The sequence below is a fragment of the Carassius auratus genome, chromosome 35 (genome assembly GCF_003368295.1).
Source record: "Carassius auratus strain Wakin chromosome 35, ASM336829v1, whole genome shotgun sequence".
NCBI classification, from domain to species: Eukaryota; Metazoa; Chordata; class Actinopteri; order Cypriniformes; family Cyprinidae; genus Carassius; species Carassius auratus.
This window is the reverse complement of record NC_039277.1, coordinates 15,012,205-15,155,421: the sequence shown is the minus strand read 5'-3', so window position 1 is coordinate 15,155,421 and position 143,217 is coordinate 15,012,205. Positions and strand designations below refer to the sequence as shown.

The following is a 143,217-nucleotide window of genomic DNA, read 5'->3' as shown; positions in this document are numbered from 1 at the left end:
TGTCTGCTAACACAGAGCACTGTTCTCATTAAGCAAACAGATACACTCAGAAACCCAGTATTGATCACACCAGGACGAGAAATGAAGAAAACCTCATCAAAAAGAGCCTTTTGTGTTGCACGGGCCAGCACAACAGATCGAAAAGCATATATACTCACTAGCTAAAATACTGTAATGCTGTGTTTTGAATATAAAACAGAAACTTTTTTAATACAACATATACAGTATATATTATTTATATATCCCAGTACTTAGCGACAGTACTGTTGATGCCTCTAATTACTTCTGTATTCTGGGAGACAAATTAGAGAAAAACACATCTGGCAGTTAAAAAAACAGGTTATATTCCTGTCCAGGCTGTATCCGTAAAGCATGTTGTCAAGTGCATATCAAACACAATGATGTCCAGTCTTTTTACAAACAGAGTTTATTTCACACAGCAAGAACAATCATTCATTAGAGTTAAAACAGAAAGGAAAAGAACATCCAGGTGCTCGGAGCTATTAGAGTCACACTGTTTGTGACATTCATACCAAAACTGAACACATTAACTTTGAACTATGAAAATGTAGACACTGGAGTCATAAACATAAAGAAAAAAAGCTAGAACCAGACCGGCTAGCTAGAAAAGCCTGTCGTGTAAGGTACAAATCAGACACGCGTCAGAAAAGGAAAAGCCACCTGTGGAGCAAAGGGCATCACAAAACAACTCAAAAGGTCACGTTTACTGTCAAACACTGGTGCATTTGCACACACACAGCATTCAGAATTAATAAATGAACTCTGTTACATCAAATGTGTTTAAAAATACAAAATACTCACATGAACCAAACAATAAAACAATAAAAATCATTTTCACTACAATTTCATGACATTTTTTTTTTTGCGCTGATGAAACATTGCCAGCTGCTTATGTGTCTTCTAATGTAATCCTTGTTGCAACCTGGATGCGATTTAATGAAAAAGAAAAAAAGAAAACCATGTTGGTTGTGCGACATTGTTAGTCTCTCACTGCCTGTGTGTTCTGTTTAATGAGCTCTGGCTAAAGCTACATTTGCATCATAAGCGTCCACAAAAAAACATCACACACACACACACACATGCAAACACACAGACATCAGTATCTCTCCTAGCCCGAGGGCACTCTAGCAGCCTTTTTTCTCTCTTCTCTCACCTCTCCTCGCTCGTCTAATTGAGGCGAATCTACCCTGGACAAAAGCTTTCTCAGAGGAGAGCATTTGGTCGTATCTGTCACAAGCCCAACGTGAACATTTCACATTAGAAGCTTGAAAGTTGCTGATGTGGCTGGTAGTCGTTCTATGACATACAAATGTGTCTTGTTCTGTTATTTTATATGTGGTTAGTTAGTATTTGACCCTAATTTTGAGTATAATGTTGCAAACAACAGATTCCCTGGTGCTTTCTGCAGCTATTGGACTAAAGAATAAAGTTTGTGGGAAAGAGAAACAGGTCCTGACCCCCCCACCCCATTCTTTCAAAATCCCACCTCCAGGAACCAACTTTACATAACCATTTTTTATCTCACGGCACTCCATTTAGGTTTTGTGGCAAAGGGGTCTCAATGCTTTTACAATGTTGATACACTGAACCTTTTTTCGGAGTGTTAGAATAACAAAAGAACAATACCAAACCAAAAGAAACAGCAGAGTCCATCACCTTTCACAGTAACGCAATGTGTTTTTCTCTTCTACACTCCAGGGCTCCAGCACCAGATGGTCTTCCAGCTCATCCTCTTCCTCCTCAAACACACTGATTTCCTCAGTAGAAGTCTCTAGGAAGTAGCTGCTGCCTTGACCCTCACTGTATTCGTAGATGGTAGGTAGGCTGCTTCTCAATCCAAAGCGTCTGCGAAGGGCGACCAGCAACGGCTGAGGCACTGTAAAGATGTCCACATTGTTGCCCAGGTCCACCCAGGCCAAACTGGGAAACTTTTTGGGGTCCTTAACCACCTCGATCAGGTCTTTAAGGATAGCTACAGTCAGTCGGTTACCGTTGATTGCGAGGGTGGTGAGTTTGGGTAGCACTCCTAAGAATGGTAAGAGAAGTCGCAAGCACTCATCTTGGAGCTCTGTGAAGCTGATGTCCACCGCTGTCACAGACGAACCGTTGTTCTGAAGATAGTATGCCACACGATGCAGATCACGGCCAGAGAGCGGGATACCAGACAGATCCACGGTATCATTTGTTAATTTCTTTTTCAGTTTAGTTTTAAGACTGTGAAAGAAAAAAATAAACAGGGTTAGCATTTTAACGTTTAGAATATTATCATGTCAATCGTGATATAAAAATGTGACATTATTACAGAATAATGTGGTCATTTGAGAGTAATTTTAAATCGCAATGCTATGCAATATATCCATTCTTTTCATTGGCTTTTTTTCTGTTTCAGATGACGTTTCAGTTTATACATTTTTTTTTTGGTGTAGAACATGTTTGTGTCAACTGTGAGGGGGGTATAGCTTAAGTGACTAACAAAACCATGAGACTATTCTCATCCAATGGAAGTTGCTTTTTGAGGCCAAGACTTTCAAGGTTTCTAGAACAGACCTATACAGAGAGACAACCACTCAAAAAAAAAAAAAAATCATTAAAATCAAATAAATAAAAACCGTATGCAATGGTGGTTGAAAAGATACTTTTACGCTTTCTAAAGCAGCTCAAAACAAAAGTATCCTTTTAGGACAAAACTTTAATACGTTCTAAAACAGGTTTGTAAAATCCCAGTGAGGCAACACAAAACACATGCATATTCTTATGAGCATTGGTGGTTCAGTGGTAGAACTTTTGCCTACCACACCGGAGGCCTGGGTTCGAATCCAATTCAAAAGCAAGCTTTGATGCCACTTGTTGCATTTTTGCCATCCACATGGGAGCAGGTCTCATGGTTTTCTTTGAAACTGGGGTAATTACTCATTTTGCATTCACTTGAAACACCATTGCTCAAGTGGGACTGTTCAGTGTAGCAAATGTACTTTAAATCTCTTTATAGTAATCAAACTTACACATCCAAGTAAAACACACCTTCACCTTTCTAACAATTATTACAGTACATTAAATATATGAGAGTATGTTACAGTTGACTTGATTCCCATAAAACAAATTAGCCATGCAAACATTAGTCATCATTCAATCTCAAAATCCATGTGACTTCACCAGTTTCCTTAATTTTTTCTCAGATAAAGCTCTAAAAAGTTCAATCTAACTCTTTTCTAACTGTTTCTAACAATGACGATCAATGCTGTTGGTGATGCACAGTGCCTGGTGGAACCCTTTGTCAACGCACATCACCAATCAGCCCATCCCCTGCATATCCATACCTGCAAAGCCAGAGCAACAGAAATGGCCATTCAGTTGAAAGCTTGTTTCAAAGCATTGAGTCATGCTCAATGGTGTGGGTTTTGGATTTGATTCTCTCATAGACTCATAAAAAAGGAGAAAAAAAACGCTACTGCAGCTCCCCCATTAACTGGTCTGCAGATGAAGAAGTGAATGACACAGTGGCCAGAGGGAAAGGTTGCCAGTTCCTGAAAATAACTGTAAATCAGCTTGTCTTCCATATTTATGGAAGACAGAACAGTTCTTTGCATTACATTGACATAAAATACACTGAATATATGGGAAGTAATAAAGACTCCCATGCATGAGCAACAGCTCCTTGTGCACTAACTACACTTTAAATTAGAGAGCTGACAACTGAACAGCAATGCAGCTCCCTCCTTCATTCACCCTGCAGCACCCCACCCCTCTGCAGCAGGGAAAGTCCATCTGCTTCTCCTCTGCTTTGCTTGATAGCATTACATTCAGGGGGGCTTTTGCTGTGACTGCAGGATTTGGACTTCCTACGCCGTGTGCTCTATTGTTCTGAGTTTGGGCTCGTCTGATTGGATTAAGGTCTTTCCTACAGGGGCTGCCTGGCACGCCGCTAGCACTTTTCTGCGTAGGAACCATAAGTCCAGCTAAACAATATGCATAGATCAGTCATTTGCAAAAACAACAGTGTGTTGGTGTCATAGTCGTGAGGAAGGGTGCTGAGAGCTCCTGGAGTTGGTGGGATGGGGGTGGAATGGATGGGGTAGGTAGCAGACTGCAATCCAGAATTGGTTGCCCATCTGCAAGATAACATGGCAGTGCTAATCCTGGATCATGCAACCTTTATCTCAGGGACATTGTTAACAAGATCTCCTGACATTGCTGATAATTCAAGACTGATTTATATGTGATGTGACAGTTTTGATGTGCACATTTTTGCCTTGCATTTAAATACTCTGTAGTATTATCAGTATAATCTCCTATTTCCAATGAAATATCTAAAAATCTAATGTTGATTTCCCAAGTTATATGTTTTTCAGTAGACAAAACCAATCACTGCATTGATTAAATTAACTGCGGAACAATCTAGAATCCATGGAGGAACTTGACCTGCTTAATGAGAGATCTGCTGGCTCTAATTGCATTGTTCATCCACTCTGCCCTTTGGGATATTGACATGTTTTCTCAGAGAGCTTACATGACCTATCAAATGTAACCTCAAATACAGATAAGGAAAGCATTCAAACATATGAGGCTGTTACATATGACACATTCTGATGGATTTGCCCAAATAATTACATGACAAGATGAATATTTATCAATCAATTGATCACATGCATCAATAATTGCTGAGAAAAGCCACCTAAGAAACACGATTCAAACATATTTAATTATGGTGGCAGACAATATCAGTACAAAAAGCTAATTGCACTACATTAAGATTAAATTGACAGCCCTAGTACTTATATTTCACTATTATACCTTCATTTCCACTGAACATGTGATTTAATTTGCTAAGCTAAAGATATACATTGCGTTTTCTGCGAGGTAAAATTGGTATATTAGTAAACCTGAGATGCACAGCTTCAGTAGCGCTTCCCAACACACACTGACTTGTGGGTAAAATCTTTTCAAAAACCTGTCAGTGCAGATCTACATACCATGCCACCATGATTCAAAATAACATTGTCAAAACTCTCTTCAAGTGATTTCTCTACCAAGCCCTGACGACGTGGCAGGTTTGAAGGCCCATTTCCATTAATATAGCCCCATACTGACACTTTTGACATAGACTCTATATAAACTTATGTCTCTGAGACTTTATTTAGATTTAAAGGCACAGTGTAATATGATGCGATGTGCCGAATGGACAGTCTAAGTCACATTTTTAGATTTCTTCCTCTTCTCCATAGGCTCTGAATCTCCTCTCGGATGATGTTTATGGTTTATGGTTTACTAATCAGGTTTTGTCTCTCTTCAGTGCCACATATATACACATTTTCCCAGCCATCTTAAATGTGAACCGCACAGAACAATGACTTCCAGTTGGCTAAACCCATTTCAATACTGGTGGGATATAGTCGAGGCTATATATCAATGCCGACAGTAAACAGAAAACTCAGTATAAAAGCCCTATGCTGCCAGGGCTGTCTTATTATTTGCAGTTCTGCTGAGGTAATTCGCAAAATATTAAAGCCATATATACAAATACATGTACTCACACACATACTCACACACATACGCATAAAAACAAAACTTCAAACAAGTTTGTTTTCGGTCCGAACCTTTTTATTAGTTAGAATTTCAAAATGTGGAGTTGTAAATGAGGTGAACTGAGGTGAATCACACAAAAAGAGCTCTTTATTTAAATTATACACATCATGCACATTTCCCTGCAGGAAAACACTCCACATACCAGATTGAACTGATTAATGAATTTATACAAGGACCTACGCTATGAAATGAATAGACACTTGATGATTCTTATTTGGTGCCAAGACTTGTTCAATCAAAAGAGTGTTTAAACAGTACTGTGGGCTTTAGTTTCTGTTTCAGGGATATCCAGGGATGTTTACTAAAAGTTATCATGTAAGACACTGGCCTACCATAAACAGCCCCCACTGCCCTCAATCTCTAAATCATCCCAGCTCTCGCTTGTTGTGTGGCAGCATGAGTTGATGCCATCCTGCTTTAATTAGCCGTCAGAAGGCCACTGTGGGCTTAACGGTGAGAGTCAGACTGAAGCAGTGCCAGTTCCTGGAGCAGTTCATCCTGATTAACACACCTAGCAACACTCAATCAACACAAACACACTATCACATGTGAGATCCCTCCAACAAGAGGAATCTCGGGACATGTGGATCTTAGCAGCAGCTTCACCAACTGTGCCAGCAGAAAACTCATGCCATATGATAACGTGAAACGAATGTGAAGGATTAGAGGCACAGATGAGCAATAGGATCAAAATATATATATATATATTCAAGAAATTATATTTTGCATAAAGAATGTTAATCCATGATTCTTTTATATTGTGGCATTCATTTTCATATATTTTCATTTAAATTCACATTACTGTAATATTGTAAAATAAATAAATAATGAAATCAGAAAAACAATGATAAATTATGCAATTTTTTTCTGTACTGTGTTAATGAGTGAAAAAACCTGTGTGTGTGTGTGTGTGTGTGTATGTATATATATATTTCTTATGAATACTCATTACTGAAATACTTTTAAAAATTCAAAACAAATAAATAAAACACATAATTTACTTAAATAAAATAATATAATAATGAATAAATGATTATTATTCATATTTATCCCCAAAAGATAATCATATTTTCATAAAGAAAATAAATAAATATAATGTAAATGAACAATTATGAATACATAAAAACATTATATTGTGTTTTTTTTTGTTGTTGATTGAATTTAAAAATATATATTTTTGGAGTGATTAAAGACATTTTCTCATTACTGTGATACCATAAAAATACAGAAAAATGTCATTTATAAAAAATTTGCTTAACCAACTACGCCAAAGGACATTATATGGTACTTGCTAATGAGAGAAAAACTGATAAAAAAGCATGAAGTTATCTAGATAAAGCAGAAAAGATATGCGACTTAAAAGTTCATATAAAATTTCATAAACAAGGTTTAAGCATGTCATATTACTTATCAAACTGATTGTTCCTCGAATCTCCCTGGAAAACTCATTTCTAATATAATCGTGGGGTGCTTTCAATGGCGCAGTAATTTTGATGAAAGGTTTGTCTAATTATGCACAATTTGAATCGGATTATAAAACATACGCTTGCCCGTTTCAGAAGTGTAGTAGAGTAGTGTTATATTTGTAGCCACTGAAAGAGCTCCCGTTTGATAAGAGCGTATGGCAGGGCAAGAGTAATGATAGCAATAATTATAATGATGATAATAGCACATGATGTGTGTGATAGTATGGTGCTCCTAAAATGGCTGATGAGGAGCACTGCTCCCTTCATATCTGCAGAAACCCTTCAAAAAAGACACTTCAAAGCTCTGCTAAAACACATCAGCACAGCGTTTTGCAGAGATCAAGCTAAAACCCTGCTCACAGCTAATGCTACATGCCTGTATGCATTTGTTAGCATGAGTCTAATGCCTGCACCTCCTTTCTATCCGGCTGTATAATGCTGTGACAGTTGAGTTATTGGAGAGGCCTGTCTGCAAGGAAGTGATGGATTATATAACAGTAGCATGGCGGGCGCAAAGTCATTGCAAAACGGCGACAGAAACAGCATTAAAATGTATTACTTCAGAAGGGATGCACCCCAGCGGCTGATAGCTGGTTTGAACTCTATGTACGGCGGATGGGTGCCGACTGTCTGCTTGGCCTTTTTAATGTGTCAGCCCTCTGGGAATTTATGTGTAGGCAAATGCGCCTGGTTTCTGCCAAGGTTACAAACAGTGATGTGATGTTTATGCTAATCAAAGCGTTTGGAGGGCAAATGCATCTTTTTAGCATGAGGCAGAGATTTTATGGCTGTTGTTTGTGTTCATGCTAATACAGTAACATATCTTTTTGAATGTCAATCAATATTTCTGTTAAACAGACTTTCACGTCTTACAAAAAGCACATGGTATAAATAAAATAAAATATAAAATATAACATATAATATTAGAAATATATATATATATATATATATATATATATATATATATATATATATATATATATATATATATATAATATTAATATAATTTGAATACTTATGTTTTTAAGGCATTGCAGTAGAGTTTACAGGAAAATGTGTTTAATTGTCATTAATATATGTTTTTTTTTTACTGAATTAATTAATATTTAATTTTATGGTACAGCTAAAAAGTGTGTTTATTTCCTAAACCCTTAGTGGTCAAAGATCAGCAACGGTCACAGATTATTTTTGTTATTGTTTCTCTTTAACAGATATGTGTGATATATTAATATATATATATATATAAAATGTATAATTTATTATTTTATATAATATTATATATATATATATATATATATATATATATATATATATATATATATATATATTAAATAATAATAAAATAAAAACATATTACATGCATAAATATATATATGTGTTATAGATATACACACATACACACACACACACACACACACACACACACAGTATACTAGCTAAAAAGGAACCAAATACCACTACACATCAGGAATAAGCTACTCTCGTCTACAACTGTCAAACAACACAGGCCTGTAGAGGATGACAGTCAGGCTGAAAACTGTCTTTATATGTTCTGTTATTTACAACAAGCTACATTTTCTGTACCAAAAGTTCCCCATGTGGGGTTCAACAGGCGATTTATCACGGATAAGACTTAAGGATGCTTGCTTAACACTGTTGTCAAGGTAGAGTTTGCAGAATGCCATATCTAATAGGATTAAATTGAGTGAAGTAAAGTAGCTCTATACCTCAACCCGGGCAAAGAGGACGAGAACAAAGCAGAGCAAGAACATCAGTTTGTGAAATAAAAGCAGAGCGACCAGAGAGTGAAGGGAGAAACAGGAGAGATGAGTCAGACCTGTTGATGACCTTTACCTCAGGTCTCCAGGGCATGTAGGTCAAACACATTTAAACAGTCAACAGGGAGGTCAGGAAGCAGAAACGCTTAAAGTGTACACTACCAAAATCATTTGAATCCATCTTTTTTTTATCTTGTTTTCCAAAACCAAAAAAGTAAGCACCCTAAATAAACCTATATAAAAAAAAAAAAAAAAAAAAAAAAAAAAATTGAATCAAATTCTAAATCCCATTGTAGTACCATTTGATGCCATCACTGTAGTTTGGTTCTACCCAAAAGCACATAATATACAAAATATTTATCTTATTTTATTTGTGGTATCAACCAAATCATATGCTACAAACTTAAACAGTATTTTATCCAGTTTTCCAATTAAAAATGACAGTTAAATCAACATAAATGAAGGGTAACACCACCATAAATACCACAGTTATGTACAAATAAACTTACATTTTATATTTAAATACATTTAGAATTAATGTTTAATATAATTTAACTTCTATATTAACTTCTATAATATAATTCTTAACTTCTACATTTATTTATTTAATATAACTTCTTTATAACTTCTTTTCTTCTCTTTCTTCTTTTATCAAATAAAATTTCCATTTATTTAATCATCTCTATTTATTTTTTATGTATTACAATAATGAAACTTAGATGTTTGAAATGGGAATTGGGGGAAGCAAATATGTTTAACTATTATTCTGCAATGCAAAATCTGCACAGTGCACAAATAAATACCATGATATATGAATCTGATAATCATAATTATCAAGGTGTATATTAAAATTACACTGTAGTAACATTTGATACCACCGGTGAATAATGGTACTGCCTCAGCGCTCTCTGGGAGGGATATAATTAACATACAATTGTCTTCTATTTTTGGAGGAACTAAATCACATCATATTTAGGAATATGCCACAAAAATCTAAACAAGATAAATTAGAGTGAAAAGCAAAACTGTAAGATCTCTTCAAAGTGCATTTCTCCTATAATCTAAATTGGACACAAAACATGGATGTGGGATGCAGAACACATCAGATGCAGATCATTCTGCGTCAACCCTCTCTCGGGTGGACATGTGTGTGTACTGTATGTGCCTGTGATAGAAAACTGGCCACTGTCCGCCAGCAGTGGGAACGTGCATCACGTAAACTGAAACCCAAGCTTCCCCACATGTGCTCGGCTCAATCTGTCATCTAATGCCCCAGCCAAAACAGGCCAGTTTTATAGCCCACCGTGACCATCCACTGGTCCACATTTGGGTCAGACTCACTCTGTCGTGAATTCTCGACCCATCATGCTCTTAACTGTGTCTCTCTGTTGACCAGGCAGCCATGGGTCGTGTATGTTTTACCCCAGTGGCAGGCAGCCAACACACTCCGCATAATGCTTATCAGAATGAAGAGGATGTTAGCTGACAAATATCAACTCCTCGCTGCTTTTAATGTGAGCGCAAACGCTCCCCCAATAAACTTTACATCAACACGTCAGAGGCGACCCCGCAGCAGAGCCACGATCTCCATACGAGAGGGGATAATTACACAGAGGGCTGCTGCGGGCTCATCTTCACCCCTGCTGACTGCTTTATTAAACAGATTCATCATTCCATTTCGTTTGGGAGGCCGTTATGGCTGAGAGGCAAACGGCTGCCTTGCAGGAATGCTGGCTTGATGAAATAACAACCGTCGCTGTGCTCTCGCACGAGGGGCTTTTCCAGGAGCTATCAAGAATATGTGGGTGATTAGCCAGGAATCGAGAACAGACTTTAAAAACACCAGGAAAAGAACACTCGCTTCTCAAGCGCAGAGGCTTGAGAGACGTGATCTGAAATGAATATTACAAGTATGAAAAATCTAAAAATCACGGAAAAACTTTTTTGTCTCATTGATATATATACATACATAACACACACACACACACACACACACACAAACACACACACACACACACACACACACACAATATTTTCATAACATTTTGAAAAATGTAACATTTTTATATTTAATTATTTGTCATTAATGCTTAAAGGATCAAATATAAAAAAATATATAATTATTAAATCTGCAAAAAACATTTCATTATGTTTTATATAAATATTATGTCTAAAATATTATAAATAATATAATATATACACAACTAAATATAAAATAATGATATATAAAACAAACACTATATATATATATATATATATATATATATATACATACAAACACATTACCTTATCTTTAACATAACTTAAAATGATTATATTTAATTAATAATTTACTGTGTGCGAATTAACTGTAATAATTAATATATAATTATAATAACTATATTATATAATACACACACAAAAATATAAAATATAAAACAACTATATATAAAATTCTAATATATACATATTGCATTATATTATAATATAAATATAAATTATATATAAAACAATATATGTGTATGCATATAAAACTATTATAATATAAAAATAATCTACACCTATTAACTATATTTATATACTATAAATAATATAGAACTAATCTATGCTCAGTTACTCCGTGATGAACTATAATGCATTCACTAGAGTGTAAGTTTATTTATCAAAACTGTGAAGGAAATATGTTAAAAAACACCCATCAGAAACTCTTGCATGTTGTTCATTGATGCCACATGTGCCACTATGAATGAGATCCAAAAACTCACTGGAGGAGAAGTTAGGAGAAGGAGAAGGAAAAGCTATTGAATAATAGCTATTGAATCGAAAAGCACATAGACAACTTTCATAAATCATTTAGTTGTTAGTAATTTTTAGTTAGTCAACACTCATTTTTGGAAAAACTCAAAAAGATGCTACACAATGTTACGGATCACCATGAGGGTGAGTAAATGATGACCGAATGTTCCTTTTTGGATGAACTTTCCCTTCGACTCTGGTTCTAGCAGCACAGATGCTAACTAATGCAGTTTTTCTCAGCTCTCTCTATTTGAGTTTTTCTGATACTCTTTGTCTTTCAGATTTCCCCCTCCGGCCACCTAACCTCTCTCTTTAAAGCTTTTCTAGGAGAGGTGCTAGGCTGGAAAAAAATCAATGTGCTTTAAAGGAGCCTGAAAGCTCTCCTAAAGAATATTAGACAGAGGAAAGAGAGATGGGACGTCTTTAGAAGCTGAGAGAATCAGCAACACAGCATCTTTCCTCTCCTCTTGTTCCCTTTAAATAGAACAACGGTTGTAATAGTCGTCTTGTTCCACTTAAGCATTCAATCTTGTCCCTCACGACCATCTCCGAGGGTGTGACGAGACTAACGGAGGAGGCATTTCTGCAGATTAGGCTTTCATTACAGAGACTGAAAGAGCAGAGGTTCCCGAATTCCGTGAGCGATGGCGATGATGTCTTGTTATTGTTCAGGTTTGTTTGGAGATGAGTTGGTGATAAAACAAGAAGCAGAGGTTCTTAACTGCAGCTGTTGAAATCTCTCAAACTGGGTTAATTGCTCTGGGATGAGGAGAGAACATGGATATCATTAAAAAGACTTTCCCTTTCGTAATGACTTTTCCTCACCATACCTGCCCAACACCCGGAGGGAAAGACGTTTCCTTTGTTTCGTATGCTGTTTGGTGGGAAATCACCGATATCTGAGGAAAGAACTCATCTGAGAGAAACATTCATCCGTCCGCATTTGAGCCAAAATAATGAATTAGACCATTCTGATCCCTGCTTTTGCTTCATTAAAGGGATCGTCCACCAAAATATTTCTGTCATCATTTACTAACCTTCCCCATTTAAACCTGTGCGACTTTCTACTGAATGTACAGGACAATTACACTCAAACAAAGATGTAATGTCTCGTCGTTTTTCATCTATACAATTAAAGTTAATCAAGTTTAAACAATATTAGACCACAACGACTTGCATTGTATGTTTAAATAAATACAAAATATCTATCTTCTTTTGTATTCACAAGCAGTGTTATTTTAGTAATTAGTAAATAAGTAGTTATTTTTATTAATATGTAGTTATTTTAATTCATATTTTGAATCTGTTTTTATTTTTATATATTTTCTGTTTTCATTTTCATTTTAGTTAGTGTTAGCATATTCCTTTTTGGATTTTGTCATTTTTTTCATATCTATATAGGTTTACAGATTTTTGTTTCAGCTTTATAGTTTTATTTTTTTTTATATTAGTGCTGGGAAATAATCAATTATTTTAATCGCGATTAATAAGATTATTGTAGGCGATTAATCACATTGTTTTGCACACAACTAACAGTGCATTCAAAAGTAGTGTACTGTGCACTTTTTCTCACTTAAAAATAGGCCTACTGCTATATGAACAAAAGTGTAATAACATTTGGTTTGCAAATAAGGATGCTTTTTACACCAGTATTCCTTTTACATAGTAGCAGTTAAAATATTTATTGTAGCCTAAATCTCAACTTATAACATTAATGTAATTAAATTAAATATAAAACAAGCCTTTTGTCACTTCCAGGACATGAAAGTTTTTATAGAAAATATTCCGAGTCCAGAGCCTCGGTCATAACATTTGTAACAGACACCTTCCGAAAAGAGACCTGCACGATCGCGGGACCCATCGCAGCAACCTTAACTGTGCCGAAGGGCGTTTGGAAAAGGTGGACCAGAGTGCGGTTCAGCTATAGATCAGTGAGTGTGATTGCTAACCGCGCCAGAGCGCAGATCTTCTGATGCGTGCTGCATGATTGCGTGAATATTTCTGAGCGTCAAAAGCAATAGATCTGTAAAGCAATATATTGTGAGAGGGACGTGTGTTACAATAATAAACCACAAGGTTAACAAAATGATTCACTGTGTTGAGCAAGCACCTCTCTGCTGTCTTCACATGCTATCCGAAACATCCGAAACGATAATAACGCGTTATCTTGAAATACATGAAAAATTGTAACTTGACATTTTTTTTACATATATATTTTTTACATTTTTATATATATATATATATATACACACACACACACACACACAGACACACATTTTTAAGTTGCTATTTTTTATGGTTTTTATTTTAGTTTAAGTTAACTATAATAATCATAGTTTTGCATAGCGAGTGTGAAAAAGTGAAGTAGCTCAACATTAACCCAATTAAACTTTCATACCCGTTTAAGCATCTTATGCAGATGTCAGGAATGACTAATCTTGTTTTCTTCTAGTTGTCTGTATTTCAGTTTGTCAGCGCAGAGTTTTCTAAGCACTGATGTCAGTTGCTGACCTCGCTGTGGAGGTGTATCCTAATAGGGGACAGATGGATAGATGCAAGACTCTTACCAGGCTTGAGACTTCCTCCTGGGCACGTTCTGTCTGCTCCACTTGGAGTGAGGGGTCAGGTGATAGATCAGCTGCCTGCAGATCTTCTCAGAGGACTTGAGAGCGTCAGACTCCTGAAAAAGCCAGAATGAGGAGAAGCGAATGATGAAGAGGTGTTCTGGGAGACGGGCTGACAAATAAAGCCCCAATCTGGGGGCTTATGGTCCCTGACAGAGAACCTTAAAAACTTGAATGTTTACCATATCTAGTGCTATTAAAAGGTTGTAGAGATGTAAACTGTTCAGGTTAATCTGTCAGTGATTATGATTAGTGTAATTAAATCAGCAATAAACCACAAGAGCCTTTGTCTTTACTGTCACTTTTGAGCAATTTAATGAATCCTAGGTTAAAAAAAGTATTGATTAATTTCATTCATAGGGAAATCCTATTTCTATATGTATATTAATACATATGTTTTTTTCATATTGTTGCACTCTCTTGAATTTTTACAGTGATTTAAATAAAGTAATATGAGAATACAACATATAGCTTGAGATGAAGGTGAGAGTTCAGTTAAAAAGTCTTCGTTATTCATGCCATTTTGAACTAGTGGGTGAGAGGCTGGTTTAAAACGATCTCAAGGCCTTCGGTAAACAATGCTTGCAGCCATTTCTGCATCAGAACAGGCTTTGGCTCACCTCTCCCTCTATAAACGGATTGGCCAGAGCAGAGCTGAGTAAATCTAATCAGTGCTAAAGCACAACAACGTGAGCGAAGCAGGAGAACTCAAAAGACTGGCCCAAGCCATTGACTGGAGTTGACTTGCTCGTATTATCAGTCTTTGAAATGACAAGAAATAAACATGTGCATCTCAGTGGCCTCCTGACGGCTATAGAGTCAAAACAAAGCCGTCTGTTGAATCTTTAATGTATATTAAGTTGGTTTCTGGTAGCAGTGAGTGATTATCGGACTAGTTTTATTGAACTCTCTTAATAAAGACACTGTCCATTCGATGACGTGCGACCCAGAGGGACTTTCAGTCAGGGACCGAACATTAAGACATTAGCCATAGCTCAATACGCGACTGCCACAGTTTAATGAAAAACTGTCAATTGTAAGACGGTTAAATGAAAAACAAAATCTATGCGCTACCCACAAACAAAAGCTCATTAAAATGCCTTTTCATATTTCCCATGATTCCCATCATGAATAACTACTGCGATTGAGGATCCCCATCAGCTCACTCCTGGGACTCAAAACTTCATTAGTTGCTGGTGTAGTGAGACACACATTATACTGTGTTACAAGCAGAGCTGGGGAAGTTAAGCAAAGCTGCAGTGTTCCCATGTAGATGACGTTAAACCAGAGACAGACCTCTCATAAAAACAGACCACATGCAGCTGCAGAGCTCCGCTTTCCAGTTGACAGAGCCACCTATGTACAGCGTTTCAGTGATACAAGCAAAAACAGACTATGATTATTTCATTACATTTTAAACTTTCTGATGCTACATATTAGTTTATCCAATTCTCACTATTAACTATTAACTACGACTTTTGCTTCAATAAACTCCTAATTTGCTGCTTATTAATAGTTAATAAGGTATGTAGTTGTATGGGTAGGATTGAAGGAATCTAAAATATGATCCTGCAGAATAAGGTATTAATATATGCAGCCAACATGCTAGTAATCAATTATTAGTTAATAGTGAGAATTGGTCACTAAACTTAAGTGTTACAGAATTTAGTGAGTTCTTAATCACTGAATCATTATTTCTTATTGATCCAGTTCATGTTACTCAAATTGTCTGAATAAATTGCTTCATTAAAATAAATCAGACTATCCGCAGCTACGTATACGCAAGCCACATAGTGAGTTTTCAATCATTTATTTTTAATCCAGTTCACGTACCCAAACGGATTAATTAAAATTAATCCAACTCTACATAAAAGTTAGTATACCTCAATACTGATTACATAAGTATAACAAAGCGGTTTGGCTTATGGCCAAGACATCTGAATGGCATGAATCCATTTCTTTTAGGAGCAAGGTGGCTTTTCTGAGCTCAGTGGGATGGGATTTGCTCTACCTGTCAGCAGGTAACTGCGTGTTTATTAAGTCAGAGAGGAAGAAAAGAAGCAGAGAAAATTGAGAGTCCTTCAATCCCTCGCTCTCGTTTTTCTGGGCTAACATGATTAGCTCCTCAAGGCTTCTTCTGTTGAAGGAGGATAGCAAGCATTTTTATAGGCACCTGCTAAGAGTCCAGTTGGGAATAAGAGAAAACTTAACCACATATCCAGTCTGAATTCTCTTTTCGCAATGTTAAAATGTTCTCTCTAATCCCACTGTCCAGATCAGATCTGATCCAAACTTTCCCCAGCTACACTGCAAATTAAAGTTTTTGGTTATTAAATAGATAAAATAAGAAGCAGAGGCAGAACTATCTATCTATCCATCCATCTGTCCATCCATATAGCTAGTTTCATTCATATTGCCTATAAACTTTCTAAAGGCATGTCAAAAGTCTTTTTTCAAACCTTTTAAAAAAAGATTTGTCAGTCCAACGTTTAAAGTGTGTTTTGCATTTTTTCCAGTTAAAAAATACAGTTAAATGATTTTCAATTTTTATTGATTTACATCCATTCCAATTTCTACATCATTTGCTAACTTGTTTCAAATTAAATACAAACTAAGGAATCGAACTGGAATTTGAAATGGGAATTTTGACTCTTAATAAAATTCTGAACAGCACACAACCCTGCTTTCTATATCAACACATTTACAAGGTTAAATAAGTCAATGATTTGCATCCTAATTCAGTCTATTACAATTGTTTATGCTCATGATGTGCTCCTGTTCTTACTTTAGCAAGCATCACATTGATTTACTGTCAAAATGGACCGTTGCAATACGTGACAGGGAATTGAAAGGGAATGTCAGAGCCAGTCATTTAGTCGGTGACCTCGCTTTCATTCTTAATCAGGGAGTGGCGTTAGGTTACATTAGGCTAACCAAAATGTCAGCTAGTGGGAGTCTTCCTTTATCAGACATGCAAACTGACTGACAAAGAGTTCAAAAGTGCAGTACTTTTTATATGAGAAATATGCAGCCTGGATAAATGTGACTGATAAAAAAATGACATGATGTTGTTTCTTTTATGTTTCAAAGTAAAATTTCCAGTTAAGAGCACATAAAGCACATTTGGATTTATCCAAAGTGTGAATCTGTTTTAATTTGTTGGTTGTTATACACATACACTAGTTTGGATATGAAAAGTCAGGTGAGATGCGCTACAAGATTAATGCTCTTTCAGGTTTAAAAATACCACATCACCAACACTAAACCCTATCTTAAACCCAACCAATAGCGTTAAAAAAAGCAAACATGAGATAAAAATGCATTTGATGAAATAACATGTCATTTTAACTTGCTTCCACAAGCTCTTTTGCAAACAGACTCATGTTTAACGTTTTACATAAAGGTTTTACAACACAAATACCAGGTGAGCTACTAAGCAGGTTTATTGTGTGAGAAAAGCCACACATATGGAGCTGGTTATGTGATACAATAGTCAAAACCTTTTGTTTAAAAATCATACAATATGGTAAAAGTGTTTTGAAGTCATAACATAATATTGTGCAAGGAACTGCACAAAAATAAGATTTTATAAAGTAATAATCTGGCTCTGTTATAATAATTTGTGTGAAAAGGAATAAAAGTTGTTGTTGTTTTACTGCAACTAGTGTTCATTTCAGCTGCAGTCAGTTGTTTGTATTAGTGGTCGACCGATATATCGCCAACGCCGATATATCAGCCGATATTTGGCATTTTTCAAATATCGTCATCGGCCGAAATGTTTTTCTGCTTGGCCTATGTGTTTGAGACTGGACTTTTATTTTTAATTTAAAAAAAAATATCGGTAAATTAAATATATATATATCTGTAAAATATATATATCGGTTCCCCTGCATTCCAAGATATCGGCATCGGCTGAAAAAAAAAAAAAAAAAAACAATATCAGTCGATCAGTAGTTTGTATAGGTATGTTTTTGGAGTTTTGCACATTTTTCGAAAGAATCCATGTAAGAAACATGAATTGTTGATTCAATTTGCTATTTAAAAAAAGTCTAAACAGAAAAGGAAAAGCCATGCCCATTCAAGTCGGTCTAATATAGGAAAGTGCTCCTCGTGCTGCCCTTTCTGTCCAATTAAGTCCAAACAGAACTGTGGAATTTCAGCATGGAATGAAAATATCACTGATGGCTCTCTTGAGCAAAATAAAAGTCAGTGCCATCTTTCTATACTCCTGATGTTTTGCAAACTAATTTAGGATGGTACCGAAGCATGAGTGCTCAAACTCAAGTCCTGGCCATGGGATGACAGCTGCCTGTGGTCTTATCCAGGCGACGGAGCTGTAGAATTGTCCCGCCAAGCCTCTTACCACCAGCTAAAAATAAACGCTCTACATATCTGGAGACTGAGTAATGAACATGTGCACAGGTTTTAGCTCAAGCTGAAGCAGGGATCCAGAGTTAATGTTGACAGCTGTAAGCTGGTATCACAACTAGCCACCTCATGAATTTGTGTTTACAATCATCTTCACTTATTAGAACTGGTGGCTTACCCTCTTTGGACACTGCATGTCTCGGGCCAAACTGAGCAAAAGCTCGTGGGAAATTGGATCCACTAGGTTGAGGAAGGCAGCATTCTTGTAGAGGATGTCGTTGAGAGATGTTCCTTCAAGACCCAGGTCCTGTTGAGAAAGAACAAGAGAGAGTGATAGAGATTGTTAAGCATGTAGGATTCCAAATGCGAGTAAAGGTCACTGATAAACCTCGATATTCAACAACTTAATCCTTTCATCCTACGCGTCCAATCTCCATTCGAGAGATTACACGAGGGTCTTTTTTGAATGACATAGAGATAAAGTAATCTTTCCATCCTGTTTACTTCGCTATTGCTTCGGAAGAAAGCTTTAAATAGCAGTCGAACTGTTTGTTGATCTATTGCTGGACTAGCGCTGCTAACCTTTAAGTCCGGATTCTTTAAGTATGGCAGAGAAAGTGTGTGCAGACACAGTGACAGCTTATTAGCCGGGCTTATCGTAGACAGCTAAAGTGTTTCCCCCCCACCGAACAGCCAAGGCAAGCGAGTCTGATATGACCATCAGGGAACAAGTGGGAGAACTGAGAAAAAATTCCCTGAGGACGACGTTTCTTGTTTAATCCAATTAGTAGGGACAAAGCGGATGTATAGAAGTGAATACAGAGGGCGAAACACATTTGATGCCTCCAGGCGAACACAGAAATTGATGAAGAAACTGGCAGGAGGAGGAAAGCTGCTGAATCCAGGGAAGTGGAAACCTCCCTTTGGGGTTCAGACTGATATTCTGTTTCTCAGGGATTCCCAGACATCTGGAAGCTCCTCCAATCCCTCTGTTTTCCATCTGCAAAGCATAGCACAGGTCATTTCTGTTCTGCAGTACTTTCTGAACACTGTAACCAAATTAATACAGTGATTTCACTGTACAGTGTAAGTAAAAAGTGGTTTCATATAAAGCATTTAGTGGAATTTGGGGGGGGGGGCTCTTTGTGCTTTGTATCTTTACACAATGGCAAGAACAGGCGGAAATAAAAAGCTAAAGTTAACCTTTGCTCAGTAAAAGACTGAGAGTTACTATATTCTCTGATGCAGTTTTTAAGTTGTTCTTTTTTTTTTCAAATGAAATGATTTTAATTTCCTGAAGAGTGACATCATTTAGGAACTAGCCTTTGTTAAAGAAAAAAGGGCTAAACTTTTTGTTAGTCAAATAATAAAAGACAAGAGAAACCTATACAACAATATTCAAAATGAATGAAGAAATTAAGAAATAAAATGGCAAAATCCACTTAAACCAAAGTGGATAAAAATATTTAAAAATATTTATATACTTTTATAGTATTTTTTTAATTTATTTTAAAATAGCTTTTTAGATTTTAGATTTTACTTTAGTTTAAGTTTAAAGGGGGGGGTGAAATGCTCGTTTTCACTCAATATCCTGTTAATCTTGAGTACCTATAGAGTAGTACTGCATCCTTCATAACTCCAAAAAGTCTTTATTTTTATTATATTTATAAGAGAAAGATAGTCTGTACCGATTTTTCCCGGAAAAACACGAGCGCCTAGAGGCGTGACGTGTGGGCGGAGCTAAAGAATCACGAGCGCCAGTAGGCTTTTGAGTTGAGAGCATGTGGAAGCTGTGACACAGATCCAGAGGCTGAAATTTAACAAGAGCAGCATCAGCAAAGGCGGTATGCTATGTGGTATGTACTGAAACTGTATATATTTGCTTAGCGGTTTTGGAAAATGACTAAGTTCCACTTTATGTCGTCTTTTTTTTTTTTTTTTTTTTAAGCTGTAACGTTACATGTGGAAAGTGCAGTTTGATGACAACATCGCATGTTGTTTACTTGATGTGCTTACGCGCTGATAGCTAAGTTAACAACATAGAGATATTTGAAGCAGTTTTACTCACCGCATGTGGTTCCAACACACAATCGTGACCCTTTTCCGTTGGGACTGCATTATCCTTAAGAAATAAACGACATGCAATCCGAAATGCAGGGAACAAACAAAAATACTTGCACAGCTCCATTGATGATCTGTAAAAATAAACTCCATCCACTGGTCCCTTAATGCTGTTTCTCTTTTGGTAATCTGTGCAGGGTTGTCTTGCCCTGGCAACCAAAAACACACTTCTTTTGTGACTTTTCGCGATGCTCTTGCTCTGATCAGGCTGTGCTCAGCCTCTCTCTGCTCTGCTATACGGGAGCGCGCGCTCTTCCGGCAGAAGAGCGCGCACTTAGGACCCATATAAGGAAATTCCGCTCCATCTAATGTCACACAGAGCCATACTCGAAAAAAACTTTCCGAAACTTGTGACAAACCGGAAGAGGTTTTTTTGGAACAAAAATACTCCTTCAAACGTACAACTTAATTTTTGAAACTTTGTCTATGTTTAGCATGGGAATCCAACTCTTTAACAGTGTAAAAAACTCAGTATGCATGAAATAGCATTTCACCCCCCCTTTAAGTACTTTTATTGTGTGCTTATGTCATTTTTATAAGTTTTTGCTTCTCTAATATTTCTTTAAAGCTTTTATTTTGTTTTGGCTTACTGTGTCAATTACCGAAAAACACTTCATATTTTCTTGTTTTATTTAAGAATAACAACACTGATTGTGATAAACGTTAACTAACTCATTTGATTTCCATCTTTATCCAGCATATTAAGACCAATAACCGACGGGGACATGAAAATATTTGACCCACATCCAGACAATATAGGCAAAGCAGAGTCATGTCTGGGAGATTAAAGTCAAAGAGACATCATTTTAAATTCAATGCTATTATACAACCACAAAATCTTATAGCATTGACATCGACTGCACGTGCTCAGTAGAGCATGTAAGCAGAGTTGTTTCCTGCATTGCTCAATGAGAGTCAATGGCAGAAAATGAATTGCACTCATTAGGGCACAGGAAGAGCTACAGCGGAGATAAGGGATGTTGTTTTTGTCCTCCTCGCTTTGGTTCTTTTTCACTCTCTCTGGGGCAAAATGAAGCATCCAGCTCCATCATTCTGACCCCCAGTTGATTAAAATCCAATCCATTTTTCCCTGAACAGAAAAGCTGCTTTTCAACACACAGAAAATAATTTCTTTCAGCAATCTACAGTCTTAAAAGGTAGCGAGATTTGCCTTGACATGACCCCTCTCTCCTCAAACAGGGTGCTAAGGGCTTCCAGGGCCAGGGTGAGTGAGACGACTCCATGTTTGGAAAGCTTTTCGACTGGCTGGGCATCCATGTGACAAAGTGCCATATCCAGACAGGGCTGAAAGTGATGACCTAACATGCACTTAACCCTGACTAAATCTGAACCAACAAACAGATATTTAAATGCCTAGAATAATTTGAAGAACCTACCACCTACCAACATTCACGAATGATACTTTAAATCATGAACCATAACTGAAGAAGGGACTCGAGACATTAGAATTGAAGGTAGACTATCACAACCATATTAATCATCTACAATAGCAATGTAATTGTTGTTAAATATATGCAAGACATTAACTTTAGAATTTTCAAAAAACAAACAAAAAAATGTTTGTTCAAAAGCATTCACTGCAAGATGAAGCTTGCAGTTACAATGCCCCTAAGTTGAAAACCAAAAAATATCCCAGAAGAACAAAAACTCTGACTATCTTGTTTCAATTGACTGTTTTCAATCCCATCATTTCATTCTGTTCCAATTATCTTTTGATCCAGATGTCCAGAATCTCCCTCCAGATGCTCAACAAGCTAGAAAACATCACATTAAAATGACTCCTGTTGCATAAAAGAAGGTTTCCTCAGCACCTTTTATCCAGTGAGGGTGGACCTGGAGGACCCTCATCATCAGGTTGCATACATTGAGATGCTCCTGTGAACATCCCTCTTGACAAGCTAATCAATAAACACAATTCAATGCCTTCCTGAAGTCCATAATATGTGCTGATTCTCTCGTAAACACTTCAGGCTGGAACTGTGGGGCTTCCATTAGCATACACTGGATCAATGAGTCTGCACCAGTGACCTTACTGCACAGATCTGATTCGCCATCAGGATAAAATGATGGACTAACGGAGCACTGAGCTGCCTGCCAATCATCAGCTGTAATATTTGAGCAATACACCTAGACCTCAAGAGCTGAAGTGTTCATCAACAGCTCTCAGTCGTGATCAAGACATCACGTGAAGAGCTTTGGAGAGGTTGGTTTTACTCTGAGCAGTATGTGACATCCAGCTTTTGGAGTTCAGCTCATCCTTTTTGACAATTACAGTATATGCAAATCAGAACATTTTTGAAGCACTCCAGTAACGGGAAATCTTGAGTGACCGTGATGCTTTTGGATTAAGTTGTGAAGAACATGTGAGACAGATTCTATCAGTAATTTAAAGAAAAACTAAAAAAGCATGTCCATCATGATGTAGAGCACAAAAAAAAATGATGGAGAATCATATGAGAATCAGAAATATTGTTTTACCATCAACCTAGAGGAGATGTTTAATCACACAAAGAGATTTTAAGGAGTTTTCTAATACAAAAATATGCATGTACAAAAATGATATGGTAAATGATAGTATTGTAAAAAAACATGGAAATACCATAATAATTTCCTGTTTTAGATACAAATGAGTGTCCATGTTTATATCACAGTATTAATTTAAAAGGAATATGATTATAACTTATAACAGCCAACATAACAGTATAATTTATACTATCTTTATACTATTATACTAACAACAAATGAACATTGCATTACTTTGGAAAAGGTTACATGTAAATACCGTAATACACAATAATAATTTACCTTATAAATACTATGGTTTATTATGGTAGTCGTTTAGTACCCTGGTACATATTAAAGCACCATGGTTTTACCAACACTGTACCATGGTCCTTCCAACGTAGTTTTGTAAGACTTGTAAGATTTTTAGTTCAAATTATTTAGTTTGCTTTAGTACAGCCCGATAAAAATGTTAAATAAATAGTTTATTAGAACTTATTGCATTCGTGTTGAAACCTCACATTTTTCATTGCAGACTTTAGTATCTGATCGCAGTTCGACACTCATTTCTTAAGGGTAGGATTTAAATTTTGAGATATTAAAGAGACCTCATTTGTGATTTTCTCAGTCGAAAACATCATGCAGCATCAGCAGCAACAACAACCACCTGTAGTTCTGTGTAAGAACTAGATAATCTGCTTTATAAATAAATAAGCTATTGTACCTTTCTAAGCAGTTTTAACACATCGATGGCTTGTTCCACCTTCTGCTCCTTCAGCAGGGTCTGGATCTCCCGAACCCAAGCCACTCTCCGGACATACGGGCTGGGACTGGATTTGCGCAGCATTCCGGGGAGCTTGTCGGACTTGAGCATCAGTGTACTGAGTAAAAACTCTCCTTTTCCTCCTGTCCTCTTCTCCACATCCCGCTCATGATGCTGCCGTCCCCTCCGAAAGAAAGTCGCCTGGCTGTCCAGACTACTTTGTCTGGTTAACTTCGATCCCATGCTTCAACTTCCCTATTTCATTTATTATTATTCATAATAATAAAAAAAATGTCAATAAGCATGTGTAAAGTAAACCTTATAAGCTCTCTTTAGTGAGTGCGCGCTCATAATTACACTTCATCGTGTTCAATTGCTCGTGTTGAATCAAATTAATCAAGTAAAATTTACATTTGAGAGCATGAAATAATTTAAATGTCACTTTCTCTGCGTTTCTCTTGCCCCTGCGCACCTCCGCTGTGTTTGTGTTCTTCCAGGCTTTCCCATATGCCACGCCCATATCTCAATCGCTGTCCAATCAGAGCGCTCGATTTCCACATTTGTTTACAGGAGATACGGCTCCGCCCACTTGAAGCCCTTTCTGTCCTGTTAACACGTTCTGTATTAGTATCGGTTTACAATTTTTTTATTAACAATAACCATCAACACAACCATACAGTTTAACAGAAATATTTATAGTGACTCACTTGTTTTCTGTAGCCTATGTGTAATACCGATAAGCCCGCTTCAAACAATCCAGCGTGTTAGTGAGATGTCCGAATGATTCAGACTGAATCGATTCAGATCGTTTTAATCATGACAAAGAACCGAGTACAGTGATTCACTCGCGAATAGTTGTGTTTGTGAACAGCCGACAGGAAATACGACCACGCGACTAGATGCTATGAAAAATATTTCCTTAATCAGTTATTAATCAGTTATGATTATGTTATGACAGTTTTGACTTTTACATCTTAAAGAAGTTTAAATAATTATTAGTTCATTTCAAAGTAATTGGCATATTTAAATCATTTAATGCCACAATGTTGTTATGTATAGGTTTTTGTTTTTGTTTTTTAGATTTCTGTTAGCAGCCAAATGTAGACTACAACTCATTCCTTATGTAGCTAAATCATATAACTGCCAAAAAAAATTGTAGGGAGACATCTAATGATTCAAAATCTAGATATTTGGATTTCGTGACATGGTGTTTTGGACATGTTCACTGGAAGTGTGTGTTGAGTAAAGGCATTGAAGAGGCATGTTAGACCAGTAAACAGATGCTTTTTAATGTCTACATTATATGTAACATTAACTTCCTATAGTGAATCATTCACTAGAACGAATATAATAGATTACAACATGAACAGCTTAAACATTCAAAGATTAAATGTGTATACAATTGATACAACAGTACAACAAAAAAATCTGTTAAAAGTTTGCAAGTGTTGTTTTTTGCAGACGTCATTCTGCAGTTATTGTGGCACTCACTTTGCCCTTTGCAGTGTTAATAAAACAATCATGGAGAATATCACAGGGTGATTTGGTTAAAGTTTGATGGCTATTATAGTTAGACATTGAGAGCCAGAGGTTCATAGCTTTGGCTCAGTCAGCCTGCGGAAAGAGACTCTACAAGAGGCCTGTTTAGTTTTTAGGTAGGTGATACTACTCAAACCTCAATGGACATTAAACTCATGAGTTATGAAATTAACGGAATCATCACAAGATTATTTTCACACACAAAGCCTTCCCGTTGTTGTGTTTTATTTGTTGGAACACACACTGAACTCTGAGGATGGTAATTTGTGCCCTTTTGTTGCGATTTGTAGGAGGAAAAACACAATCTTTTCTGTGTGTGTGTGAGAAAATTCTAGTCTCTTGTGTGGTGGGCTTAATTTTGTTGGCTGCAGTCACTGCAGGTTTCTCTGAGATGTTCTGCAGTTCATTCCCACACACAGCACAGTCTGACAGGATTTAATGTGGACAGTAGCAGGGCTTTGAAACTATGAAAAGGCGCTTTTCTGAGGAGGATTTCACTTCATACAAGGCTTTTTTTATTCAGAGTTTTCAAATTATAAATGCATGAAATCTTGCTACTTTGGCAGGGATACATAAAGCTACATTAAGCAACATAAAACGCAGAATAAAAAAGAGCCAGGATGCATTCTACAATTCTTTATAGTGCTCATTTTGTTCTCACATGATACAGAATCAGGAGTTGATTTACACTGGGAACCAAATTGCAAGTTTATAATGATCAAATAAGCAATACAAGCATTTTAGAAACAAAACTAGACTAGAAACGGCAGTAATGGAGAATTCTGATTAGCTACAATCTTCCTCAGAGGATTGCTAACGGCCAACTAACAGAGAACAATTTATTGTGCTTTTTTTATTTATTTATGCATATTCTTTGAAATTATGCCTTGACTATGTATTTATCCAGAAAAAAAGAAAACAAGTTAAGTGTATTCAATCTCCAGCTGTTAGATCTGCTGTTAGTATTCTGCTTTATGAATTATCTTGTGTTACATAAAGGTTAGAAACGATTGAAGAGCACCTTTAAGCACAACTTACATCGCACAATCATTGATTGCAAAGGTTAATATGACCAAGTCATGGTTATATGAGAATACACAAGCCCCATTTAGCGTATCTATTACGTATGATTAGTCCATGACCTTTTCATTTCACTAAGTAGTTAAAATTAATCTATTTGTTTAAATTCAGTAATTCATTGTGTTCAGTTTCACTTGAAGGTTCACTTGAGTGTTTCAGCTTGGGTTTTTCACACTGTGCTTAACCTTGGGTTATTGTTGTTTAAAAGCCCACTTTTAACCTCAGGTTAAACACTTTTAATCTCAAGGCAGAGGTTATGAAACCCTGCTTTTTCATGCCAAACTTGTACAATGTGGTTTTGTACAATTGTACTGGGTTAAGTTGCATCTTGATTCCCACTGCTCATAATTAGTTAACAATTAACCCTGCAGTATCCATAAGGTGCAAATTTCACACTGTATATGACTAGAACCCAGGTTATTTTTCTTATTTGCATATCTGAGGTGTCAGTGTCATTGATTGGATGAACATTCAGTTTACATATGCACATATTTAGGAAACATGCAAAGTTCACATACTTGTTACAATGAAAAACAATGCTGCAGCCAGCTATTTTACTTTTGAAATGTGTGTTCTGTGTCTGAATGTGTGTTTTTGTTTTGGTCTGTGTGTTTCTACCCACTGACAATTAACTAATAGTAATTAAACAGACCGGGTTTCCAGCTGAAAACACCACATATTTGCAGCCATAGAAGCCATGCAATGAGCTTGAAGTTGAGTCTGAGCAATGAGTCTGAAAAGTACATTGTTGACATAGTAAATATACAAATAGGAACGTTGACCCGGGGTTTAGAAATGAAATTACAGTATGAAATTAATTAAACATGATTACTTTCCGATACGGTGGCATGAAAACATCAACAGGCAGTCTATATACATCAGCAACAGAAAACTAGACATTTGCTGTAGCGGGAAAATGTTGCAGAAGTCTATTGTGGTGGGCCTTACTTTACTGCTTACTCTACTGGCTGCAGTTGGCATGTTTTTGGCTGTTTCCTTTTCAGTGCAGGGCAAAAAAGCCTCTCTTGAACCTGAACCTGAAAATGGTTACTTCAAGGCAGCGTTGGCAGCAGATGCTGGGACGTGCTCAGAGATCGGCAGGATTGAGCTCTGCTCTCTTGAAATGCACATTCACTTTTTGCCATCAATGACCTGTAGTTTTTGTGAAATTGAAATAACATGAATCCATTGAGACCCCTTTACATCAGAATTTATATATTTGTAAATAAACAGCACAAGATGTAAGGAAGGCCATATAAAGAGCACACCCAATGTTTGTTAAGTAACAGTTATTTACATCGGAGGTTTGAATCATTCTCACTTTATCCTCACATACCATACACCAAAGAAAGTGTTTCTAAGGATCACATCATGCAGAAATTGGTCCTAAAGGAATCAAGTGCAAATGTTACAGTAGCTTGCAAATAAACACTTTTTCTTGTACAATTTCTCACCAAACAGTTTTGTTGTGTTGGATAATAACAGCTCTGTGGAAAGCCAAGATAAAATGTAAAAATGTTTAGTAAGGTAACTTAAAAATGTGCTGCGTGAAGTGAAATCCCCTTTAATTGGTTTTATGTAAGTGAAAGCTATTATTTAATACCACTGAATCAAACCAAGCACACCAATGATCATCATTTTAAAGGTCACATCCAGTAGAAATAGATCCTTAAGACACGACACCAGAAGTGAAAAAATAATGTGTATCATCATACTTCTGCGTAACGTTAAGTCAATATGCAAATGAGGGCATCACTTAATTAATTAAATACGCGTTAATTTGCATACATTTCCAGAACAGAAATCTGAACACTGGAAAAATACAGGATCAAAATTCTTGTTTCATTTTGTAGGCACATTAGATGAAGGTTTTTACAGAGGAGATTTTCGATATCTCTTTTTATCACTCCATAAATCAGAAAATATTGTCATGATTCAGGAATAAAGGAATGAAATGTTTTATAAATCAGGTGAATGATGTATGAACAAGTCCCTCTTTAAAAACAGGAATACAGCTCTCAGATTTGTGCAACAGAAAAAAGAAAAGAAAAAACAAACGTTGGAGATAATTAACACCTAGATACTAATGATAAAGATAAAATGAACACACATATTGCACATTTTTATCAGTGCATAACATATTTGTGTATATTTGTAGTTTATTGTTTGTAGTTGTTCGTGCAGTTTGATATTTAAAAGGATATGTCCAGGTTTGCATGGCAAATGCCCTGTCTGTGTGTCCTCCAGGGATGTTCTGAAGAGAGGCGGTTCTGCTGTAGATTCTGCCATGGCTTCTCTGCTGTGCGTGGGATTGATGAATGCCCACAGCACGGGCATTGGAGGAGGGCTCTTCTTCACTATTTATGATGCTAAAAGGTGCATTCAGTATTTCCTGTCTGATTCAACCTGACACACCAGTCTGTAGTCTCTGTGTGTATATAAAGTATTTCTGTGCATATTTTAAGAATCTATTTTTTTATTTTCTATATTATTTATATTTTAATAATATTTGCAACTTTTGTGTTTAAAGTATTGGATTTTTATATTTGCAACTTTTATTTTGTATTTTTTATGCAAACTGTATGAAAAAAAACGTAAATAATTGTAAATCATGTAAAATGTAATGCGAATACATGTAACTATACACTGAACAAAATTATAAATACAACACTTGTTTTTGAAATCCATTTTTCATGAGCTAAAGGCCTATTTCTCTCAAATATTGTTCACAAATCTGTCTAAATCTGTGTTAGTGAGCACTTCTCCTTTGCCGAGATAATCCATCCACCTCACAGGTGTGGCATATCAAGATGCTGATTAGACAGCATGGTTATTGCACACGTGTGCCTTAGGCTGACCACAATAAAAAGGCCACTAAAACATGCAGTTTTACTGCATTGTGGGGGTCCGAAAACCAGTCAGTATCTGGTGTGACTGACCACCATTTTCCTCACGCAGTTCAACACATCTCCTTCACATAGAATTGATCAGGTTGTTAATTGTGGCCTGTGGAATGTTGGTTCCCTCGTCTTCAATGGCTGTGCGTAGTTGGCAGGAACTGGAATGCAAGTAAAATGTAAATTGTATATATACCTGTCTGCATGAAGAATTATGCATGTCATTTAAGGATATTTTCTTTATAATATGATGTTTATTTTATGAATATTTAATATTATTCACATTTATTAAAAATAGATGTTAAATTTATTGCTAAATGTGTGACTGAATCATATAATAACTTAATTAATAATATTGATAGTTCATCGTCTAGCTGACTACGTCTTGTATTATTATTATTATTTTTATTTTTTCTAAAATCCTGTCAAATGTGCACAAACTACTAGCTACTACTAAATATTGTAGAAACATAATTTTCTGTAAAGTTGCTTTGTAATGATTTGTTTTGTAAAAAGTGCTATACAAATAAACTTGAATTGAATTGAATTGAATTGAAAAGATGTATATATACCGATAGGATACAGATTTTTTTACAGAAATATTTTATTTTTATGCACACATTTTAATTTTTTTTTGTCTATTTTATATTACTTATGTTTGAGACATGTTTGGAATCGTCCGGAACTTTCCCAGAAATGTATCTATTGACTACATTACAGTAAAAGGGTAAATTCATTAATTAATTTTATTAGTGAATTCAGGGATTAGTCAGGGAATAGTCAATTAGTGAATTTAGGGATTTACACGATGAGTGGCCTTGTGATACAGTAACAGCATGGAGAGATAAGCGTCTAAAACTAACACGATTTCAATCAATAACTCACAGCAGAGCTGGCTTTATATGGTTCATGTAGAACTTTTCCAGAAAAGCCATAAAACTGTATTTTTTCCCAAACATAGAACTGGCCAGAAAGAGCTTTCCTATTGGCAGCGAATTGGCAAGTGCCATTAACTCAAACAGAAACATCTTTATGGATGATAAGACTTTATAGTGAGCATGGGATACTTTTAACCAAAATTTTAAACATACTAAAAAACCTGTCCGTATTCTTACTTTTAACAAGGTGCACTAAATAATCTTATGATTAAAACTTATAATCTAATAGCAGAGAATGGGCATGATGCGTTCTACAGTGGACTGCTCGCTGAGAACCTTGTGAGGAACATCCAAGCTGCAGCTTTTTTATTCACAAATATGTCTATTCCATTATTTGGTATCAATAACTCATTATCTGGACAACACACTAAATTAAGTCAAAAGCACAGCTGGAAATGGTAGTCTAACTTAAAATCTGATTGGTTGGCTGAAATATTGATTCAGTAATACATTCTGCTATGATAAATCACAATAAGAATCACATTTTTTATTATTTGTCAGATAGACTTGACTGCCCATATTAGTGTGTTAAAGATGCTAAGTTGGGTAGTCTCAAAGCTTCTGTTGTGGCTGAGGTGTTTCGGTTCATTGATTTCCAACTATTTTATATGCCACTAATTCCTGCAGTGCTGCCAATAGTCCACGCAGACAGAGGTGTTGAAGGATGGAACACAATTGGTTATTAATGACTAAATCAATAACTCAGTGGGTTTGATCTTATTAAGTTGCTTAGCATCATGCGTCATATGGGCGTCTGTGTCATGTGTGTTGCAGAGGGGATTAGACTCTGGAGGACTTGAGAGATTACAAGCCCTTGTTGGATGAATCCCCCCTCACTGCCACTGTGTGTGAATACACAATGGTGACACCAAATGTGGGCAAGAAACACTGGTTCGCACTCAAACAAGATCACAGGTGACTTGTGAATGCATACAAAGCTTTCCATGCTGGATTTTAAATTATTGTCACACATATGCTAATTATGTTTTGTTATATGTCAGTTTTACTATTATAAATGTTTATATTTTGTGCTCATTTCAGCCATAGTCTGGAGCCCTGAGTTGAACAAAATCCTCTTATTTAATATTTCTAATACTTTATCCTGTGTTAGTAATTAAAGGTAATGTGTTTCTTTTTTTTTTTTTTACATTAAATTCTATAATTAATGTTTTTATAAAGATTATATTTGTTTTTGTGGCACTATTAAAACATAGGTATATGGCTTATACATCTCACAATGTAAACTATTTTTTATTTTAAAATAAAACAATATAGAAATCTTGCATAGTACTCAAGTTTGCATTATCAAAAATATTTATATTAATGAATAAATATTTATATGTATATACTGTACATTAATATAAATTAAACGTTACATTAATGATTTTTATCTTATTATTAGAATTATTATTTTTTTACTGGTCAATCAACCTTCCTCTGGAGGTTACCATATTGGACTAGCATGAAAATAACTTTGGTCCAAGTTGGTCTTTTTAGCAGCGAGAGGAAGCATCTAGGAATACTGATTACAGGATGACCGCTAGTCAATCTTTAAAGTTCTTAACTGTTTCCTCATGTGAATGATGTCAGGGGCAGGATGAGACTTCAGAAAGTCCTAACTTTTCTTGGCTATGAGCTATTAAAAATCCCTTCACCCTTCGCTCCCTCGCGCCTGTCCTCCTGTCTCTCACACCAACACTAACGTGGGCTGTTTGCCACTAATTGGCACAAACCAAGCATGGAAAAATCCATGCAGTCAGCATGTTCCGACCCTTTCCTTGGGGTTCCACCAGTAGGGGATACTCTGAAGCAGCCTGTCATCTGAGATTCATCAGCTTTGCTTTCTTGCGGCGAGCTGGACGCTCTCCACGGCTCTGTGTCGTGGTCTTTTTCAGACACCCACTCTGTAGCTTTACTGATGAGATACTTAGTCATTAAATTGCAGCCAGACAGGGCACGGCTGTCGATAAACACTGTTAGCACTGTTTTTTTTTCTTCACAATATAGCTTAATTTATTCTGTATGAAACATCATCCATGGCGAATCACTCATAATTGTTCAATTATTTCAAATAGACAGGTCTGGCATGAATGGTCGAGACAATTTAGATAGTTTTAGGAAGACTTAAACTGGGTCAGTTGTCCAACATTAAAATAATTGTTGACCTAAAAATGAAAATGATGTTGCCATTTACTCACTCTCATGTCATTTCCTGACTCACTTTCTTCTATGGAACACATACTCATTGAAATCACAATGGATAACCACATATTGATTACCCAGCTTAAAAAAGTTTATAGAACCTTTAGGGGCCATTGGATGTACTTTTACAAGTTGCTTGCACTGAAATGTGTGTCGGCAGTGTGTGTACACAACCATCCAATAATGATAAAAATCCAGCCAGTGTTTTTTTTTTTTTTAAATCTCGTTAAATCATTTCCTCTTTCTCAAACCGAGCTCATCTCAGATGCCTGTCTGTGTAATGTCACAGAGACAGGCCCCTCCTATGATTGTTTGATTGACAGTGGTGTTTCAGCACAGATTGGACTGGCATCAGTTCACCAATGTTTCACAAGCAAGTGCAATGTTTTCACTGGAGCAAGTGTAGACAAGAATGTCTCCTAAGCAATCAAGGTGTTCTTTGTTGGATGTAATAACGAACATAGCAGAGTGTGAAATGAAAGTTTTATAATGAATCTTTACAAATTGCCATTCTTAATAATGTCCTAATTAGTAAGTTTCATGATGAATGCGGCTAAAGTAAACAGTCCCTCAGAAAGCAGCTATAGGAAGAGAGGGGCGGAGTCAGCAGAGCTAATTTGCATTTAAAGGAAAATGCTACAAAATGGCTTGAATTTAAAAAAGCTGTTTTGGACTGGATAAAAAGCGTGTTGTTTTACACTACAATTGAGAAATTTTAACCAAACTATGTTACAGACTTTTCATTAAGACCCTAAAGGATCATATTAGCTTGTGTTGAAAATGGGCACCGGATGACCCCTTATTGTATCATATTGCAAACATTATGGGAACGTTACTTTTGAATGTTCTCTGAACATTCTGAAACAAATAATAAAATATTAAAAAGACTAAAGGCACGTTCCACTTTTCAGAAAGAGGAGTGTCTTAGGAGATCTAGAATCGCCAGTGTAAGTTGTGATTATAGCGGTATTTCATTAGAAAAAAAAATTAAAGTCTGTAATATTTACTCATTCTCATGCCTTTGCAAACCATATTACTTACTTTTTATCATGATTAAGTTTTTAATAAGTTTAGTTTTAGTTGACAACTCCATTTTGGACTGGATTGATATTATGCGGTCAAAGTTATAATTGAAATGTCCTTCAAAATATCTTCTTTTGTGTTCTGTAAAAGTCATACAGGTTAGAAACGACATGACGTGAGGGTGAGAAACAGCCTCATATATATCCTTTATATATGTGTCCCTGTCTGGGAAAACCCAGCTAAAGACATTTTGTTTGGTGATTAACTTTTTCTATATAAAATCATCCTTCATAAGGTAAAAAAAAAAACATGTGAAAATGTAACACTGATATCTTCAATATTACTAACTAAGACCAAGTCAAAGATTGAAATCATAGTGAAATTAATACTTGATATCAAACTTTGATGCTTGTTATCTCATAATTAGATTTTGAGACTGGATTTCACAGAGGGTCACACATCTCTAAATCACAACCATCGTGCATTATCTTATGTAAAAATGCTCCCATGTATCTTCAGCAGCTGTTCACATTGACAGAGGCATATGTTAGCCAGCTGTGATCAAAGCCATTACTGAAACCGGCGTGCTGCATCTCACACTAATCACAGAGCATGAAAATAGTGCGCTATTGAACAGCTCATTGTGCGTTCGCCCTTTTGATCAGCGGTTCTTTCAAGCTGTAGATTATTGTGCCGCCAGCAGGGCCGCAATAATGACCTTCTTGCGCCCTCCTCTTTCTCGCTGGCAGTTCATCCAGAACATTACCTCAAAGGACTACGCTGACATGATACTCCAGAAGATCACAGATAATACGACTCAGCAAGAGAACTACTACCAACCCGCAACAATAATGATAAAAAAAAACACAATATTAGTTATAGTGAAAATTGGTGTATGTGTTAAGAAAATGTCACCTTTACCTAACCTTTATTACTGCGACTTTGTTGTTGACAAGAGGTCATATCAAATGTTCAAAACTTAAAATACTTAAAATACAGTAGTTATATTAAACATCAAATCAATGTTTTAAATGTAAATAAGCAAATATTTCATTATAAATATAAAATATAATAATAATAATTATTATCATCATTCAAATCAATTCAAAAGATCATAATTTGTATTCAAAATGAAAAATAAGTAGTTATTTCTCAGATGAACCGCAATATATATATATTCTTTTACAAATAGTAAGCAAATTACTACTTTTAAATGATTACAAATTTAATATTCAAATATTGCTTAAATATTAAATAATAATATTAAAAAGTATTCAATTTAATCAGTATATTAAATGCATATATATATATTATTAAGTCTTATAAAAAGCGGATATAGTAATTATTATAACAATAATAAAGTGGAATTATAATTTTAAATAAATAAATTAATAATTTTATTTTAATTTCTCTTTCTCTGCTATTTCAAGTGAGTTCAAAAGATCAGAATTGTATTAAAAGTGGAAAATGCATATTTCTGAGATGAATGGCACTCATATATTACACAATCACATTATGCTGTTTCATAAGCATTATATGTATACTATACAGTGTGCATTACACTTATTTCATACACAGCCAAGAACTTCAGTGTGTCTTTCAAGATTTTACTTTAAACGTTTGGCAACTCTATTGCTTCTCATCTTTACTCAGACAAAAGGCCCATGACTTCTGTCCTGCCATCCTGCTAGCCTTTAGAGGAGCAAAGGTCACCACAGCAGTGGCCAAGGTGCATCTCAGGTGATCTTAAATGTACTGTTCTTTGACTATGACCTCAAGAAAGTGATAGCAGACCTGAGAATTCACAGTCAGCTCAGTCCAAACGACACACAAGCAGAGCCTGACTTTGACAAGGTGGCTAAATCTATATTATAGATTATTTTTTTTTTGTTTTTGAGTGTAACCACTTATCTACGGTCACATTTTGCTCTAAAATTCAATTATGGTGACCAGTTTCTTTTAAATATTGGTGTGAAACATCACCCGGATATTTTCTTGATATTTTCTTTGGTTATTCTGAATACACATGTGGTTTCGGCTAAGCACAACCCACTCACTATCAACCCACAGGCCATTTCGGAGGGTCTTGCTGCGAAGAACCATGTAATAGAGGTGTTGAAGTCCATGGGTGCAGTGGTTCGGGCCACGGTGCGGTACAGTGCTGGCCTCAGCGCTGAGTCAGACCCCTGTAAGGGTGAATGTGCAGCTGGGTGCTGACATCAGACTCAGCGATCCGAGTCTCCGGTCCAGCTGGAGGCAATGAAGATGATACTTTCAAGACCCTGAGGACACTTTCCCCTCATGCTGCTCTGAAACAACCAAGTGCCTCCATCAGAGATCCTAGCAATGTTGATCTCAGCACACTCCATATTCAGTGAAAGAAGAATAAAACACATTCAGATACACTCCAAGTGGAAACACAACATCATATTTCGGCTGTTTCATCCAATGACATCAGTTAATCAAAATCTTTACATATCATGTTACAGCTAGGTGGTATTTATTCTTGCAAATAACCATGTTGTGATGGCTATTATGAACTTTCTAGAATTAATACTGTCCGTACTGAGATTTACATCCTGGCAAGATCATTTTTTTTCAAGACTTAGCAGGAGCATCTCAGGGGAGGAAGTTTTAATCAAGCTTCTTATAAGAGCTGAAGTGTGAACAAGAGTTGATATGCTCGTTTTAATGTCCCACGGGTATGTGCACTGGCCTAACATCAAGCAGCATCATTAATACTGAAGTTGTAGGGGACAGAGAAAAATCACATAAACAGGCATTAATTAGACTTGTACTAAACTGAAGTGATAGAATGTATGTTCAGCTTATTAGATTAAAGTTAGAGTCGACCCAAAATAACAGTTCTGCCATTCCGAACCTCTATGGATTCATTCTTCTGTGGAACACAAAAGAAGATATTTTGAAGAATGTTAGGAGGTAACAGAACAGTTTCAGGTCCCCTTAGCTTCTATAGTAATTTTTCCCCCATACAACTGAAGTCAGTAGGACCTGAAACAATTTGCTCTCCAACATTATTCAAGGAATTATTCAAGTCAAAAAAATATACTATGTATAAAACAATGTAGTTATTTAGCTAACAATTAGTGCATAATTATTATTTGTTATTACCGAAACTGAACTAGCAAAATTAATTATTAAAATTACTGATAAACCCCCTTATATATAATTATATTATATAATTTTATATATATATATATATATATATATATATATATATATATATATATATATATATATATATATATATATATATATATATATATAATTAAAAGTAATGTGTTCCAAACCAAAAACATGTAAGAATGAAATAAAATAAAATATTTGTGATTTAATTTAATTTGTAAAAAAAAAAAAAAATAATAATAATAATAATAATATATATATATATATATATATATATATATATATATATATATATATATATATATATATATATATATATATATATATATATACACACACACATACACACACACACACATATTGTGGATTCAAAAAAATACATGTTGAAAAAAATAACTTACAAAAATTATACATTATACAAATAAAAATATGCTACAAAGGTTCAGAATACTGTGTGTGCCCGTTAAGTATTTTGGAAGCGGTATACCTGCAGATGCTAATTCTTATGCTAACCAGTACGTGATGCTATTAGCATCCAGACACTAATAATACCTTGGTCAAACCGATAAAAACACATAAATTGGTAAGCTTTATCTTTACATATATCAAATGCTAAAATGTCTCAATTTTTGTGGCCTGTGTGTCCCATTTATTTCAATAACTCACAGTTTTGATGCCAGACACGGGATGTTTCAGCCTCTGTGCTCCAGAAAGGAAAGCTGATTTGCACTTTAAACAGAAGTTCAAAGCTTATCATTATTATAGCGGCTTAAAGCTGTTATTAAAGGTCATGTTGTGAAGTCTGTTTAGATCATGTTTTCATAGAGCAAACTCTGCACAAGTACACAGACATGTTTTGAGTCCATGCTTCTTCATTTGCCAATACTTTAGTTTTGTCTTGTGCTTTTTGGGGGTGTCTCTTTCCGTCAGGTGGCTTTGAGAGCTGTTGGGTTCGTGCTGCTAGGAAAAGGTCAGGCTCTTTCACTGTTCCTAGCCCTCCCTAGGGGCTGACAATAAAGCCCTGTCACATGGCACCACCATTTAGCCCAGAGTACAGCCCAGACTTTTAGTCTAATTTTTGAGGTGGAACAGCTTGAGACTTCACAGCCCCAGACTGTAGGTTCAGACACTGGTCTGCTAATGATTTCATGGCAGTTGAGGACAGCTTGTGTCCACCACATTCACATCCAGTCAACAAATTGCAAGGTTATGGCAAATAATATTGAGTAAATGTTAATCACCTCAGCCTAAATGTAACCAAAAAAGATCCATTGTCTATTATTGATATCAACAGATGTAATTATGAATGATGCTCACAGTTCACAGCGAAGTCACTTTCAAACCAAGTAGCTTTCTTCAACCTGTTATGAAATCAATGTCAAGAAATGTTTTAACCCTATATTGTGCCAATTCGAATTACGCTAGCCTCACCTTAACTTTATCAAACTAGTTGTGATGTCACCTGAGTACATTAACATACAGCGACCCAAGAGCTGAACTAGTTTTGGGGAAACTTGGGCAATAAATTATTGCACTTACGTCACATTTTTATATATTACTATTTTTAAATTAGTTTTGTGTACTTTCAAAGACCTTAGTAAGATTAAACACTGTATTGAATTTAGCATCAATTAAAACATGGCTGTGTTGGGTATACAGGCTTTTCAATAGCAGTCACTGTATAAAAATCCTAAATCATGTATTTATTTATTCAATAAAGATGTCTCTTCAGCTGTAATACAAGCACTTTTCTAAAATTCCTCACAGACTCTTTTTCTGACTGGGCTACTATTGCTAGACTGGCTGGAATAATTTCAAGAAAATATGAAATTCAAGTTTGCATCTTTTTAGCTGAAAGGGTGTGTGTATATGCTGGGGTAGCTGAATTTGTTGACCGCGAGTGTACTAAAATCATCGACTCGCTGTAAATACATGTTGTAGACGCCCCCAAAGCGGCAACGTCATCCATAGAGCGTTTTAAGCGGGAGTTTTTCGCGGCAGTGTGGACACGTACCGTTATTTCACAGAGGATGGAAAACGCTGAAGAAAAACTATGTTTGTGACTGTTTTGAGCAAGAAACAACAAAAATGAGGTAAGAATTATGATTCGTGATTAACTCGAGTATCGAGAACAAGAGGAACGAATTCTTCCCTCAATGTGCCTCCTGCTTCATAGTGGGAGTTTCATGAATGAGGATCATTTGCATGCTTTAATAATGCATATCTCTTCCCTCCCAGGGAAAGCCGTTTGCATTCAGCTCACTAAGAACACACATACAACTGAATTTAATCAAATTACGCTTTGTGGACTATAACTTCTCCCATCTTCATGATTTATGCACGGTCACATTTGAGTTTGTGCCTGGACAGCAAGAGCTAGGGGGTAAAGCTGAAACATCAACCATTTTCTTTGAGAATAAAAGTAAAATAAAAGACTCATTTCAAAGACATTAGAAATTATTTATTGTGACGTAGCCTATGAAATGAAAAATACACTTCTGTAGTCCTCTGGTGCATAATGGGATATGGTGAATATGCTAAATCAACAGCAACGTCAACAGCTACAGTAAACTATATAAAATAGTTGAAAAGTAGAACATATTTCTGATTTAAGTTCAACCAATGTATGCTATTAAAAAACATTGTTTATAAAAATAAAATTATGGAAAATATAAAAAGTGCATACGAAACAAATAAAAAAGTAAAAGTAAAACAATAACTGCTAAAGTAATTTCATGATTGCAGTGTCTCATTTAGTTTGTTGACATTCACATTTCGATTTTTTTAATAAAACAACATTTACAGTAACAACTTTAAAAATGGAATAGATTCAGTAATATACTTGTGCATAAAAAACACTGACCTCAAGTTACTCGCTCTTATAGGAAACAGTGCTGGATGATGTTAAGTGCTTCTTTGTACAAAACCTGAAAATGTGTTTGCTGACAGTTTTTGCACATGGATTTGGCTACAAAAAAAGCTAATTAACAACTCCATGATTACTGGCCAGAAAAAAATACAGTCCATAATTTTTAAAAAAGGTCACACACACACACACACACACACACACACCCACCCACACACACACACACACGCACGCACGCACGCACACACACACAAACACAAAACAAAATAACAACAGTCACCCCACCCCCCACTAAACAAAAATATGATAAGCAAAAAGGTTATAGAAAAATATCATGCTAATATTCTGGCAAACATAAAAAGTGCTGTTGGGATGATGTATTTTTATGGGCTACAAAACAAGGTTTAAAACACATTTTAGAATTTCCAGTTCTATTGTCTTGAAGTCTGTGTTGTTGTTTCTCTCTCTCTCTCTCAATATATATATATATATATATATATATATATATATATATATATATATATTTTTTTTTTTTTTTTTTTTTTTTTTTTCTATGAGGATACGAAATTCACTTAAAGGGCACCTGTGATTTTTTTTTTTAACTTGAACTTGTCTTGAAAAAGGCAGTGACTAACAAGTGGTTAAATGAGACTACAGATGTTATCGGGAATATTAAACGTCATCACACCAATCAAACAAGAAAATACATGTGCTCACTCTGTTGTGTTTCTAATCGCGCTCTTGCAAACTATATTCCAACTCAACCTTTTTTTATTTTATTTTTTAAAATAGAAATGTATGATCTACCTTCATTAGATAGTTGATTCTTTCCTGAATAAATCCCTGTGTTTTTGGGATGCAACCCTTGTGACAACTTCCTCAGTGTGACAACTAGCCCCGGTCTCCCTGACACAAAAAGCATATTTATTTGTACTCAAATCTTACAGTAACTCTTGTTTTTAAGAGTCCAAAAAATGGAAATTGACGGCTAAATGCACATAATTGTGCAAATCATCCTGTGTTTGACTTTATGGTGTCTACAGGTGTTGCTGAAAGCGAGTGCTGACCCTTTGTTTCCCCCCTCACTTCCTCCTGGTCCTGATGAATCACCACACCAATCTCTAACAGCTGACAGCACAAACAGACGCAGGGTCAGTATGCCGCCGACTCGCCGAGCTTCCTGACGTCAGATACGGCACTGATGCACTGGCCTTCTTTCGAGATACCGTTGACCACATTTAAAAATGGGTAAATGTTTTTTTCCATCACATTGTGTCCAATTGCTTTCATTGCCTCGATAGCTGACTGAGAAGAATAAAAGAACCAAATGTTACTACTTACAAGTCAATATGATTAACTGTTTTATAAAATGATGATTAAGAACCAGTGACGGGGGGCATTTCAAGAGAAAGTAAGAGCAATTACAATCAGTTCAGCCAAACTAACAACATGCAATTATGGGACTGTGATTCATGGTGACATCATCATGTTAGAGAGGGTCTACATTCCAAAGGACTTACTTCGATGTATCCATCCTCAAAAAGGACATCGTTGCTGGAGCTCACAAATACTATTTTTTCACTGATAGATTTTTTAAGGTTCATCCCAAACCACAAGTGGTTCATAATAGACTGAAATAGGAAAAGAAACAGGAAAAGAAAGAAGATTTGTTATTTTCAGCTGGATATCTCTGTTTTGCATCTGTGGCATGTTGACGAATACCATAGACAATCGTTTTTAATGCATAGTTTAGTGCACATATGAAATGTGTTTATACACAATATGTGTTTATATTGTGTTTATTGGAAAATTCCTGAAATTGCTTTAAAAATATATTTTTTATGGTCAATATTGACACTTTTTCAGGGTGAAACTCGATACTCAAGGAGAAGAGGTAGAGCAAGTTATTATATTTCGATAAAAGATTACAAAAACCTTTTATAGACAGTAACTACATGGATATGCTATAAAAAGTGAAAATGCACATTATGTTGGAAATTAAAATTCAATCAAAATAATAGTTGAAATAGATGATTAAAATAGATGATGAAAATGCTTTGATAAAAATGTAAATAAAATAATTAAACTGAATTAGGTTATTTTCAACAGGATATTTCTGTACTGTTCTGTGGGATGATGTTGACGACCACAGGCAATCATTTTTGTGCACATATGAAATATTTCATATGTGACTATCAGACTATCAGAAAATGTATAGCTCAAGTAAAAAAAAAATTACTGGAAGATACTGTATATGCAATCACCTAAACAAAAATATGATTTTAAAGTCAATACTGACTGGATTCTGAGTATTTTAGTGGAGAACCGTACCGTTTTAGACTTATAAAAACGTTGGGAAATAAAATAATTTCAGCAGTTATTACAATAACTAAATTAGTTGTAGATGAATACTGTGAGTAAATGCAGTAGATGTATTTTTGTGAGCTGTGTAGTTCACAAACATAGGCAGAACATTGACATAACTAATAACTTGTTTAATTTCAAGTTGAGTTCGTCTCACCAGGGCCATAGCTGTGGTGATGTAACTTCCTCCTGATCCACCAATCACCAGAGTCTTCTCCTGGGACTGCAGGATGGTAGGAGCCATGGAGGAGGGAGGCTGCTCCTCTGGAGAGAAAAAAAAAACAGACAATAAGGTGACAAGAAGTTTCAAAACATGCAAAATCTAAAAATATATATTTGGAGAAGGATCTTCACTTGGTGTGACAGAATCTGCTCGGCCGCAGAAGTCAGCTAGCTCGTTGTTGAGGATGATACCAGTTTTAGGAGAGTAAACAGTTGACCCAAACCTGAAGACAGAAGATATAAAATTATACGTTTTTATAAATCTCAACAGAATTCATACACACACACACATACAGTACGTATATTAAAATACTATCCCTTTTCAATTTTGAAACACAATTTCTACTAGGATTCTAGGATTTGTAAACTGCTGAGCATATGTTTGTAAATGTGTCTCACATGTGGTTGATGGTGCTGGTGACTGACACGGCACTGCCATCTGCTGCCATCACTGAAACATGCGTGGTGCCAACACTGTCCACTGACGGCGTGAAGTTGTAGTAAGAGGCGTTGTGTGTGGAGCCGTCAGTGATCAAAGCCTTGATGTACTTAATGAACTTCTCATCTGTGATGTACGTCATCTGAGTTCACGGAGCATGAGAAAAACAGGATTAAATCTAGTATAAAATCTTCCCAGACAAATGTATTCAATTTAGTCTGGTCATCATTTGCCAGGCGTGGAATTATTTAGATCGTTGCTAAATTAAATCTAATATTTTCATATGCATGCTGCGTTAACAAATATTGCTTGAATTTGTGTGGCCTTTATGAGAAATAACATCCGGCCTTCAATAGTATTTACTCAAACCCTACAATTGATGTCTAGTGATATTATGCTGACTTCTGCCAAAAATAGCAAATATAACAAAACGAAGCACATGAGAAACTCTGCTGTTGTGTTAATGTTTTTAAAGGAATGTTCCAGACGGAAAATCATGTCATTTTGATTTAACATCAGCCCAAGTACCACAATATGTTAAATGAAGTTGTATGCATACATTTGTAGAGTCAAACTTGGGGTCTTTGAGGTTGTGCTTTTGTCCATTGGCAAACTTAACCGCCTCAAGGAACCGATGCAAAGTCAGGGTTTTCTGGTCTCCTTGGTTGGAGGCTGGAGAAAGCCCGAACCCTGGGAAAAACAAAGGGAGGTTTAATATTTATTAGTAAGAACTGAGTCAGTATAGCTGCATAGTTGTTTTTATCTTTTGTGATCTGCTCTTACCATGCATTAGTTTGAGGATAAAGCTGAGGATCGCTCCCCCTGCCGGTGGAGGAGGGAAGTGCATCTTGTATTCCCCTAGTTGGACTGACCACGCGTCACTGACTCTGACCTGAAAAGTTCTCAGATCTTCTAACGATAACATTCCATCTGGAAAAACCAAAGGTGAACTGTGTAAACAAGAACACCTGCCAAACCACGGTGTATTTCAGAAGTACTACATCTGTTCTGATTACAGCGACAGCCATGTGTATACAAACAGTACTTCTATGTTGTACATCCTGGATTAAGTCCTCGGCGATTTTTCCAGTGTAAAAGGCATCGGCTCCTTCTGTGGCGATAGTTTCCATGGTTTCTGCCAGCTGAGGGAACTTGAGGGTGTCCCTTAGTTGACGAGCTGTCTTGTCCGTGTAAAACAGTTCACTAAAAGTAAAAAAAAAAATTATAAAACCATGACAGAAAGTGACTCAAGTAACATGCAGCCAGGTGAAACAAAATGTGATGAAACTTGCCAAGAACATGTTTGGCTCATATTTCACCCTAAAATAATAATAGTGAAAAAATACATCAATAAATGAAATTAAAATATTTAAATACAAAAAATGTTTTGATTGAAACACTGACATATGTTTATATAATATTTATTATTTATCTAATTTATATATGTTTAAATAATAACGTTTTTGAAATAAGCCTCTAATGCTCACCAGAGCTGCATTACTTTGAGCAGAAATACAGTAAAATTGTAAACACATTTCGTGAGTCACATTGTCATTTAGCAAATTGTGATTTACACAAATGGTATTTAATAGACATCTAGAGACCGTCTCAATGCTACTTTGATTCATGCAGCAGAAAGATTCTTATTACACAACAATAAAAGAGGTCTTATTTCCTGAGGTTTGCCTGCGGCGAAGTCATAACCTACTTCTTTGACACTGATTGTCAGGAATGCGCGTCAAAGTTCATCATACTTGTGCCCTTAAATAAACTAATGCATTGAGATGACAGTCATAACAAACAGAGTGTGTATGTGTTTGTTTGGAGGAGATACATTACCTGAGTTCAGTGCCTTCAATCAGCATTTTGATTAATTTTTCCTGCAAGAAATAAGCGAGGTAGGGTGGCATGGGGAAGCCCTCTCGTGCCAGCTTGATAGAGGGCGCGAATAGTTTGGCCCAGGGCAGCTTTCCATACAACTGATGAGCCCTTTCGTAGCCACGGAGTTCTCCTGGTACACCTATCCAGTGACTTCCTGTGAGGCGCATGGACAGATAAAGCATAAAACAGTCAATCATTTTGGAAAATTCTGATTTGCATCACAGGAATAAAATAAATACCAATTTTTTTTATTGTAATAACATTTCACTATAATACTGTTTTTACTGATTTTATTTTGTTAAATAAATGCATTAACAAATGCTATTGTTACATTTTTTGGAAAATATAAATTTAAACTTGATTTTGTATTTTTCTGAAGCTCTAAATTAAGTTTGCCTGTGCAAAATTAGCACTGTTTGTCAGGGTGTTGCTAGTCGGTTATGGGCCAATGTTTAATATTATGGTTAGGCATCTATCTAAATCACTATTAAGTCTGAACAATAAGGAAAATCAAATTGAGTCATACTGGTCTGAAATAAAATTAAGAAAAGCCCTTTAAAGAAAAACTTAAATTTTGTTGTCAGTTATTGCATTACGAAGAAAAACACAGTGAGTTTCGTCCTTTTCCAAATTACATAAATAATAGCTTATTTATCTATTTTGATTAGTAAGAAAAAAGTTCCAATTTTGTGCATGGACAGCATGTGAACATTTAGAAAACTACAAAAAAAATTGTCAACAGCAGAATTTAGCTCTGGCATTCTGGGTAAAAATGTTTGGCAATAGTGACTATCATCAGTCAAAATGACATTTTAACTGTCCAGGAAGTAGATTAAGAATTAGAAACAAGCTAAACAAGTCCACTTAGGCACATAATTCCCCTTAAGACAGAATTCCCCATTTCTACACACAATGTTCCATTGTATTTTCTATACTGTATTTCCAAATGACATGTTTAATCCAGAAATATGTGTCATTGTTTACACATGCAACTTATTATTTTCATTCTTCCGTGAAACTGAAAAGCAGAATTTCCAAGCTGGTTTTTCATACCAGAAAAGTGAATGGTGATTTATAAAGTTAAACTGCAATGGAAGAAAGAAAATAATCTGGGGTTTGTGATGTAACGTTTGGATGCACTTTTGGGTGATTTTTACTTCCTGTCTAAATGAGAGGCTAATGAAGGATAATTGAACCTGCTTTCCTGTGAAAAAAACTTTACCTGGAGCTAATGGAGTGGTTTTCGGACACTTATTCAGCAGATCCGCTTGGACATCTTTTGGGACGGTTTCTCTTGAGCTGATGATTTTCACTTTGCCTTGAAAAACAGGACTTTTATAAGGATTTGATTTTCCAAAACAGTGTTATTATCTACCCTCTTTATTTATGTCATGTATATTTTTCTTAGTCTCTTTAAAGAACACTGTTTAAACAATAAACTAACAGGTAAGTCTAGCTTTCCGCAAAAATCTCTAGAACTCATATAGCTGTGCTGGATTACCCTTGAAAAGTTATAATTCAAAGTCAAAATAAAGTGAATGACGTGTTCTGAACTGCTCATGTAATGGGGAGAATAGAGATGTTAGTTCGAAATGAGACTTTGCATCACCTCAATCACAAGACAACACAAAAAACAATAATATTCAAATTTCCATTTACTTGTATAGTGTTTTTTAATGCAACTACAATGCATAAACATACCTGTTTTGTCCATAATGGTAAAGATGGCCCCTCCACCCAAGCCCATGCTCTGTGGGTTGACCAAACTAGTGCAGAGCAGAGCTGCGATGGCTGCGTCCACCGCTGAGCCCCCCTCAAGCAACATGTCCCTGTGAACAGAAGACACCCGCTAAGACACCCGAAGATCTACACACGCTAATGCGATCATTGATAGCAGTGTTCAGAGGAGAGGTGACTAGACACAGGTTATAAAGGAGGATATGGTTTGGATTCACTGTCTGAGCATTAAAATAGCTAAAAGGGAGAAACAGCAGGTTCCCCCACTGTGGAAAGTGATGTGGGTCTGGAGGTCTATGGCGGCCGAAGAATGGAGCCTGGTGGTGAAACACTGCAAATGCAGGGGGAATTATGTGGACGTCTAAGCCTATTATTGGTACAGGGGCAAGATGGAACATAAGTTTGGTATGAATGAATCTGGTACGTGTGTTTTCTACCAAAATCTCACCAGATCTTAATGCTGAAACATTGTCCAACTATCTTAAGGCTGAATGCACTTGAACTGTATATGCAGGTTATAGAAATGCCCTGGCCTGCCCTGCCAGTCAGTGACAGCATAGGGGAGAGGGACTGATGCACAATAGTTAATAATTTAATCAGATTTTTGATTGAGTTAATCATCAACAGTTGTTCAGTAAACTAAGGCAAAGGGGCATATTTAATAGTATGTTTAGAATTTTGACATATTGATGGTACACTAATCGAAGTATGCATATAAAGTGTAGTAATTTTGCGTAAAGATTAATTTAGAATAAGTAAGTGGAGTGCTGCAAGGAGGTCTACTTTCACCAGCCCTTTATAATGTCTATTTGAATAAATTGTGAGACTGTTTTTGTTGTTATTGACTGTAAGACTGGATGTATGCTTGGTAATACCATAGTCAATCACTATAGGAATGCTCATGATATTTCAACAGCTGCTAAATATCTGCTCTGATTATGGGATTAGATATGACGTGCAATATAGTACTAAAAAGAGTGGTGCCATGATATGCAGAACCCAAAAAAACAGAGATTTTAATTTCCCAGATTCCTATTTATCAGCGCAAGTATTAAATATATGTATGGAAATGAAATATTTGGGCATTATAATTAACAATGAAATGAGTGATGATGATGACGAAGAAGATATGTATTAGGCAGCATCGTATGTTATATGCTCAAGCAAATATATAGGTGAGAAAACTTTATATGTGTTCTGATAAGGTAAAGCTAAACCTTTTAGAGCATATCATATATATTTTTACACTGCTCCCTTGTGGGCTGAGTTTAAAAAAAAGAGACTATGTAAGTTTCAGGTCTCAATGATTGTATGAGGATCCTGCTAAAGGTGGATCAGTGCACGTGCTCTATTCTGTAAGGCAATAGTACAATATTTTCTGGCTTAATTTAAAAATTTGATGTACAGTATATGGTATCGTTAAGCACATTAATTTTTAAGAGTGTATTCTGTGTTTTTGCTGATGGACCTTGAGTCTGGAAATAAAGTTGAATGAATTAATGAATGAAGTGTTGTTGGTTTTTTAACAACATTATACACAGGGTTTTGGGGGTGTGTGACAAATTCACGAACACATTTGCTGTGAATAAATCACTGTTTCTTTGTGTTTGCGTCAATATGAAAAATGAGGATCTTGAGGCAAGTCTGAGCCAGAGGAGAAAGTGATACTTCTCAATGACCTTGAGGAGTTCCAGCCTTCACACACACACAGACACACACACACACACATGCACAATTGCACTGAATCCTAAAAATTTTAGCTTTTTCCAAGATCAGTGTTTCAGTTATCAGTAATATCTTGTATTTTAAGCACTATAGGGGTTTGTGTGTCTCTACACGCAGCAAATATTTTGGGATAAAAGGGTAATACATCACAAAGGATGATCTCAATCATGTTACAGGATGTCCTGAACTGATAAAAGGAAATGTGAGATATTTCAAAGGCAGTGATGCAACAAATCAAACGGGTGAAACATAAGAATACTTCTTTTAGAATACCACAGGCTTTATATCAGTGTGAAGTGACACAACAATGGCCATCAATCAAATAATGATGTATACTCATATTCATGATAATAAATGATCCTTTAAACCATATTATCAGATTGTGAAGGTATGTGCATTTTTGAAGTCAACAAAGCTGTTAAGAAGACATCAATTCAGGGTTGTTAAATTTGAAAATTGAGATTAAAGATCAGATCAGTGTTACAGTGCTAAAGTGGTAATGTTATACAGCAGCAACAAAACAACAAAAGAGGTAAGAAAGGAAATTCCCATATAAAAGAAATAACAAATTTCCCTTTAATACCTAAGTCATCTGCCCTAGAGAGAAAAGAGAACATACGGAAAGCAAACGTCACTCCTACAAATGCCAGTTATGGTCTGCACAAGAGGAGTCTTGTTGTTCCAGAACCTCCCTGTTCCTCACTGGTCCAATAAGCTGCAATTGTACAGCATGTACCCAAGAGCTTTTAAACTTTGCTTTAAGAAACTCCAGATTGTTGTTGGTAATGATGGAACTTGCGACCATAATTGGCAAACGATGCTTTTGGGAAACGCACCTCTGATTTACTGTCACTATCACAACTTTCAACAAGAAGACTAACCTCTTCCACAAGTAAAAAAATAAATAAAACACTTTTTTTGGTCACACTTTATTTTAGGGTCCAATTCTCACTATTAACTAACCATTAACTATGACTTTTGCCTCAATTAACTCCTTATGTGCTGGTTATTAATAGTTTATAAGGTAGTTGTTAAGTTTAGGGTATTGGGTAGGATTATGGATGTCATGCATTATATGTACTTTATAAGCACTAATAAACAGCCAATATGTTAATAATAGACATGCTAATTAGCAACTAGTTATTAGTGTGAATTGGACCCTATACTAAAGTGTTACCGGATAAAGTGTAGACCATGGCAAGCTTTGCACTTGCTTTGCCAGTTTATAAGATGCTTTCTTTAGATGTTTTATTGTACTATTTTTATCTACTTTCATTCGCAGTTACTACATTTAACAATTTCAGGTCAAAAATTTATCTGAACTTCTAGTATTGTCAATGTGACTTACAATAAAGGACCATAAGCAATTTGTCAGAGGGTAACACTTTAGTATAGGGTCCAATTCACACTAATAACTAGTTGCTAATTAGCATGTCTATTATTAACATATTGGCTGTTTATTAGTGCTTATAAAGTACATATAATGCATGACATCCATAATCCTACCCAATACCCTAAACTTAACAACTACCTTATAAACTATTAATAACCAGCACATAAGGAGTTAATTGAGGCAAAAGTCATAGTTAATGGTTAGTTAATAGTGAGAATTGGACCCTAAAATAAAGTGTGACCCTTTATCCCTGTAGGGGTTGAATACAGATTAACAGCTTTAATTAAACTCCGTCAAGGACTGTGCATGCCAGCATTAAAATCATGCCAGACATGAAAAAAGCTCTTTTAGAATCAACCTCTTTTGGATATTGATGTGACAGGCAGTGTTTGTGCCTAACTAGGGTGTCTGTGGAAACGGAATTCCCTTTACTTCTTTCACATTCAGATGTTATTTATTTGAAAATAAATTGTCAAATGAGTTCCAAGCATCTCATGAAATTAATCCAAAAGAGGACAATGCGTCCTCTATCCAGGATAGACTTAACTTCTCTCTGTATCCTTTAAGAGCAGGTTAAATTGTGATCACAGATGCAACACCAAAGCCAAGTTCTTGGAATGCGGTCAAAAAAGTGAACAAGGAAATGCTCTGTATGTTTGGCACAAACTGCAGGAAACATGGACGTGGGACAAAAAAATGTGCCATTCTAAGAGCATGACTTCTCCACAGGGCTCTGTGAAGCTGGTTGATCCAGTTTTGACTGGCAGGAGGTCTTGGCTGTCATAGTGCAATGGCTCTTGTTAGTTTAATCAGTGCTCAGAACAAAAGATCTTACATATGGTACAGCATCACTCAGACAGGTTTAAATGGTTGCAGAAAACATTTAACACAGAATGTCAGTGATCAAATGTCAACAACCACTATATATTGTTGTCTGGACAGGCTCATTTTACAGTCTCCTTTTTGGTAATTGTCATGTCATAATTATATCACGTCATAATTCTAGTTATTCTAAATCTATAATTCTAAATCTATAAGATCTATCAGTACAAGTGTATCCAAAACTCAAGTGCATCACCATCTGTGCAACGCTGCATTATCTAATCTCTTAAACTGATTGTCTATCTACGTTGTTATGTTATTTATTGTTAATCACTGTTTGAAATACTTATAACATTAGGTCTTTATATTACACTATTTTATTGACAGGCAGTTTTACTCTCTTAACTTGTAATACAGCTGTGTTGCACAGAACTAAAAGTCAGTGTTACTTCAATATAATATTTCCCATGCATGTGGTTCAGATATTAATTAGCATAACGCGTATGTCTTACCTGCCGATGTTGGAGCACCTGGCAGAGTCCGCGGAAACAGCGCCGTGCGTGAACGCGCATTTCGGTTTGGTAGTTAAAATGATGCAAAGGCAGATAATTACAACAAGGCACACTAAAGCGAGTATGCAGAAGCAGCAGCGTCTCGACTGAGATTTAGCCATGCTGTGAGCAGCGCGCGTTCAGCAGGTAGAATGAGACGCGCGCGCTGCTCACTGACTTTGAGTGAAGGGGGCGGAGAAGAGTCGCGCGACTCAGTAACTTTAGGTCGGGTTTACACAAAACCGAAAAGGTTACGGTAGTTCATAAACTTACTTGAGAGAGTACAGTAACTGCACAGTGAAGTGTGAAAGAAGAACACAAAATGCCATTCGAAAGGGTCCATGAAACAAGTAAAGAGAGACGAGAGTTAGGCTACTGTGACTTTTATGAAGCCCCTTATTATAAAACTGCGGCTATGGTTTTAAAAAGTTAAAAAAAAAATTACACTTACTATGTTTCATTATTCAGGTGGGAAAAAACACAGTTAATATTTTTGTGGTCGTCAGTGGAATTCGCGAATATGCGGTGACGCACGTGCAATATATTTATCTTGTTTAGGCCTACAACTTCCTGAGCGATTATCAATTTAGAATTTAGTCAGAACTATGTATTTCACTAAATAAATACCACAGTACATAAATACATGTCAAGCTTTAGAAGAAACTCGAGTACGGGACACTGTCGTTGACATCTAAAATATGATTTGTGCTGAGTTCTGTCTTATTATTATTATTATTATTTTCTTTTTTGTTGTTTTCAACTCTCGAATTAAGTCAGTACCAACTAAATATAATAATGAATTAAAAATGACGTTTGTATTTGCACCTCGCTGGGTAATGTTTATTTGTTTACCTACTGTTTTAATCGTTCAGGATATATTCAGCCTTAACAATTAAAATATTCATAACTGTACACTGTCCATCGTAACTGACATATTTATGCATATAATTTGAACATTTTACATTTGCGAAATGCACACTTGAACATATCTGTACATTCATTAAACAATTACATGGTTTATTTATAGGCTACTTCTGTACAGTGCATTATTTAATTTTCTGTTTATCCTTAAAGTTATATTCAACCTCTCTTCATTTCTGTAATAGATTTGCACTATTTCCGTACTTTCCTCTGCAATGGAAACTCCTGCCCTCAAGTCAATTTCCTTGTGTAACATACTTGGTAATAAATCTCTTTCTGAATTCAGATTTATCAGTTTTTATTCCATTAGAGATTGTTAACAAATAATGTTAAGAATAACATAAATTTGCTATCAAACTTTAGAAATAGTAAGTTAATAGCCTATTAGAAACTTTCTATCTTTAATGTCTCAGTTATGGAAGTGTGATTCGTTAGAAAGTTTCCTGTAATCTTTGATTCATCTCCCTTAGAATTTCATCTCAACGGTTTCTCATTCTGCACTCATATTTGGCAAGAAGAGTCTGTGAACTTACTTCAGTCAACTCACCACAATCTACTTATCTATCTTGAAAGATGACAACCATAACATTAAAAGTTGTTAGGTGAGTTTGATTAGAAAAACAAATACTGGCAAGAGTTTGTCACAAGTCCGCAAGGACCTTTGAGTCCTTTCTTTTTTAACCTGGAGAAATAAACAGCAGTTGATAGAGAAGACACACTGAATTGAATGAATTCAGAAAGATTTTTAACTATTTCCTGTATTTTTTTTGTCTACACAGATGCTTTCCTGCTACTTCCTTGGAAAGTCTTTAAGTCATAAGCATAATGTAAAAGTGAAGAAATATGTTTTTACTTCCATTTATCGAGAAAACATTAATAGCATGAGTTTTTACATTGTGTGAACCTCTTTCACCCCATACAGAGGAATGCAAGTTGTGTCCCAAAGCAAAATATTTCAAACAGTTCCTTCTGAAGGAACAAAATAAGCTCTTCTTTGTACTTGATCAGATAAGTCAATATATGTTTATATAAAAACATGTCTTGTGTGTGTGTTTTGTGTTTGATATTGCTGCCAAGTCTACACTACAGGGACTGATAAAGTATGATTGAATCCTTTTGATATATTATCATTAAAATATAGATACAATGAAAACAAGATTTGACTGAATATCTTTTAAATCACAGATTTCAGTATTAGCAAAAATAAAGTTTGTTTGCATAATATTGTGTTCAATAAAGAACTCAAAATATTCTTAAAGGAATAGTTCACCCACAAATGTTTCTATTTCTTTTATTTATGGAAAAAAGATTCATATTTTAGCTGGAAGCAAATATTTGAAGTAAAAAATGCCTTAATGTTGGATTTGTTTCTTACAAACGAGCAGATTTTCACTTCACAAATTGGATTGGAGTGGTGTGGATTACTTGTGGATTATTGTGATGTTTTTTATCAGATGTTTAGACTCTCATTCTGACGGCACCCATTCACTGCAGAGTCCAATGGTAAGCAAGTGATTCAATGCTAAATTTCTCCAAATCTGATAATGAAACAGAGTCATCTACATCTTGGATGGCCTTTTGGTGAGTAGGTTTTAAGCACATTTTCATTTTGGGGTGAACTATTCCTTTAGAAATAAAAAGATAACCTGTTTTGAAAGGTATTTTTCTAATTATGTAGCAAAGCAATCAATGTTCTGGTGCTTTAAAGAACCTTACTAAAGTACTCAAGAACCCTATAATTCAAAAATGTAGTTAAATGAAGTTTAATGAAGTTAAAGGTATCTTGAGTTGGTTCTCTGGAGATGCAAAAGATCAACATTTTCAAATGTGTGTATCGTTTTCTAGGTTCTTTAATGCACCACTGCATATCTTTTTCTAAAGAACACAAGAATAAAGTCTGTAAAGCCATTTTTGGTTCTAACTGGACACTTTTTATAAATAAATGTAAACTTAACTTATTACTTATTTGTAATGTGTTTGTTGGACAAATCATAATGTGTAATGCTAGTGTGTTGTTATATAAAGGATGAGTTTTTGTTTATTCCTTGAACTGAAAGCAATTATTTAGATTCTTGCCACAGTTGCCACATCTGTTTATTCCCATGAAAAGACACAGTCATCTATGAGAAACAGTGAAGTGGAAAGTTCTAGAAAGATCTGGGTTTGGATATGTAACAAAAAAAAGTTTATCTTTAAACAGTAGGCCTATATGTACAGTAAGTGTGAGGGAATATTTCTTGCAATCCATCATCGTGTTGGGAAAAACAAGTAATAAAAAAATTCAGTTTTCCTGACCATTTTACCTAATTATTAGCTGTCTAAACAGCATCTATAGAAAGCCCCAAAGTGTGTTTTGTAAATTGTGGTAAAGATAAAGATCAGAATGATAGACATGAGCGTTTATCTTGCGATGAGTGATTTTCTGTACAGCCAGTTAAAAGATAAAGATAAGTGATATGGTGACTGTTATAACAGTTCATGTGAAACTAATTCGTCTGTTGCCAAAGAGTTGGCTAAAAAATGATAAACATTTTACGCAATTTCCAGCAAATCAGTAATTGAGCTAAACTTCATTTGAACACCAGACTGATGACAGGTTTAGCTGTCCAAATACTCTGGTTTGTGTAGCCTTACACCCCAAAACTGTGTCATCATTTACTCATCATCTTGTATTTCCAAACCCATATAATTTTGTTTCTTCTCTGAAGCATGAATTGGAATGTTTTTGTTCAATGGTGTTGCAAAATGTCTTCTTTTGTCTTTTACAGATGAAAGAAACTATAAAGACAGATATATATATATATATTTTTTTTTGTAAACTGTCCCTTTAAGCAATACAGCATGAGCAAGAGTGATGTTTTACTGAAAATCAGATGTGATTGAGTCTGCTCAGTTCTGATATTCCTCAGCACTCCGAGAACCTTATTTGATCAAGCTGTTAATCAGAGAATGACCAGCACAGTCAAGATCAACAGCACCCCATCCAAACCCTTTTGTTAGGGATAAACTCTGACAAATCAAATGTCAAAGCAGGCAAAGGCATTCAACATTTTAAACCTCATCTATTCACAGCAAATACAGCTGATTCTGGAATTGCAACTTTGAGCTGACAGCAAACAACCTCCTTTGCACAGATAAAGAAGCTTAAATCCACAGAGCTCGTGAAGCAAGTTGAGGAAGAAGAAACTGCACTGTATGTTGAAACGCTGAGTCTGAGCTGAGTCTCACATATGAACACAATGAGACAATGTTCCTCTGTTGGACAGAAGAGGGCAGAAGTGGTCTGTCATTTTTTTGTCATTAATGACATACTTTATGACTATATTGTTTCATTTTTTCTTTCTTATTTCTTCTAAATAAGGAAACTTGAAATAACATTTTTTTCTTTAAAGGCAAAGTTCACCCAAAAAAGGTAAATTCTCCCTCTCGTCATTCCAACCCTGTATGATTTTCTACGTCTGTGGAACACATAAGACAATATTTTGAAGAATTGTCAGTTTCAATTCCCATTGGCTTCTATAGGATAGGAAAAAAATACAATGCAAGTCAACGGGGACAGAAAATGTTTTGTGATCAAAATATATCTTTTTGTTCAGCAGAAGAAATAATTGCATACAGGTTTGGAGCAGCATAAGGGAAGGTAAATGTCATCTAATGCTGATTAGAGGTAGAAGTGATAATTCACATAACCATGAGTTTATTCAGACCTAGTTTTACTCATAATCATTTGACTGCACTGTGTGAATTATTAGCACAGGAGTGTATGTTAGACTCATTTTGGGACGATCTTGTTTCTCTTATCTGATTATCAGATAAATGTCTAACATTAATTTATGCAGAAACTAAATTTCATAGTATTTATTCAGGAAACCTAAACCCAATGGTAAACCACTTACTTCAGATATGATGCACACCGGTTGAAAAGCTCCACGCTGTCATGTTCTCTCACATTCAAGGCACCAGTCCAACATCTAATCAGTGAAACTAATCACCTCACAGGTAAAAAACATTCACTTTAAGAATGAAAATAAGGACATCGTTGATCATCTAACATTTTTTTTAAATGTTATTACTTGTATAGGTGAGAAAGAAACTTTCCTACATCTCTCAGTGAGAAACAGATGCCTGTATGTTAATACACTGTGTTTGTATTGTCCGTATCTAAAAATATCTAAGTATGAGGTTCTTAGTCTTACAAGTAAGCAAATTTAGTCCTTTCATTGATATTAACAAGATGAAGTGCATTACACCTTACATCACATCAGTTTTTTTCCCAATTGGGGTCTGTTTATAAATTCATGTTGTGTATAGATGCATTTGTACAGAAGCTAATGAAACGAGGGTGCACTAGCAGTTCAGAAGTGTTGGGTATCACGTTCACATCATTTGCTCTAATGGTTAAACCATGAGGGGATTTGCTCCCTAACTGCTTGAGTGCAAACCGATGCCTGCAACAACACCCTGATATGGGTCACTGAAGAAAATCTGATATCTCTTTCCTTTCTCGTTCTCCTTCAGACTCACACACAAGTACACATACAGGTCATGCCATATGTACCACATGTGCTTTTTAAAAAGCAGCATGGCCTAGTTCATCCTCGCTGTAAATAAAATGACCTCACCTTCAGCACAGCATTCACCCTCAGGTAAAACCCGACATGAGAATGAATCTGTCTGCTCCCAACTCACTTCCATTCACTATGTGTGTATTCCGATTGAGAAAGATATATGCAATTTTTGAAAGATTATATTTTGTCTGAGAAAATTTCTCTTAGGAATAGTTCACCCCAAATTATAACTTTGTAATAATTTATGCTCGTTTGTGTTCACTAAGGAGTTTGTATTTTCTACATTCAATGAGTAAGTTCAGGGATACTCAACATTTGTACTTCAATTCAAGCATGTTGGAATGAAAGCTCTGAATTAAAAGTATATATAACAAAAAGATGATCATATTGTAAAATATTATCTGTATTTTTATCATTTTATCAATATTAATATTATATATATACATACATACATATATATATATATATATATATATATATTTTTTTTTTTTTTCTTTTTTTTTTTTTAAAATATTAGTTCAGATACGTTGGATACATTTTTTACAGTGGATTTTGTTATATTTACTGTATATTAATTTATAGTTCTCAATTATTGATTCCAAGGTATAACACCTTAGAATCAGAGTTTAATTGGGTATTTTTCAATTATAAATATTTTTTTATAAAATCTAAAATTAAATAAAATTAAGTTAAATAAAATAAAATTGGCTGAACTGTACAATACAAGGCAGGTTGTCCCAGCATGCACCAGGACATCAATAATTAATGAAGTTGCAGTTTCCTACAGTTCACAATGGTTTATTATTTTTATTTATGTTTATTGTTTTACACGGTTGCTTTTGTTGATGACATTTAAAAATTTGGTAATTTGTTTAGTGACAACCGCAGTTTAACTTCTACTTTTTTTCTTTTCTTTTTTTTTCTTGACAGCCTGCATGGACATGCATCAGCAGTTTTCAACATTATTTGCTCAAGAACAGAAATAAAGACAAAAGAATGTCATGGGTTTCAGACACAATGAGGGTGAGTACATATCTTTTGGGAGGGTGAACTATCCCTTTAACTCTTAAATGCAGAAGGATAAAGGTTTTTAGGCCACATCACGAGCGCTGTTTAACTGTTTAACGCTATTACGACGGAGAGCTCCAAGCTCATTAGGATGTTCTGCCTGTTAGAGTTATCACATTAGACCCGAATTGATTAATTGACAACACGAAACCACAGGGAGGTTTCAGAACTGCTGTATGAGAGGCTTCCATGGTTGTGCTTCCATAAATAGACTTTATAATTATTCCATCCCCTTTGCGTCATGGGGCAGACAGTCGAATTAAAAAACACAAACCAAGTGCACATCTCTCCTCCACTCAAGCATGAATGGTTTCCAAAAGTATCTTCATTCAACTGAGTCAGCGCCGCATACACAGGGAAGGGGTAATAAATAAATAAATAAACAAACAAGAAGAGAGAAAATGCATTGCAGTCTACATTGTATGGAATGCAATAAGATTTGTGAACTCGAAGCATTTGAGTCCAAATCTGACCAATTCACCCTTGTCAATATTTCTAATAGAATCATAATTTAAAATCAATCCTAATATTATAAAAAAGAAATCTCCTTTCACTTTATTTTTTACAAATCTTTATAGGATATTTATTTCAGTATAATTTTCTAACTATGATAGAAACTCCACTGCAGGGTCATTTTAGTTTACAAAAACTAAAACAAAAAAACACACACACCCACCTTTATTATTTAACATTTTCATTTTCATTTCAATTACTTGCAAGGCAAACATTTTTCAATCTTTATTTTAAGCTAGCTTAACTTGGTGTAATAAAATATCTAAAAATGAAATTAATAAACAATTCATAAAAACTATACAGACATATTTAAAGAAACTGCAATAGCAGACAACAAAATTACTTAAACTTTAACTTAAAATCAAAATACATTTGAAAATACAAAAATAAAAACTATTTCAAAATATGAATAAAATCTATAATAGTATCTCAGTGAAACTAATACCCTGTTCCACTGGAATTCTGATTTACACACTCTTATGTTGTATAATGTTTCATTTGTGCAACTGGGACAACTTCATTAATGCCTTAGGACTTTCATATTCACTAATTTGTTTATAAAGCTCATTAAGCAGCACATTGTGCCTTTGTGAAGCTATTTGGCTAATGATGCCTTCATATTTGGCTGAACTTAGCACCACTGATGTGTTTATACAAAAGCAGAAGTGTATAACATTCAGTCCATCAAAAACTCATAGGTATCAAGCTGCTGACTGTTCAATTATTAAGCCATCTTATGAATGTTTCAGAACCAGCAAACAGTGACAGTAGACAGGGGTTAATTAAGAGGGTGAGCGCTGGCCAGATAGTTGACAACATCGTTCCTGAAAAGAGCACAGAAATCACCATTCTGGTAAGTGCCTTGGTCATAGTTTTTCAGTTGAACACCCTGCAGTGTTTTTCTAAGAATTTCTTAACAGTTGCTGAAGTAAACAAACAGAGCGTATTGCAAACCGGAAAGTCTGGAAAATGAGCTGAGGGAATTGAGCCATCAGAGACAGCACTGTAAGATGAGCACCTGAAATTTTAGCCTAAATGTTATCAAGTGGAACAACAAGTACTTTAGTCTCAACTAGTATTTTGACCACAGGCTCATTTAAGCACTGCTACAGAAAATCCATTGCATCCTCCTTTCTGTTAACATGTCTCTGATACTACCTTATGTCTTTGAATCTTTATATTGCATACTGTGCGATCATTATTTGCTAATTTGAATCTGCTCACAACTTTTATTTAGTAAAGATAGTCCCCTTTAGTGATTTAGTTATCTTCTAAAGACCTTCCTTAAGTGACGTGGCATTCAGCCAAGTATGGTCCCATCCAAAGTGCACACGCACGCACGCACACAGAGCATTGCTGGCCCAGGATTCGAACCCACAACCCTAGGGTTAGGAGTCAAACTCTCTAACCACTAGGCCACGACTACCCTCCTAGAAAGCATATCAAATTTATTTGTGCTGTGAAATGAGACTTGTGTAAAAGGACTAAAATATATTAAAAAGAAAACAATTTTGTATTTTTGGTCAATTAAGTGCATTAAAGAGACTTATTTGAAAAACATTACCAACTACAAACTTTTGAATAGTAATGTAACTGTGCACCTAAAAACTAAACAGCAAGGCTAAGTAAAACATTTAATTTTTTTTGCATTTCCTGAAGAAAAAAGTGCTGTGGGTGAATTTCAGGTAGTTCTTTTTACTGCTGTGTTCTGTCTGTTTGCTTGGATCTTCTAAGTGATAATTTACTGGACCAAATTCAAAATTGACAAATCTATATTTTGATCTTTAGAGACAGCTCAGGTTCTAAAACATAGTTTCAATTGTTTCAAGGAAATGTATGAACCCAAAGTCTAATACTTTAAATGTCAAAGATTTGTTTAAAACCTCTTGCAAACACCACTGATTATCATATAAAATACATACCCATCTGATAAGTGTGATGATTTTGCAAGAAACTAAGTCTGTTTTTCTGTTTACTGGAGTGTGAGATGAAAACACATCTTGATTTTTTCTCTGTTTTGCTCCTTTGAATGCAAATAGGCCAGATTGAACCCTGGGGCTTTAGTGTCCCCTGCTGCAGACAGAGAGATGGGAGGGGAATATCTCTTTTAAGAAACTAACAATTCATCATTTTTGGCTGAATATAAAAATTAAACACAACTCAAGCAAAATCGAAATATCCTAAAAGTCACAGTAAACTCTTAAAAATAAAGGTGCTTCAAAAGGTTCAAGCGATGCCATAGAAGAACCATTTTTGGTTCCACAAAGAACCATTCAGTCAATGGTTCTTTAAAGGACCATCTCTTTCTTAGCTTTTAATAGTATGAAGCACCTTCTTTCACCACAAAGAATCTTATGTGGAACAGAAAGGTTCTTCAGATGTTAAAGGTTCTTTATGGAACCATTTAGACAAAAGGTTATTCTATGGCATCGTGGAGCACCTTTATTTTTGTGTTCAAGGAGTTACAGTGAGACCAGGGGGAGTCATGCCAATCAAAAAGGAAGTTGGAGGAAGTGATGCGGAGCAAAAGATGGTTAGATGAAGCGAAAGATTCCATCTTTCCCTGGAGCGAGTGTGACGGAGACACAGATGTCAGTGAACACAAAGTCCCAGGAGACTTTGTGTGGCAGAAGCTCTGCTTTCCAACATCTCACACACTGTTTAGTCACACGCAGTGGAATGACGTTTTTTGGGTCCATAATGCACTGAACACCCTACAAAGCTGCTCCAAGATGGAAGGAACGCAAGCAACCCGATGGGACTCTACAATGGTCCTGTTTGTTTGAACAGGAAACATCTCAGCCAACCTGCATCCATTATGTATAGCTCACACATCTTGAATCTGCATGGAAAAAAGTCATTAAATGTGAAAGACGTTTTAAATTATGTAAAGATAGAGTACAGTCGCTTCAGACTGACTGCGGTGTCCATCAAAACTCACCGCAATGTGACTGTCCTTCAGAAACAAGCATGATAAGCAGTTCTCTAGCCAGCACAAAGGATGTCATGATTTGACCCATGAATATATGGCTCAAAGCGTTTTTTTGGATTGAATCTCTTGGTTCCAACAACAGATCTGGCCACAATGTACTTAAATTTGTGAACAGATTTTTTTTCTATTTTTTTTCTTCAGTTTTGTTACTGCACAAATACTTTTTTTATAGCAGTAAATACATTTGTAGTGTAATCTCAGATATTTAAAAAGTAAGTTGTTTTGTTGTATTTTATTTGTTATATTCATACATTTTTAAGCAAAACAAATGTTATATTATATATGTAACCTTAACATTTAGAGCAATTTAATAATTTTTACTGATAAGATGGAATATGCTCATCATTTGTTGTAATTTTCCTGTCACCGCATTCAATTCACCTGCGCACAAGTCACGTCACACCGTCATTAATATTTTGACGTCCATTTATTCTTCAATGGTTTCTCGAGGCAGTTTGACGTAACTTTTCATCCAGAGAGAGAGAGAGAGAGAGAGAGAGAGAGAGAGAGAGAGAGAGAGGGAGATATATATATATATATATATAGAGAGAGAGAGAGAGAGAGAGAGAGAGAGAGATTGACTTGCTCATGCAGAATTTTGGTGGCAGCGCGCGCTCAATGGGTCACGAGGGACCGAAAACAAACTCTGCGCGAGCGACCTGTGCGATGCTCTCGTGCTCTATAAAGTCCTTTACTCAGCTTCCACCGGAGAGATTCACACCTGAACGACGACACGCTGAAATATTCAGGCTGAGATATCTGACCGAACTGTACAACTTCTCAAGTTTGTGGGGGTCAAAATGAGCGCCTATCTTCCAAAAAGCGAATCCACCACATCCCTAATCAAAACGAACCGGAGAGTCCGCACGGACCCTGCGAGCCACCACAACGGGCACCGGCACGCGGGAGGCGGCGGAGGCGAGGACTCGTGCTGGACCGATGAGTGTGATGCCACCGCCAGGAGACCCCTGTGCCAACCGAATCACGGCCGAAAAGCTGAGAAGATCCAGAATCATCAGGATGGACCGGAACACTGCAAACCGTCACGACGCCACAACACCATTGACCATCCGGGTCTACTCCACGGGATTCCCCGCAGCAGCCGGACGCCCTCGCCTACTTCATCCCTCTCCAAGCGCTCGGACGAAGCCGCGCTGTTCTTTGAAACGAAGGACAAGCATCGGACGGGCTCGAATCAAAGCCTCACCTCCAGTCCACCTCCAGCTCTTCAGCCCAGCAGCACGCGCGCCCCCGGGGGAGCGAGCGCCTACAGCGGCGCGCGTGATGCAGACCTCCATCCCATTGTCAAATCAGTCTTTGGTCAGGTAGGGTAACTGCTGTAGCCTACTATGATATGAAGTCGATTAGTTGATTCTTGTATCTTAACAGTACATTTTTGAAGTACACTAATGATGCAGTATCTACTCAAAAATATAATGGCAACAGATTAGTCAAGCAAGATTCAATCAAAAAGTGAATAATAAAAAATGAGTTACAGTAGATGGTTTACAATTTTTCAATATTATGTGCTTCATCTCATATAGCACAACCAAAGTACATATATGAAGTGTCCATGGATGGACCAAGATTTTAGTACTGTCAAATCAATTAATCACATCCAAAATAAAAGGATGTGATTAATCGGTTTGACAGAACTAGATAAAATTAATATATCAATAAGGGAAAATGTATATTGTACGTGCTGTAATTGGCCGCCACACACTTCATATTTTCACAATTTTAATCCCTTTTTGCCTTTCTATTAGTTCCCAAAAAATGTTGTGACAAAGTTATTATAAAAAAATGTAAAAAACAAAACAAATTAATATTGCTAAATATTATTATTAAAACATAAATGCATAATTAAAAAATGTTTATATATATCTATCTATCTATCTATCTATATATATAATACATATATTTTAAAATAATTTAAAAAATAATCATTAAAAAACTATCTATCTATCTATCTATCTATCTATCTATCTATCTATCTATGAAGTCATACAAATATTAATAAACTAAATCATTAAAAATGGCTTTAGCTATTTTGTTGTCACACGGCAGTAGGGTAACAATCAACTAATGAACTGTGAATCAACATCACAATAAATGACTAAACATGACAACATCAACAACAACAGTGTAAAACAATCTGGCAAACTGTCAAACCATAATTATTATTTATGCCTCGATGCATTCTGGGAAGAGTGAACCATAAAACCACTGGATTCAATCAATAATCTCTTCATTAGGAATGATTATGCCCTTTGTAAAAGAGTGTAGATATTATTCCAAATATGTTTATATTATGTTAACACAAATTTGGTCACACAATATATTATTACTGAAATTATTATTTTATTTGTAAAATAAAATAGACTCAACAGGTGGCCAGTGGAGAATGAAACAGAAAACCAAACAGAGTTTTTAGTTTATGGTTTATAACATTTCAATGTGCATTTCAGTGCCTCATAGAAGACATTTTGAATAATGTGTAATTGGAGAGCACGTGTATTCGGGATATGATCTCTCTATGATCAGATGATGATAATAAAACTGAATTATGCATGAGGATTTGAAGATTAAAGTGAAACACAAGTCTCAGATGTGCCAGGTTCAGGTCAGAGTTCACAGACCAAACAAAGCCTGCTTAGGCGTCAGATGCTGGTCAGAGTCCTTGATTTGACCCTTTGCTGTCAAATAGAAAGCCATAGTAATGTTAAATGTTTATGTAGTAAAATGAGAAGTTTGTAACCGCATATGTGGTGTGATCTGAGCATCATTTTTGAGTCTCTAGTCAAACAACTATTAAAATATGATACGACTTTTTAGAGTTATTCCACATACACTCTCATACGATGCAATGTATGTGTCTACATTGCGTGTTACACCTTTAACACCTATAACATGTTTATGCAGCATAATTATTTTCTTCACTGTAATTTGATGCCACTTTCTCCTGCTGCTTTCTTTCTCTGAAGGACAATAAATAGCCATCCTGAAAAATGTGCCACAGAAATAACACCTCCAAATTCAGGTTAACGCTTCAGTGGGTCAAAGACACAGAAAGGCACACATTTATCTAGTGATCAAAATGAGGACATACCATAGGCTTAAAATAATTTTATATAAAGTTAATTATATTTACAACAACTAAAACTAACCCTACGCCTAAAATAGCACCTTTTAGCATTTTTTTTTTCAAATGCAAACAAACAAATTAACACTTCTCACACACTTAGGTAGTCACACAACTTTTTTTTGTCTTTCCAGTTTGTACTACAGAAACCACTATAAGGGACAAAGTAATGGTAAAAAATATGAGATGTGATGAATACACAATAGTTATATGAGAGAATGCATAGTATATTGGGGGAACACAATACACATTGTTACCACAAAGCCTTTTTTGAGACCTACTGTACACCTGGAAATGTCACAAGATGCCTATTCCGTCACTAAATCTGTCTTTTCTAACAGTTGAAAACTTAAGATTCAGTATTGCCTGGAACGAGGTTGAGTCAGTCCCAGATTTGACACTTTTGCTCAGCTTCAAGCACCTCCCAGGCATCATTAGTATTTGGCTTGTAAAAGTCACACGGTCATTTTGTCACAACCACTCAATGTTAGACCTGTGCAAAAAAAGTTAAAATCATGCACGTTTCTTGAAAGAACATTCAGCTGCGACTGACGCGTCACACCATTGCAATGTCGTACAACATGTTCGTGCACGCATGAGCTCAGCTCGCATCCAGAAAAGCCCTGCATCTTAATGCGAAGGGAGACGCTGATGTATTTATAGTGCCGCCGTGTCTATTTTTTTCCATCATAGTGTATTGATATTCCTCAAATGCTGTGTTTCATATTTCCTTATGTAACATCTAGGCCTGCATACAATCCCTACAGAAATCATTCTCCGCCAGCAGGCGCTAAATATAGCAGCTCAAGACCTGATTAAAGAGGAAAGGGGAAAGCTGTCTTTTGTGCTGGTGTGAAAAAATTCAAATCCATAAGCTACCTGACACGTGGGGTTTGAAACCGTGAAACTGAAGAGTGGATTCGAGCGAAGCTCATCACCTTGTCGAGACTGATCTAAATGTACATGACAAAACATATCCATATCTGTTTGCACATTAGTTTTAAACTGATCTTCAGTTTTTGACTGATTGATACGTGTGATTTTAATTATAAAATCAACCAGAGTTTTAAAAATGCAAGCAGTGTGTTAAATATACACACTCTTAAAAGAAGGTTTAAGGTTAAATTTAGATACATATCTACTTAAAGAACATTTTGGATTTAGAAATGATTTTGTTTTAGAATGAAGGGCTAAAGACACCAAATGCAATGAATCATTTAAGCATGAAAAAGTTTATTTAGGTAGATATGGCTCTAAATTAAAATGTCTCTTTCATTGAACTGAGAGACTTATTACTTTGTACATTTTTAATGGAATACAAATGAACCTAATTTAGCACCTTCTCAAAATCTCAAGCAAACCAACTAAAGCTTTCTGGGTTGAGAACAGAATCCTCACGATACAGCCTCCACACACACACACACACACACACACGCGCACACACACACACACACACACACACATACACAGCTTGTGCTATGCAATGGTGCAGTTTAAAACCTCAGGGCTTCCTCTCCACCTGCAATCCCATCAGATCACCAATCACTGAAATCAGGTGGCCGCCCTTACCTCCTGCTTAAACAAACAGGGAGAAAACAATAACAAATACGTCCTTGGACGATTCGTTCATTTTAAATGGATCTTTAATGTGACTCTTGAAGAACGAGTCGTCTCTGTGAGTGATTCATTCAGTCACGCATGCTCAAAATTCTATAGGTTCTGTCCTGGAATTAGTCTAGTTCACCTGTTTCAGTCAATGCAGTCTGAGCCAGAAAGAAAATTGATTAGTTCATCTCATGAGTCTTCGGGTTTTTTGAGTCATTCATTCATCACGTGTAAGATAAAGTCTGGGGTATTAGGGCCATTAAAAGTATTGGTATCATTTAAAAAACTAAATAAGCAGTATTGCCCATTCCTAATTTTAAGAAATATAGAAGAAGAAAAGAACAGTGGGTCCTTATAACTTATATATAATAGTATATGTTTTACAAAACTATCCTATTAAAGGTTTTACATTTCTGCAAGAAAGTTAGAACAAATAGAACTTTCACATAATTCTTTTCAACATAAGCAGCCAATCAGAACTATTTACACTGTTACACTGGGATGCTACAATTTACTAAATATACAAGTCAGTGCAACTCAAAAATAGTAGAAATGTGAAAAAAAAAAAATATATATATATATAAATTTCACTGTGTATTTCAATTTCACCTATTATGAACCGACATACTCTCAACATTTACTAATTTTCATTATGTAACCTGACTGAACTGGCATGCATGCAAAAATGCACACGAACAGCATTTATATTCCTTTACCAAAACATTATTTTACTGCAGCTCTATAACATTCACTTTTTTTGTAAGAAAACGTCATTTTTCAGTAGGTATGTCTGCATGCACTAATCTCGTCAATCAGAATGAATCCAATCAGATTTGTTTGCAAATACTCTACTGACCTGCTTATAGGACTTGAGACATACAGATGGCAGTTTTTATGATGTTAAACACATATGCGTTATGACATTGCTCTTGTGCGCTAGATGTATTTCTGTATCCAATTGAGAAAGTGCTTGATTCTTTCATATTGATCAGATTATTTCAGCTCTACACCACCCCTTCTGAGATTTCTTTACATGAAGACTTCTTAGTTTGATTGAGCCATTAGTCCAATTATAAACTGATTATTTGGATGCATGCAAAACTGAAGTCCTTTAAATGATTTACTGAATTCGTGTTATCTTATTTCAGAGCAGAACTTCCACAACATCTCATTCTGGTCAGTTTCCTTGTCAGATTCTTTTCGGCCGCTGTGTGTCGCAGAAGCCTGCTTCTTACTCTCTCTCTTTCTCTTCAGGCAAAAGAGATTAATATCATAACACTGGCATCACTTGACCTGGCTTACATGTATTAACAACGAATTATGCCACTAACCCGCTTTTGAAGATGTGCTGCGTGCATCAAAAACACAGTTTCTTTGCATCAGTTTTCACTGCAGTGAGATTTCTGATCAATGCCTTTGCTTTGCCAGCAGGGGTTACCCGTCTCAGGCTCTCTGGTACACTTCTACTTCTAACAAAATGATATTGTGTCACTTGCATCCTTCCTCCCTGCTGGTGTCAAACGAATGGATGGATGGAGGAGATGAGGATATGAAGGTGCAGGGAGGAATGAAGCATGAGAGACCTTTATGTATCATGTAAGAAATACACAACACTCAGGTGATGCAAAACCACTTTACCGCTGCCTCTCACTCTTTTGGCTCCATTTGCGCTCATTCTTTGGGCTTTTTCTGGAGCTTTCAGATGCTCGCGCCCTCCCTCTCCAGCCCACTTGGGTCACACCGACCTTGCAAGGGATTGAGGAGGGGACAGATATAGAGAACAAGAGGGAGGGTGGAAGGCAAACAGAGAACCAGGCTTAAATGGGCAGGGTACTCAGAGGAAATGTGAATAAGCGAGACGCAAATTCCACGTCATTTCTCTCTTCAATACAATTTCAAAGTCCTGTGCTATTTATAGAAGCCGATGTGTGTGTATTTTTTTTATTCGCCAATTGCAGGGGAGGAAATGCAGAATTTCTAAGCCTTTCTCAGTCTGTGAAATCGAGAGGGAGAGAGAGAATAGACCTTGAAATTCCTTCCTCAGTACATCCCAGAGGAACATGTTATTGCTCTGAGCTTCAGCTTTCAGAGCTCAAGAGACTTTATCGAGTTCTCACTCGTGTTTATTTCTCAGGAGAAATAAAAAAGATGATTCGCACAATATGCAGGTCATATTTCACCCCAAAAATAGAAAGGAAAAAATGAATTCATAAAATATAATAAAAAATATTACATAATATAAAATAAAAAATGTTTTTATAAAATTATAATAGAAAAAAACTAACAAAATGAATTAAAAATATAAAAAAAATTTTTAAAAGATAAAATAAAATGTAATGTCACAAAATCTTAATACTAAGGTATGAGCATTTTGCTGAACATGTGATTTTGATGATCTTGACATGTTGAGAGATTCACACCAATATAGAAAAAAATTACACCAACTGTTGATATACAGTATGAGTATACAGAAAAATGATGTGGATAACAGCAGAAATCATTTGAGTTTGGAAATATTCAAGCCGAAACTATCAAAAAATTGTATGTTACTAAATATAAAACAATAGTATGTTACATTGTTGTCACATGACTTTGGTCTTGTAAAATTAATCCTATTATTTTGTATTTTTAGATCATTTTTGTGTAAAATAGGCCTATAAAAATGTTGATCACCAAATCTATCATGGTTGATAGTATTGCAGATAAAAAAAATTGGCTTATTATAATTAAAACTATTAAAAACATTAATATACATAAAGCTAAAATATGAAGTAAAGCTAAACTAAAATACATATAAATATTAGATGAAAAACAGAACTAAACAAAAATTAGAAACTCTGGCAATTAACTGAAAAGTTGAAGCACTAATGAAATAACAAAAAATAAAATTTACCTAAATAGTAATATTTAAGAAAAACTAATAAAATAGTAAAAAGCTTATAAAAATGTGTATTTATTACATGAAAATGAAAACTTTTAAAATGTTAATAAAAAAAATAAAAAAATAAATTACACTAAAATATAACTAGCACCAGAAACACGCATCCTAATACTTTTTGAGGTGTTTTTATACAGTTTAAATTACTTCAGGTGTGGATTTTATGCAGATGTGACTATTAAAATGCAGTTATGATGACGGTCAAGACATTTCAAATTAAGAGAATCTAATTAAATACCATAACAATTGTGTAATCACAGCATTTAGGGGCCAAGATGATTGTACTATGATTTAGCACAGTGTTGCGAGCCACTCTGAGCATGCATGTGTATATACGAGTGTGTTTCTCCACTGCTGGTGTGTGTGCTCTTGCTGAGTTGACATTATGAGAGAGGACGGCTCCTGGCTCTGATTTCTGATGTATTCTGAAGTTTACAATGAGCCTCCGGTGAAGAGACTGGCTTCAGCTAGATGAATCATCCTCACCGACAGTGAGAGAAAGAGAGAGAGAGAGAGAGAGAGAGAGAGGCAAAGCAGCTGAGAATTAATCAGGGAGGTTAAATGTGCTTACAACAGAGATATCGATGATACAGAGGAAAACTGATGTCTTCTCATGGAACTGGGGCATCTCATAAAACCCCCTAAGAGAAATATAATTCGAAACAAATGAAACATGTATTGACATACAGAGCTACAAAATTTATGTGTATGGAATTACATATTTTGATCTGTAGGGAGGTTGAAGAGAATTTATTTTACGCATGAACTAAATATGCTCACTAACAATCACTTGTATCTCATTCACTAACAACCATACAGTTATTCCATTGTTAATACATCTAAATATCAGTGCATATTATAAAAATGGTTGTTTGTTTGAGTGCAAACATTAGGTTTATGATCGATTGCACCTTATTTACAAAACACAATTAATATTGTGTAATTATAGCCTGCAGAAAGAGGGCAGAAGTGATCCCAACCTCAGTGATTCATTGATTATATGATGGAGAGGAGCATTTTTATTGCTGAAAACACAATTACAATAAGGCAATATAAAAAACAAAAAAAGATAAACATAAAATAATGGGGAAAAAGTATCTTAATGGCATAAAAATACCAGAATGTTTAAATAAATGTATTTTGCCATTTAACTTAAAAAAATATATATTAATAATATGTTGGAATAGTGGGTGTGTTTGTGCTGTCATCTAATTTGCATAAATCATTTGCTACATTATTCTAGAGCAATGCATATTACATCACTATAATTTTTACTGAAATCTCCTCTCAGAGTTTGGCACATTTTGGCCAACATCTGATAACTGAATAAACTTTTGATGCCAATAACGGTATATTTGCAAAGAGGTTGATGCTTCAAATGTCTGAGGTGAGAGTGGCCTAAACAGGAAACGATCGGGCTCTGTGGGCAAGTGCCAGCTCAGCAGGTGAATTCTGGGAAGGGCTTCCTGTCCTCCCCTAATTACCTGCCGTGGCCTTTGGATGGGATGCTGTGATTTGGCAGCCTTGGCGCATCCGTGCCTGGTGTGACCCAACCTCACCTCTTCCCATGGAGCTTTTGTGTCTTTGATTTGAACGCTGGCCCTCGTTGCTGGGCGGCACAACTACACGCCAAGTGTGGGTATTTTTAGCTCTAGCCTCACATCCGTATGCGTGTAATCAACTGTTTTCATACATGCACTCGCCAGTTTGTGTTTTTGGATTAGTGTCTTCAGCATCTAGCTCAGGGAAAGGTGATACGCACGTCCGTGCGAGCCTCTTTGTCTGTTTTTGCCTTGTTTGGATGGACGGCTTCAAAAATGAGCAGCTGAGAGAGAGAAAGAGGGAGGGAAGTGAGTAAAAAGGGACGGTGGGGAAAATGAAGGGAGGGTAAAAGGGAAAGAGAGAGAGTGCAAGCAAGTGAACAAGCAATCTTGGCTTTTCTCTTCTGAGCAGCCCTTCACACTGAGAAACATGTCTTCTTTTTCTGATCCCTCCATCCATTCCATCACTCCTCCCTTCCTGTCACCCTGATGTCCTGCACCCCCACCCTTGGATCTTTTACATCCTTTCCCTAAACTCCATCTTTCCTAGAAGATAAGCCTGCAGACTTCATCTCACCATCCGTAATCCATGCATGGAGACATGTGGATGCTCACACACGTGTGCAAGCGGCTGCATTGACTCTCAAGAGCGTAAAATTAGCAGAAGGGACTTTACTATGGGAAACTGCGTTAAATCGCCGCTTAAGAATTTCTCCAAGAAGGTAAGATGCTCTTTCTGATAGCTGAGAGAGTGTGTGTGTGTGTGTGTGGTAGCAGACTCGACCCGGACTTGGACTGTGTTGCATGGACTGTCAGAGACATGTTTAATAGCCATGCTCTGAATTCCACTACACAACTGTATTCAGTACCATCATGGTAATTCTTAAAGAACACACTGGACTGAGTGAAATTGTTTTTTAGTTTTTTTTTTAGTTTTTGCATACTAGTGGAGACTATCTGTTGTATTTTCTTGAAAACCTAAGGTAACCAATCTGGATTAGCAAAAACGTGTAACCTATAATGTAAATCATATTGCATCAGGATGTTGGGTGCTTCCTTGCCATCTTTGACCATGGAAGTTGTCGGATGTGTTTGTGAATGAATACTTTTAATGATATGCTAGATCATGCTGCCTTAATGTACCTGCGTTTAATGAGAGTAAATCTGAAAGTTCTTGACAATGACAAATTTTAAAGTAGCTTCTGAAAGTTCTGTTTAGTTCTTCTCAATCAGCCTAAAATGACTTGAGATGCATGCACTCAAGGATTAGCGCTGTCACCTGCTAAGATCTCCTCTCCCTTTTCTGAAGAACGAATGAGCTGGCACCTTAAAGCCTTGGCAACAGATGGAGTGTGAAGGTCATGTGAGGGAGGAGATGTCTGCAAAGACACATATGTGCATGCATCATGCTGCCATTACATTACTAAGGCTTTACCTATAGCATCATAGAAGATCAGGCTCATGGCAAGATTCAGTATGAGACATCATTCGGTATCTTTGGAATACTCATGTAAGTATACTACAATTTGGGACAAACTACTTCTAATTCAAACTATTTAGGATGGATAGTATGCAAACTGGGATAGAGCAAAATAATTATTTTTCTTTTGAATAATGTGGAACACTGAATTGCACAAAACAAGACCAGGATTGTTCATTAAGGAAGTAAACAGGGTCAGTTTAGATGTTTATGGCTTCAGAACATCTCAGAAGCTGATTCTAAGTAAGTGCTCTATTGTGAGATGACGTCGGCTCTCTCTTTAATTAACCCATTGGTCTATGTTTAATTTGGGAGATGCTCTTTATGTGTTTGTGAGTGATATTCCACACACTCTTCACCTCTGCTTGTCTGCTTATTGGTCGTTATAATGTGCTGGTTCTGATTAGCCCTCATCTAAACATGAGCAGTTTTACGTTTTCAAAACATACTAACCTTTCAGGTAATTTGAGGATCTACTCTCATATAATGACTCCAACATATTTGCCCTCCATTGATTAAAATGCTAAAGATAGTGAGTTTCATTTGTGAGAACAAGCCAAGAACCTTGGATTTGCTTTTAAAACCATCTTAAGCGCAGTTTGATCATTTGTTTTCATGGCAGCAATCAAATGGCATAGTATTGCGGCAGTGCGCCGCAAGTATGAAAGTGGATGAATTATTCATTTTGACTGATATCTGATCTTAAAGGTTCTGTCAGTTGCTGAGAGGGAAGAAAGAATAGAGGGCAAAGTCTGGCTCAATGTGATTTACCCAAGTAGGACATGTTCCTGGCTCAACAGCCCTTGTTGGTCTTGGAACAACGCTCCTGTCAAACAACCATCGCCCTAATGCTACATTTCATGCAATCTCAGATGTGGGATATTGTGACCAGATATCTCTGGCATCCAAATATATATTATTCTAAACCTTGCGATTCGAATTTATTGATTTTTTTTTACACTTTAAGATAGGAACTTTGACTCATTAATGCATTAATTTCTTTACTCATTAATTTATTTGTTCAGAAGTTTATTATTAACTCATAGGGTGCTACTACGTTCACGTGATATAATCTGAAAAATATGATTAAAATGTTGTAATTATGAATGTTGTGGGCTAATTTCGTTTTTTTTTTTACACATTTTGTGCACTAGAGATGAAATATAGCAATAAAGCTTGCAAGAAAATACCCATTTAGCAGGTTTATGAGGAGATAGTCTTGTGTGACCAAAATACATTTAACCATCAACTTGTAACTCATAAAGACGTTCTTTTCCGGCACGATTTGATCGGACCATTAACAAACACCAAACACTGATTACACACCTACTGCGCTTCCTCTTTCTCATTTATTCTGCATCGGTGCTAAATAAACCTACCTCTGATAATCAGGAAGTGAAAAAGAGAGAAAGTGAAATTGTCAAGAGAATCAATTTTATTTAAACTAAAACCACTTGTAAATATTACCTTCCCAGGAGAACCTGAACAGAAGAATGCTGATCCAGGAACACTTTGTACTTGGGTAAATCACATTAAGCACAAAGTCTGAAGGCAGAGCTCAGCTTTGTTTTCTCCCTGTCTGGAATAGAAGTACATAACAGAAAGAACCAATCGATTGACCTGACGGCTGACTGAATTGACTGACTGACCCGTCCATCCAGTGTGTCCTTCAGATGTCTGTGTAGTTTCTAATTGTGTCTTTACCCCACGTTCCCTCTTCACTTACTTGTTGGGGACTGCTGGGACATGACGGCCACACTCAGGACCGGAAGCGCAGCTACAAAGCAGTGCAATCATGTGATGAAGGAGTGAGATCTGGAGAGGCCCTCGCGGCCTTGACTCAGAACTCAACATACATGCACAATGTGCTCGGGCCTGCCTGCATCTTCCTCCGCAAGGGCTTCGCTCAGAGCCGGCAGGCTGTACGTAAGTCCGGACATGCACATCTACACACATATATGCTAATAAAAACACAAGTTCTCACTTGCAGAATCTTGTAAGTGGAAATTTCAGAATTCAGAACTATATGCATTGAATATCACATTATGAAGGAGGTAAAGTACAGTTATCATCACTAAATAAAGTCTTGGATTATCATGGAAGAGTTTATTTTGCTGTATTGACTGGCTGACTTTATATTTTCAAACAATTAAAAACATTTTATTATTGATTTCAATTGAAATTTTTATGAAAATTGGTATATAATTTATATATATAAGTTTATACAAAAATATGACTCTATTCTTTGACATTGCATTTGTGGCCTAATGGTTAGTGAGTCGGACTTGTAACCCAACGGTTGTACAGTAGGTTTGAGTCTCAGTGCTGTAAGGGATTGTAGGTGGGGTACAGTGAATGTCCAGTGCTCTCTTCCACCCTCAATATCAGGACTGAGGTCAGACTCTTAAACGTGTAGTATGGAATTTTTGGCCACCAGGGGTCACTCAATCAAAATAATAACATAAGACGTACTTTGATGACGTCGGGAAAGAGCGTAAGGCTCATGGGAGTTGTTGTTCATTGGAACACACGCTCTGTCGCTCCCTATCATTCCTCACTCATTCTAACTTAGTATTTTGACAATCACGTCTTTTCGAATGGAGAGATATAGACGGTTTCAACGGCAACAACATAAACAAACGTTACTGCGCATGAGCGCTTTTGTGGACCTAACTTAACTTCCAGTAAACTTCCAAATAGAATCAATAACAACAGCCAAGTCCCTCTAGAGTAGATATTTTTTGATACCAAACAAAATGTTTGCTGCGTGGATCAGGCGGACTTAATGAAAATGCAAATTCATTATTTGCCAACAGGATATGTTTTAAAGCATAGACATAAACCGCGAGAAATAGAGGTTTCCCCAGTAACAGCTGTAAACGAAGCAGAGCTGGTACGCTCATACACTGCTATCAGGCATATAACATGCAAGTCTTCCTTCAGAAATACAGTGATATAAAAACACCTGTGCCTCGCTTTGATATTTAAACATATAAATGTAAGGAATTATTATTATTTAACGTGCAGTACGTAACGGTACTCAATGAAGCCTTTTTGAAAAAAGTTCAGTTTTAAAATTGTGGCGAGTCTCCAAAAATAAAAACCGTCTATATGAATTATGAGACCCCTATCAAGTCAATATTCCATCTAGCTAGTAGTAATATATGTTAAAAAACACGGTCGCCTTTCGTTAATAATTATAATTACGTTATACTATGATATCGACAAGTTAGAGAACTGCATTTGAAGCTACTTTATTCAGCTAGATATAGAACAAATGTAGATTTACATGAGAGCTAGTCCGTCTGCGTTTTACACAAGACAACATCGTTTCACAAAATATACGGATAGATACAGTTAGCTGAATGGATGCATACCTGTTTATCAGAATGCAAGCTAGTTCGGCATCTCTCTGTAGTTTCAGCTTGTCACGAAGCTCTCTCTATCTTGGAAATGCAACTCCAATATTTCCCCGTGTCTTGTTGCTTCTCTTGTCCCAAAACCATCTCGGGCCATTTATTTCACCCGTACGTTTGCGCTTCACAGAACGTGCAGGCAAAGCATAATCATGATCCATAACTAAGTTATTGATTGAGGTTTAAATACGAATATAAACAATATAAATATAAAATATAATAGTCTCGATAAAGGCTAATACTTTTTCTTCTTCGTCTCGTCTTTGTTTCTGTTCGCCTTTGTATTTGGCGGTTCCGCAGGAAGTCAGATAAACTAGAGGGGTTATATGACGCCATAGACGGGCGACAAAACGGAAATAAAGAAACGTGCCGTGTCTTCTAATTAATACTATAATTTTCTCCGGATTTGAAAGTTCGTGGAAACGGTCGGGATGATGTAAGTACACAACTAAAAAATATATATAACATACATATAGTGATTTCTGCTATTTTTAAAGCAGAAAAATTACATATTGCGCCTTTAAAGGGTTAGTTTGAAAGTAGAAAAATAAATACTATGGAAGTCAATGGGAACCGCCAACTGTTTGATTACCAGCATTCTTCAAAATATCTTCTTTTATGTTCAACAGGGTCAGAGAGGGTTAGTAAATGATTAAAGAAGTTTCATTTTTGGGTGAACTATCCCTTTAAACAAGGCTCCGAACCCCCAACTGCTCCCTGGGCACCGCAGCAAAAATGGCGGCCTACTTCTCCGGGTGTGTGTTCACTACTCACTGCTGTGTGTGTGCACTTGGATGGGTTAAATGCAGAGCACCAATTCCATATATGGGACACCATACTTGGCCACACATCACGTGACTTCTTCTTCACTTCGTCTTCTTGTATGGTTGTATAATGCAAGCAGTTTTTATGAGCTCACTTAGAGACTACATAGGAGATTTGTTCTTAAATTATATATATATATATTTGTCACTCCACAGGACAGTTTAAAATGGGCAAAAAGTGTTAGAAATTATAATAAATAGGACCTAAGAAATCTTGCACTGCATTTCAGCAACAGTGTTTCCACCGTTGTTGAATCTTCAGAACTGCAGCAAAATAAATTATTTTTACCTGAGCTGTGAATATATATATATATATATATATATATATATATATATATATATATATATATATATATATATATATATATATATATATATATATATGTGTATATATATGTGTATATATATATATATATATATGTGTATATATATATATATGTGTATATATATATATATATGTATGTATATATATATATATATATATATGTGTATATATATATATATATATATATATATATATATATATGTATATATATATATATATATATGTATATATATATATATATATATATATTGAAGCACTGATGCATCTTCAAGGCTGTTCTTCTCAAAAACAGACATTTTGCAGATGTTCATAAAGAAGCAGTGCTACATGCTTGGGTTTATGTACGAACTGCAGGGATCTGCCTTTATTAGTCTCTGCAGGGGACTTGGGCTAGGCTCACGTGATTGAGTTCTTCTGCAGGAGCTCAGAGAGAGTTTGGAGGTGAGCCCTGCTTGCACTTGTGTTCGAGGAGATGTGTTAGCAGGGAATGCTGGCATCAAAGAGACTAACAGCTTGAGCTGATTATGAGAGATCAATCCTGAGTTTATATGCGCCGTTCCAAACCACTTAATCCAAATGGGAAGATCGAATTTAAAAACCAGACATTAATTCCTTTAGAGACAGGGGAAAAAGCCCTGAAGAGGCTGGGTGTATTAGTTTACATGTGCCATTGTGATCCTAATGCTGTAATGAGTTTCTTTCTAGCAGGAAATAGTGCAGAAAATTAAATGACTGTATTCTTTAGAATAGGAAGAGTACGCCAGCTGACTTGTGTCATTAATGAAACAAAACTGCACAAATTAGTCGGGATTGTCTGTGATTACATTGTTTATTTTGTTGCAGAACAGAGAGCTGAGACCAGAGGAAATGGATGGTAAGTTCTACCTCGTTGCTAAAGTATCATGGTTTCCACAAGAATATTAAGAACCACAACTGTTTTCAACATTAACAGTAATCAGAAATGTTTCATAAGCAGCAAATCTGCATATTAGAATGATTTCTGAAGGATCATGTGACACTGAAGACTTGAGTAATTATGCTGAAAATTCACCGTTGCATCATAGGAATACATTTTAAAATATGGTTATCAAAGGTATAATAAACAGAAGCCCTCCATAGGAAGCATGCAGTGTTTAGGGTTTCTGATATTAAACTAAACTGAAGTCTGCAGAATGCTTTGGAGTTTTGATCCCATCAATGTGTGCAAATGCTCACTATGAAATTTCCTAGCACACTCTGTGTCAGCTGTTCCATTTGAATTTGAAGAGCTTTTATTCATTGTGACTAGAGAAGGTTTGCAATGAAGCATTTAGTTACAAGTGTTTCGGTCATTCAGAGATGCATTGTTGTGGTTTGTAAGTGCTTTGTAATTGTCTTCAAAACTGTTTTGAAAGCAAAGTGCATGATGGAAACATAATTGTACTATTTAATATTCTCTTTTCATAATCCCTGATTCACACTCAACTGTCCTTTTATTTCCTGACCTGCTTTCTGTCTTTGCAGAGCTACGAGAAGCCTTCAAAGAGTTTGATAAAGACAAAGATGGCTTCATTGGCTGCAAAGACCTTGGCAACTGCATGAGAACCATGGGATACATGCCTACTGAGATGGAGCTCATCGAACTGAGCCAGCAGATCAACATGAACTGTAAATCAACATGTTTTGTTCAACATTTACTTTTTTACTATTTACTATTTATGTATATGGCTCTGTTTGGTGCTGCTTACATACACTCTTATAATTAAAAGTTCCAAAAGTGATGCCAGAGAAGAACCGTTTTGGATTCCCCAAAGAACCTTTCATTGATCAGTTCCTTAAAGAACCATCTTTTTCTGAAGAAAATAGCAATAATCTAAAGAAAAGTTGTGGAAAGTTTAAATGGATGTTTCAGGTTCATAATGGAACCAAAAAGGCCATTAAAGAACCTTTGTGAAAGCTCAGGGAGCGCACTTTTTTGTAAGAGTTCTGTAACAGCTTGTGTCCTATGTCTTACAGTGGGAGGACATGTGGACTTTGAGGACTTTGTGGAGCTGATGGGCCCCAAACTTCTGGCTGAGACGGCAGATATGATCGGAGTAAAGGAATTGAGAGATGCTTTCAAAGAGGTGAGGTATGGCTGCATGATTTGGGAAATTAAATTAAATTAAAAAAAAGTTTGGTTAACTTTCTTCTTGCAATTTAAAATGAAATTAGAAAAATATCTATGCTTGTTTAGAGGGCTGCACAATTTGTCAAAAATGTGTCATTACACTGTATATCAGTATGCCTATATAATAATAATAATAATTATTATTATTATTATTATTATTATTATTATTATTATTATAACTACTAAAAACAAAAGTATTTTTTTTTTAGAATTTTAATAATTTACTGTAAAGTAAAAACTGAGTATTTAAGAGAAATAATTTCAGCATAATTTTTTTTTGCATCACAACTGTAACATTAAAATTCAAATAAAACACACAGCAAATATATTTATTAAATTACAGCTTTTCTGATTTGATAATTGCACTAAGCCAAATCACAGTTTAAATTTTATTGCAATTTTTTTTTATGTGCTTTTTTTTTTTTATTCCAGATTTGCTATGTTAGTTTGTAGGGCTGCACAATTTGTCCAAAATATATCAGTATGGTTAATTACTTAAATATGAAACAAGAAAAACAGTCAAATTAAAAATAATATAACAATAATAATTTTATTTTACATTATTGTAACTGTAAAATTACTATACTAATAAAACATGCAAAACATATATTTCTTTATAGGTTTATTTAATACAACCTTTGGGATTTGATAATTGCACTACCAAATCAAAGCCATATTGCAATTTCGATTTAATTTCAATTAACAATGGAGAGGTGTTGTCAGGATTCCACCATCATCATCACTCCCTCCACCCACTCGCTCGTCATCCCCTGAATATTAATTGTCATCACCTGCATCTCTTCATCCTCATCACCGTCACCTGCTATCCTTCATCACTGCTCACCCTTATATACCCGCCTCAACCTTCAGTCTCCGTCTGATCTCGTCATTACATGGCTTACAGACTCTGTCTCAACACTCACCTGAGAATCCGCGAATCTTCTGAGAACCCTCAAAGATTGGTCCGTCTTCTTCTGCCTTCAGTCCTCCTTCGGTGATCCCACTTCCACTTCCTGTGATTAGAGATCGTTCAGTAAATCGATATTGGTCCATACTCGCTCTCATTCTGATATTCCCGTCTGGTTCGGAGCATTCTGCAAATAAAACTCTCAAACTGACCATCCTGTCTGCCTCCTGTCTCGTCCGTGACAGAAGATCAGACCGAAGATGCAGAATCCTACGGAGCCTGGAGGGAATCCATCTCAAGACCCGTTTGCCGAACTAGTGCGAGCAGTGTGCCAGTCAATCCGCTCATCTTTACCGGACAACCCTTCCGCCATCCCCGAAGCCATCCTTCACTCTGCACGCCGACACCAACTTCCGCAAACACCCGCTACTTCGCCGGCTGCCTCTGCGAGTCCCATGGCCCGACCAGCGCCGTTCAGTGGTGAGGCGGAGGATTGCAGTGGTTTTTTGCTTCAGGTTTCACTATATTTCCAAATGCAAGCACATCAGTTTACCGACGATTCCGCCCGGGTGGCCTTTATTATTTCCCTACTCTCTGGCAGAGCTCTCCAGTGGGCACAATCCCTTTGGAATTCAGATTCCCCAGTGTTAAAGTCCCTGTCAGGTTTCATATCTCATTTTAAGGAAGTCTTTGGCCAGGCAGTTTCAGATCTCTCAGTCCATGATCAGCTTTACAATCTCCGTCAAGGAAACTCCTCTGTCAGCACGTATGCCCTCCAGTTTCGCACCCTGGCGGCATCCTGTGGCTGGAACGAGTCGGCCCTAATTACCGCTTTCCGCCACGGCCTGAATCCGAACATCCGTCAGCTATTGGTTGTTTATGATGACTCCATGGGGATTGAGAACCTCATTCAAAAGACCATTCGAGTTTCTCAACGTTTATCTGCCTGTGACAATCCATCTACCGCTGTCAGTCCTCCGTCCTCAATTCCCATTGCTTCTCCTCCAGCACCTGAACCTATGCAAGTGGACTCCACCCATCTCTCTCCTTCTGAGCGCCAGCGTCGCATCCAGCTTCACCTCTGTCTGTACTGCGGGAGCGACAATCATCTCATCTGCTCCTGTCCTGTTCGACCTCAACGTTCTGCGGTAAGCTCCGTTCAGATCCCTCCTAAAGTGGAATCTTTAAACCGTACCATGGTTCATCTGTTAACCCCCCATATCTGTGTCTCAGCGCAAGCCCTCCTCGACTCCGGTTCAGCGGGGAACTTCATTTCAACCCAGCTCCTCCAAAAACTGACTGGCCGCAGCCCACTACTGTGAAAGAGCTTCAAAGATTCCTCGGATTTGCCAACTTTTATAGAAGATTCATCCATAACTACAGCATTATCAGTGCTCCTCTGACCTCCTCTTTGAAGGGCCAGACCAAGTCTCTATCCTTCTCCTCCGAAGCCATCCAAGCCTTCCAACAACTAAAAGACGCCTTTTCAACCGCTCCCGTTCTCGCTCATCCTAACCCAGATCTGCCATTCGTCGTCGAGGTTGATGCGTCTTCTACTGGAGTAGGAGCAGTCCTCTCCCAGCGGCAGGGTGAACCCTCCAGACTCCATCCATGTGCCTTCTTCTCCAAGAAGCTGTCCCCGGCGGAGCGAAACTATGACATCGGAAATCGGGAACTGCTTGCAATCAAGCTTGCCTTGGAAGAGTGGAGGCATTGGCTGGAGGGAGCCAATCACCAATTTCAAGTAATCACCGATCATCGTAATCTGGAATACCTCAAAGAAGCCAAGAGGCTCAATCCTCGTCAGGCCCGCTGGGCTCTCTTCTTCACCCGTTTTGATTTCGTTGTTACCTACCGACCCGGCTGTAAGAATGGAAAAGCTGACGCTCTCTCACGCCTCCATCATTCCTCGTCTGAGGAGTACCGCCCCGAACCCATTCTCCCTCCAGCCGTGTTCGCCTGTCCAATCCTCTGGGATATAGACGATCAAATATCCCAGGAAAACCGTCTCCATCCCGCTCCGCCGGGAGGTCCAGAGGGGCTCACCTTTGTACCTCAACAATTCCGCACCGCCCTTCTGGACTCTGCTCATACAGCTCCGGGCTCTGGACATCCAGGTAGCAGGCGTACCCTCTCGCTCCTCAGTCAACGGTACTGGTGGCCATCTATCTCCAAAGATGTCTCCCGGTTTGTCCAAGGGTGCTCAGTCTGCGCCATCTCTAACACGCCCAGAAAACTCCCGGAGGGTAAACTCGTACCTCTTCCTATTCCCCGTCGTCCATGGTCTCACCTTGGTGTAGACTTCATGACTGACCTTCCTAAATCTAACAACTTCACCTGTATTCTAGTTGCAGTGGATCGGTTCTCGAAGGCTTGCAAGCTGATCCCCTTACCTAGACTCCCTACCGCCTTTGAGACCGCGGAGGCTTTGTTCCATCATGTTTTCAGAAATTTTGGAATTCCCGAAGATATAGTATCGGATAGGGGTCCGCAGTTCATATCTCGAGTATGGCAAGCCTTCTTCCGACTACTTGGGGTGACTGTTAGTCTCTCCTCAGGATACCACCCTCAGACGAACGGCCAGACTGAGCGGAAGATCCAGGAGATAGGACGGTACCTCAGGTCATATTGCCACCAGTACCAGGACAGCTGGAGTCGCTACCTCCCCTGGGCTGAATACGCCCAGAATTCCCTCAGGCAATCCACCACCGGGCTCACTCCTTTTCAATGTATCCTGGGTTTTCAACCTCCTCTATTCCCTTGGTCTGGGGAGCCCTCGGAGGTTCCAGCCGTTGACTATTGGTTCCATCAGAGCGAGAGGGTATGGGACTCAGCTCACGTTCACCTCCAACAGGCAGTGCGAAGGCACAAAACCCAAGCCGATCGTCAACGGACAGACCCTCCCCAGTACCAACCGGGTCAGAAGGTGTGGCTTTCAACCCGTGACATCCGCCTTCGCCTGCCCTGCCGTAAGCTGAGTCCCCGATACATCGGACCATTTACCGTGCAGAGGCAGCTGAATGAAGTCACTTACAGGCTCAACCTTCCACCTCATTACAAGTTTTCACCTTCATTCCACGTCTCTTTGTTAAAGCCTTTCATTGACCCTGTCACTTCTCCTCCCTCAGATCCAGGACCTAGGGACTTACCTCCTCCTCCTGTTCCAGTAGAAGAGGAGCCTATCTACCGTGTCCGCAACATCATGGATTCGCGGCGACGAGGCCCCCGGCTAGAATACCTAGTAGACTGGGAGGATTATGGCCCCGAGGAACGCTCATGGGTACCCCGCGAAGATATCCTGGACCCAACCCTCCTCACCCAGTTTCATGCAGACCATCCTGATCGTCCTGCACCCAGAGGTCGTGGAAGGCCTCGCCGTCGCCAATACCCCTCTTCTCAAGCGTCAAGAGCCGCCTCGGGAGGGGGGGGTACTGTCAGGATTCCACCATCATCATCACTCCCTCCACCCACTCGCTCGTCATCCCCTGAATATTAATTGTCATCACCTGCATCTCTTCATCCTCATCACCGTCACCTGCTATCCTTCATCACTGCTCACCCTTATATACCCGCCTCAACCTTCAGTCTCCGTCTGATCTCGTCATTACATGGCTTACAGACTCTGTCTCAACACTCACCTGAGAATCCGCGAATCTTCTGAGAACCCTCAAAGATTGGTCCGTCTTCTTCTGCCTTCAGTCCTCCTTCGGTGATCCCACTTCCACTTCCTGTGATTAGAGATCGTTCAGTAAATCGATATTGGTCCATACTCGCTCTCATTCTGATATTCCCGTCTGGTTCGGAGCATTCTGCAAATAAAACTCTCAAACTGACCATCCTGTCTGCCTCCTGTCTCGTCCGTGACAGGTGTTAGGTGAATGAAAACAGCACATCAATAAAACAGCAAAAAATAAACTGTAAATATGGATGAAGAAATAACACTGTACAGTTGTTCTCAGCTCAAATGCACATTTAATTTCACGCTTTCATTGTAAAACATAGTAAAAAAAACTGTCAGGAAGAGCAGGAAAATGCTTGAATAGATTTCAACCTCTTACCTCTCTTCTTTTGTTCCCTTTCTCTCAGTTTGACACCAATGGAGACGGTCAGATCAGTACAGCAGAACTAAGAGAGGCCATGAAGAAACTTCTGGGCCAGCAGGTGCTGTTAGTTACTTTGCTAAAAAGCATTTTAGCCCTCATCCAATTCTCCTTTCATCGTTTTATTGATTATTATTCCCTCAGGTGGGTCACAGAGATCTGGAGGACATTCTGCGGGACATCGATTTAAATGGAGACGGGCACGTGGACTTTGAAGGTGAGTTGATTTTGCTCTGCTAATTAGTAATGCTAATTTAATGCTGCAGTGCCTTTTTTACTGTTCTAGGTGTAGTGAATCGTTTTATGCAGCATGGGGGAAAATGATTGCAATAATCTGTCCACAATAATCCAAAAAATATTACATTCATGTTCCCTCCGTGTCTCTTGACCATATTTTGGAATCTGCAGTAAAAACTTTATTGTGGAAAGCAATAATTCCATGGTTTAATCTTGAATTTGAGTTTTAATTTTGTTCTCAAAGTCATTGCAATCAACCAAATGAAAAGTACTTAAAGGGGACATTTCATGGGGGAAAATGGATTTTCCTTGCTCTTTTGGAGGAAAAAATAAAAAGACATATTTTATTGTTCAAAGCGCAAACTCTTCAGTCTAACCAGAACATTTATTGAAAACAGAAAATGTGGAAAATTACTGTATTATATCTATTACTTTATTATATCTATTATTTTTGATTGCTGTGAGCCGCTGTGTGTCCCACAGTTGAGCTAGCTTGAATCTCATCCTCCTGAAGGTGGTAAAGTGACAGTAGTAGAGCTGTCAACCAGATTATCTCTTAACCACAGGATTATTTCACCTCTCATATTAACCACGCTCAAAAAGAGCATGAAAACAAGAAGGACAAAAATAGCTGGCACTGTTATGCTTGCTGATGACTGGAGGTGTGACAGTTGAACACCCCATTGTTGTATAGTATGTATTTGCATGAAACTCAAAATGTAAGGGATTGTCAGTAACAGAATGAAATTATTTATATTAGGTGTGTGTGTGTGTGTGTGTGTGTGTGTTAATTTTATTCAAAATTGTTAACTAACAAAAATATTTTAAGAATTAAATAATTGTTTCATGTGTAATAATTCAAAATAAGAAAGAAAAAAGTGTAAAAGAGAAAATTGGTCTGTTAATTTTAAATGTAAGTAAAACAAATTTTTTAAGAAATGTTATATAATTGTGTGCAATAAATATATTGACACAAGTATAATTTGTGATACTGTGTGGATGTCCTGAGTCCTTTAGAAAAACCAGTGGGGAACCAATGTTATAGTGTTAAGTGGATATTTAAATAAAACAATGTCTGGTGTTTCTTCTTTCAGAATTTGTGCGAATGATGTCGCGCTAGAGGAAGGGTGGACAAACCACATGAAAAACTGGATCTCTAGTGCTCCGACATAAATAGAGGAGGATGAAGGAGAGGAAAAATTAGGAGGAAACGGGAGCAGCCTCACAAGAGGAACTTCTGGAACATGACCTCTGACCTCAAAGCACAAATGAAAGAACTGCACTATAACCCTTCATAAGCCCAGACGCCAACAGTGGGGATGAGAGGACGACTCTAAAATAAACTGAAATATATCTGTGTAACAGGGGTTTTTAACCTTTATCAAAGCCTGCAAAGGGTCTGATGCAAAAAATATGCCCCGAGAGAAACCATTTAAAACTGATAAAACTCAAATATTAAAATATCCAGTACTTTCATTTACTGGCATCTCACATCTACTTTGTAGAAAGCATCAGATGAATTGCAATAACATTGCTGTTTCATATTTAAGCTATTTATTAATATTTGTAAAGTACAGAGAGATGAGTGTGTGTAGTTTCCCTTTAAAAGACTCTGGCTGTTTTACAGTAGCCTATGATAGATTATTACTCACAAAGATTTTATTTTGTATATCAATGTACTGGGAAATGCTGGAAAACTTTGCTATCAGTCATTTGCTATTATTGTACAGTACATCGGACCTATGCACTACTGTATGAGTGGACATATTTTTGAAATGTAGAGAAAGATTTGCCATAAAGAAAACATTAAACTGCCCTTGTTTGCACACTGTCTTGCATGACTGATAGTGCTGATTCATTTGAGTCAACACAGCTGAGTAGCATACACTTATAAGCACACTTTGCATAGTTTTGTCATGTATTTAAATGTGGTAAGTTTAGTTAACAGTCAAATGAGCATCTTTGATCTTAATTCATTATTTGAGATCTACTTTGTGTGAGTGAATGTGAGCTTGAGAGGTTGGATTGGTTTTCTTGTGTCTTATTTGTGTGTTTTCAAGTTTGTCTTACCTGAGTTATTCTATGCATGCCAAAAAACTTTTTGTAGAGTGTAGATTTCATTAAAAACTTGTGCAATAAAACAGTTTCTGTTTTAAATTTCTTAAAACACAGTGACTAAAAAATGAAAATAACGAAGCAATTGTATTACTGAATCACATATCCACCTTGACTGAAGGTAAGAACATGATATGTCATGAACATTTCCAGCACATCATTAGTATTTTGTGCATCCTAAATGCACACAAATAAATTATATTTTGACAAATTAAAGCTAGATTAGAAAAGACGCACAACATTTACAACAACGGATAAATTTTAAGTTTTAGTGAAAATTACACTATGACTGAATTAAAATAAGAAAAAATATATATTTTTTAATCTAAATAAATATTTGTTATTCATTCAAAATAATTTAAATGAATTAATATAACATCAAATTTAAATTAAATATTGAAATTAATATTAAATATTTAAATTAAAAAATGGTTTTATTATTTTACGCGTAGTAATTTCTTTTTATTTTATGGACTAATGCATATGTAAAAAATCTAAGCATAATGCTTTTAGCAAAATTATATTTTTAACTTTTTAACAAAATATAATTGATAATTCAGATGCCGCTGTTCTGGAATCAGATTTTATTCGTTTCTGAAACGTGACCGTATATCGAACAGCTGCTCGGAGATCAGCAGTAGGTGGGCGGGACCATAGACATATAAATACCTAGACGCCTCATTGGCCGCTCGACCGCACGTCAACGTCGCCGCCATATTGGAGCGGGCAACTCTCATAACTCTCACATCAGGACAGAAGAAAACATACCTGACTTATCGACAGATTGGACACCTACAAACCGTCACACGATAATAAAAACAGACTCCGAAGTGCTGTTCTGAATCAACAGAGTCGCGAACAGGCTCCGAAGTCCCGATCTGTATGAACCGAGTCGCGAACAGGCTCCGAAGTCCCGATCTGAATCAACAGAGTCGCGAACAGGCTCCGAAGTGCCGATCTGAATCAACAGAGTCGCGAACAGGCTCCGAAGTGCCGATCTGAATCAATAGAGTCGCGAACAGGCTCCGAAGTGCCGATCTGAATCAACCGAGTCGCGAACAGGCTCCGAAGTGCCGATCTGAATCAACACAGTCGCGGACAGGCTCCGAAGTGCCGATCTGAATCAACCGAGACGCGAACAGGATCCGAAGTGCCGATCTGAATAAACCGAGTAGCGAACAGGCTCCGAAGTCCCGATCTGAATCAACAGAGTCGCGAACAGGCTCCGAAGTGCCGATCTGAAACAACCGAGTAGCGATCAGGCTCCGAAGTCCTGATCTGAATCAACAGAGTCGCGAACAGGCTCCGAAGTGCCGATCTGAATCAACCGAGTCGCGAACAGGCTCCGAAGTCCCGATCTGAATCAACAGAGTCGCGAACAGGCTCCGAAGTGCCGATCTGAAACAACCGAGTCGCGAACAGGCTCCGAAGTGCCGATCTGAATAAACCGAGTAGCGAACAGGCTCCGAAGTGCCGATCTGAATCAACCGAGTCGCGAACAGGCTCCGAAGTCCCGATCTGAATCAACCGAGTCGCGAACAGGCTCCGAAGTGCCGATCTGAATCAACCGAGTCGCGAACAGGCTCCGAAGTGCCGATCTGAATCAACCGAGTCGCGAACAGACTCCGAAGTGCCGATCTGAATCAACCGAGTCGCGAACATGCTCCGAAGTGCCGCCCAACATACATGGAAAAACAAACCACTGTTTCAAAATGTGTGTTTTCTGCATGAGTGTGTTTAATGTGCATTATAGAACAAAATGTCAAGCATCGTCAAGTATTTTACATTATTTTACTCATTAATTGAATAAAATAGAAAATCGGGGAATTAATGTTTAGTAGTCAGGTTTTGTCTTCACAAATAAACCACTTTATTCCAGAGAAAGGCAGAACTGAAAACTTAAATAAAATGTGTTTCTTGAGCTGAGATCGATTCAGAGGATTTTCTATTTATATATATATATATATATATATATATATATATATATATATATATATATATATATATATATATATATATATAGTCTTGCCCTCACTAACATGGCGGACGCGTTGACGTATCGTGGCAACGGCTCAAAGCGGCCAATGAGGTGTCATCCTCAGCCCACCGGAAGCGGAAGTCGCGGCAGCCGTGCCTCGCGCCGCTGCTGATGCGCTTAAACTTGTTGTATAATCACAACAACAACAGCAGCGTCTCACGATGCTCGAATGTAAAAATAACTGTTATATTGAGAAGATAAATGAGCTTTTAAACGACATCTACCTTGAAAAGGTCAGTGTAAACAACGGGTTTCATACATTTAAATACGTCTGACGGGTTAATTACGTGATTGAAAGAGAAGCTAGGGATTAGCCTTTTAGCATCCAGTCATTCACATGTGTATAACAAACGTTTCATATTCATTCAACCACAATTTTAATCAATTTATGATGCACTTTAGATATACATCTAAATGCATCTCAGAAATTTAAATCAAGAATATCTTAAGAGTGTTATATATAGAAATGTAATAGTGTCTATCAACACATTTCATTATTTAGAATCTAATTCTGATTTAAATAATGAATCTAAAAGGGCATGTATCATTTTATTTAGCATATAATGTCTGAATATTTTATGTAAGTCCTTTGTTTTGAGCTTAATCGAAAACTTCATATTCATATTCCTGTGTTTTTCTTTACTGTTTTTCTAGATATAACAGAAATGGCAGTGGACTGAAGTGAGACCGTTTCACATAGATCACTGAAGCACAATATTCCTCCCAAGAGACTGTAAAAGCAGGAAGGATTGGATATTTATGCTTATGCATAGTCCCATTCAGGGTTTTCTTAACCTTGATGTGTCCCGCTGAGATGTCTATAGTTGTTATTCAGTGGATATTCATCCTTTTGCTTCATGCATAAATTATAATTTTCCTTACATGCCCATGAAGGCTGTGTTTCAGCGTAGGCTTCTGAAATTGAAGCATATCAGAGGAGTCCAGCAGTCTGTGTTTAGGTAGTTTTGTCTCCTTTGAATCGTCCGGTCTCCACATTGTGGTCAAGATGGAGTCCTACCTCTTCCCTTTCGATAGCCTGATCTGTATGCTCCTGGGCATCTCCTTCACGGTGTGGTTCACCCTTCTTCTGGTGTTCATCATCGTACCTGCAATCTTCGGTGTGTCCTTTGGGATCCGCAGACTGTATATGAAGTCCCTCATCAAGCTTTTTGAGGTGAGTGAGTTGATCTTGAGTATATCTGTCATTTTACAGTAATTAAATTACTCAAGAATATCTGAAGCTGTGGAAAGTTAAAGCAGGTTTGATGCTCTGTCTGTGGTGCAGTGGTCTTGTAATATAAGTTGGAAGGTCATTCAGGTAGTCTTTCAGGTGTGTTTTTACTACTTTTGCAGACTCAGCACTCTTCCTGTTCACTATGGCTCAAAATAGAACACGATTGACCGAATTAGTCTGGAGGGTCTTGCTGTCATTTGACTTTGCCTCATTTTATCCTGTGCTGTCACACATTCTGTCATATTCAAAACTTTATGGACCACATGCATTGTTGCAGGACTCTGTTAGTTTGGGTCTTTTCAAAGTTGTTTGTAGAGGTGTGAATTTATGGGTGAGATTGTGAATACCAGGAATGCCAGTTTTAGAAATGTGTTTCCTCCAGTGGGTGTTAGTCTGTTTCATTAAGCACGAGATGAAAAGTCTTTTTGCTTCATAAAATCAACAAGCTGCCCTGTGTTTGAATTTGCAAAGATGGAAGTCTAAAAAAGTCACAAAATGTTAATTTACCACTGTGTACCTATCTGTGAAGGACCAGAACTAGAATATATCACTAGGTGCCATTGACACTGAATGCACTTTTGTGTTGACAAAGATGCGACGTGGGCAGTAGAATAGGAAAAAAATGCAGCAGTACTTTTATCTTGAACACTGCGTTTTTAGAATGCCTTTTTTATGCATGAGATGCTGCAAGAGAAGTGAGTGCAACAGTCAAACACGTCCATGTTTACATTGAAAAAACTATGGTGTTATATTTTCAATCATTTTGAATTACCTTGACTTTTTAAAATAATTTTCCTTGTATTATTCTGACCCGTATAAGACAAGTTTGTACAAGACGTGGTTGTAGTTCGTGCATCTTTTTTGCAAAGGTATTTAACAAGTGATTTGTTTAACATTTACATCATGCGGTTAACTTCATGTGTGGTGCACTTGAAAGAGAAATGTATTTACTTGAATCATGTTGTAGTTACGTTTTCAAGTTGACTAGTTAAAAATCGAAAATCAGGTCAAATGTTCTAAAAATAAAATCAAGATTAAAATTTTTTGGCCATATCGCCTAGCCCTAACTGGAATATTAGAGTAATGTATATATTTAAAATGTATTTTATTTATTTTTTACTTTGCTGAAATCCTATTGCATGTTTCCACACAGAAATGGAGAAACAGTGGCCTGTTCTTGATGCTTGAGGATTCTCATTTTGGAACTGACAACAAAGTATCAAAGATTTCACTTACTTTGGATAGCGTGACCCAAATCACTAGGTCTATTGCATGCTTTAATGCTTAAAAGGTTTGCCACCAATGCTCTGTAATTGAAATGCCTCAAGAATATATTTTTTAAATCACAATGTTTTTCTAAATTAAAATAAAATCCTTAACCGCCTAAATGTTTTTAATTTTTGTAATCATTTTTTTGCATAATGCATGCCAGTAAGAGCTCTGTGTGTGACCTAAAATAGATTCTGATGGCCTCCTATGGTGCCACTCTCCTCTCATCCATCTGGACTGATGTAGTCACTCGGTCCGACCCTCTCCGGACTCCCTAAGAAACTCCAGATGGCTTTTTTCCAGTGACTAACTTCTCCGTACTCTTCTGTCTGGTGACCCTGAACAGGATAGTGAGATTTAGTCTGACAAGCAGCTTGACTGTTCACTCTTTCCCTATCCTGACCTTCGCTTCCGCATCTCCCTGAGTCACAGCATCATCAGCGCCTGCGAGAGTCACTGTTTACTTTCACACAGTGCATGGACATCTTTCCACACTCGGTGCTCAGCTGCTGTCCTTGCTTGGCTAATCCACATTAATGATCCCTAAGGGAAAATTCAGATGCAGTAACAGCAACATCAGATGTTGTGTGTACACGTGTACATACATGTGCATGTATAGATAAACAAGGCTAAACATAGAAAACATTTACAGGGTTTCTGTGGGTCTTTAACAAGTCTTAAAAATAAATCTCACTCAGTATTTAGTTAAAATGCACTTTTTTGGAGCAATTGACTCAAAAGAATAAAATGTTCAAAACACATTCATTAAAAAAGCATAAAATCTGGATATTATTAGGATTTTGATTACACAAGTTTATCTGGCATTTAATACAACATTAACCCTTGTTGCTTTGTTGTGGGCCGTTAACGAAGCATTATATTTAACACATTAATTACAAAGACTATTTTTTACTTTTTCTTTAAACACATTATTTTCCTATCAGCAAAATACAGTATCGATCAACATATAAATTGTATGTATTGAAGTATTAGCGGTAATAAAATCTGGTATTCATGGTTTGTTTTGGGGCTCTATAAATTTGTTCATGGGCAACTCTATCACTTTAATCTTAAGAAAGGTTGTACATCTTAATTTAGTTTTTGAAACCTATGCAGAAACGCTGTTTTCAGTTTAGTATGATGCAGCATGTTTAAGACAGACAGGTTCTTTTAGCATATTCGTTTCAATCTACACTGATTCGTTTGGGTCAAGTGCTCCTAGAAACTGCGTTTTAAGTAAATATTTGGTTAAATGTTGTTTATTGCTTGTTTAAAATGGGTTTTAAAGGTTTCATTGTTAGTAATTGACAGATGTTTTGTGAATCATTGAAAAGAACTGGTTCAAATTAGGTCTGTGGAACTGTCAGTGGCTGAGCTCCAGGATCCAGTGAAGACGCATGGGTCAGCCGTTGTGTTCTCCTCCCTAGTGGTGTTTTGGGCGGCTGCCTGTGAATCTGTGGGATTGACTCACCAAAGGCTGTTTACGGCTTGAATGTTGTTTGTTTCCCCGTCCTCATGACAGCTGTATGAGCTCTCGTGGGGTCTGGAGTCCAGCCTGCCTTGGGGATATATAACATTGTGTTTACAAGAGGATGATTAAGTGATTCAATTAAGATGTCATGACTCATGTAATGTAATTCCATAAGGAACCGAGCATCCATCACCAGAACATGATGAAACGATTCAGTAAGTATTTGCTCCTTTAAATTGTGGAAATACCACAGTTAGAAAGATATTATTACTGTTTTGAGGCTTTTTAATGCGATACGACTGTGCACATGCCAGGATACTGTGCTGTACTATTACAACTTAATTTGTTGGACTATTTCTCGTTCTGCTTTCAGTGGGCGACCTTAAGAATGGAGAGAGGAGCCAAAGAGAAGAATCAGCATCTCTACAAACCCTACAGCAATGGTGAAACACTAAAAAGATCATTGCCACCAACATCATATCTTTAACATCATCATAACCCTGCTCTTTTGTTGTCCAGGGATCATTGCTAAAGAGCCAGTGTCCCTCGAACAGGAGATCCAGGAAATGAGGCGTGGTGGTGCGGAGCCTGAGTTTGACATGTCTGACATCTTCTATTTCTGCCGGCGAGGTGTGGAGAGCATCGTCGATGACGAGGTGACCAAACGCTTCACGGCAGAGGAGCTGGAGTCCTGGAACCTGCTGACCCGAAGCAACTACAACTTCCACCACATCAGCACCAGGCTCACGGCGCTCTGGGGGGTGGGAGTGCTCATCCGCTATGGGATTCTGCTCCCACTCAGGTGAGAGGAAGATCTGTGGATACTGCATGAATGCTTTGTTTTGCTGTAAGTCAGAGCCAGTCTGCAGATTTTGGAGTTGATAGATTTCACAAAACGTTGTGTATAATTTTTTCTTTTACTTTCATCCGGTTGGAGTATATCAAACATTTTAGTGTGTGTTTGTGTGTGATTCTCAGTTTAGTCTAAAATGCCCAGTTTTTCTCTGTAACTATTTACGAATTCATCAAGTATGTAATGCCTAGTGCAGTGGTTTTCAACCTGTAAGCCGTGATGGTATTGCAGGTGGGCTGCCAATTATTAAATGATATTGTTCATATATGTAAAAATGTCTGTCATAACACAATAACATAATTTCATATATATAATTAAGAAAAAATAAATATTAATCTGTAAGTATGCTTCCACTATTTGAGCTCGCTGATTGGTTTAAGAATAAACCGCCAATTTATCTTAAATATTTTTGCTGCATATGCTACAGAACAATAGCAGTTGTGCAAAGTGGTGCCAGCCCGAGTTATTTTCTGTTCATTTCCGGTTCATTCAATAAAGACAATTAACAATCTAGCTTCTGAGTACTACGTTATTAACCCAAGAATAGTTAAAAATAGGGGCCAGTTAATTTTTTTGCAGTGAGCCGTGCAAACATATGCGTTTGGTTGTGTGGGCCGCGAGTTGAAAAATGTTGGGAACCACTGGCCTAGGGTTTTAATATTTGGTCTGGAATATGTCTGAAACTAATGTGTAGTGTATTTCAGTGACAAATAGCCAAACCTTAAAATCAGATGCAAGTCAGCGGTTTTAAACTGTCGGCAATTTTAAACCATCAGCAGTTTTAAAGCTTTCTGGTGCCAAGTGCTAAGTGCTCAAGGTTAAACTGACACCTTATATTTTTATTTAAAAGAACTATGCTGGAGAAATGTGCCAGTCACCTGGGGCTGTTCGTAAGCTTCACTGTTTAGTCTAATGCAGACATAATATTTGTGCAGTGATTATGCTAAGCAGCGTCTTTATTAGATTTTGCTTTTAACATTTGCTGTTGTTGCTCTTAACAGGGTCACGCTTGCTTTCACCGGTGTCGGTCTTCTCGTGGTTCTGACATCAGTTGTTGGACTGTTTCCAAACGGAAGGTATGTCTGAAGCTGTTGTGTTGTGATTTCAAACATCACAGTAGACGTATGTCTGTCTGTCCTGTGATCCACCAGTCTGGCTCAATTGTGTGCTGTAAATAAATGTACTTGTGATCATTCTATTCATTAAAGAATCCTGAGAGATAAATGTTTCCACAAAAATATTACACATCAAGTGTTTTCAACATTGATAATAAGAAAAAAATATTTCTTTAGCACCAGATCAGCATATTATAAGGATTTCTGAAGCATCATGTCACACTGAAGTCTATAGTAATGATGCTGGAAAATCAGCTCTACATCACAAGAATAAATTGATCTCTTTTGGTATGTAAATGTGTATGTTAACACTGATGTCTGTGCTCTAATGTGCAGAATAAAGAATTATCTCAGTGACAAGGTTCATCTGATGTGTTACCGGATCTGTGTAAGAGCCCTCACGGCCATCATCACCTACCATGACAGGTACTGACACATAAACACTACCACATGGCAATATTAAACACTACTAGATGTATATGCCTGTTGTGTGGTTTTATTTTCCATATTTCTTAGTACTTCTACTTTTTTCTTTTGGCTTCAAGTGAGAATAAACCCAAAAACGGAGGAATCTGCGTGGCCAATCACACCTCACCTATCGATGTCATCATTCTGGCCAGTGACGGGTGCTACGCTATGGTAGTGTGATGTTTGTGTTGATATCGGTTCAGTGTTGATATTGAATGTAATATGCATTAACTCTGTCTCTCTGTGTGGATCAGGTGGGTCAGGTCCATGGTGGTCTGATGGGGGTCATTCAGAGGGCGATGGTCAAGGCCTGTCCTCACATCTGGTTTGAGAGGTCTGAAGTGAAGGACCGACACCTAGTGGCCAAACGGTAACATTGCATTTCTCTCACATGTATTTACCTCCTTCAATTTGCAGTCACGTTTTGAACATTTCTGTTAGTCACAAACGTATTACTTTTTAAAATATATATATATTTTTTTTAGATTGAGTGACCATGTTGCAGACGAAAGCAAACTGCCTATCCTCATATTCCCAGAGGGTAAGTGTTAGAACTCTTGCTTATTACCATTTCATACTGAAGTACATGTATGAAATATATGGCATAAATACACTTTTCTTTTTTTCTCTCTCTAAAGGAACTTGTATAAACAACACTTCAGTCATGATGTTCAAGAAGGGAAGCTTTGAGATCGGCTGCAAAGTTTACCCTGTGGCAATAAAAGTAAGAACAGACTATATATCCTGTCTTTGTTGTTGATAAAGTGTTTTTACATGACTTTGGCTGTTATTTTGGCAGTATGACCCTCGTTTTGGGGATGCGTTCTGGAACAGTAGCAAGTTTGGGATGGTGAACTACCTGCTGCACATGATGAGCAGCTGGGCCATTGTGTGTAGCGTCTGGTACCTTCCACCTATGAGCCGTATGGTGAGTGGTGAAGCTTTGAATGAGACGTAGGTTTCATTACCTGTTCATTCACTGCTGTTCAAAAGATTGGGGTCAATAAGATTTTATAAGAAAATATATATTCTATTCTTATTTTTACAGGAAGGGGAGGACGCTGTACAGTTTGCTAATAGGGTCAAAGCAGCCATCGCTAGAAAGGGAGGACTGGCAGACTTATTGTGGTGGGTTCCTCTTTAAAGAGTGTCAAACACACTAGTAAATAAAAGGATGTGCATTGAAATTTTAAAATGAAACGAAGCTCAAAGCTTTTGTGTTCTTGCATGTTTACAGGGATGGTGGTTTAAAACGAGGGAAAGTCAAAGAAGTTTTCAAGGAGGAGCAGCAGAAACTTTACAGCAAGGTTTTAGTGGGCAGCAGTGAAGACCGCAGTCGCTCGTGAAGGGACGCAGCTGTCTGCTTGACTTCACACGTGCTGCTCTGTGCTCACGGCGAGAGCCTGGAACCTCAGTGGATGCCGTGCGGCCCTACACTGGCCCCTTCCTGAACCTGCTCGAGCTGAACTGATGAAGTCATTGGGAGTTGATGGGGAAATGGTGCATCCGGACCCTCAGCTCACTGCTGCGCCTCAGGAGCTTTTGCATCATTGCACGATTGTCTCTGGCATTCAATTCTTGGTCTATGATTTCAATTTGGAGTGAGAGTTACATATGGCATATTTACACAGTCTGTTACAGTCTTGAATATTTGTTCTCTGATACTATAATGCATGATGTCCAAGGAGAAGAAAGAGTGGAAGAGTTTGAAGTAATTTATTTAAGCTTGGGGAAAAAAAAAAACAGGAAAAAGTGAAAGGATGGTGTGCGTAGAACTTTAGTGTTGGTAGAGCCATGAAGAATAACGTCCGTTATGTGTTTAGCTGCTCAACATTCATCTCCTCATGGCTGCCTCTATAATGTGCTCTTCGTTCTGTTTTATTTATTTATTTATTTTGTAAAATGTTTTTTAAACAATGTGACATCTACTTTTTAATTTGTACTTTTAGACATTTTTCAAACATTATCGAAATGTTAATACCTAACCATTTAGGAAAGAGTGCTGGCACTTTTTTGTGCCAGTTGTAAGATTAAATAGCAGCTGTGAGGAAAAAAAAAGTCAAACTGTGAGTTAAGTTGCAATTATTTAATAATTTTCATTATTTTATTATTTATTTTATTTATATTCTGTGTTGGGGGAAATACTTGTGAGTTGTAAATTTAGTAAAAAAAAAAAAAAAAGTTAATATCACGAGCGTTGTTTTTTTTCTGTAAAGAATGTTTTTTGGGGGGGTTGTGTAATATAAACTCGGAACTGCGAGAATAAAAGTCAGAATTTCAAGGTAAAACGTCGCATTTATTTATTTATAGTGGAATAAAAAAGAGGAGCGCTTTCAAAGAGATGTACCATTTTTTACTTGAACGGCGCGTTTTTAAAACTGACAAGACTTGAGAGAGCGCGAAAAGTAATGGTCTAACACTCGAGCCTAGAAAAACAGGAAACGAGTTCCGTCTGAACGTAATAACGTGACAAATAATGACTGTAATTATGTTTTATCCATGTACTGTCTGATACAGCGAGCGAGCGGCTATTGGTATGTTTACCAGGCAGCCACGAGCGTGCACTTACCACCTTCCCGCCTTAATAAGTGCGTCAGCACCCACCTAATTGGTTATTTTCAGTTTACAAAACGTACATTTATTTTGGTATTGCTTCTTACATTTATCTGTGGTCTTCTATTTACCAGAAGCTGCAATCGGCTGAGAACATCGTGTGCAGGTGTTCATAGATGCTGTTGACTCCACACACAGAGCCTCTATCTCTAACCTTCAGAGGACGTTCATAAATACACGACTGGCCGCTTAGCCTTACTAAACACAAACCAGTGTTGCTGTTCTGAAAGGGCATTCACATTGAAAGCTTGTGACAGACAGATGGCATTTCGAGTGAATTTGACAGGTCCACTCACATGGGGGTTTCGTAAGAAGGAAGAAACTTCTGGAGAACCCTGATTGTATTAAAGATGAGTAGAAGATATTTGGCATACATTTTCTTATGAACAAAATATAGAAAGTGTTTAGTATAAGATTGTCTTGATGCCTTTGGTTTATGGTGTGTTAAGGAGCTGTGAGGACTTATCGTAGTGTGTTTTGTCAGGTCTGTGAAGGTAACCAAACAGATGATGCTAGACTGCAGGTGAGGGACATTAAACTGATGGTCAGGACACTGGAGCTATGTTGAATATAGAGAGAGGCACACAATATATATTATAATATAACATAATATAATATCATATCATATAAAAAAAGACTGGTGCATGATGCTTTTTTTGCTGAAACCCTGAATAAGTTTATTATCTTACAGACTGCAAAAACTGTCAGCATACTGGGCTGCGGTCACCTTTATCCAAGACTTCCTGTTAATTTGGTTAATAATTCAAACAGTTAACTGACCAGCTCTTTGTGAACATAATATTAATGTTTAATGTTGCCACAGTAAAGGCCCATTCAGTTTGTTTGAATAAGACTAGTAAAAACAATCCTGTTTTGTGTGTTGAAACTTCCTGCTGTTCTCTTCAACCCAGGACCCCTCCGTCTGGCCAAAGCAAACCCATGAGTCGGGACAGGGCCAGTCCAAGAGGTTAGTTCACCAGAACCACACTGAGATGTCTTCAAACAACTTCACGTTTCTCATCCTTCATGTGTTTGAGAGCCCCACTGGAGAGAAACTACAGCCCAAGCAGCTGAAGCAACACCATATGTGGAAACATTCAGTAGTAATTCTACATTGTAGTGATGTTTGGCTTGAATTCAAGTTTATACATTTAGCTTAATATCATAAAATGGACAACCTAATGTTTAAGTCTTTTCAAGGTTTTGCTGCCATCTTGTGGTCCAGTAAAAAAAACACACAAAAAAACAAGCCTAATCTGAAGAAATATTTTATAATTTAATCCCTTGTTTTATTGGCAGTGACATTTAAGTATTATTGATATAGACATATTTTTTATTTATTTTTATAAATTGCTTACTCTGTTTTTTTAAGTTTTACATTTTAGTTTTAGTAATTTTTTTAACTTCAGTTTTAAACAACATTGATAAATTGAGAACTAGATAAATAAAAGTTATATTATTTCAGTTAATTTTTATTTATTTGATGGTTTAAGCTTTAGTTTAAAAATATCAAAAATATCATTTTTTTGGTTGCAGGAGTACACTAAAACTCTTCATCTGACAGTATCCAAACAGTGGCATGCAAATTACAGTCTGCCAAGAAAAAGTAATAACAGTATCATGTTTAGAATACTAATGTACTATTTTCTGCATAGCTCACTTTGTAGGCATACTATAAAAATTTAAATAAAAAATCCATAGTCTGTAGTGGTTCACATAGTAGTTTTCTAAATGGTATGATAAAATGTAATATATTCCTGTGATATTAAAGCTGTATTTTCATCATCATTACTCCAGTTTCCAGTGTCACATGATTATGCTGAATATTGAATATGCTGAATTGGTGCTCAAGAAGCTTTACTCACTTTTATGAATGTTACAGTTATTTAATATATGTAAGTTGTATAGTGATATTTAATATTAATGTCTTAGTGGAAATCTTGATACATTTTTTTTCAGGACACAAAGAACAGCATGCATTTGAAATCAAAACATATGTAACATTATAAATGTTTTTATCCGTTTAATTTAATTCGAGCATAGCCCATGCTATTTTCTCTCATTCTCTTGTATCAGGGTAAGTTTTAATGATCTAGTTTGGATCTACAGGCCTGCTGACCCTGAAGAGCTGATGAGAATCAGAAGACCAGTTCAACCTCAGCCATCCAGACTTTCAGAATATTACAAGAGGGACTAGAACCTGACGGTTTCATTTCACCGTTATCACCGTTATCACTTTTATATTCATTCATGCATTCAAATCCCTAAAATAAATGAATTGTACAGGAACGCCACTGCCATCTGGAGCAGTCCAGTATAGTGCACTTGTGAGAGATGTGGTTACATCGTGTAAGAACCCTTCAAAAAAAAAAAAAAAAAAAAAAAAAATATATATATATATATAACATTTTTATTTTCATTTTAGTTAAATGTTTATTCATTTTATTGTGTGTTTTTGAAACTTTTTTGTATTCTATATATGTATATATATTTTGTATTGCATTTCAGTTTTAATTAAATTAGTATATAAAGTTAAAATGGGAAATTTGCCTTGCCAACTAGGTGAAATTTTAATTTTTTAAAATATTTTATTCCAGTTAATGTTTATTTTATTTCAAGTAACAAAAATATTTTTCTATAATATAACTATAATAGCATTGGTTTTCATTAAGTGTATTTCATGGTCATGTTTTTTAATGATGCTCATAAAAATACAATTCCTTTAAAACTTTTATAATAATTGCAAACATATAATTCACCTAAAATTTCTGTCTTATTTTACTCGATGCAATACAAAAGTACAAATTATCCCTCTAATAAATGAAAGTTGATGATGATCAGGATTATCAAAAAGATAGAAGCACCATAAAAGCATAATAAACAGTACTGAAACCTTTTGATAGCTTTATGTGAATAAAACACTGAAATATAAGGAATATTTAAAAAAAATCCTGCCCAAAAATAAAATTTCTGTCATTATTCATGTATAAGGTCATTTAAAAACAGCATGTAACTTTCTTTCTTCTATGGAACACAAATGAAGATATATTTTAAAGAATGTTGGTAACAAAACAGAAAAGTGTTGGTTCCTATGGACTTTCCTAGTATTTTTTTGTCCATACTATGGAAGTCAATGGGACCTCAAACCATTTTTTGTACACCAACATTCTTCAATATATCTTGTGCAGAATGAATTTAAGATTTTTGGCAGTTATTTCTTTATAGTCCTCTCTAGAGGGCAGTGTTTTCTCATGTTTCACTATTGCATTGCAATAATTGAAAACCTACAGTTTGTGACTGAGCTGTAGCTGCATGATGAAATTATGCTTTCAGTTAATGTCTGGCATTTTGCGGAAGAGATGACATCACTGGAATGCATCCCACAGCTATAACGCAGGAAAAAAAAGAGTATTCCATAACATAATGTAGATGTCTTTTTTTATTTTACTGTTGTGGCATGAATAGCAATTCACCTGAGTAGCCTGCAGTCTGACCTAATTGTATTATGTAAAGGAATACAGTGACAGAGAGTTGTTAAAGGGATGTGCCCTGTTGACTTCCACTCCCCATGCAGAACTATGAAGGCCTCGAATGACAGGTTTCAGGAACAATACAAACTCACATTATCCTCATGAAGGAACATGGTGCTTGTTCACATCATATTTATTATTAAAACCCTAAATGACAATGGAGATTCATCATTAATGAATGATGGTGACTTTGTGTTAATGCCTGGTGTTTTGTTTACCTGACTGTGGAAAAACAGATTGATTCACAATAATGAATTATGAAACAAGTCAAATTTATTTATATTGCACTTTATATAATACAGATTGTTTCAAAGCAGATTCACAGTAATAAACAGGTGTTTATTCATTTAACGACTTCAATTTCAGCTTTAAATTGGAGACAGTGGTATGATTCCGACAAGCAAACTTTTTGTTTTTGTCTAATCGGCCTCTATTTTAGGTCATTTTACATATTTTTAATAAAATGGTTGGCAGTGTTTGTTTCAAGTATCTTACATTCCTCATTTCTGTTGGTTTGCTTTATATTTCAGAGTGACGACTGTGTTATTTTCAGAAATTACATCTACAATCTTCCTTTTTTAGGTTTAAAACTCTTTTGCAATAAAAGGACAAATGTGTGTTCCCTTTTTTTAATGAACATTTAGAACTGGTCACTGCCGGCATGACGATTAGAGTATAATTGTAGCACAGAGCTCTACAGTTCTCTAATGTCTAAATTTAGTCATGGGACATTTTAATTACACATCTCTAATAAATAGTCATAATTGAAAGGAGCATCATAGAATTGCTATTATAAGGGGCAGCTGTGGTCTAATGATTAGACAGTCAGACTAGTTACCAGAAGGTCGCTGGTTTGAGTCTCTGTGCTGGCAGGAGTTGTAGGTGCGAGGGGGGTGAATGAACAGCGCTCTCTTCCTCCCTCAATAATACCCATGGCTGAAGTGCCCTTGAGCAAGGCACTGAACCCCCAGTTGCTCCCTGGGTACTGGATCTATAGATGCCCAGTGCTCCAGGTGTGCGTTCACTTCTCACTGCTGTGTGTGTGCACTTGGATGGGTTAGATGCAGAGCACCAATTCTGAGCATGGGTAACCATAATTGGCAAATGTCATGACTTTCACTTAAAATCATCATTATTATTATTATTATTATATGTCACTATGCACTCAGCATGTGAGTTTTTAGTATTTAGGCCTTGTTATGTGTGTGAAATGTAATATGTGTGTGTGTGTGTTTATGTGTATTTTGTAAGTTGACCTCATGTCATCTGTCCAGAACTGTTTCTGTGTACAACAGTGAGCGCAAGCTGGATTAAATTGATTATTATGTTTTAAATATGGTTATTTTTCGTACAAAAACACATTGATTGCTACAGGAGGCCTTTGTTCACCCCCTGAGCCTTGTGAGACACTTTTTTTTTTTTTAATCGATGGGCACTTTTTATTTCGGTTCTTTTGGAATGAAGCACTGCAACCCCTGCTGAGTGCCATTAAACAGCTTGAAAGATCAAAGAACATGTTTTATATAACACCGACTGGATATGTCTGAAAGAGGAAAGTCATATACACATAGGATACCTTGAGGGTGAGTAATATGTGGCCTGTTTTGCATTTTTGGGTGAACTAACTCTTTAATCTTCCGCTCTGTTTGGTGCGTTACAGCAGGCCACGCCCACGCGCCGCTGCAGTCGTGACTGTGGGCGTGGCTTTAGAGTGACGCTCACTTGTTGCTTCACTGGATAAGGTGAAACTTTTCCAGCGAGACATTAACGGACCGTTGACACATTGAAACTTCTCGCTGGGCAAGACAGCTCGCGCGTCCTGTTGTCTTTTCAGCCCAAACTGAAACGGGCTGGGTTTTCATAGAAATGTCTCTGGCAGAGCAAAGCCAGCAGTGGTTCCCCACCAGCGTCCAGGTAACGGTGCTTCAGGCGAGGGGTTTGCGGACCAAAGGGAAGAATGGCACTAACGACGCGTACGCCGTCATGCAGGTGGCCAAGGACAAGTTCTCCACCTCGGTGGCGGAGAAAACCGTCGCACCGGTGTGGAAAGAGGAGGCCGCGTTCGACCTGCCGCTCTTTCACCCCAGTAACGCGGAGCGTTGCACCCTACAGGTGTGTGTGATGCACCGGGCACTGATGGGACCCGATAAAGTGCTCGGACAGGCGACCGTCAACCTCCTGGAACTCCAAGACAATAAATCCCGTAATAAAACAGAGTGAGTGAAAATGATATATTATATAAACATTATATATGTATACACAAACACACACACACACACACACACACACAAATTGTAGCCTCATGTTTAATTTATTTATATGCAACAGTTCTGGTCCTCAAATATATATATATATATATATATATATATATATATATAATTTTTTGGAAAAACATAAAGGCCCTTCTCAAGTGCGTCTGACTTTTCTCAGCTTCTTATAAGAGTTTGGACACTTCTACTAGAATACCTCTGTGCTGAAAGATGGCATCACAACTTCCTTATGTGGAAATAATGAACTGAGCTTTGAATGTTTTTGGATTTGCTCATGGTAGACCGAAAGGACCAGGCTGGTATTTTCCCCCCTCAACCTGAGACGTCACAGGCCTCCACAAATGCCTCATTATTTAGTTTTTACAGATGTTTTCTTAAGGATCAGATTCCTAATGAAATTCGGAGGCAATTGTTATACGATAAATAAAAACAAACAAACAAAAAATAAAAATATCGTTTAAATTCCTCTTTTCCTCCATCTTATTTTAATGAAGTTCCATTAGCTTTCCTTTGGAATGTTTGTTAAAGGTCAGTGCAAATCTGTTTGACTGGATCGGGTGGTTATTCCATCGCGCTGTAATCCAGGATCACACGGTCTACATTATTCACAGACTTCATGAATAAATTAGTTTACCTCTACACATCATTGTAACATCAGTCACAGTAAGCAAAGTTTTTTTTTTCGACTACAATTTACAAAGTATCACATAAATCCTTCAAAGCATTCTGACCTTGGATTTGAAGAGCTTGTGTTTCTTCACCTGCTCTCTGAATGACTTTCATTGTTTGCTTGTAAATGCTCAGAGTTTTTTTATTAGAACCTGCCTGGTCATTTTTATTTCAAGATCTAATTCAGTCTCATGCACTGAGCCTTCCTGTCTGGCCTTCTGGCAAATAATTCTTCTTACTCTATAAGTTTAGCTGAGGGTTGAGTCAGAATGAAAGCTGTTTTCTAATGAACTCGGCCACTAGAGAGCTCGGCTCCTGGGTTTTTTTTTGGGTCCGACTGAGACATTTCCTGTTGTCAAGTGATAGAGCCTATTATGCTTAGTAAGTCATATCTTGTCCTGTAACCGTGTGGGCTGCTGGTCTCCAGGGTCAGAGGAACCGGAAGGTGACACAAGGCTCTTTAAGTAAGCCGACTCTTATATGAAACTGGACCTCGGTGTTTCTTGGAAACCGATCTGCAGTTCTGATGGTGATTTTGAAGTGTGATCTCTCCGGGGGTGTGTGTAAGATTGACAGTCACCAGGGTGTTATCACTAGAAGACATCACTTTAATTTGATGTCACTCTTTTTACGTTAGGAGCAGCTTTCAGTTTTAATTTTGTTACCACCATTCACTTTTATTGTAGCCTAAGTGTAACCCATATTAGTGTGTGTGTGTGTGTGTGTGTGTGTGTGTGTGTGTGTTTTGTTTGTGGTAGTCAGTCAACATTATGCCACATCGATTAAGCTTCTGTTGAACTCTGAGTATTGTTCTAATTTACATGGAGCAGATTCATTCTTTCTGCCTAGATGAATCAGAAGACTAATTACTTCCTGTTCTTCTCCTATATTGTCGTCAATTTCCCTGATCTTCATATCAGTATTTTCTCATTTCTATTGCTCCCAGAACTAGTTCCTGGTTCTTTTACCGTAACCGATCGAAATTGTAATCTAAAAATAAAGTCTTGTTATTAATAATATTTTGTGTTACAGTGTTGTTTTGTGAAGTTCAAAAGGTCAGGGTCACAGTGAGTTTTTTTTTTTTTTTTTTTAATAAATTAATACTTTTATTCAGCAAAAGTGCATTAAATTGATCAAAAATGACAGTTAAGACATTTATGATATATATATATATATATATATATATATATATATATATATATTTCAAATTAATGCTCTTCTTTCTCTATTCAGCAAAGAAACCTGAAAATAGTATAATGGAAATATTACTAAGCTCAGCTTAGTTTTCAGTTTTCAGCCTTGATAAGAAGAAATGTTTCTGTACAAGTTTCTGAAGGATCATGTGACACTGAAGACTAGAGTAATGATGCTGAAAATTCAGCTTTGTATCACAGGAATAAAATATTTAAATAGAAAACAGTTAATTGTAATAATATATAAAATATTAAAACATTGCCATTTTTACTATATTCTTGATCAAATAAGTTATTTTATGTTGTAATAATGTATAAAATAATATATTCGTTTTTACCATATTTTTTATCAAATAAATGCAGCCTTGTTAAACACAAGAGACTCCTTTTTAAAGACATAAAAAAAATCTTTTTTGAACAGTATAGTGTATTCATTTTAACAACCCTCAGAACCTTAATATTAGATTTTTGCATTTAACTCACACCCCTTTGTGCACTTTTTTCTTCCACTCAAATGTCCTCTGTTATATTGTGCAGTCATTTAAACAAAACTGTATTTTGGAGAAGGTTAAATATCTAACATCCCTTTTCTGGCGTCTGATTGTTCTGTTTGTGGCCCAGTTCTCTCTCAGGCTTTGACGTACGTGACATGCGTTGCCTGATAACTCAATTTCTCTTAGCGTAGCATAAAGTCGAGGCTTGTCAACTGCTTCAGACTTCAAAGTGGAGAAAACACTTTCTCTCTCTCAGTCACACATACAGAGGACGCTTCAGAGGATGTGCCTAAAATATGCTAAACGCCTCATGCTAATACAGAAGAGATTGATCGAGCGTGACCTCATGTGCTGACACGTTATCAGGAGCTCTTTCCTGATTCGAGGCAGAATGGGAGCGTGTCACCTGTCTGCTCCGAACCATCAACCAACAAAGTTTACGTCTTTAATATCAGCAGAAACAATTCAATATTATGTGAACTTGGATATTGAATCCTTCATGTTATCAAAAGTAATGTTCTGCCAGTTGGAAGAATCAACAAAATCCCATTATGTTATGTCACATGATAGAAATGCGTTCAATTATCTAAGGTTCATACGTATTTTGTTGAATATTTTACAGCAAGTGAACTGAAACTCTATAAGGTTGAGCTTAGGAAAGGTTCCTGCACTGCTGCGTGTGATAAAACAGTCCTGTCACATAACACACTTATCAGTGCGCTGGCACATGCAGGAAGTTCAGCTGCTGAGAGACACATTGGAACAATGAAACATCCAGTGCTGATTCATCTGATGCTGCCTTCACTTCCTGTCAGGGAACCGCTGTTATTGAGGATCTTACAAGGTGAAACAGATGAGTTTTAAGAAGTCTTCTTTTTTTGAAACTGACACTTTCTACTAATATGGTACAAAATAGGGCCTGACATAAATTTTTTCCTTTCTTTCCAATAAATAGAAGCATTTACCGTAAGCAGACTTTTAATAACAAAAAAAATTATAAAAAAAAGCAGATTTTCATGATAGGGTAATATTTTGTATATAAAGACTTGTCAAGCTTGTCTAAAACTCATCTCAAACCAGGCAACACCCTTTTGCAACTTCCCTCCTCTGACCAGAACTGCAACGCAACCTCTGAGTGACATCACAGCAGAAGCTGCTTGTTTGCATCAGTGAATTTCTACGGGTTTGAGGTGTTGTCCGAGCATGTCATGTCAAATGAACCCTGCAGGGCTATTTCTCTTGTCATTGTGTAATTAGCAAAAGAAAAAAATGTGGTTTAACAGCTTTAATTGTTGGAGGGCATAATTGTGTTCGCTTATGGTTCACTGCTTCCAGGATTTGATTCAGCAACTTTCAGGTTACCAGCCCTTTAACCACTTCTATTTTACACACTGATTGCAGTTATTCAGACTTGGTTTAATGGTTAGTAGTAAAGTCTAAAAACTTGAATTGTAGATTGTTTGAATGTAATTGTTCAAATGTGGTCAAGCATCATATTCAAAGCCTGGTGATTAAAATATTCACAGAATTATCAATAATATTCTTTAGGCTATGTATATATATATATATATATATATATATATATATATATATATATATATATTTAGTTGTGGTTAAAATTTTACATACACTTTTATATGCAAAACGTTAATTATTTTACCAAAATAAGAGGGATCATACAAAATGCATGTTATTTCTTATTTAGTACTTACCGGAGTAAGACATTTCAGATAATGTAAAAGATGTTTGCATATAGTCCACAACAGAAAATCATAGTTGAATGTATGAAAATGACCTTGTTTATAAGTTTACATATGTTTGATTCTTTCGTTTTTTTTTGTGCGTGTGATAGTTGTTCATGAGTCCCTTGTTATTTAGGTAAAATAATTAACATTTTGGAGTTTATGTAAAGGTTTATGTAAAATTTTGACCACAATTACAGGTGAATATGGCTGTTTATATATATTTAAGTTGGTTCATAACCATTAGGTTCTTTGTTCATTTAGTGCAAAACAATACTTCTTGTTTCACTTCTGCTTAACAACATTAACGGTCTGTTATGATCTCTCTGAGAAAAAAAGTAAGAAAGCTTTTTAAGCCATTTCAGAGAAAAGAAATAAATATTGCAGACAAATTTGAGTTGCTTTTTGCTGTATTGTTTATCTCCGCTAGTTAGTTTGTTATTCTCTGACGTAATATGTGCTTTGTAATGGTGCTAAATGTTATTGAGGCGTAGGCGGGCAGCAGGAATCATTCGCTAATTGTCCCAGGGTGTGTTGCTATATTTAGCTTTAGACTCATTGCAGTATTATTTAGCAGACAGCCACGAAGTCATTTAAACACACGCCCAACATGCCATTTTCTCTGTAGCATTAGCACTGCATTACTCACTGTGTCCAGAGCACTTTCTGCCAGCATAAACACTGAAGTAGCAGCTTCTGTTGAAGAGACTGGATGAGAAACAAGACTGTTAATGGTTACTGGATTGAGATTTTCTAGGTTCTCAGATGTCGAGCTTAAGAAGAAAACAAGACCGTTGTATCTCAACCTTTTTCGATACTGAAATATATCACTAATATTTTTTTGTTTAGCTATGCATCAAATTTTAGATTTTATATTTTTTGAGATTTAATGGATTTTAATTTCTACTGGCACTCATTCAAGTCTTTTGTCCTTTGTCTGTTTTACACCCTGAAGTTTTTGTTCTTCTCTAGTGTCCTTGAGACTTGATCATTAAAGCGCAGGGTGTTCTGCTTTATAACCGTGGAGTAATGTCAACAATCACGTGAAACTTCAGAGCTAGGATCTTGTTTTGTTTTAATTAAATTAAATTTTATCTCCAAGCCATTATGTCAGGCACCATATGCCATATTTTATATCTTTTTTTTTCTGCAATTCTAAAAGTCTAGTTTGAAACACGTTTGGCTTATAAGGTTTTAGTGAATTTCCATCTATCCCTCTCAAACCTGACCCTAATCTGCCAATGTGTGTTTTCTGCCCCGGGTGTCAGTATTGTGGCATTCTCAAAATTGCCTTTCTAAGCCACCCACTCCATTCTCGCAGCCAAACGCTACTGCAAACATAAGTTTCCATGAAATGAGTCCTACATGCAGTTACCGCACCCTTGTGTCCTCATCTTATTCCTCTTCCATTTTTCATGGATTTAAGTTTGTTGTTCCTTACAGGCATGTTAGCCCGCCAGCTCAGACAGTCATTTCCTACAACATTTAGCTGGAAAACAACATGATACCTCTCTCTCTGTAGCTAAGAAACAGCTTGCTGAAGGCTGCGAGTTATATTTTTGCCTTTTTAGATTGATGGACCTATTTTATTGATGTCTTAAGGGAAAATGTGTTTTTCTCTCATTCATTCAAGACTTTTTTTTTTTTTTCCCACACAGTGGATGTTTGTTTTAGAACATGAAGTCGTTGTTCTCCACTGGTGTCCCTGAGTTATGATAAGGCCGTGTCGCGGTCATTGAACCGTCATGTGCCGTTCTGGTTTATAGCCGTTGAGGAATGTCAACAATCCCGTGAAACTATTTACTTGGACTTTGGGATCCCATGGCTTTGAGCGCACAACAACCTTGTCATTATTGCAGTTCTAACCAATTTTGCAAAGTGTAACTACATGTCACAACATAATCTCATATCTTTTATCTCGGTTTTGCCTCTGGCTTTCTTTTCTTTGATGAGGGAGAACAAAATGCTTGAAACTAAACATCCTGTGGTATTTGCTTTCATACAGATGGTTCAAATTGATGGGCAAGACGGGGAAGGCTGATAAAGACAGGGGTGAGGTACTCCTAGACATTCAGTTTATGAAGAACAACATGACGGCCAGCATGTACGACCTCTCTGGACAGGACAAGTCACGCTCACGGCTGGGGAAGCTTAAAGATAAGCTGAAAGGGAAAAAGAAAGATGGGATGTCGGATTCTGCTTCTGCCATTGTGCCTTCAGTCAGCCAGGTACTGACTGACAGCGAGGGAGAAGAAGAACCGGACTCCACACCTGGAGCCAAAAAGAAGAATAAACTCAAATCTCTTTTCAAACCCAAGCCCTCTCTGCAGCGTAACATTTCCCAGTCCATGTCCACGCTCGCCACCCTGCCTGAAAAAGACTCGGCCATCAGTCTGAGCAGATCTTCTGGCCTAAATGTAGAGTCTCCTGAAGGTATCACAACACTATTTATTCCTGTAATATTTTCAATATTAGGGATAGATGATATGTTGGCTACCATATTGTTCCTGCAGGTCAGTCAATACACTATGATGCAAGCGATGCCAAAGTCCTGGGTTTGATCACCAGAGAAATCGTGAACTAATAAATATATGCAACTCCCTTGCATCTGCTAAATGCAAAGTAAATATTGAAATCTTCTGATATTAATTATACTGGTTTAGTCTGATTTGGCTGAAGTCGGAATCATATTTATTTATTTAAATATTATTTATTGATTTTCATGTTATGGCTGATAACTGATAAATGGCTGGTATTTTGTATATATAAATTAAAAATAAATCACTTATACTTAAAATTAATATTTAATGGAAATTTTAGCATCACAAAATGATAAAGTATAGTATGAGAAATGGATATTTATTTTGAGCTTAATTTTTAGATTATATATGAAAATTATATTACATTTATTGGTATTTTCAAAGATTCATTTTAAGCAGGGATATTATAGTAAACTTAAACCATTAAAAAAGATTTAAAATAAAAACAACTATATCTGAAATAAAAAAATAAAATAATTTTATATATAGAAAATATAAAAGGCCTATTTTTTTTACTTTTTTTTTTTTTTTACTAAAATTGCTTAACTGAAATAAAAATAAATAATAAACAAAAAAGAAAAAAAAGGAAAGAAAAATGACAAATTCAAACAGATTTGTACCAAAACAATTACAAAATTGCTAAAATATATTAAAATAAAAAAAACCTAATTCAAAGCATAATAGTATCTCAGTTGTACTAAAATAACACTGATTTTAAGTTAGTATTAGATGATGAGAAAGGTAGTCTATACTGTATGTAAAAATAGTGAAAATTAACTTGCAAAATTAAATATCCCATACCAACTAATAAATTGCTAATAAACCACACAAATCTCCAGAAGAATGTAAACAGATAATCACTATAGTACCCATATATTGTGCATCCCTATATAATTAAAAACATAATTAGCAGAAGGTAGGGTCTGCCAAAACTGATAACTGGTGCAAAATTTCAGTAGTGTAGTAGTATTGTAATATTGTTTTTTATTTTCAAAGGCAAAAAGAAATTTAAATTTCTGAAGCACAAGCGGACCGAAAGCTCTGACAGCAAGGTTTCCCAGGGCACCGGCTCTCTTGGACTGGGCATGGTGCAGAGCAACGTGTGCATCAACGGCAGTCACGTCTACACAGAAGAACCAGAGAGCAGAGGATCCAGGGCTGGTTCCACCTTCAGCCTGAACAGCTCAGGCCACGGATCCATGGAGGACCTGCGCAGAGGTCATGACAGGAAAACCTCCAGTACCTCAGTGGACTCTCTTAAAACCTCTGACCTACAAACTCAAGAGAATGCTGTGGAACAGATGCAAAGAAGACAAGAGGAACAGAGGAAACGGGAAGAGGAAGTCAGGAAAAGACTAGAGGAGGAACGGAGACAGGCTGAAGAGGAAGAAAGGAAGGAAGAGGAGAGGAAACAGATTGAGGAAAAAGAGAGATTGGAGAGGGAGGAGGAAAGGAAACGGTTGGAAAGAGAGGAAGAGGAGAGGAGAAGGATTGAGAGAGAGGAAGAAAGAAAGAGGATAGAGAAGGAAGAGGAACGGAAACTGATTGAAAAAGAGAAGGAAAGAAAGAGGATAGCGAGGGAAGAGGAGAGGAAACAGATTGAGGAAAAAAAGAGATTGGAGAGGGAAGAGGAGAGGAAACGTTTGGAAAGAGAGGAAGAGGAGAGGAAAAGGATTGAGAGAGAGGAGGAAAGACAGAGGATATCGAGGGAAGAGGAGAGAAAACAGATGGAGAGAGAGGAGGAAAGAAAGAGGATAGAAAGGGAAGAGGAGATGAAACAAATTGAGGAAAAAAAGAGATTGGAGAGGGAAGAGGAGAGGAAACGACTGGAAAGAGAGGAAGAGGAGAGGAAAAGAATTGAGAGAGAGGAAGAAAGAAAGAGGATCGAGAAGGAAGAGGAGCGAAAACTAATTGAAAGAGAGGAGGAAAGGAGGAGGATAGCGAGGGAGGAGGAGAGAAAACAGATGGAGATAGAGGAGGAAAGAAAGAGGATAGAGAGGGAAGAGGAGAGGAAACAGATTGAGGAAAAAAAGAGATTGGAGAGGGAAGAGGAGAGGAAACGACTGGAAAGAGAGGAAGAGGAGAGGAAAAGGATTGAGAGAGAGGAGGAAAGAAAGAGGATCGAGAGAGAAGAGGAGAGGAAAAAGGAAGAGGAAAGGAGAAGAATTGAGGCAGAGGATAGAGAAAGAAAAAGGATTGAGCAGGAAGAAATGATCAGAATAAAGAACAAACAGGAAGAGGAAAGAAGGAGAGCTGAGGAGGAGAGGATCAAAGAGGAGAAAAGGAATAGAATGGAGGAAGAGGAAAAGGAAAAGGCTAGGAAGGAAGAAGAACAGAGGAGAATGGAGGAAGAGAGACTTGAGAATGAAAAGTTGCGGAAAGAAGAAGAGACAAGAATGATTGAGATGGAAAGAAGACGTGCTGAAGAAGAGGAAAGACTACAAAAGGAAAAGGAAAAGTTGGAAGCAGAGGAAAAGAGGAAAAGGATGGAGGAAGAAGAGAGAAGACTGTCTGAGCAGAAAGAAAGAAGAGAACAAGAAAGGTTACGTTTGGAAAAAGAGAAGCTGGAGCTTGAGAACAAGAGAATGGAAGAAAGGATGAGAGAGGAGCAGGCGCGGAAAAAGGCTGAGGAAGAGGAGGAGAAGAGGAAGCTGAGAGAGAAAGCAGACCAGGAGAGAATCAGGCAAGAGAAAGTAGAAATGGAGAGACAGAAAGAAGAGCAAGAACAGCGGCCTGTGGTGAAACCCAGGAGTGCTCGACTCAATAAGAGTAAAAAAGCCCCTGATGAGATTAACCCGGACTACGTCCCATCTGCCAGTCCCTTTGAAGACCCTCTCTCATTCGATGAGAGTTACACCAATCCCACGGTTTCTCAAACTGAAGCCCTGAATCAGTCCACCAAAGTCTCTGCAGTCAAGCCAAGGTCAGTGTCTTTCCTGAAAGCTCAGGAGTTTGTGTTTTTAAATTACATCCATTTGGCCTCATTCATGAAACATAAACTATTTCTAATGTAAATTGTAAGTGAAACTAGCTGTTGGCTAAGAATGAAAAAAAATGCATTTGTTACATGAATTAGGCCCCAAAACACAACATGGCAACTTGATAATTTATTTGTTCTCAATGAAAGCCAAATACTGTGTGAGGTACATCTTTGATATTTAATATACAGCATGGCTACGTTGGGGCAGATTTTGGGCAATTGGGATGTCACTGTGGGCCACTTAAAAAAAAAAAAGTATATATATAAGCACACTTGACCAGTCAGTTGAATGCTTTTATCTTCAGTGTACCAATCAGTACCAAAATGAAACACTCCTTTTTCATGAAGTTTGTGGCTTGACAGACATTCGGCTGACTCTAAACCTCTTTGCAACTCTTAAGAACTCTCAACCTTCTTCATACTGTAACTCATACTTTCATAATTTCTCAAAGCTGTTTCAAATCATTCTCCAAATGTCTGCTTTTTTACCAATTCTGCTGGAAGGCAAATCCATGACCCATGATCACAGCTTGAATATTAAAGGCATGGAAGTGTCTCAGTGTTTCTGTAGTATGCTTAGACTAACTCGGTTTCAGTGCGGTAGCGCCCATAACACCATGCTTTCATGATTAACGCCATCTTGTAAGAGCATTTGACACTATAATGAAATATGCAATAGACTCTGTGTGTTGGTATGAGTGCGTGTCTGTACAAGTCCAAAAAAAACCTCTGACATGAAATTCTGTTCTTTTGAAACGTTTTCAAGGACTCCGAGTAAGGATAATTCACATTAACGTTTTGTTTTTCTCAACACATTTTCTGAAGATTATTATCATGCCGACTAATCTGAGTAACTCTTAACCAAATATGAATGAAGAGTCTTTCTTACCATGGTCTTATCTGTTTATTTCTGCTGAGATGCATTAATGCTGACAGTTATTTATAAGGTCTCTAACCCTCATTGTGTTAGTGCTTGTGTGTTACTTGATTGAGCTCTAACCCAGGGGAAACTGGAGAAATCTGTTTCCCTGGAAAACAGCTGATCAGGCAGTTCCTTTTCTCTGACTCATGCATTCGAGGGCTTCATGAAACCGTTCTGGAATGTGTAGGAGACTGGAGAGCAAATGGCATAATTTGTGGGTGGCTCTTTAAATTTAAACCAGTTATCTCTTTAAGGCATCAGTTAAAGTAGGGAATTTTTTTTTTCAGGAAGTTTCTCTCAGAAATCTTTATTGCTCGAAAGTAATAAATGTCCATCAACTTAATCCAGACAGTTTGGATTGACATGAGGATGAGTAAATGATGACAGAATTTAAATTTTGATGTTAACTATCCCTTTAAAAAGGTTATGGATATTGATAACATTTGCTCAATAACACAGGAGCATGATTTATGAAAGTAAACGGGGTCAGTTTTAATGACAAAGTGTCCTTTTAGTGGGTTTTCATGGTTGTTGACCAAATGAAGTGGCTTTAACTTGCCTGCCAATTTATTTCGATATTTAGCAGATGTGTTTGATTGAGTTTAATGTTCCCTTTCATTACCCTGCTTCTTCAGTTCTTCTGTTTCTGGAATCTCCTTTTCGCAAGCATCTATCCCAAACACCAATCCATTCTTAGATGACTCTGATGTTGATAGTGGAAACACTGAGAAAGTTGTTAATTTCGGAGACCCCGCAGAAAGGTCAGATAAAAAACGACGTGCACCAATGCCTCCCCTGAACAAGAAGACTCAGATGGGAAAAACAGACGTCCCTCCAAGAGCACCACCAATTCCTGAAGCCACACAAGCTTTTCTATCTAGAGGATCTGAGGACGATGGAGACACGGATTCCTGCAGTTTACAACGGGACAAACGTCCTGCACCTTTACCACCAAAGAACAAGCAAGAAGTGCAAAATGGACATGCAGTCCAATCTACTACACCTCTTCATACCGGAGAACAGAGAACCACTAGATTCCAGGAAAAAGACCAGACTACTAAAGTGCGACCAGTTTTGCAAGATGAGTCTAGGACCTTGGATGCAGTCAATTCTGGGAACACCAGTTTAACAAATCTTAGCCAGGGTCATCCCAGTAACAGACAAGAAACCAACCCTTTTATATTTACTGAGGTCAAAACAACTAAACACAACAAGGGCCCAGCTCCAAAGCCTTTATTACAGTCAAAATGTTGCAAGACATCTGCATCTGAAACAGAACCCAACAACCTAGCAATAAGTAATTTCCATTTGACAGGACACAAAACCATTGCTCCCTCAATCTCTTGCATTGATCAACTAGATGAGTCGACTGACAAGCTTGATGATCTTCTTGCATCTGAAGAGCCTTCTACCAAACCCGAGCCTGTGCACCCTGATGACCTTTCCTCAGATTTACCAGAAAAGTCTAAACTAGTCTTTCTTGGAGAAGACGTACCTTCAAGGTCTGATCCAGTCATTGGAAAGGTTCTCTGCAATGTGAATGATCCTAAGAATACTGAAAATGTTTTGCTTGAGAGTGGTGTTTTCAAAAAGAAGAGTCGGGCCCCATTGCCTCCTGCCAAATCAGCATCCGGTCAGCAACCAGAAGCTCCATTGAACTCAACCAGTCAACCCAACATACAAGATCAAGACAAGTCACTAACTATTAATAGTAGCAAGTCAACTTCTTGTTTTACTGAATCCCTGGTGAAGTCATCTTCAACCTCCAGTCAAGTTCTCCCACTTCTGAGAATGGAAGCAGGACATGGGTCAGGGCACCGGCCTCTCCCGCCTGCCCGAGTGTCACCTATTGAAGTTCAGCCCTTCACTGGGCAGAAAAATGGGAGTGAAAGTGAGAGAGCAGGTGATCCTTCCTTCAAACCCTGCAGGTGAGGCCATGCATTGAACTTCTACAGACCGTTAAATGTAGTAGCAGAAGTTGACGGTAGGTTGCTGTTAGCTTTCCAGTAGTAGTTCTTGAATTTTTAGAGGTTGTAAAAGTTAAGTAATCCTCTTGCAGTATCCATTTTCCAAATGTCTTCCTTTTTACCAATTCCACTGAAAGGCATATCCATGACATGTATTTACAGGCTAAATAATAATGGCATGGGAGTGTCTCTTAGTGTTTCTGTAGCATTCTAAGGCCAAACTATACTTGGGACGGACAAGGAAGGTGAAATGTTGAGTCCACCATGTAGTACTGTGCATATGTTGAACTCGTTCATCCAGGGTTGAACACACTTAGTAGCAGTAGTGAAGTAGCAGTTGCCTGTAGGTTCCTGTTAGAATAACTGTGAAGTGTTCCTGTTGATTTTGTCATTTTGAATCCCTCATTTTCCGTGGACAGTGGTTTAAGAATGACCTGAAAAGTAGGAAAACTTCATTAAACTGACCAACTTTGCTCATATATATTAATTACATGAGATGATGTTCATCTAGATCTACAACCTCAGTAGTGTTCAATCCTACTCCTGGAGGGCCACTGTTCTGCAGAGTTTGGCTTCAACTTGCCCCTGCACAGAATTTCTCTAAAGCATTGTAGGATAAAGTAAATTGTTGAAACCACTGGTACCAATGGTCAGTGCAGTCTATTCCAGCCCCCTGGAAGTTTCTATTAGGGCTGTGCCATATGAACAAAAAAAAAACCTATAGTGATTTCATTTATCAATTTTGTGATTTCGATTTTAATGATGATTTTGACACACACAGACATGCTTTACAGTCATAAATGCATTCAGTATGAATAGGAAACATTTTTCCAAAAGAAAACCAATTAGAGCTTTATCAAAAAGTTGTAACATGTCTCTAGAACAGACATAAGACAAAATAATCACTAAGTAAAGCTGTAACAAAATGTCTAGACATATAGCAAAAAAATAAATAAATAAATCCCGTGTCCAGGTAATTTGTTTTCTTTTTTGCCATGCATTCATTGGTCATTGAGCTCAATGTAGCGGTGCCTCAGGTGTTTAAATATTGGTTATACATTATATAGGTTCACACGTACTCCGCTTGCACAGAGATTTCCTTTGCTCTGTCACAAAACCAGACACGCGTGCTCAGATACAAACTGCTCTCGCCCAGAGAGAGTGCGCGCACTTAAAACGTGTCTCTCATCTAGCTAAAACTGTGTTCTGTGCACTCTCTCTATGTTCATGTGCTAGATATGAATTATTTAGCACCTTTCTATTTCTAAACTTTTCTGTTCACATCTTTCACATCTTTTACCACAAGCAGTGTGAACACTCTGATCCGTTAACATGGACTCTGAAAAAAAATACCTGAACCTGGAGTTACATAGGCATATGCCCAGTCTGTTGTGTTCTCGCGCTCCATTTAGGTGCGCTGCATTCTGATTGGATCAGATGGCATACTGCAGGAGGTCAGGGCCGTGGAAAATCATGCTATAAAGCAATTTAGAAATCGCCCATGCTCAAATTGTGATTATATGACGATTTCGATTAATCGATTAATCGCACAGCCCTAGTTTCTATCAATATTGGACACCTTAATTTACTGGTAAGCTGTTTTAATTAGCATTGGAGGTAAACTCTGCAGAAAGAATTGGACACCGCTGTCCTGTCTTAATTGTTACTTACTGCTTATGAGATTGATTACCCACAGGACATTTTGCTTGGTTTTAAAATTGTCATTTGTTTTGGCCGAATACCATGATTATTTCCTAAAAGATAGGGTCGTATAAGTTTCAGTGGTTGTTATGTCACATCTTGTGACCACCAGTTCTTATAATGTATTGCTTGACTGCAATACGTGCATCTGTTTAGGTTGTATTACACAATGGACCCTACATTACTCAATGTTGGGACTTTCCACAGAACTGTTCTTTCTGAAGAACATGGTTTGCAAAGGTTTAAACTTAGTCTTTTCAGAATTTCAGATCGTATGGATGGGGTGTTTAATTTCCCAGCGTGAACATTTCATTTTTCCATTAATTCTCTCTCTCTCTCTCTCTCTCTCTCTCATTTTTTTTTTTCTAAGAAAGGATTATATCAAAATTATGTCTCCTGGCAGAGTTCAGCGATTGACTGCTTTGTATTCCACCCCTGAAATCTCGGATCTGCCTGGAAGTCTTATACAGCTCTTTCTCTTTTCAGGCCCCATGCAGTGAAACCCCTGAGCACCACTGACAAGCAACCAGACCTCAGAGAGACCCAAGACGGTTCCAGACCTGCTAAAATTACAGATGGCATACAAGTCAAGATGAAGGTAGCGTGAGCTTTCTTTTTTTCTTAAACTAATGTGTAGCCATTTGCTATATTTTGAATCGAAATATGTCTCTTTAAGATGTTATTCCTGTCTGACTTTTAAGCATGCTGTTTGTGTTCAACTGTATCTTTCAGGCCCCAGAGGCTAAAGGGAATGGGCCGTACTCCCAGCTAACCTATGAAGAACTCATTAACTTGTTGGAAAAGCAGAAGCAGCAGCTTTCTCAGAAGGATGCTAAAATTGGGGAACTGGAGCTTTATATAGACAATCTTCTGGTGCGTGTCATGGAGGATAGCCCCAACATCTTAATGTCCTTGAGCTCCATGAAGAAGTCAGTTTGAGTACTTTTGTAGCAGACTGTTATGTATTTAATGTTCACTGCAATCACAAATATGGGATGAACAACAGTACAAGGTTGTGGGTAAATCACAGAGGTTTTCACTAAAGCCAGTAGCTATAACTACACACACACACTAGTGCGCTGAAGATCAGGGTGTATACCGTCTTGGACACAATGGTGACGACATGAATGTTTGTTGTTTGGCTTACTTCAGACCCACCTAACCATGTGACTGAGGCATTCTTGTATATGTTGAAATAAATCATATGTAAAGTATTTCCTTCAAAGGTTTTTACTCTCCATTTTTTTCCTATTTGAATTAGTGTTACATATATCATCTATTCAATATTTTGGTCAAAGCGTTGGACGCAACCCGTGTTATATAAATGAACAAAATAGCACTACATATATTCTTTTTTTAATTTTTTATATGTATTACAAAGCTGTAAAATATTTTGTAGACAGATCTCTGTATTAATACACTGTTTCCTTTTCAATTAAGCACTTTAAAATAATCAGTTCATTTATAAATAAAGAAGGCTATGTGATCATATGTATGTTATGCCTTTTGTCATGTCAGCTGAAAGCTTTATTCTTCTCTGCTTTTGAAATAAAGAATGTAACAGGCGTGGCTCTACAAAGGGCAGCGTCACAACATTGCGTCTCTGTGTATTTTTCAGTATATAAGTTAAGCTTATAAGCATGATTCTTTAAACAAGCATTAAGGGAATGTCAGACGCTGCGTATACAGCCTGTCTTCTCAGCCTTCCTGACAATGTTTACATGCTGCTGTCCTTGTAAGATTGAGGAAGGATTAAAAAAAAAAAAACATTAACACAATGAAATTGACCATGGTGTCAGTTTCTTATCACTTGGAGGTTATAGCCTCCACTGTTAAATGTGGAAGCTTCACGGTTTGAAGGAGACCCCATATTAATTGTTTTGGGGTTTACAGAAGTAACAATACCTAGTTAGTCTCTAGGTATTCCCTTACGAAATTTAACCATGGTTTTACTACAAATAAAACCAAAAAACCATTGTTCCTGTAGTTAAACCATGGTAACCACAAATTAACCATCGTTTTGCTATATTAACCATAGTTTAACCATGGTATTTGTAGTAAATCTCTGGTTTTACAAATGGCAGTCAATACGCCAAAATACCATGGGTTACTACGGTTTTACTATAATAAAACCATGGTTATTTTTCGTAAGGGTTGTGAAAATATCATGGTAACTAGTTTCCACTAATATACACAGTTGTGTTATTTATCTCAGTTATTTTATAAAACATTTATGCGGACACAATGGTTCACATGGGAACTTGTCTTTAACTAACAATAAAACATTTCCAACTACAAAAATATTTATACATATTAAGTCAGAAACTTCTAGAAAAGGATATTGTAATTCGCTACAGCCTTGATATCGTTCGCAGCCTAGAGCCTACTAATTTTGCTACATTGAACTAAATAATCAACATTGAACTTGATTTATAATTGATGAATTTTAAAGTTATTGAACCGAATCTAATTCTGAAACAACAGTGAACTTTCATGCTAAATAACTGTTGTCTTTTTGAGCTGCTTTGCAGCAAATGTTGAAGGTGTATCATATTTGAATATTTTGCATCATTAATTTTGTAATAGTCCCTTGATTTGACAATTAATAATTAATGGCTATACATATTGGACATTTGTGTTTTTATTATTTCTATTTCCCCCCAGTACTAGGAACTTATTGTTATGGAACCTTTACTGATGGTCCCGTTTCCGCCCGGACCAAAAACGTCATCAGGAAGCGCCGCGGCGGCGATAAAAACAAACGTACACATGTCGCAAGAAGTAATGAGAGAATCCGCTTTCAGCCGTTTGTGTGCAACAGAAACAACCCGTATTGATTGTCTATCATAGTAATATTCCACCGACCATTTGAGGATCAACTACCAAAAGTAAGATTGTCAAATATTTTAATACTATAGGTTGTCTGTTTGTGTTGACAATTGCTGAACAGTATGACCCTCTTTTTTTTTATTAATTCCACATTACATATTGAGCGTCTGTTGGTGGCCTGTAGTTGCAGGTATGCCGAGCAGCTGTCCAGAGTGTGGCTCATCTAATGTGGTGGAGGATGATCTGTACTCTCAGAGGCAGTGGGTGTGTGTGGACTGTGGGTCAGTGGTCTCTGAGGGACATCTGACCACCACAGTGAGCGATGAGACTCAGGGCAGAGGTAACCAAGCACGGGACACTTCGCTTTCAACTGATTTTAATTCAGTCTACTTGAAAACTGCTGATTTAACATCCACTTCTTTTGTTTTGTCCAGCTGTGCCCTATCATGCTTCCACAGAGGCGATAAAGAAACCCTGTAGAAATCTAATTGCTGGTAAGATCAACAGCTCATAATATTTAACAAACTAGTTAACAGTTATTAAAACGTTTGGAGCTTGCTGTCAGGTTCAGCGATTGGGTTCTTTATTATGAAACGTCTCTTTCTGGTATTCTTCTGTTATACTTTAATACAATTATAGTATTTATAAAATATTTTTAATTAGCATTTGTTTTTATATTTTTTTTAGTTTAAGTATGTACTTCTGTAAATATATATATATATATATATATATATATATATATATATATATACATACACACACACACACACACACACACACACACAAATTCACCCTCAAGCCATCCAAGATGCAGATGAATTTTTCTTCATCTGAACAGATTTGAAAAAATGTAGCATTCCATCACTTGCTCACCAATGGATCCTCCGCAGTGAATGGGTGGCATCAGAATGAGAGGCATCACAGTAATCCACACTACTCCAGTCCATCAGTTTGTGTCTTGTGAAATGGAAAACGGCTCTTTTTTAAGAAACAAACTGATTATTAAGATGTTTTGATTTTTAAACCAAAAACCATTTTTAAGCCAAAATACGAGTCCATAATCCATAATATTGCTTCCTCTAGTGAAAAAGTCCATCTTCTGTTGTCGTCTCACATCATATCCACTGCAACATATTTGTTTAGACATGTTTTGAACCGTTTTCACTTGCAAACAGTGTTTGGTCTGTGCATATTTCTCTCCTGATTCAGGTGCTGTAACTTTTTCAATAGAGAAAGCAATATTATAGATCGAGGACTGTATTTAAAGGCCATGTTGCAAGGTAAATTTTTTAACAAATTTGTGCAATTTGCTTGTTGGTTCTAAACATTTAAACTGTTATCCATTGTATTTTATGTTGTTGGGTATCACAAAATGGAATCTAATACGAAAAAGTAGGTACTATCTTATAGCGGTCTCCTTTGCCCCACAATGCATTGCATCACGTCACGTTGGGGAGAGAATTTACCAAAGCCACCTTGAGAGCATTGAGATTGACTAGAGAGACGAGTAGTAGACTCGCAGTATTCAGATAGCAGTGATTATATAGATAGATAGATAGATAGATAGATAGATAGATAGATAGATAGACTACATGTATAGATAGACCGACAGACAGAGAGATAGAGGGATATCAACCAAAAGTGACCCAAACGCACTCGCTTCCCTACAACACAAGCTTTTCAGCACAGTTTCCATGGGACAGCACCGCCCACACAAGCACCTGCCAAACACAGCGACACACACGCGGCTAAGTTTGCATAAACATTTTCACCGGAGGAAGAGATAAACGCTTAAAAACGTCCATATAGCTAGCATGATGCCTTCTATTTCTAGATGACAATGTTTACCAGTACTACGACACTATGACAAAGGTTACCGGTACTTATCTGAACCAATGTCATGATCACTGCCACCACTAGAGTGCTACTCGATGACAGTAAAAAATAAATAAAATAAAAAAAAATTATATGTGTGTGTGTGTCGTTATTGTGCACTGCTGCTCGTTGCTGCGATGCTAAATGATAGCAACTCACCAGGACACTTCACCAACTCTCCACTCATTCTCCTCCGACCATGCATTTAATAAGCCTTGACGGACAGCAGTTCTTGGCAATTCCTCATTTGTCCCCTCACGGCTGGCTCGATCGAAATTACACGGCTGCAGGCCATCATACATGTTGGCTCTTTCCAACTCTTCCTCATCCCAGTCAGTCGCTATAACGTTAGTTCTGATGCTGCGTGTGTTCCAGGCAGGTTTTTGAGCTCGTAATCACTATTTCATACCACTACTAACGACTTTGTACCGTTCCAGGCAAACTGTCTGAGCGCAAGGAATTGTAACTAGATTTTTTATTTTATTGCAACGTTACATTGACCTAAAATTGTTTTTTCAATGTGTACCACTTGCATAAACACTGCATCTGTAAGGCATTTTTATTTGTAGGGGCTGTCATCGTTGTTTCGCGTGCTGTGTGACCTCGGAACTCGGCGTACATCAATCTAGTATGAGACACGAGTTCACTGGTGGGAAGTCACGGGTTTGATTGCCGTTCCAGTGCACTTTCACGGGTTTAAGGTTGGAAAAACACGGGTTACGGGTTGGCTGGAACGTGGCATCATACTAGACTGAGGCTACCTTTCCTCGACTTCTCCCCAACGTGACGTCATCACCGAGTTGCGTAAAAAAATGTTAATACCAAAAACTTAAAAAGGTCTTTAAGACCATTTTTGAGACATTTTAAAAATGATATACATGTTTTGAGGGATTTATGTACCCATTAATCAAAAGTGGTGGTTAACTTGCAACATGGCCTTTAAGTCTAAAGCAACAGTTTGAAGTGAAAAACATGTTAATGATTAATTCTGACTTGTATTTTCCTTCTGACGGCACCCATTCACTGCAGAGGATTCATTGGTGAGGAAGTGATTCATTGCTAAATTTCTCAAACTCATCTAAATCTTGGATGCCCTGAGGTTAAATACATTTTCAGCAAATTTTCTTTTTTAGGTGAGACTGTTCCTTCAAACGCTAAAGTTTAAATCCACACCGTTTTTTTTATTTAATATTTGGTTTTATTTCAGTTATGTTTTTGTCAGTTTACAATGTTCCTCCCTCTCCAGGTTTTTCTCGGGTGCGTGCACTGTGTCGTATCCTCCGATTATCCAGTGACATGGAGTCGGCAGTAGTGAGTCTCTTTGAGCGTGCTTACAACCACCCGAGCTTCATCTTTGTGACCTTATCCAAGAAAGAGATCTTGGGAGGCTGTTGTGTACTCTCCGTCTGCCGCCAGTGCAACTGGCCTGTTGCCATGGGAACAATTGGTTACCTGTTAGGGGTGGACAATGCGGCACTGGGCGCTGTTTATCGGGAGTTTACAAAGGCTCTGAACATTGAGATCAACACTGTGGGCATCATGGACTTGCTGGAAAGCTTCTGCTATGAGTATGTCTAACGCTTTAATGACTTGCACAGTATTTTAGTTGATGTAAAAATCAGATTGTTCACTTGCTGTGTTTTTGTAGTTTCAAGCTGGGTCCTCAACAGGTGGACGAAGTGTTTGCTGAACCCCCCCAACGGCTGGTGGACAGGACTTCAGCTTTGATCGAACTAGCCGCGGATGCCTGGATAGTGACGGGCCGCCAGCCTCTGCCCCTCCTGTTTGCAGCAGTGTATCTGGCCTGGCAGTCGCTAAATCCTAAGGTGAGGGACGTAGCCTAATATTCAAATAAATGTGTCACTTCAGTGATTAACACTGAAAGTGAGACATTTCTGGTCAATCTGCAGTTTTGCAGTTTGCAAAAGTAAAAAAAAAGCACTTTCTAAGCAAAGAATTGACCGCACAACTGCTTTCAACATAATAATAAATGTTTCTTGAGCAGTAATCATTGCCAAATATTGCCAACCACAGCAATATCCAATATAGTTGATGGCCAGTGTATATACTTCTTGACAATATGTCACTGGAGATAAAATGTAGAACATTTACCGTAGTGTGTTCACAATTGTCTACTGCAGAAGAAACCAGTATCACATGATTCTGGTCTTTTATTTGTGTTTTTATCAGTGGATATGAAATGTACCCTGTATTATAGAATGCATCATATTTGCAGGTCCGCATGAAATACACCTTTATTAAGTTCTGCAAGATCGGAAAAGCGCCGGAACAGTCATGGCACAGGAGCAGAGATTCGGTGGTGAAGCGGCTGAAAGAGCTGCGGGACGTGCTGTGTAAGCTGGGCCGAGCGCTGCCGTGGCTGAGGGGTGTCACGGTGGAACCCAACACCGTGGTTCCGCTGGTGGATGACATCCTGAAGAACCACAGAGCTTTGCTCATGAGGGCTGTTAGAAACCACGAACAACAGCTGCAAAATGAGTCCCAAACTGCACAAACGACAGAGTGTGACAATGAGCAATCAGATTCAGACCGCGCCGATTCACATTGTTCAAAGCCAGCTGAGCTCATGGATCCTGATCAGGCCGGGTGTGAGAATCCTCCTGATGAAGAAGCCACAGATTGTCAGCTGCCACCAAACCACTGGAGTAAAAGGCACTTGTTTTTACCCCCATGTGTGAAGAATCGCAAGCGGCAGAGGGTTGACGCTCCGCAGCCGGAAGTGACCGGAGATGAAGAGATATCGGACAGCGAAATTGAGTCATACATTCGCTCTCAGGATGAAATTGAAATGTATCTAAAGGTTCGGAAGGAGCTAAAGAAAAATGCGTGATTTTGTGCTGTTGTTTACATATAATTAATTACTGCTGATTTCCTGATACAGTCAGTTTTTCGTTACATTGATTTTATTTCATGGTTTTTTGGATTAGTTCTGTTCGTTGTTAATAAAAATACTTTTTTTTTGCTTGAACTGGTACATTTTTTAGTTATTTCTGTTATTTCTGCATAATATTTCCTTAATGATATTCAATACTTGTTTAATGTTGGGGTGATGATTACACACATTACCTGTTGTGCACTTTCTACCATTAAAAAAATGCACTTTGTAGTTTTTTTTAGTTTGTTTGTTTTTACTTTTGACAACCATTTGAAAGGTAAAAAAGTATTTCTATCACCAGAAAAACTTTAGGTTAGAATTATGGCTAGAGACCGAAAAAAAAAAAATGCACCCATTTTCTGTTACATCTGTGGGTGTTTTAATACATCTAGATATAGATTTATACATAAAAAAAAAACTTCAGTTCTTTGACATTAAATGGAGTATTTGATCATATTTTTCTCCTTTTTTTTTTACATTCTGCAGAGGAGTAGAAAATTATGAAACCTTTTAAATTTGTATTATTTATTTAGGTAATCTTAGGCGGTTTTTAATTTCAATTTCAAGATGCAGGGCTGTCATGAATATCCGTGTTTCCATGTTATTTATAATCATGTCAGGAGCGTGTAAATTCATATGATTTGATCGATGCCTGCAGGGGCGGATCTACTGGTGTGGCATAGGCTGGCAGATGCCACCCTAAAAGAAAGCCTTGCCACCCCACTTGGCAGCAACAAATGAAAGGTTATGGCCAATTTGAAAATTTACGAGCGCGAATCTTTCGTGATTCGTGATCCCGCTCCGAACTCCCGAACTGATTCAAATGATTTGCGATCCCCAAACTGACTCAAATGATTCGCGAACCCGCTTTGAACTCCCGAACTGATTCAAATGATTTGCGATCCCCAAACTGACTCAAATGATTCGCGAACCCGCTTTGAACTCCCGAACTGATTCAAATGATTTGCGATCCCCAAACTGACTCAAATGATTCGCGAACCCGCTTTGAACTCTCGAATTAATTCAAATGATTCGCGATCCCGCTCCGAACTCCCAAACTGACTCAAATGATTCGCGATCCCGCTTCGAACTCCCAAACTGACTCAAATGATTCGCGATCCCCATAACTGACTCAAATGATTCGCGATCCCGCTTTGAACTCCCAAACTGACTCAAATGATTCGCGATCCCCATAACTGACTCAAATGATTCGCGAACCCGCTCCGAACTCCCGAACTGGTTTGCGATCCCCAAACTGACTCAAATGATTCGCGAACCCGCTTTGAACTCCCGAACTGACTCAAATGATTCGCGATCCCGCAACGAACTCCCGAACTGATTCAAATGATTCGTAAAACCCCAAGATGACTCAAATGATTTGCGATTCCGCTTTGAACTCCCGAACAGACTCAAATGATTCGCGAAACCGCTCCGAGCTCCCGAACTGATTCAAATGATTTGCGATCCCCAAACTCTAATAATTTACAAAGTATTAATATACTGTCATATTTTTGTTGTTGTTGTTGTTGTTGTTGCTATAAAAACAGACTTAAGCCATCAATAGCCTTTAAAATGGCTTAAAATACATTATACAAAAAAATAATGAGGCAATAATGATTGGTTAATAATAACACTGTTAAAATGCATAATGTAGGCAAATACAAAATAAACAATTTATGTACATGTTATTACAAATGCCATGTGATTGCTGCTGTTACACAGTCTTACAGGACGATCAAATCCTTGTTTAGGCTACTGACCAAAACATTTAATTCAAATATTCACTAAATCTTTCATTTTTGGCCACCTTTTTGCTATAGATGACACAGGCTTTATAATTTCTTCAACAAAAAACATGCATATCACCACCCTTACAAAAATAAACCATGGTTTTATCATAGTAAAACTGCTTGATTTCCTTTTGCATGATTTCCTTATGCTTGAGACTATAAAATACATAAGAGTCGTAATAAAGTTATAGCCACAGGTAAATGTCGAGAGCTACAATTGTGATTTGTAAATAATACAATTTATACATTTAGTTTTTTATTTGATTAAAGTTATTTTTTCACCCCCATAGTAGTTTTGGGGGGAGGGGTTGTCTGTGGTCCTGGGTGACGGGATGACTTCGTAGCCTATAATAAAAGATAATGAATTTCAAACCTTAAACACATTTTTATTCAAAGATCAACCGTCTGTCATTACTCTTTAGTCTGGAACAAGAAACAGCAACATTAAAATCATGAACTCAAATGTCATTGTAAAAAAACAACAACAAAAAAAACAAAACAAAACAATGACTGTTGTAACAGTGCGTAAATCAGACCTTTCTGTAACACTTAACGTTAATAAACTTAAACGAAAATAACGAAATAATTGTGTAGCTGGAGTATTTTTTGTACACAGTGCCGCGAACTGTCAATCACTCCTTTACGCGTGCATCACTGTCCTCCTCGCAGCTGCAGCAACTTGCGCTCTCTTCATCAAGCTTTAAAACAAAAAGGGGACAAAAATATCACATTGTCTTTGTGCATAGGCTATAGATTAATTAGATAAATGAATATCTAAATTTGTCCCTAGCCTAGTTTTTTAGAATTTAGAAAAAATGCTGCAGCCAATGAGCAGCCGGCGGGGGCTGGCTGCAGGACGACTCAAACTCCGCGGACAGTTTTTAATGTTAATCAGACAATAAATACTCAAGATTTTGCTTTAGTATAATTTTCGGGACAATTAGGGCCAGATTCGGGAGTCGGGACAACAGTTTAGATTTCGGGGCTGTCCCGAATTTTTCGGGACGTCTGGTCCCCCTACCTGAAAGAGCTGCATTACTTCATTAGCTTGAGTCTGACCTGCAATTACAGCATACAGACTTGGTGAGGCGTCAGGCGGCGAGTTTCACACTCTTTCTCCGGCCACGTTGAGTTGTCGACACTTCGCAGTGGGAAAAGAGACACATGCGCTATTCTCTTGTATAACTTGAGGGTGAATGGGTAAATGGGAAATGTACTTCCTGCTCTCGGTGGGAAGAATTAGGAAGCTTGCATTTCCTCATTAAATCCGCAGTGCAGGTAAAAGATTAAATCCTTTATTAAAACAGATGTCCAAATGAGCGTACCGGTACGCTAAAAGCACGTTCTGGGCGCACGGAGAGGTGGCGGTACGCTCAAGAGTTATATTTGGAAGTGGCGGTACTGGGTACTGGTGCGTACCAGCCCACTTAAAGCACTGTATACTACATTAGAGCTGTTGGGTTTAAGGGGCTCAGTCGAGGACTTGCATTCTGATGTCTGATGCATTTACACAAGGTATTGACCACTTCAAAATGTTTGAATGTCATTGCAATAATAGCAGAATAGGCCTATCAATCTAACCGGTATTTATTCCAAAGAAAGGGCATGAATGAACATGCTTTTGGCAGTTAATGTTAAGTTTGGATGCAGAATAAAACCTGACAGCAAAGACATTTAAAAGATCTCAAAACACTTTACAATAAGTTTAAGTTAATTAACATATTTTAGTTAACATGAACTAAGAATGAACAACACTTCTACAGCATCTATTAATCTTAGTTAATCAGCATATTAGAATGATTTCTGAAGGATCATGTGACACAGAAGACTAGCTTAATGATGCAGAAAATTCAGCTTTGCATCAGGAATAATGATATTTTAAAATATATGAAGATATAACACATCTATTTTCAATTGTATTACATTTTCATGTTTTTACTGTATTTTTGACCAAACAAAAGACTTGAGGATAAGAGACTTTTCGTACTGATCTCAAACTTTTGAACAGTATAATCAAAAAATCACCAAAACACCAATTGATTCAATTGTAATATTTTTTTTAATGAATAATAACATGCAGTAATTACAGAAAAACTTACAGAAGCGTTCTCCTCAAAGTACAGATGACTTTGTTCTCTGTTTTTCTATGTGTGTGTGTGTTTGGCTCATATGCCTGCACCTAGGCTCTTCCCTTCATTATGAATCAGACTTTAACATCTTTGATTATCACGTGAGGCTTCACACATGGCACTACACACTCATAAAGCTCTAGTGTACCGAATGATCACAAAATCCTCTTGATCCTCATCCATCATTCATAAGCAGGAAACTGCTAATGGAAAAGTAAATGCCAAAAAACAGTCATTAATGGAGTTAACATGAAATCAAAACTCACCCTATTAAGTTCTTTAATGCAAGTTTCTGGATTTATTCTGCGTGATTCCAAGTAAAACATATTCTTTTGTATTAACTCTCAAAATAGAATATCTTGCACAGACTCTTACATTTCCTTTTTAAATTAAGGTCACCAACATCTCCACATTTCATATAGAGACACTTTTCACCATTCAATCAGTCCTGATGGATAAAATTGACTCATAAAACATCACATTCAGGAAAAAAAATGGGTTGCGAATGCCATGTAACACTTGTGGGATTCTTTGAGTGCTCTGAGAAAAGCCCAACATGAAGGTTACAATCATCTGTTTCATTTCAGCAAATAGCAATGAATCATTTCCATGAATTACACATAATGAATCATTCAAGTTAGCATTTGCAGTCCCTCAATTACACAAGTGTTTCAATCAGTTCTCACTGTTTGCACCCAGATGTTTATTTTATGTACATTTCGTGGGCCATTTATAGATCTTAAATTGCACTTCATGTGTTTTCAGCCTTTCTGAAGCCAACAACTGCATCATAGCACGACGCTCGCCATGGCGCAGTGGTTGGCCGGTATACCGATGCGACGGTGGCAGGTGAACATCTTGCGCAGCTCTGCGCGGAAACGGTCGTGAAGCCACGCGTACAAGAACGGGTTGCAGCAGGACGAGCTCATGGCACACAGATGACACAGCAGCTGGATCAGCAGAAAATGACGCTTGTTGATGAGGCGGATGTCGATGTCGCGCAGGATGTTGAACACGTGGATGGGCAGCCAGCAGACTCCGAATGCCGCCACCACGAGAGACACCAGCCTGAAGATCTTTCGCTTGCGCGCCCGCTGGGCCTCGGCCTGGTCACGTGTTCGGTGTCCGGGGGCCACACAGTTGCGGAGTTTAACGGAGATGCAGAGGTAAGAGACGCAGACTGCTGATAAAGGCAGGATGTAGGTCAGTAGCAGCGTGCTGTAGGCGTACACCAGCCGCTGGGTCTCCTGGCCCAACCAGAACTCCTCGCAGATGGTCAGACCCTCGTCTCTGAACTCCACATGATACGTGTGGGCCACAGCGGGGGCGACCAGCACGCACGACAGCAGCCAGATCCCAGACAGCACGTAAGAGCAGGCCGCCATTGAGATTCGCTTCTTCAAAGGGTGCACTGTAGCATAGTACCTGTTACAACACACACAGATTTCAGCATGGTTATATATTATATTATCAAATGATTTTCCGTTGAAATATTAGCCCAAAATCAAGATATTTTACAACATTATATATTTTTTCATTCTCAAAAATTCTCATTATCACAATCATGTGTAATAAATAATTTCTCATTTATATATATTTTTTTAAATTCTCAACAGAATTAACAGTTATATTTTTACAGTAGTAAAAAATGCTGTAATATTTTTATTTTTCTGTCAAATATTATCCTCATATCAAAGCATATAATAATGAAAACACATATTTTCAAATTCTTATTACATTAATCTAGAGATTTTACTTTTTGAATGTCAGGGTTTAAAAAATCACATTCTCATTAATAGACTAATGCATAAATAATTCTCATAATTTACTTATTATTTGTTTTAAATTAAAATAATTTAAATAGAATTAATATAGCATTTTATACTATATTAAAAAGATTTAATTAATTATTTTTTGTTTTGCATACATTTTTTGTATTTACATTTTTATTTGTATATATATATATATATATTTATATATATATATATATATATATATATATATATATATATATATATATATATATATATATATTTAGCATTAAGTACTTTTACCTCATTTTATGTTTTAGTTTCAGTAATAGAATAATAAAATGCATAAATATTTGAAAAAAAAAATGTAATGAATTGTGGTAATAATGAAATTCATGTACAAATTGTCATGAAAAAAAAATCTAAATCACAACCCCCCCCCCCCAAAATAAGCTAAAATATGCTTCATTTTTCTACATTTAAATATAATTATTTCTTCCTATATGCGATTTATGGGGTGAAATATAACCCCATAAATATGGGGTGATTTTTTGAGTTAAGAAAGTAATTAAAAAGTATATTTTGTCAACATAAATTGTCAAAGCGATTGGAAATAGTGATAGTATAGTTTCAAATTGCAGTATTAACTTCCTAAGCCAAACATCTAATGATCTCCAAAGACCTTTAACATAAAAAAAGACCAAAACCTTTTCAAAATCATCATTCAGTGCACATCCTTGGACATCCTTTCATCTCAAGTGTTCTGACCCACTTCAAGCACACTTAGCTTTGATATCTGCGTCTCGTAACGGCGTGAGCCATTAGCGAGATCATTAGTGGGTCAGGTGCTTGCACTTGCCTGTCAACCGCAATAGCCGTGAGGGTGAAAACGGACACGTATACAGTGACGGGCTGGATCAGGAACACCAGGTAGCACATGAAGCGCCCAAACGTCCACCCGTGAGGGTTGAAGGCGTAGGCCAGCGTGAAGGGAACGCAGGTCACGCACATCAGCATGTCTGAGAAGGCCAGATTGCCGATGAAGAAGTTGGTGACGTTGTGCATCTTCCTCGAGCGGCAGATGACGTAGATCAGAAGGTAGTTGCCAAAGACACCCACCAGCAGCACGAGAACATAACAGGGGATGATAAGCGGCTTGAAGGTCTGCAGCAGGGCGACGTCTGCAAAGGGATAGTTGTGAGGGACCGTGGTGTTTTGGACCACCATCACCTCGTACACTTGGCTTCCAGGAGGATCTTCTCCACCTTGCAGGCCAGAACCCTCCATACTTTGATCAAAACTCTCCTGCCTCCCCCTGCTGGACGAAAACACAAAGGACATTGCTGTGTGATAGTCAGATTAACAGTTGATCAGAGTGGGCTTTTCAGTGGTGACTTCTTTAACTTTTACATTTTTTCTCGCTCAGTCTTTAATACTCTGTTACATAACCGTTCAGTTGTGAGTTGAAATGCTTTAATGTACCTGTCTGAAAGCGACTTCAGAAAACAAAGATCTTAAGATAGCTCTTTGTTGACTCTTTCCAGCATCCAGGGATTTTAAAACACAGAATTCTTTGCCTGCAGTGATGTATTTTTCCACAGAGCCAGTGTATCGTCACTGTCAAGAATTATGAATGTCAAACCTTAAACACTGATTAAACTCAAAACATTGTACTCATGTAATTTGTGAAAATACAAAAAGACTTTTTATTTACCTTAAATGCCACTCATTTCATAATTTGGCATTCTTTTCATGCGTTTTGCGGAGTTCAATTTTGAAAACATGAAACTTTGCAGTTTTATAAAATGCCCCCCTACTAAGCATTGTATGGTAAGAATTATGAATTGTGTCTATTGAAGTTGCACTATGAAATTTGGGATTCCTCAGTAGGAGCTACTTCTGTGTATTTTAGGGAGATTAAATATAAATGTTTAAGTTGATGTACTTTCACTGTCAGGCAAATAAGAAGGATAAATGTCAAACTTAGCAGGTAAGCACTCCCTAATTCAAATGTTGCAATCATGTCATTTGTGCAAATATATATATAAAAAAAAAAAATGCATGCAATTTAAATGCCAGTCATTCTGAGTTCAGTTTTGCAAAGGTGAAATTTTGCAGTTTCATAAAATGCCCTCCTTCAAACATTGTACGGAAAGAATTATGAAAAGTAGGCCATCTAAGTTACACTATGAAATGTGGAATTCCTCTATAGAAGCTACTGAATTTAATATTTATGGCTGCTGAAATGAATAAATAAAATGAGGAGTAGTTGACGGTGCAACATGCTAAACTGTTTCAAACTGCATTCTCTTATTAATATTCCTTTTCCAATCAGGTTTTAAGATCTTATAATGTATAAGATTCATACATTTCAAATTCATGCATTTCATACATCTGGAGTTCATTAACAATTCCTAAAGACTTCACACAAGTTTGTAATGTCATCATATTCATAAGGGCAGCATCTCATCGCATATATTCTGCTAATGGGGACAGTGGATAAAAAGCCACTTGACAAAATACATCAGAATAAAGGTCATGCCTTATCTATCTGAAAAGGTCCAGACAGGATAATTATGTTCTTTGTGGAAGTAAGTATGCAGTACCATAAATAAACCCATTTATTCTCTAAACCATAAGTGTTAATTAACTCTGGAAGAGCAGAATATTATACTGATAATAGAAAATTATTCTCTATTCAGAAATAAGACTTCCTGTCTTCAGTTACATCCTTAAAGCTTCCCAAATGACCTCTCAACACAGGGAAAAAAAGGTAAGCTGGGACTGAGGCGTTACCCTAAGGTACAAAACCTTATTTATCTCCAAATTATATATTAGTACCTCGAATACCCATGCGTGAACTTTAAAAGAACATAATAATAGCTTGCGTGTATATATTTAAAGAGTACCACTCAAGTGTCAGTTTTGTTCTGTTTTTTTTTTCTTTCTTTTTTTTCTGAGCATTAAGTAACTTCTGCGTAAGGTATTACTCGTTATAAATCTCATTAATAGCACAATCAAGCTGCAAAAATTGAACAGGTGCTTAGCTTTTGACACCCTGGATAGCATGTTGCCTACATGCAGAACTCATAATAAATGCATACTGTTATAGGCTATATCCTTTGACTAAATTGTAGAAATACAAAAACCCGGTGTATAGTAAAAATGATCAGTACCAGGATATTTAACTTGGAATATAAAATTATTACATTACCTAAGATAAAGCGATACTCCTGCCTCTGAGAATTGTGTGAATGCACCTTTTTCTCCGGTGCGGTGCGCCGAGTGTTTCCAAACGGCGCGCCGGCGCGCATCTGACGCGCGCAGCGCTCCGTCTCCGGCAAGCGAACCACACGCATCAGCGGGAGACGAACGTGCTGCAGTAACAACAAGTGTTTCACAACTGTCCCCCGCTTTACTCATGCAAACTGAAGCTCAATTCTGTCACTCCGAGTCAGTGAAAACCGTTCGAATAGGAGAGTTGGGTGGGGTTTAAGACTCTAATCCCCTTAACTGAGGTAAAATAAAATATCTATCTATCTATCTATGTATGCTACTCATTAATTAGTCAGAGAAAGTTACGCTCGTGAGGAAGTAATGTACCGTGGACAGTGCCTTTGCGGGGCCATTTGCTAAAGCAATATAAAGATGGGCACGATATAGGCTACTCGTGAAATAAAAACAAACTCAATGCACAAGTCAAAATTTCATAAAATTATGTACATAAATTAAACCGTATTATCGAGTAATAATCTTATAAATCGGCAACAGCCCAGCAATAAAATTAACTATCACTCACCAAAAAAGAAAAAAAAAGAAAGTCTGATTGATAGTTTAAGTAGTTTAGATAGTTTAACCTAACTCTGTAATGTAAAGTGGCGCCAAAACGGTTGCGCGAGACGAACCTCGACCACCCTAAACTGACGTCGACCGAAATTGAAGTCAAAATTCTTACATGATTCTCCAACTATGTTACTTTTTCTGTCATTGACAGATATATATATAAAAAAAAAACATTTCCACTTTTTTTTTCACATTTACTACATAAGGGAACATATATATATATATATATATATATATATATATATATATATATATATATATATATATATATATATATATATATATATATATATATTTCTTTTCAATTTGACATATTTTAAACATGTTGAACACTTTCTTGGGTTCACTGTCATTTCCACACCTCTGCATTAAATGCAATCCCAGGCTCAGTACTCTAGATGTGTATACTGAGTAACCATAGGAACTGACACTCCAGAGGAAACCTCTGAGAAATACTGCGAGTTTATCGTATGTTATTTCTGAAACACTCATAATTCATTCCGATTGAAAAATTTCTGCATTTTTACAATTTCATCAGGTGATATTTTAGATTATTTAATGGTAATTCTAAAACTAACACTAACAGGCTAGTCAAACATGAGATATTAGAGGGAAAGGGGGAAAATGTCATTTCCACATCTCCTCCATGGAAGTGATAAAGACAGGTTGGCTTGGCAAGGAAATTGTCTGTGCTTAGTGCCTATAGTACTAAAAGTAGTGTAAACATAAACTTTACATATAATGTCATAGAGAATGTTTTAAATTGAAATATTTTATTGTTTACAACAAAACCTGACAGTTTCTCTGTTGTTCTTTAAGATGGCACCCAAAACATCAGCAGAGAAGTCCAGACTATTCAGGGAAAGGCTAAAATCTGATTCAATTAAATATGCTGAGTTCCTAAAAACACACGTTTTTGTTCGGTTGTGGAAATGACAATTTATTTTGGGATGTCTGAAAAAAATGTAAAAAAACAAACAAACAAAAAAAACATTATTTATTAAAAATCAGCACTGCCAACTTCAGGACAAGTATCTAGGCATGCTGGGGAAACAAATTATAGCAGTTATATTTTAATAATAAAAAAAAAAAAAATTCTGAAAATGTCCAGGTCATAGTTGTAAAATCACCCATATATGTCTGTTGTACATATGAGGAAATTGCTTTTATCACAAAATGTTCAGGGCTAGTTCATCTCTTATTACGAATGTTACTTTCCAGCAGAGTCGCTAAAAAAAAATGTTGATTAGCTTTCAATGATTAGCCTACGTCATGGAGCTGCTGTCGATTACCTTTCTCATGAAGCTGTCTTAACACTGATTGATAGTGATCAATATGGACAGAGGCTAACCTCTTCATCTACTTTTAGTCTATGTGAAGAAAGAAAACATCAACGTTTGGAACAACGTTAGGGTGAGGAAATAAATGAGCAAATGTTAACTCTGGGGTAAAGTTGAACTAGTCCTTTGGGACAAAGAAGCGTTAAATAGTAAGCAGTGACTCAAAACACCATCCATATAAGTAAAATTGGAAAAATGCTAATTTGATACAAGCCCAGAGGTCAACATAATAAGGCAAACGAATGAGCTTGCATTAATTTTCTGTACTTTTGTGGTTAGTTTTAAATGATGAGCATTCATGGCCCGAGGATCACAAATCAGCTCTTTTGTGCTGCCAATAACAAGCACCTGTCAGGCAAACACCTGCTCTGATGAATAGTAATGACCTATAAAAACACTGACTCTAATTTACACCACCATTTAGTGGCGTACTATTATCATTTGCTTGGCTTTTGAGACTTGATTTGTCGCAAGTGCTTTTATTACATTTTATTCTTTGCTCTGATTGTTTTTTGGTCCGCTATGTTTTAATGAGTTACCTTAATGATCTACACCGAGCATCTTCACTGATCTGATGTTTCTGGCTCCTACTTTTTAACAGTAATTTTCCCACTGCTGCAGTGCATGCTGGTAATGAAGAGATAAACAAAACAATTGAAGCGAGCTGCACAGCTCTGACATTCAGAGAAATGCTCTTTGTGCATCTCTGTCTGTGGACATTTCATATATCAGAACTGGAAGGGCTTTAGGGGAAAACATAATGTGGCACCTGACGTCATCAGCGAGTGGCGTTACTGCAAGCTGAATTAATATCATATTGGTCTGCATATTATTATAATAAACAAGGGACACGCTTCTACTCATGCAAGTGAATTTTAAATTAGCACACTATTTACAGCCTCCATCCCATTCAGAACAGATACACATTCTCTAATTTATATTAGGCTACATTATTTGAGAGTCGTGTATATGACACTTTTGGGTGCAAAGTTGACTACTGAAGGACTCTTTCGGCACATATTATTTTTATGACTTAAATAGTTTTTTGCAATATGCTTTAGTCAATTTTTTTTAAAGCTGTTAGTGTTTTAATTTTCATAAGTTTACACAAAATATTCTCCACACGGATGTGATTTGCATGTATTTAAAAGGCAATACATGAACAGCTTCCAAACATGTTCCCAAAAGAGGACAAGCAGATATGTTTTTCTGTGTTTCGTGGAATATGATTCATAGACTGCTATGTACTGTAGAATGCATTAGTATATTTATTTCCATAATACTGCAGTGCTACATATGCAGACCTTGGACTGAAAAAGGGCCCTGTATTTGCATTAGCAGTTTCTGCTTGTACTTCTTTGTACAGCCTTTTTAAAATGCATATAGAATTGTTTTTTTTTGGATGGATGGATTGACAGTTGGATGGATAAATACTGTAGATGGATAGACAAAAGGCTGATTACAGAGTCTGAGGGGACTCATGATTATTTCTGCAATTTAAATTAAATATGTGCAGTAAAAATCTATTGACATTTATCATTGTTACTGAATCAATGTGACTTTTCATTTAGATTTATTTGATCAGGGCTCGATGGCTTCCACATGCTCAAGCCAATTACGGTCCTGCTGTCCAAGAACTGTTTGCCTGGCAATAGCAGCTGTCTTCTCTGGTTGTTAATGGCTTTTATTTGCTATGTCGTTATGTAGCTGAACATTTTCTATGGAAGATGCCAAAGGATGATAAATCATTTTGGACACATAAATCCATGGCGTCAGCTCTGTTGTAAGAAGGTACATTTAAATCATGCTTTTTTAACTCTCCTTCTCACAAAACATCCATCCTTTTTGCTTTTTAGTGACCACAGCTCCCAGCTTCTCTCTACGTCACAACATAATTCCCTTTCTCATGACGAACATCTCTATTTTTACTTCACTTCATTCTTATATTCTGTCTTTTGCTTGCCTCCCATCTCTGTTTGTAAGATCGTTGTCACAGTTGAGAATCCGATTAAAGGTCTCTAAAAATCCGAAAGCATCTCTGTGGATGCTGAAATCTTTTTAATAGTGTTCACTAATCTGCCGTTTTTGCGTGTTGCTATGGGAAATGATCAGATTTTATTATGAGTAAAGAACGAAATGAATGTCTGTATTTGATGCACTCTGAATGCCACATCATGCGCTCAGCTTGCATGGATAGACCATCAAAACAGATTCATTCATTTGTGATGTTTGTACAGAGCACATGGAGTGTTTTCTCTGTGAAAGCAGAATCTGTCATCTTTTATTCACCCTCGTGTAGACCGAAATCTGTGTAACCTGCAAGTCTTTTCTTCAGGTTTGGAAGAACATGCCTTCAGCTGCTGTTTAGTTGTAAATCTATTTTGACCGCTAATGGACGTTCACATTCTGAAAGAGTTAGTTTTTCTCAGTATGAAGCCCCATTACTGTTTGCTGTCCCATAAACGGAAGGGCTTTCATTCGTATTCGTGGTTTTGAATGGCAAACTGTTTTGAGGTTAGCCTTTTCTCTCAGCTTTTCTAAGCAGTTTTGAAGACATAAAAAGCATTTAAATGGAGCAGAACATGATGAAATTGACGAAGAACTTTTTTAATGCACTGTGTTTTTATGAACAGTTCATCCATGCATGTAATGTGTTCAGTCATAATGAGTGGGCTTTCACATATAGCCCACTTATTGTGATTCAGTTCCTATTGAATAAAATCAAATCCTGCCCTAATTTTCCCCCTGTTGTATATCCTTTTCATTCTGATAGATGTCACAATATAAAAAGAAGTGAAAAACAAAAAGGAATAATTCCCCCCAAAATTGAAATTTGCTTAAAATGTCCTCACTCTCAGGCCATCTAGCATTCTATAATTTGGTCACCAGTCGATCCATCCTATGGGTGCAGTCGAATGAGAATCCAAACTGATAAAAACATCACAAAAATCCACAGGTAATCCACATGACTGCAATGTCTTGTAAAGCAAAAACTCGAAAAAACATGATTATCCAATAATTGCTTACCATATTTTTCGGACTATAAGTCGCACCTGAGTATAAGTCGCATCAGTCCTAAAATACGTCATGATGAGGAAAAAAAACATATATACGTCGCACTGGACTATAAGTTGCATTTAAACATTACCATCTACAGCCACGAGAGGGCGCTCTATCCTGCTCAATGTAGACTACAGGAGCACTGAGCAGCATAGAGCGCCCTCTGGCGGCTGGAGACGGTAATGTTTTCTCTTGGTTCATTTCTCTGTTCATGTCAAATTAATTTTGATAAACAAGTCTCAACTGAATATAAGTCACAGGACCAGCCAAACTATGAAAAAAATTGTGACTTATAGTCCGGAAAAAATGTTATATCTAAAATATGAGTATCCTATCAATCTTGCTGAAAAGTAATTTCGTCTGAACCAGGAGAGATATGAATATAAACAAATCAAGCACCGAAGTGAAAACATCCCCAAAACAGTTCAAAACAAATATGTCAGTGAATGTTAATGTTAGAGGACAACAGGAGATGGACTTTTTAACTGGAGGAAGTGTTGTTGTGGATTATAGATTTTAAAGATCAAATTCATTCATGGTGGATTTTTCTTAATTACAAACATATAGCTTTTAGCTTCACAAGACGTTAAGTGATGGACTGGTGTGGATTATTGTGAGCTGTTTGGACTCTCTTTATGACAGTACCTATTCAATGCAAAGGATTCATTGGTGAGCAAGTGATGGAATGTAACATTTTTCAAAATCTGGAGAAGAAACAGACTCATCTACATCTTGGATGGCCTGAGGGTAACTTTGATGCTTTCTCTCTCTCTTCCCCTCTCACATACAATGACAGATTTGCCTTAAATCTGGTGTATAAAGATCCTTAAATCGAAAGGTGAAATATTTTTGGCATAATCTTTCCCCATTGGCCCTTTCATTAAATCGCAACCAGTCACTCGCAAGAATATGTTTGAAGGTTAGAGCACTACGGGTTCACACTCCAGCCTTATAATATACTATTTTTAGAGCTAGGAAGGAGTCTAGAATATCGGCAGTCCATTAAAGCTACTGTAATTGTAGATAAAAACATAACTTTTCCCTTTAAGTGCACTATCAGGCCAAATTGATATGCTTCAGCAAAGTGTTTCCGAAATTTCAAATCGTATATATATTTTGCAACTGTTGATTCAAAAGTCTTTTATCAACTGAAGTGTACTTCTTTTATTTGTTCTGAAATCCAGTTCTGAATAATTGCATACTTCTATGGTTTAGTAGTGTATATATTATTAAGAGGTAAAGAAAGCAGTAATAATTGACTGTGGTCTTGATGTTTTGCTGCTTTTGCCCATCATGACAACAGATTATACCTGGAGGCAAAAAGTGCTTTCTTCTATTGTTCCACATACAACATTCATCTCAGCTCTGAATGGATGATCGGAAGGTTTTTGCATTGAAGTGACAATGAGAAAAGTCTTTTAAACTACTATGAGGGCTCTCTCATCTGTTGTCCTGATGAATCTGCACTACTTTTGCAGCAGCTGTGCTTGTTATCCTCCCATGTCTTTGTTGTGCAGTATGCATGTGTGCTATTTGAAGAACCCACACATCAGTGAAACAGGCACACGTATGCAAAAATAGCAAATGAAGAAGTACTGTTTTGACATTGACTGAATTCAAGGCAGGTTTAGAGATGGAGGTGCCATCGGTGCTCTATATCTGTCTACACTGAAGATGATGGAGTATTGAATGCTTTTTTTAAGTGGTTGTTGTTGGTTATAAATGTAGTGAAATTATTCACTCAATCTCTCTCTCTTTGTATATATATACAGTTGTGGTCATAGGCTCACATTGCATAACCTGCAGAATGTTAAGAAGAATCATTTAAATTATAATAATTGAAATTCAAATAGTTTTCACCCCTGGCTATTAATGCATCGTGTTTCCTTCTTGATAACCAGTGAATGTTTGATCCTTTTGTGTATGAATCCCTCAGTGTGAAAAGATGGAGCTCACAAACATACAGGCACTGTTGGAAAGGGTGCAAATATGGAAAATATGCTGGTAAACATAAGAATTTGCAGGACCAGTGGGAAAACTGTTCAGGAAAATCAAGGGACTTACAGAACAATTTCACAGTATATTACAAAATATACCAATAGTCGTGGACCATTCAGGTAATAAAACAAAGTATTAAGAATCAAGTATAAATTTAGTTAATTTGTCTTGGAGTACATCTTTTATTTGAAATAGCTTATTAAGGACAACGCTAAATAAAAAATAACATGCAATTTTTATTAACAGTTTGCAGATTCTGCAAGGGCTGTGTAAACGTGTGACACCAACAGTATCTGTATACAATGGGAGAAATATTTATTTGATCCCCTGCTGATTTTGTAAGTTTGCCCATTTACAAAGAAATTAAGAGTCATAATTTTTATGGTAGGTTCATTGTAACAGATAGAGACAGAATATCAACCAAAGAATCCAGAAAAAATACATAAAATAAAGGGATAGAAATAGCACAAGGCTTGAATGGGCTAAAAGACCATTAACAAGAAGCTTGGTGAGAAAGAGACAACTGTTGTTGCGATTATTTGGAAATGGAAGAAATGCAAAACAACCATCATTCAGCCTTGGTCTGGAGCTCCGTTCAAGATCTTGCCTCATGGGGAAAGGATGATCATACGAAAGGTGAGGGATCAGCCCCAAATTGCACGGGAGGAGCTTGTTAATGATCTTAAGGCAGTTGGGACCCCAGTCATAAAGCAAAACATTGGTAGCATACTATGCCTCAATGAACTGAAATCCTGCAGGTTACCCTGCTCAAGAAGGCACATGTACAGGCCCGTTAAGAGGTTGCCAAAGCACATCTAAATGATTTAGAGATGGCTTGGGAGAAACCAAAATGTAGCTCTTTGGCATTAACTCAACTTGCCGTGTTTGAAGATAAATGCTGACTGTGACCACAAGAACACCATCCCTACAGTCAAGCACAGAGGTTGAAATGTGCTTTGAGGCTGTTTTTCTGCTGAATGACTTCACCTCATTGATGGGTGAATGGACCATGACGGGTGAATGGGGCCATACTGTAAAATTTGTGACGAGAACATCCTTCCCTCAGCCAGAACACTGAAGATGGGTCATGGATGGGTCTTCTAGCATAACAATCACCCGAAACATCCAGCCAAGGCAACACAGAAGTGGCTCAAGAAGAAACACATTAAAGGGGTCACATGATACTGCTAAAAAGAACATTATTTGGTGTAATGAAATGTGTTTATGTGGTTTAAGGTTAAAAAAACACATTATTTTCCACATACTGTACATTATTGTTTCTCCTCTGTGCCCCGCCTTCTGAAACGTGTCAATTTTTCTGAAAAGCGAGGTGCTCTCTAATTGGCCAGCTATCCAGTGCATATTGGCGATCCACAGTGCAAAGTTGATGTATTTCCTCAGCGACCAGCACGGATCAGGTCCAAACATGACGAAGCGTCCACTTTTGGAAGACCAAACAAAGTTTTGCTTTCACAGTGAAGCACACAGCATCATACGACATGGGGGCGGTGGCAGCGGCAGCAACAACAATATTACAACGAGAATAAAAGTTTTTTTGCATTTCTGGGCGGTATTATGCAAATCTTCCCACGGAGTGACATAGAGATGTGGGGGCGTGTTAGAACGTGTCATTTTATGGGGGGGGTAGACTAATTGAACTTTTTAAAAGAATTTCTCTTTGGATTTAAGACTTTAGTCTTTGCAACTTTACAAATCTTCTTTATGCACCAAGAGCTTGTAACATTCCAAAGAGAAAGGAAAACATTTTAATTGCATCATATGACCCCTTTAAGGACATGGAGAGGCCTAGCCAGTATCCAGACCTCAATCCTATAGAAAATCTGTGGCGGGAGCTGAAACTTCCAGTTGCCAAACGACAGTCAAGAAACCTTAAGGACTTAGAGAGAATCATTAAAGAGGAGTGGACCAAAATCCCTCCTGAGATGTGTGCCAACCTGGTGACCAACTACAAGAAATCTTTTACCTCTGTGCTTGCCAACAAGGCCTTCTGCATCAAGTACTAAGTCATGCTTTGCCTGGGGATCAAATACTTATTTCACTCACTTAAATGCAAATCATTTTCTAACCTTAATATAATGTGTTTTTTTCTGGAATTTTTGCTTGGTATTCTGTCTCTATCCGTTAAAATATACCTACCATAAGAGTTACGGAACCTTCATTTCTTTGTAAGTGGGCAAACTTACAAAATCAGCAGGGGATCAAGTAAATATTTCCCCCATTGTATAAATGTATAATGTAAAATGTCGTTTTACAACAACTGATAAGGAAAATTACTATGTAATTACATCCTGAAGGGGGCATTAATGAACCATGAATTTAGTAAACTTGACATATCTATATTTCTATTTCTTTTAATGTGATTAGACAGACAGACAGACTAGATTTAGTTTTTCCTAGGCTGTTGACTACATTCTTTTCAGTATATTCATGAAGCGACTGTGTGTGCATATTGTGTGCGTGCAGAGCGGCTCCACATGCTGTTACATCAGCAGTATGAATCACTGATGAAGAGAGCCTTACTTTACTCTGATGAGGGAACATTGTGCTGGAACGGCCATTCGGGTTTCCATGAGCAATCAGACCTGTGCTTTATACAGGCTTTTAGGCCTGGGCTATATATATCATATATATGTGTGTGTGTGTGTGTGAATGTATGTATATACAGTATATATATATATATATATATATATGAGTCTTTTTCTGGAAGCTTTTTCCTCTCTAAAGCAAACATTAGCTACAGAAAGAGAAGCAGTTTCAAATGTATTTATTTTTTCTGTAAAAAAATTGGCTTTGTCCATATTACATGTGGTTGTGAAAGAGCTTAGAACAATCTCGGTGCATGAATCTTAGCTTTCTCTATCTATACATGTATCTGTAATCATAGTGGAAGTTTTTGGAAAGCTGTAGTTTGAAGTTGAAATGTGTAA

The 143,217-nt window shown here is 37.0% G+C and overlaps 7 protein-coding genes across 14 annotated transcripts; 4 read left to right on the top strand and 3 right to left on the bottom strand.

Moving 5' to 3' along the window:
• Positions 1-409: 409 nt before the first annotated feature.
• LOC113054554 (leucine-rich repeat-containing protein 75B-like) lies at positions 410-24,520 on the bottom strand. Its single transcript, XM_026220178.1, has 4 exons — positions 23,984-24,520; positions 18,794-18,922; positions 14,191-14,303; positions 410-2,235 (listed from the first exon to the last, which is right to left on the bottom strand). The coding sequence occupies exons 1-4, from the start codon at positions 24,263-24,265 to the stop codon at positions 1,674-1,676; spliced, it is 1,086 nt and encodes a 361-aa protein (XP_026075963.1). The 5' UTR covers positions 24,266-24,520; the 3' UTR covers positions 410-1,673.
• Positions 24,521-40,314: 15,794 nt separating this feature from the next.
• On the bottom strand, positions 40,315-51,045 carry ggt5b (gamma-glutamyltransferase 5b). Its single transcript, XM_026220177.1, has 12 exons — positions 50,810-51,045; positions 46,322-46,449; positions 45,843-45,938; positions 44,579-44,774; positions 43,785-43,942; positions 43,523-43,669; positions 43,299-43,429; positions 42,700-42,881; positions 42,433-42,524; positions 42,236-42,342; positions 41,235-41,345; positions 40,315-41,019 (listed from the first exon to the last, which is right to left on the bottom strand). Exons 1-12 carry the CDS (start codon positions 50,968-50,970, stop codon positions 40,867-40,869), a joined length of 1,662 nt encoding a protein of 553 aa, XP_026075962.1. The 5' UTR covers positions 50,971-51,045; the 3' UTR covers positions 40,315-40,866.
• Positions 51,046-61,283: 10,238 nt separating this feature from the next.
• cabp1b (calcium binding protein 1b) lies at positions 61,284-85,297 on the top strand. Of its 3 annotated transcripts, none has more exons than XM_026220174.1 (8): positions 68,626-70,858; positions 73,380-73,538; positions 77,025-77,055; positions 77,685-77,828; positions 78,177-78,286; positions 83,324-83,398; positions 83,482-83,554; positions 84,669-84,694. In XM_026220174.1, exons 1-8 carry the CDS (start codon positions 70,730-70,732, stop codon positions 84,692-84,694), a joined length of 747 nt encoding a protein of 248 aa, XP_026075959.1. In that variant the 5' UTR covers positions 68,626-70,729. The 3 variants fall into 3 exon arrangements, with proteins under 3 accessions (XP_026075958.1, XP_026075959.1, XP_026075960.1); XM_026220175.1 differs by having other exon boundaries at positions 73,380-73,542; XM_026220173.1 differs by lacking the exons at positions 68,626-70,858; positions 73,380-73,538 and adding an exon at positions 61,284-62,235 and having other exon boundaries at positions 84,669-85,297.
• A 2,512-nt stretch (positions 85,298-87,809) lies between these two features.
• gpat4 (glycerol-3-phosphate acyltransferase 4) lies at positions 87,810-98,532 on the top strand. 5 transcript variants are annotated; one of them, XR_003277400.1, is made up of 15 exons: positions 87,810-87,960; positions 88,382-88,901; positions 92,075-92,144; positions 92,221-92,503; positions 93,556-93,630; positions 94,006-94,095; positions 94,215-94,308; positions 94,392-94,507; positions 94,623-94,678; positions 94,776-94,861; positions 94,937-95,065; positions 95,186-95,265; positions 95,375-95,738; positions 96,825-97,273; positions 97,662-98,532. XR_003277400.1 is itself a non-coding variant. In XM_026220169.1 (13 exons), exons 2-13 carry the CDS (start codon positions 88,734-88,736, stop codon positions 95,481-95,483), a joined length of 1,356 nt encoding a protein of 451 aa, XP_026075954.1. In that variant the 5' UTR covers positions 87,810-87,960; positions 88,382-88,733; the 3' UTR covers positions 95,484-96,425. The 5 variants fall into 5 exon arrangements, 4 of the variants coding, with proteins under 4 accessions (XP_026075954.1, XP_026075956.1, XP_026075957.1 ...); XM_026220169.1 differs by lacking the exons at positions 96,825-97,273; positions 97,662-98,532 and having other exon boundaries at positions 95,375-96,425; XM_026220171.1 differs by lacking the exons at positions 87,810-87,960; positions 96,825-97,273; positions 97,662-98,532 and adding an exon at positions 90,115-90,252 and having other exon boundaries at positions 88,762-88,901; positions 90,422-92,144; positions 95,375-96,425.
• A 3,455-nt stretch (positions 98,533-101,987) lies between these two features.
• On the top strand, positions 101,988-118,356 carry rab11fip1b (RAB11 family interacting protein 1 (class I) b). 2 transcript variants are annotated; one of them, XM_026220167.1, is made up of 6 exons: positions 101,988-102,496; positions 108,654-109,081; positions 110,185-112,111; positions 113,726-115,018; positions 117,245-117,356; positions 117,491-118,356. In XM_026220167.1, exons 1-6 carry the CDS (start codon positions 102,147-102,149, stop codon positions 117,695-117,697), a joined length of 4,317 nt encoding a protein of 1,438 aa, XP_026075952.1. In that variant the 5' UTR covers positions 101,988-102,146; the 3' UTR covers positions 117,698-118,356. The 2 variants fall into 2 exon arrangements, with proteins under 2 accessions (XP_026075952.1, XP_026075953.1); XM_026220168.1 differs by lacking the exon at positions 113,726-115,018 and having other exon boundaries at positions 101,991-102,496.
• Positions 118,357-119,474: 1,118 nt separating this feature from the next.
• Positions 119,475-124,455, top strand: brf2 (BRF2 general transcription factor IIIB subunit). Its single transcript, XM_026220166.1, has 6 exons — positions 119,475-119,646; positions 119,772-119,927; positions 120,022-120,081; positions 122,709-123,030; positions 123,111-123,288; positions 123,699-124,455. The coding sequence occupies exons 2-6, from the start codon at positions 119,780-119,782 to the stop codon at positions 124,311-124,313; spliced, it is 1,323 nt and encodes a 440-aa protein (XP_026075951.1). The 5' UTR covers positions 119,475-119,646; positions 119,772-119,779; the 3' UTR covers positions 124,314-124,455.
• Positions 124,456-128,189: 3,734 nt separating this feature from the next.
• On the bottom strand, positions 128,190-132,006 carry LOC113054547 (prolactin-releasing peptide receptor-like). Its single transcript, XM_026220165.1, has 2 exons — positions 130,888-132,006; positions 128,190-129,702 (listed from the first exon to the last, which is right to left on the bottom strand). The coding sequence occupies exons 1-2, from the start codon at positions 131,367-131,369 to the stop codon at positions 129,066-129,068; spliced, it is 1,119 nt and encodes a 372-aa protein (XP_026075950.1). The 5' UTR covers positions 131,370-132,006; the 3' UTR covers positions 128,190-129,065.
• Between the last annotated feature and the right edge of the window lie 11,211 nt (positions 132,007-143,217).

What these genes read in the sequence shown, in the direction of transcription:
- cabp1b (XM_026220173.1), top strand. Translation starts at nt 61,711, where the DNA reads ATGAGCGCCTATCTTCCAAAAAGCGAATCCACCACATCCCTAATCAAA. An exon ending in AGAAACTTCTGGGCCAGCAG is followed by an intron (nt 83,399 to 83,481) that starts GTGCTGTTAGTT and finishes TTATTCCCTCAG; the next exon opens with GTGGGTCACAGAGATCTGGA. An exon ending in CGGGCACGTGGACTTTGAAG is followed by an intron (nt 83,555 to 84,668) that starts GTGAGTTGATTT and finishes TTCTTCTTTCAG; the next exon opens with AATTTGTGCGAATGATGTCG.
- rab11fip1b (XM_026220167.1), top strand. Translation starts at nt 102,147, where the DNA reads ATGTCTCTGGCAGAGCAAAGCCAGCAGTGGTTCCCCACCAGCGTCCAG. An exon ending in GTCTCTGCAGTCAAGCCAAG is followed by an intron (nt 112,112 to 113,725) that starts GTCAGTGTCTTT and finishes CTGCTTCTTCAG; the next exon opens with TTCTTCTGTTTCTGGAATCT. An exon ending in CCTTCCTTCAAACCCTGCAG is followed by an intron (nt 115,019 to 117,244) that starts GTGAGGCCATGC and finishes TTCTCTTTTCAG; the next exon opens with GCCCCATGCAGTGAAACCCC.
- ggt5b (XM_026220177.1), bottom strand. Translation starts at nt 50,970, where the DNA reads ATGGCTAAATCTCAGTCGAGACGCTGCTGCTTCTGCATACTCGCTTTA. An exon ending in AGCAGATTCTGTCACACCAA is followed by an intron (nt 42,343 to 42,432) that starts GTGAAGATCCTT and finishes TTTTCTCTCCAG; the next exon opens with AGGAGCAGCCTCCCTCCTCC. An exon ending in TCACCACAGCTATGGCCCTG is followed by an intron (nt 41,346 to 42,235) that starts GTGAGACGAACT and finishes TTCCTATTTCAG; the next exon opens with TCTATTATGAACCACTTGTG.
- gpat4 (XM_026220169.1), top strand. Translation starts at nt 88,734, where the DNA reads ATGGAGTCCTACCTCTTCCCTTTCGATAGCCTGATCTGTATGCTCCTG. An exon ending in CTACAAACCCTACAGCAATG is followed by an intron (nt 92,145 to 92,220) that starts GTGAAACACTAA and finishes TTTGTTGTCCAG; the next exon opens with GGATCATTGCTAAAGAGCCA. An exon ending in GGGATTCTGCTCCCACTCAG is followed by an intron (nt 92,504 to 93,555) that starts GTGAGAGGAAGA and finishes TGCTCTTAACAG; the next exon opens with GGTCACGCTTGCTTTCACCG.
- LOC113054554 (XM_026220178.1), bottom strand. Translation starts at nt 24,265, where the DNA reads ATGGGATCGAAGTTAACCAGACAAAGTAGTCTGGACAGCCAGGCGACT. An exon ending in TGTTAAAACTGCTTAGAAAG is followed by an intron (nt 18,923 to 23,983) that starts GTACAATAGCTT and finishes CTTTCTCAACAG; the next exon opens with GACCTGGGTCTTGAAGGAAC. An exon ending in AGGAGGAAGTCTCAAGCCTG is followed by an intron (nt 2,236 to 14,190) that starts GTAAGAGTCTTG and finishes TTTCTTTCACAG; the next exon opens with TCTTAAAACTAAACTGAAAA.
- brf2 (XM_026220166.1), top strand. Translation starts at nt 119,780, where the DNA reads ATGCCGAGCAGCTGTCCAGAGTGTGGCTCATCTAATGTGGTGGAGGAT. An exon ending in CTGTAGAAATCTAATTGCTG is followed by an intron (nt 120,082 to 122,708) that starts GTAAGATCAACA and finishes CTCCCTCTCCAG; the next exon opens with GTTTTTCTCGGGTGCGTGCA. An exon ending in GGCAGTCGCTAAATCCTAAG is followed by an intron (nt 123,289 to 123,698) that starts GTGAGGGACGTA and finishes TCATATTTGCAG; the next exon opens with GTCCGCATGAAATACACCTT.
- LOC113054547 (XM_026220165.1), bottom strand. Translation starts at nt 131,369, where the DNA reads ATGTCCTTTGTGTTTTCGTCCAGCAGGGGGAGGCAGGAGAGTTTTGAT. An exon ending in ACGGCTATTGCGGTTGACAG is followed by an intron (nt 129,703 to 130,887) that starts GCAAGTGCAAGC and finishes GTGTTGTAACAG; the next exon opens with GTACTATGCTACAGTGCACC.